Source organism: Canis lupus, chromosome 2 (genome assembly GCF_003254725.2).
Source record: "Canis lupus dingo isolate Sandy chromosome 2, ASM325472v2, whole genome shotgun sequence".
Lineage (NCBI taxonomy): Eukaryota > Metazoa > Chordata > Mammalia > Carnivora > Canidae > Canis > Canis lupus.
Genome location: NC_064244.1, coordinates 4,532,308 through 4,676,486, shown reverse-complemented (window position 1 = coordinate 4,676,486; position 144,179 = coordinate 4,532,308). Strand labels below are relative to the sequence as shown.

At 39.2% G+C, this 144,179-nt stretch overlaps 1 protein-coding gene, 2 long non-coding RNA genes and 2 pseudogenes across 10 annotated transcripts in view; 1 reads left to right on the top strand and 4 right to left on the bottom strand.

Annotated features, from left to right (window-relative positions):
• Nucleotides 1-55, bottom strand: part of ODAD2 (outer dynein arm docking complex subunit 2) — a 349,216-nt gene extending 349,161 nt beyond the window's left edge. For all 3 annotated transcript variants that reach the window (XM_049096769.1, XM_049096771.1, XM_049096774.1), the window contains exon 1: nucleotides 1-55. This exon is cut by the window's left edge and continues 96 nt beyond it. The gene's annotated coding sequence lies outside the window, so the exon portion shown is untranslated.
• Nucleotides 56-46,821: 46,766 nt separating this feature from the next.
• On the bottom strand, nucleotides 46,822-49,844 carry LOC112663855 (bromodomain-containing protein 3-like; annotated as a pseudogene).
• Nucleotides 49,845-74,668: 24,824 nt separating this feature from the next.
• On the top strand, nucleotides 74,669-142,250 carry LOC118354156 (uncharacterized). Of its 4 annotated transcripts, XR_007403710.1 has the most exons (6): nucleotides 74,669-78,727; nucleotides 79,131-80,068; nucleotides 83,687-84,098; nucleotides 119,728-119,811; nucleotides 126,096-126,218; nucleotides 127,499-128,098. It is a non-coding gene; the product is annotated as an uncharacterized LOC118354156 (long non-coding RNA). The 4 variants fall into 4 exon arrangements; XR_007403713.1 differs by lacking the exon at nucleotides 119,728-119,811 and having other exon boundaries at nucleotides 127,499-128,096; XR_007403711.1 differs by lacking the exons at nucleotides 119,728-119,811; nucleotides 126,096-126,218; nucleotides 127,499-128,098 and adding an exon at nucleotides 142,108-142,250.
• On the bottom strand, nucleotides 93,196-125,020 carry LOC112663786 (uncharacterized). Of its 3 annotated transcripts, XR_007403708.1 has the most exons (5): nucleotides 124,547-125,020; nucleotides 123,981-124,129; nucleotides 123,276-123,491; nucleotides 106,365-106,561; nucleotides 93,196-104,930 (listed from the first exon to the last, which is right to left on the bottom strand). It is a non-coding gene; the product is annotated as an uncharacterized LOC112663786 (long non-coding RNA). The 3 variants fall into 3 exon arrangements; XR_007403706.1 differs by lacking the exon at nucleotides 93,196-104,930 and having other exon boundaries at nucleotides 106,237-106,561; nucleotides 124,547-125,011; XR_007403707.1 differs by lacking the exon at nucleotides 93,196-104,930 and having other exon boundaries at nucleotides 106,237-106,561; nucleotides 124,683-125,011.
• LOC112664858 (U6 spliceosomal RNA) lies at nucleotides 103,000-103,096 on the bottom strand (annotated as a pseudogene).
• Nucleotides 142,251-144,179: the final 1,929 nt, after the last annotated feature.

Sequence of the window (144,179 nt, the reverse complement as noted above, 5' to 3'; positions counted from 1 at the left end):
ATCCGCGGGGCCGCCGCCGCCGCCGCCACGCGTCCCACCGCGCTCCAGCCCCGCACACGCTCGGAGACCCCCGCCGGCACCTGCGCACTGGGCGCCCCGGAGGCCTGGCGCGCTGGGGGCCGGCCGGCGGGGGGAGGCACCTGGGGAAGGACCAGGCGAGCGCGGGGAGCCCAGGCAGCGCCGCGCCCCGTCGTCCGGGGTTCCTTCCGCCCCACCGCTCCCCCGCCCCTGCCGGCGCGCAGGCCCCGCCCCGGATGCCACCTGTGGCGCAGGTCCCCTGGCGCTGGAGGCGGCGGTAGCCTGCAGCAAGTGCAGCTCGCCCGCAGCCCCACGGTCCCAGCGCCGCCTGCGCGGCCGGTGCCAGGGCGACACGAAGGTAGCGCGCGTCCCCCCAGGGGCGGTGCCCCGCATCCGGAGGACAGACCCGGCACTTGCTGCCTCGGGCGACGTGGACGGAGGCTCTCGAGCTGTCCAGGGACCGTCTGTCCGCCGCTCGCGCTGCCCTAAACACGAGCCGCTTCCGCCTGGGCCCCTGGGCCCTCGCCGCTGCCGCGCGGGAGCCGGACGCCGCCCCCTCCTCAGGCACCGCAGCTCCTGCAACCCGCCCGTCTGCCCGGCACAGCCCGCGCGGCACCCACGCCGCGGGAGTGCAGGGTCCGGGAAGCACCGCCGGCGAGGCACCCAGGCGCCGCGAGGGACGAGGCCGCCGCGCAGCCCGCGACCGGTCGCCCCGGCAGCTCGGCCCCCGCGGCTCGCACCTTCCTCAGCGCTGACATCCTCGGGCGCTCGCGGTTCAGCAGGCGCAGGGCGACATGCTTTGTGGCCCGTCTGTCCGCAGGGTCGGCTGGCCGTCAGTCCGGGGGACCGCGCTCGAGCCCAGTGCACGCTGGGAGCCCCTCGCTGGCGCCTGCGCACTGGGGCCTCACGGGGTAAACAACCCCCACTGAGCCCTGCACCAGGCAGGGGGTTGAGCAGCTCCCCCAAGTGCTAACAACTGAAAATCAGCACAATAGACCCTCCCCCAGAAGACCAGCGAGAAGGACAGGGGAAAAACAAGTTATTGACCAAGCAGCACTGGAAAGTTCCAGGGTAAGACAAGCGACTTGCAGGATACAGAATCAGACGATACTCCCCCTTGTTTTGTTGTTGTTGTTGTTGTTATTTTTTATTTCTGTTTGCTTCCCCCACCCCTTTTTTCCTTTCTTTTTTTCTTTTTCTTCTCTTTTTCTTCCTTTTTTCTTTCTTCTTTTTTCTTTTCTTTCCGTCTTTCTCTCCTCTCTTTTTCTCCTTTTCCCAATACAACATGTTTTTGGGCACTCTGCACTGAGCAAAATGACTAGAAGGAAAACCTCACCTCAAAAGAAAGAATCAGAAACATCCTCTCTCCCATAGAGTTACAAAATCTGGATTACAATTCAATGTCAGAAAGCCAATTCAGAAGCATTATTATAAAGCTACTGGTAGCTCTAGAAAAAAGCAAAAAGGACTCAAGAGACTTCATGACTGCAGAATTTAGAGCTAATCAGGCAGAAATTAAAAATCAATTGAATGAGACACAATCCAAACTAGAAGTTCTAATGATGAGGGTTAACAAGGTAGAAGAACGAGTGAGTGACATAGAAGACAAGTTGATGGCAAAGAGGGAAACTGAGGAAAAAAGAGACAAACAAGTAAAGGACCATGAGGATAGATTAAGGGAAATAAATGACAGCCTGAGGAAGAAAAACCTACGTTTCGTTGGGGTTCCAGAGGGCGCCAAATGTGACAGAGGCCCAGAATATGTATTTGAACAAATCATATCTGAAAACTTTGCTAATCTGGGAAGGGAAACAGGCATTCATATCCAGGAAATAGAGAGATTCCACCCCCTGAAATGAATAAAAACTGTTCAACACCTCGACATTTAATGGTGAAGCTTGCAAATTCCAAAGATAAAGAGAAGATCCTTAAAGCAGCAAGAGACAAGAAATCCCTGACTTTTATGGGGAGGAGTATTAGAGTAACTGCAGACCTCTCCACAGAGACCTGGCAAGCCAGAAAGGGCTGGCAGGATATAGTCAGGGTCCTAAATGAGAAAAACATGCAACCGAGAATACTTTATCCAGCAAGGATCTCAATCAGAATGGAAGGAGAAAGAAAGAGCTTCCAAGACAGGCAGGAACTGAAAGAATATGTGACCTCCAAACCAGCTCTGCAAGAAATTTTAAGGGGGACTCTCAAAATTCCCCTTTAAGAAGAAGTCCACTGGAACAATCCACAAAAACAGGGACTGAATAAGTATCATGATGACACTAAACTCATATCTTTCAATAGTAACTCTGAACGTGAACGGGCTTAATGACCCCATCAAAAGGTGCAGGCTGTCAGACTGGATAAAAAAGCAGGACCTATCTATTTTCTATTTGCTGTCTACAAGAGACTCATTTTAGACAGAAGGACACCTACAGCCTGAAAATAAAAGGTTGGAGAACCATTTACCATTCAAATGGTCCTCAAAAGAAAGCAGGGGTAGCCATCCTTATATCCGATAAACTAAAACGTACCCCGAAGACCACAGTGAGAGATGAAGAGGGACACCATATCATAATTAAAGGATCTATCCAACAAGAGGACTTAACAATCCTCAATATATATGCCGCGAATGTGGAAGCTGCCAAATATATCAATCAATTAATAACCAAAGTGAAGACGTACTTAGATAATAATACACTTATACTTTGTGACTTCAATCTAGCGCTTTCTACACTTGATAGTTTCCTAAACACAACATCGCCAAAGAAACGAGAGCTTTAAATGATACACTGGACCAGATGGATTTCACAGATATCTACAGAACTTTACATCCAAACTCAACTGAAAATACATTCTTCTCAAGTGCACATGGAACTTTCTCCAGAATAGACCACATACTGGGTCACAAATTGGATCTGAGCCGATACCCAAAGATTGGGATCGTCCCCTGCATATTCTCAGACCATGATGCCTTGAAATTAGAACTAAATCACAACAAGAAGTTTGGAAGGACTTCAAACACGTGGAGGTTAAGGACCATCCTGCTAAAAGATGAAAGGGTCAACCAGGAAATTAAGGAGAAATTAAAAAGATTCATGGAAACTAATGAGAATGAAGATACTACCATTTAAAACCTTTGGGATACACCAAAAGCAGTCCTGAGGGGGAAATACATCACAATACTAGCAGCCATCCAAAAGCTGGAAAGAACTCAAATACAAAAGCTAACCTTACACCTAAAGGACCTAGAGAAAAAAAAAAAAAAACAGCAAATAGATCCTACACCCAGCAGAAGAGAGTTAATAAAGATTCGAGCAGAACTCAACGAAATCGAGACCAGAAGAACTGTGGAACAGATCAAACAAAACCAGGAGTTGGTTCTTTGAAAGAATGAATAACATAGATAAACCATTATTCACCCTTTAAAAAGAAAAGAGAGAAGACTCAAATTAATAAAATCATGAATGAGAAAGGAGAGATCACTACCAACACCAAGGAAATACAAAAGATTTTAAAAACATATTATGAACAGCTATATGCCAATAAATCAGGCAATCTAGAAGAAATGGACATATTTCTGGAAAGCCACAAACTACCAAAACTGGAACAGGAAGAAATAGAAAACATGAACAGGCCAATAATCAGGGAGGAAATCGAAGCAGTCATCAAAACCCAAGACACAAAAGTCCAGGGCCAGATGGCTTCCCAGGGGAATTCTATCAAACGTTTAAAGAAGAAACCATGTCTATTCTACTAAAGCTGATTGGAAAGATAGAAAGAGATGGAGTACATCCAAATTCGTTCTATGAGGCCAGCATCACCTTAATTTCAAAAGCAGACAAAGACCCCACCAAAAAGGAGAATTACAGACCAATATCCCTGATGAACATGGATGCAAAAATTCTCAACAAGATACTAGCCAATAGGATCCAGCAGTACCTTAAGAAAATTATTCACCGTGACCAAGTAGGATTTATTCCCGGGACACAAGGCTAGTACAACACTCATAAAACAATCAATGAGATTTATCATATCAGCAAGAGAAAAGCCAAGAACCGTATGATCCTCTCATTAGATGCAGTGAAAGCATTTTACAAAACACAGCGGCCATTCCTGATCAAAACACTTCAGAGTGTTGTGAGAGAGGGAAAATTCCTCAACATCTTAAAAGCCATCTACGAAAAGCACACAGCAAATATAATTCTCAATGGGGAATCACTGGGAGCCTTTCCCCTAAGATCAGGACCAAGACAGGATGACCACGCCCACCACTGCTATTCAAGATAGTACTGGAAGTCCTAGCCTCAGCAATCAGACAACAAAAAGATATTAAAGGCATTCAGATTGGCAAAGAAGAAGTCAAACACTCCCTCTTCACCGATGACATGATACTCTACATAGAAACCCCAAAAGCCTCCACCCCAAGATTGCTAGAACTCATACAGCAATTTGGCAGCGTGGCAGGATACAAAATCAATTCCCAGAAGTCAGTGACGTTTCTATACACTAACAATGAGACTGAAGAAAGGGAAATTAAGGAGTCAATCCCATTTACAATTGCAACCAAAAGCATAAGATACCTAGGAATAAACCTCACCAAAGAGGTAAAGGATCTACACCTAACAACACCCTAAAAACTATAGAACACTTCTGAAAGAAATTGAGGAAGACACAAAGAGATGGAAAAATATTCCATGCTCATGGATTGGCAGAATTAATATTGTGAAAATGTCAATGTTACCTAGGGCAATTTACACATTTAATGCAATCCCTATCAAAATACCATGGACTTTCTTCAGAGAGTTAGAGTAAATTATTTTACAATTTGTGTGGAATCAGAAAAGACCCCGAAAAGCCAGGGGAATTTTAAAAAAGAAAACCATATCTGGGGGCATCACAATGCCAGATTTCAGGTTGTACTACAAAGCTGTGGTCATCAAGACAGTGTGGTATTGGCAGAAAAACAGACACATAGATCAGGGGAACAGAATAGAGAACCCAGAAGTGGACACTCAACTTTATGGTCAACTATTATTCGACAAAGGAGGAAAGACTATCCACTGGAAGAAAGACAGTCTCTTCAGTAAATGGTGCTGGGAAAATTGGACATCCATATGCAGTAGAATGAAACTAGACCACTCTCTTTCACCATACACAAAGATAAACCCAAATGGATGAAAGATCTAAATGTGAGACAAGATTCCATCAAAATCCTAGAGGAGAACACAGGCAACACCCGTTTTGAACTTGGCCACAGTAACATCTTGCAAGATACATCCACAAAGGCAAAAGAAACAAAAGCAAAAAATGAACTATTGGGATTTCATCAAGATAAGAAGCTTTTGCACAGCAAAGGATACAGTCAACAAAACTAAAAGACAACCTACAGAATGGGAGAAGATATTTGCAAATGACGTATCAGATGAAGGGCTAATTTCCAAGATCTATAAAGAACTTATTAAACTCAACACCAAAGAAACAAACAATCCAATCATGAAATGGGCAAAAAACATGAAGAGAAATCTCACAGAGGAAGACATAGACATGGCTAACACGCACATGAGAAAATGCTGTGCATCACTTGCCATCAGGGAAATACAAATCAAAACCACAATGAGATACCACCTCACACCAGTGAGGATGGGGAAAATTAACAAGACAGGAAACCACAAATGATGGAGAGGATGTAGAGAAAAGGGAACCCTCTTGCACTGTTGGTGGGAATGTGAAATGGTGCAGCCACTCTGGAAAACTGTGTGGAGGTTCCTCAAAGAGTTAAAAATAGACCTGCCCTACGACCCAGCAATTGCACTGCTGGGGATTTACCCCAAGGGTACAGATGAAATGAAAGGGCGGGACACCTGCACCCCGATGTTTCTAGCAGCAATGTCCACAATAGCCTAACTGTGGAAGGAGCCTCGGTGTCCATCGAAAGATGAATGGATAAAGAAGATGTGGTCTATGTATACAATGGAATATTACTCAGCCATTAGAAATGACAAATACCCACCGTTTGCTTCAACGTGGATGGAACTGGAGGGTATTATGCTGAGTGAAATAAGTCAATCGGAGAAGGACAAACATTATATGGTCTCATTCATTTGGGGAATATAAATAATACTGAAAGTGAATAGAAGGGAAAGGAGAAGAAATGGGTAGGAAATATCAGAAAGGGAGGCAGAACATGAAGACTCCTAACTCTGGGAAATGAACTAGGGGTGGTGGAAGGGGAGGATGGCGGGGGGTGGGGGTGAATGGGTGACGGGCACTGAGGGGGGCACTTGACGGGATGAGCACTGGGTGTTATTCTGTATGTTGGCAAATTGAACACCAATAAAAAATAAATTTATTATTTTAAAAAAGAAAAAAAATAAAAAAGGAAAAAAAAGAAAAAAGATCACAGAAAAAGTAAATGAACCAGAGACTTAAAAAAAAAACCCCACCCAAACAAAACAACAAGAACAACAACAACAAAAAAAAGTAGAAACAAGCAAACAAACAAAATCGATATGCACAATAGACAAGATCCATAAAACCAAGACCTGGTTCTTTGAAAGGATAAACAAAGCCTATAAACTAGCCATAATCCTCAAAAAGAAAGAGGGCACAAATACAACCAGAAATGTAGAGGAAGGGCAGGCCAAGCGGCTCAGTGGTTTTCCACCTGCCTTTGGCTCAGGGCATGATCCTAGAGACCCAGGATCGAGTCCCACATCGGGCTCCCTGCGTGGAGCCTGCTTCACCCTCTGCTTGTGTCTCTCATGAATAAATAAATAAAATCTTGGGATCCCTGGGTGGCGCAGCGGTTTGGCGCCTGCCTTTGGCCCGGGGCGCGATCCTGGAGACCCGGGATCAAATCCCACGTCAGGCTCCTGGTGCATGGAGCCTGCTTCTCCATCTGCCTGTGTCTCTGCCTCTCTCTCTCTCTCTCTCTCTCTCTCTCTCTCTGTGACTATCATAAATTTAAAAAAAAAAGATTGAAGAAAATAAAAAAGAAATGTAGAGGATGTTACACGTGACACCACAAAATACAAAAACACTATAAGAGATGGCCAGAAACAATTATACATAACCATACTGGAAGACCTAGAAAAAAAAAGGATAAATTCCTCAAAATGCACAATCTTCCAACACTGAATCATGAAGATACAGAAGACCTTAGTAGGTCAATTATAGGGATGCCTGGGTGGCTCAGTCAATTAAACATCTGCCTTCAGCTCAGGTCAGGATTCCAGGGTACTGGGTATGAAACCAATATCCAGCTCCCTCCTCAGCAGGGAGCCTGCTTTTTCTCTCCCTCTTTCTCCCTCTGTTTGTGTGGTCTCTCTCTCTCTCTCTCTCTCTCTCTCAAATAAATAAAATCTTCAAAATTATTTGTTTTAAATAAGATCTTAGTGGTCAATGATGAATAATGAAAATGAATTAGGAATAAAAACTCCCCAAAACAAGGACTGGACAGCTTCACTGATGGTTATACCAAATAGTTAAAGCCCTATAACTCTCAAATTATTCCTCTCCCCCTAAAAAGAACTGAAGAGAAAGGAAGGCTTCCAAATTCATTTTAAGTGGCTAGCACTGCCCTGATATCAAATCCAAAGACATCACACAAAAAGAAAATCACATGCCAGAGTCTCTGATGAACACAGATATGAAAACCCTCAACAAAATATTAGCAAACCTAATTCAACACACGTTAAAAGGAGAATGCATTATAATCAAATGGGATTTATTTCAGGGATGGAAGAATGGTTCGACACTCACAAATCAACATGATGTACCCACATCAACAAAATGAAGAATAAACATCATATGATTTTTCTCAACAGGTGTAGAAAAAGCATATCATAAAATTCAACTTCCATTTATGATAAAAAAAAGTCTCAACAAAGTGTGTATAAAAGAAATATATCTCAACGTAATAAAGGCCATATATGTCAAACCCACAGTTAACATTATACTCAGTGGTGAAAACTGAAGGTTTTCCTCAAAGATCAGAAACAAGACAAGGATGCCCAACCTTGTCACTTTCATTCAATATGGTATTAAAAGTCCTAGCCATAGCAATTAGATAATTAAAAAAACGCAGAAAAATTGAAAATGAAGAAGTAAAACTGTCGTTATTTGCAGATGGCATTACACTATATATAGAAAGCCCTAAGGACTCCAAAAAATTATTAGAGCTAATAAGTGAATTTCATAAAGTTATAGGATACAAAATTAGCATACGGAGAAATTCATTGTGTTTCTTCCCTACACTAGTAACTATGAGAAAAAGAAATTAATGATGCAATCTCATTTACAACTGCATCAAAATAAAAAAAAAGCTTAGGGATAAATTTAATCAAGGAGGTGAAAAACTTGTATCCTTAAAACTATAAAATACTGAAAAAAGAAACTGAGGACAACACAAATAAATGGAAAGATATACTGTGCTATGGATTGGAAGGATTGGAAGAATTAATATTGTTACAATGTCTATGCTACTCAAAGGAATCTACAGATTCAATACAATTCCCATCAATATACTGGTGACACTCTGCACATAACTAGAACAAAGAATCCTTAAAATTTGTATGAAACCATGAAAGACTCAAAATAGCCAAAATAATCTTGACACAGAACAAAGCTGGAGGCATAATGGTCCCTAATTTCAAACTATAGTAATCAAAACAGTATGGTACTGACACAAAAACCCTTAGGTCAATGAAATAGAGACCCTGGAAATAAATCCACATATTTATGGTCAATTAATCTATGACAAAGGAGGCAAGAACACACAATGGAGAAGACATTCTCTTCAGGAAATAATTTTGGGAAAATTGGACAGCCACATGTAGAAGAATGAAATTTAACCACTATCTTACTACCATATACAAAAAATAAATTCAAAATGGACTAAAGACCTGAATGTAGGACCTGAAACCATAAAACTCCTAGAAGAAAATGCAGGCGATAAACTTTTGACATTCATCTTAGCAACATTTTTTTGGACCAGCCTCCTCAGGGAAGGAGAACGAAGGTTAACACAAACAAATGAAATTACATCAAAGTAAAAATCTTTTGCACAGTGAAGGAAACCATCAACAAAACAAAAAGGCAACCTACCAAATGGGGGGAGATATTTGCACATCATATATTCAATAAGGAGTTAACATCCAAAATACAGAAAGAATTTATACAACTGAATATTTAAAAAGCAATCTGATTTAAAAACGAGTAGAGAACTTCAATAGACATCTTCCCAAAGAAGACAAACATAGCTAACAGGCATATGGAAAGGTGCTCAACGTCACTCAACATCAGGGAAAAATGCAAATCACTCCAGCCAGATTAACTTTCAAAAATACAAAAACAGCAAGTGTTGGAGTCTGTGGAGAAAAGGGAATTCCAACGCACTGTTGGGAGGAATGTATATTGGTGCAGCCACTATGGAAAACATTTTAGAGGTTCTTCAAAAAATTAAATTTAGAATTATCATATGATCCAGCAATTTCACTTATTTATCCAAAGAAAATGAACACACCAATTTGAAGAAATATATGCACCCTAGGTTTACTGCAACATTATTTACAACAGCCAAGATGTGGAAGCAGCCTAATGGTCCAGTGATAGATGAATGAAGAAAGAAGATGTGGTAGGTATATCCAACAGAATATTACTCAACCACAAAAATGAATGACATCTTTCCATTTGCAACAACATGGATGGACTTAGATCAGTGCTATTACACTAAGTGAAATATGTCAGACAGAAGAAGAGAAAAACTTTATGATTTCTCTTATATGTGAACTCTAAAAACACAACACAAAACAAGCAGACTCATAGGTACAAGAAACAAACTATAGGCTACCAGAGGGGATACGAGTTGATGGGGGAAACAGGTAAATGTGGTGAAGTGGATTAAATGGCACAAACTTCCAGTTATAAAAGAAATAAGTCATGGGGATGTAATGTACTACATAGGGAATATAGTCAATAGTATTGTATTAACTTCACATAGTGGGAGATGACAAGCAGATTTATCATGGGGATCATTTTGTAACATGTAAAAATATCAAATCACTATGATATATACCTTAATATTATCTTGTATATCATTTATACTTCAGTAAAAATTAAATACATGGATAAAATAGAGTATTCCCCCAAAAAAGGACAAAAGGTAAAGATAACACATCAGAAACAACTGACAACTATAAAAATAAATGTAAGCAATATTGTGTTGAATAACAGTTACTTTGCAGTATCAGATATAAACTGAAGAGTTAAATTAATGCTTACTTTATTACTTTTCCTTAATATTATATCTTTAGTTACTGATAATTGGTAAATTCAAGGTCTTTTGATTGCATCTTATGCTTCCCTATGTTTCTGTTTTCTCATTTGAAATACCCTCTCTTCTTTGCTCTATTTATCCAAATCCTTAACTCTCAAAATCCAGTTCAATTTTTTCTTATTTCCTCCCAACACTCTCAGTACATAAACATGTGATAGCTTTTGAATTCCTAGATAATTTTTGAATTCCTAGAATATTAAATGCTTTTTGTAGGTAACTGGCATGTAATTATGCACTGCTTGTCCTTTCACTCATGCAATTAAAGTAACTACTATATGCTAGGCACTCTGCTACAGCTAGAAATAGGACAGTAAACAAGGCAGATGCAGTCTCTGCTCATCATTAAAGCTTCCTAGTCATTGGAAAACAGAGCTTTATACACAGAGTCATCCAGCAGGGTAGTAGGACCATGAAAAAAGCCCCAGGGGTATGGGATACAAAGCCACTCAGGGAGGGTGCAGGCTTGGAAAGGTTCCATTCCAAGAATACAGTACAGGAAGTCATAAGTCACTTCTCAGAAAGAGGATAATTTCAGAAAGAGGACAATTAAATACTGAAGAACACCCAAGGACTAATGGGAGAGCATTGGCCGCTTCTGGTAGAAAGACTGACTGGCATACAGCTGCCTTTTGCAAACAGTTAATTCCACTTCAAACTCACAAGCTTCATGTCAGCTAGGAGTATATTTAGTAGAAGCTCAGCAAAGATTTGTTTGAGCGCATGAATTAGAAGTAAGGCCTGGACAGAGTAGGGACTGAGACAGAACTCAGTATTTGCAAAGGAAAGTTGTAGTCCAATAAAGAAATGGTTAGTTAGCAATAGACTGTATAAATTAGTGCACAGTATACCCTAAAGTGCCCAGATTTTTTTTTTAATTTATGTGTCACATAATGCTATCCACAGAAGCGGAATCCCAGCAGAACTCGCCGAGGGCCTTTGTTGAAACAACTCACACATTAATAGAAAATATTCCTGGCCTCTTTAGAAGATGTAAAGAGATGAACTCATCTGGAAAATGTGAATTTGGGCCTAAATATTTCTTCATTGTTAAAGAATAGGTTTTAAACATTTGTTTTAGCTGAAATTCACCAAAGAGTACAAATAGGAGCATGTGATATATTCATCTCTTATAGAGCAAAGATTGCTAACTGTGATCTATAATTAGTAAACACAGATCGCCAATCTTGTAGCAGCCTCTGAGTCAGAGATGTGATTTCGGTTAGAATAATCAACCCACAGATAAGCAATTCCAACTTATATTGATAGAAGCCTATGTTACAGGCTGCATAGAAAATTAACAGAGCAGGCATTAAAAATTAACTGATGAGGGATCCCTGGGTGGTGCAGCGGTTTAGCGCCTGCCTTTGGCCCAGGGCGCGATCCTGGAGACCCGGGATCGAATCCCACATCGGGCTCCCGGTGCATGGAGCCTGCTTCTCCCTCTGCCTGTGTCTCTGCCTCTCTCTCTCTCACTGTGTGCCTATCATAAATAAATAAAAATTAAAAAAAATTAACTGATGAGAACCTGTGAATTCCAAAAGATTTACCACCATGTGCTGAGGACTATTGTGATTTTTCAGGCAATGTCCTTTTAAAAAAAGAAAGAAGGAAAGAAAGAAATGTAGTGAGAGAACAAAGGACTGTTTTCCCATGAGAAATTTGTTTGAAACAGTTAAAAAGCGAACATTAGCAGGAAACAAACAAGTGAAATTAACTGGCACATGGGATTCCTACAGGAGGCAACTCTGTACACAATTGCAACCTATGACTTTTCTGTAAACAAATGAACAGTAAACCTGTGAAGCAACTAGCTAATGACATCTTAAACTAGGTAAATTCCAACAGTTTCTCTTCTCTGCCTTCTCCCCTATTTTATAGTACTAGCTACTTCTGACTTTTGAAAAAAACAACTCATAATCTGGGTGAAAAACCTCAATATATTAATCCCCCAGCAGCAAGCCCGTAAATGGCTGCTTGTACCTGGCTGTGAACCTGATACCTAGCCTGCTGAACCAGTTCTTTGCTGTGGTGTCACCTACGTCTATGTACAATTCACCTGTTCTGAACTTGGTTCAGATAGAATGCTATCTTCAGTGTCTTTGTGCTTCAGTTACTGGAAACTGAAGACACACTGATTTTTCTTAACAAATAAATGTAAATGCTGAACACAATGAAAACTTTTCAAGGCTTCTTATATATGAGGTACTGGTTTTCAAGAGAGTGTAACATGGATGAGGGAAATACATCTTTATTTTTGGTAACCTCAACTAAAATTTGGTGTTTTCTTTAATCATGAATGCAAGCAATACATCATGGTAATAGTAGTACCTGTGACTCTCTCACCAATGATAAAAAAAAGCTTTAATATCACTTTGTAGAACTGAAAATATCTCAAGAATGTCACTTATGCTTATCAGTCATTTGTGTTTATTCCATTCTCCTTCAGACCTTGTCACTTAATATACATTTACTAATTTACTAATTTACTAAGTCAAAATTTGGGATTTAAAAATATTTTAATAATTGGTATTGTTTCCTTTGTAATTCTAGTATTTTGTTTCATATATTTAAAACAGTATTATTGGGGGTGAATGGGTGACGGGCACTGAGGGGGGCACTTGACGGGATGAGCACTGGGTGTTATTCTGTATGTTGGCAAATTGAACACCAATAAAAAATAAATTTATTATTAAAAAAATAAAACAGTATTATTAAGAAGTTCATCAGACTGCCAAAGAGATTTGTGACACACAGAGATACATAACACACATGATTAAGAACCACTGGTTGCTGTGAGCCTGGGTGGCTCAGTTGGTTAAGTGTCCAACTCTTGGTTTCTGCTCAGGTCATGATCTCAGGGTCTTGGGATCAAGCCCTACATGTGACTCTATGCTCGGCATGGAGACTCCTGAAGATCCTCTCCCTCTCCCCGTCCCCCCACATGTGTGCACTCTGTCTCTAAAAATAAAAATAAAAAAATCTTTTTTAAAAAGAGAACTGGTGACTGTGAAGAATTCTGCTTTTAATTTACAATGTCTCTATCTTCAGAGGGAAAAATTGTTATTGACCAAGTTTAAAAAGCCAAGAGAGAGGAAGACCCTGAACAAAAAATAATATAATTAAGAGATTTTATCTAGCTAGCTTTGCTCTTACAAAAATCAAATTACATGGTTTCTAATTCATTCTTTCCTCACTAACTTTAAAATGCTATTAAATATGATTTTGAAATTTTTGAATTATGGTAGATGTGAGGCAGAATGGTTTAGATAAACATAATTACTGTTACCAGCTGTTGACAAGCTAAGTTAGAAAACAAACGAAACTATAATAATTGCTTAACACAAAGTAATCACTTCCCCTTTCTAACATATGTGGATCAGAGCCCCTAGAAAGCACTGATCATCACTAATATTACTGTTTCCTGGATACGAGAACCTTTTTAAGTTCTAATAGCAGAAGTTGAATGCAATGGTTTAGAGGATGGATTTTGGAGTTAGAATTGGTTTTTAATGCTGATTATACTATTACAATTTATATAACCTGGGTCTGAATTCTGTGGTCTGAAAAATTAGGATAAAATATCGATATCTTGTAAATTTATTCTGAAGATTAAGAGACTTAACAAGTGCAAAAGAATTAGCACATCATATGGGAAAAAAGGAACCAGTTTGTAACTGGAAATCGATCACAAGAGTAGCAACAGTTGTGGGACAAGAAATGAAAGGAAAATAGCAAAAATGGTATGAAAGTTATATTCTTTAGAAATGGCCATATCATTCTGTTAAAAGAGAAACTAAATCAATTAAAATTAAATTCAATTAAAATTGTTAGCATCTTAACAGAAATTCTCTCTTCATGACACAAGGGACTCCAGAGGCACCAGCTTCTCAGAAGCCATAGTGGGTAGCATTCAAGACATCTGAAAGAGGTAAATCATGGCGGGGGCGGGGGGTAGAAAGAACTTTAGAAAAATCTCAGTCAAAACTATGCCTTGAACAAATATTGCCACACTCCCCAAGATGATAAAAAGGAACATTGATTTTATATAAATCAGGGCACTGTGAGCCTGTGACAACTAATTTAATAAAACACAAGTTGCTACTTGTGTGCTATAGCTTAAAATGCCAAAATCAAACTGTTTTCTCTCTCAATCTGGTCCAGGTCAATATATAATATAGCCAAAATTATGTAAATTGAATTGCTAACATGCTAAAGCAATTCTGGAAAAGCAAGTGAAGTTCTGGCACTAAAGATTTAGTTTAATCAATTTACAATCTAAAATCTACAAGACAGTCTTTGAAAAAAAATCGACTTTCTATATCCTGATTCTATGTATCTTCTCTATCCATGTTTTCTATATTCCTTTCTCTGAAATAATGAATAAAATGCCAAGATGACTAAAATAGTATCAGACGTTTGGTAGTCTGGACAGATCAAAATACGCCTAAATCCGAAAATGTTTCTGACACACTCCAATAGTTAGACACCTGTAGTGTTAGCGATTAGTTGTAAATCTTCTCAGAGTAGGACTGTGGTGAGCATATGTGTCAGGGGTGGCATAGTCGTGAGTTAGGAAGGATGGAGAATGTTTGCTTTGTCGATTAACCCTTACACAAAACTGAGGCTCACTGTTCACTAGCTTCCGGGTAAAAGCAGACCCAGAACAACCAGTCTTCTAAGTAGGCAAAGGGATCTGGCCTTTCGTTTGTTGATTTGACATTTTTCAGAGCCTATTGAACAAAATCTGTATTTCCATACTTCATATGATCTTCAGATAGAATTTCCAGATAGATAAATATCAGAGCTCTAAATTAGAAGTCAGAAAAAACTGGACTCATATTCTTGTTCTTAAAACACCATGTGAGCCGGGGCAAGAAATATAACCTCATAATCTTAGCCCCTTTATCTCTCAATGAATAGTTTAAACAAATTACAGGTGACCCCATCTGCTCTAAAATTCTCTGAACCACTAAGCAAGATAAAACAATGAACTAATTTAGCAATGGTCTTTCAGCATAACTAGGTTGCTATAATCAGGAGGACGCTCCTGAAATACATTATTTTTCTCCACTTCTGGCTTGAATATATTATTTTTTTCTATCATAACAGTGTAACAGCCCTGAATGCCTTCAGTCAAAATTCCCTACAGCACACAGTCATCTTGATTAAAATCTCAACAGTTTATTACAGATGGAGTAGTTCCAAAACATAATAATACTCTTCAGGTAGCAGGTGTTCCTGCATTTATTCAAATGGCTGGCTGAAAAGATGCAAAAGTCTTTTGTTTCCTGATGAGGTTAAACAGACTTTTACCTATGAAAACAAACTGTCAAACACAGGTACATTTAAAAACTCCTCTCAAATTATTTTTTGAGCATTAAAATCTACATATAACTCATCCATAATTAACCCGATCAGAAAACAAGTAGCCAGAAAAACAGGTAAAATTAAATATATTTGTAAAAACAAGTTGACTTTTATGTAACACGGCTTTGTTCTACCTCTGAGCACTTGGTTCATTTTTTGTTTTAAATCTTAGATGATCTGAAAAGCAATACATTTACACTTCACAAGAAATTTAATGCTGGATGTAAATGAGTAAAAGGTAAGTAAATATAAGTAAAAGGAGACATGTTATCAAGAATGAGTAAAATTTTTTGAAAAAAAGAATTACTAAATCAGAAAAAGACCTGGCAATGTAATTTAAATTATCAACATCTGATTTTCCTCTATAGAAAGACAGAAACAAAACCGATTGTGTAACATTCTAAGCTTAATTTTTAATCACCTGAGTTAAAGTCCTAGCTCATCCACTTACTTACAACCTTTGACTTAATATTTAGTCCCTCTGAGTTTTCATTGACTCATCATAAATGAAGACATAACCAGTTACCATCGACTAAATCCTACTCGCAATGTGGTTTGGTCCAAGAAATGAGTGACAGATCTATCCTCCTATATGGTAAATTGTCCAATGTTATTTAAAAAATTAGTTATGTTTTAAAAAGTTATTTCTCTTGAAAAAGTCACTTCATTTTATTTTGTGTGTTTCTACATATATAACTAAAGGAAATTCAAAGGAAAGAAAAAAATAATTTCTCAATGAAATACTTTTTTCCATCTTTGCGTAATTCACTCATCACCTTAAGACAAAAAAGATTACATTTGTTCCAGATACATCACTTTAGTGAAAATTAATTCTCATGTGACGGTAGGCAAGCAATATAGAATAAAAATATAATATATAGAATATGGAAAATTGTACAGCTCTTTACTAAATGTTTCCTAAACAAATAGTTTTGCTATCCTGATACTTCCCTAAATTAACTCCTTTAATACAAGAGTAGTTTAAGAGTCACAAATATGCATGCTAGGAACTATTACTCATTTTGTTTTCCTAAAAAAGAAAATTATTCCATGATTTGAGCCAATGAAAATAGATCTCTCTAAAACAGAATCTGTGTTTCATTATAAAAGCAGAACTCATTAGTATCAGTGAAAAACTCTCGGGAATAAAGGTGAGGGTAAAAATGTAAGTTTTGGATGTAAATATACCTAGATTCAAAGTCCCAGCCTGTCAGTGACTAGTTAGGTAGACGTTTCTATGAAGCTCCCTTTACCCATCCTTCAGTAAAATGGAACTTGCATTTTAACTCAGAGGGTTGTGCTAAGAATTAATTACATAAAATAGTATTAAGTATTATGTTCAATAAATGTTAAATATTTGATGTTCAATGAATGCATCCACTACTGTGGTTGTGATGTATAATCAGAACTACCCTTTCCAACAACATTGATATTGAATTATTGCTCAATGGTTGCATAGCTTTTGCATCTGATTGCATGTATGTATCTCAGAATACAAATTTTTCATATCAGACTTTTTATTGATTTATAATTGACGTGGAATATTATATTAGTCTCGGGTGTATAGCATAACGATTCAATATTTTTGCATATTATGAAATGATCGCCTGGAGAGGTCTGGTTACTACCTGTTAGTATAAAAAATTATTGCAATGTTATTGACTATATTCCATAGACTGTACATTGCATGCCCATAAATTACTTATTTTATAACTGGAAGTTTGTAACTCTTAATCCCCTTTACCTATTCCAACTGTCCCCTGACCCTCTCCCCTCTGGCAACCACTAGTTTGTCGTCTGTATCTTTCTGTTTTGTTTGTTTGCTTTTTTTTTAGATTCTACACATAAGTGAAAGCATATGGTAGTTGTCTTTTTCTGATTTACTCACTTAACACAATGCCTTTAAAGTGTATCTGTGTTGTTGCAAATGGTAAGATTTCATTCTTTTTTTTTTTTTTTACAGTTGAACAATATTCTTTTGTATATCACATCTTCTTTAACATTTATCTCAATGGACACTTAGGGTTACTTCCATGACTTGGCTATAGTAAATAATGCTGCAGGAAACACAGGTATGCATATATATTTTCCAATTAGTGTTTTTGTTTTCTTTGTATAAATACCCATAAGTGGAATTGCTGGATCACACGGTAGTTCTATTTTTGAAAAATTTTTGAGGAAAATTTTATACTGATTTCCACAGTGGCTGAACCAGTTTGCATTCCCACCAACAGTGTAGGAGGGTTCCCACATCCTCACCAACACTTATGTCTTGTGTTTTTGATAATAGCCATTCTGATAGGTGTGAGGTGATACCTCATTGAGGTTTGGATAAGGCAGCCTATAGAAGAGTCTTGTTTTCCTTATCCATTTAGCCATCCCATGTCTTTTGATTGAAGGATAGTTCCCTTACACTTAAAGTCACTATTTCTAGATATGTACTTACTGTCATCTTGTTAATTGTTTCCTCACTGTTATTGTTGTCCTTCTCTGTTCCTTTCTTGGTTTGTTACTTCGTGTTTGTTTTCTTTATATTTAGATTGCTTTGTCTTTTACTTTTGTGTTCTTAACTATAAGCTTTCTTCTTTGTGGTTATGGTCTGGTTCACATATAACATGTATATAACTGTCTCCTTTAAGTTGACAGTAAGTTAATTTTGAACGTATCCCAAAGTTTTATATTTGTACTCCTCTCTTCTGCATTTTTATATTGTTGATAACACATTTAACATATTTTTTATTTTATTTATCCCTTAACTCATTGCGGTAGTTTTATTGTACTACCTTTGTCTTTTACCCTTCATATTTGTTTTATAAGTTGTTGATCCACTCACTACCTTGATTACTTGTCCTTCCGGTTAGATTTTTAACTCTCATTTGTTTTCTTAGTTTTCTCTCATTTTTTTCTTTAGTTTTCTTACTAGTAATTAGTACCTTTTCTTTTTAGCTTAGAAAAGCATTCTTTACATTTTTTGTATGGTTGGGTTCAGTGGTGATGAACTCCTTTAGCTTCTGCTTCCTGGAAAACTCTTAATCTCTTCTTCAATTCTGAATGAGAGACTTGCCAGGTAGAGAATTCTTGGTTGGGAGTTCTTCCCTTTCAGAACTTTGAATATATTATGCCATGCATGCCCTTCTGACCTATAAATTTCCTGCTGAGAAACCTTCTGATAGAGTTATAATGGCTCCCTTTTATACAGCGTGTTGCTTTTCTCTTGCTTTCAGTATCTTCTCTTTATTATTAATTTTTACTATTTTAATTATAGTGTTCCTTGGTGTGTTTCTCTTTGGATTCATCTTTTCTCTTTTTTAAAAAGATTTATTTATTTATTTATGGGGGGAGAGAGAGAGAGAGAGAAAGAGAGCAGGAGGAAGGTGAGAGGGAAAGAATCTTCAAGCAACCCGCCCACTGAGTGCGGAGCCCAACGTGAGGGCTCAATCCTATAACCCACAAGATCACGACCTGAGACAAAACCAAGAGCTGCTCACTCATCCAACTGAGCCACCCAGGCATCACTGGATTCACCTTATTTGAAACTCTCTGGGCTTTCTGGACTTGAATATTTATTCCCTTCCCTGAATTAGGTAAGTTTTCTGCCATTATTTCTTTGAGAATTTTCCTGGCCCTTTCTCTCTCTCTCCTCCCGTGACTCCTATAATGAAAATGTTATTCTGCTTGATACTGTCCCAGTGGTCCCTTAAGGCATTTTTTCTTTTTAAAAACTCTTTTTTGCTTTCATTTTCCTGCTGTGATTGGGTGTTTTCCATGGATTTGCTTCTGTTTTACTGATTCACGTTTCTATTCCATCCGTTCTGCTGTTGAACCCCTACAGTGCGTTTCTCAGTTCAGATTTAACTTCTCTTTGGTATTTTCATCTAGTTCCTAACTCCCTGCAGAAGTTCTTGCTGTGTTCATCCATTCTTCTCCTGAGATCTGTGAGCCTCTTTATGGCCATTACTATGAATTCTTTATTAAGTGTGTTGCTTATCTCAGTTTCATTAAGGTCTTTCTCTGAGGAGTTTCCTTGCTGTTTGGATATATTCCTCTGTCTCCTCATTTTGCCTCTCTCTGTTTCTCTGTATGTATTGGGTGAAATGGCTACCTTCCTTCATCTTGAGAGAGTAGTCTTATGTAGGAGTTTTTCCATGTGAGCCAGAAGCACAACCTCCCCTGGCCACCAGAACCAGGCACTCTATGGGCATCTGCAGTATGGTTTGAGTAAGTCTGCTGGCTCTGATAGAGCCACAGTTGCTGTGCAGGGAGATCAGGGATCCCACCACTTGCCCACTCCATGTATGCACCAGATAGGTAGAGTTCAGGGTGCTCATCTGACCTGCTTGTGGCTTGGCTGCTACATGAGGGAGACGGGCTCTGTCACTCACCTGGTCTTGATGCAGCTCCGATAATGCACAGAGTGAATGAAATGTGGGGAGCTTCCCCCAGCCTCGTTATGTGGCAGGGAGAGCAGACCATGACCTTCATGTGTTAGCTAGAGGGAGGGCACCAAAGATGGCACACATTTGTTCTATCGTCAGGAAGTTAGGATGAGTGGCAAAAATGGACACACCAGCACTTCCATCCCTGGATAATGTCCTCACAGGTTCCTGACCCTCTGGCAGTCATTTTAAAATTAGTGCATCTCCCTTCTTATGGTTTAGGTGCTTTCAAGTCTATTCCTCTTGTGCTAGATCTCCATGTAAATGCATTTGCAGATGAGCCCTTTTAGAGTGGGATATATGTTCCTTATAGTTCTATGATTCTTTTGGTCCCTATTGTGGGGTTATTGCATCCGGGACAGGGCCCAGGGAGGCCATGTCTCTTCCTCTCCTATCCTTTGCAAAGTGTCTTTTTTGTCTCTTACTGTGGAAAGGCTAGTCATCTAGTTCTCATGGGGGGAGGGGGCTTTCCTTGTTTGTTTACAGAGGAAAATTATTACATGTATAGCTAGAAATTTGTTGTGTCTAAGGAAAGAGTTGCATTTAGGGTATTCCTACACCATCATCTTGAACTACCCTCTCTTCCCAGACTAGATTTTACTTTTGTGCAGGTAACCCATAACAGTCACTCCTTCACAAGGACTGTCCCCAAAAGAGGTGCTTTGGCCTAGCACCACTCCTCTTCTGCAGGCCCTTCTCTGAAGAGCCCAGAAGGACAAAAAGCCTAAAATTTCAAGGTCTTGCTCTCAAGATTTTATGACCTGCCTGTTGAAACAGAATAAGTATAATTGAACATTTAGTGAAAAAGAAGAATTTTTTGGAGCTGTGAAGGACACAGCTTATTATTCTGAGGAGTAATCATGGTGGGCAAAATTGGTCAAGGAAAGTTTTGCAAAAAGCTCAGTCTACCAGATTGTGTTGGGTTTGGTATGGAGGCAAAAGAGGGAAACACAGAAGGAGATATTCCTGAGAAGAGACAGAGGAGACTGAGCCAGAGGCAACACCTGCATAAATTGAGACCATTTCAAAAGACAAGAAGTAAAGAAATAAATAAATAGAGGGCAGAATTCTTGCTCCTATCATGTCTGCCATCTGGCTAGGATGCTTTCAAATTAATGAGCAGGTTAAAATCCAGCATGGTTCCACAAAGAGAGAAGCCTAAGAAGTACTTTGTAATGATGATCAAAAATATGTATTATATTAATTACCAAAATAAAACGATTGCTCTAAAATTCCTGAATATAATATACACGATGAAAGATTTCTCTTTTGCAATAAATATCACTAAATGAAGATAATCATGTTTTTTTTTCTTAAAAAAAACGTGTTACTGGGTTTTAAAAAAACATAGCAGAAAGATAGTTTTTTAAAAATACTGTTAAATATCTATAGGAATCAATCGGAGGAATCATAGGAGTTCAACATGACTTGACAGGAAGACTTCTCTCTCACAATAGTTTAATTATACATTTTATTAGTAATATAAAGTTTGTTACTATGATAGAAGAGAGACTAAGGTGAATGTGAGGGAAACAAATACTAAAGCAAAGTCCACAAGGCAGAGCAAAATCTTTCACCTGAGAAATCCTTCCCTGTGTAGCCAGGTGTCACATGCGGCAATGTACTTGCAGAACACTCTTGTGCAAACTTTAAACATTATATTTAAGCTCCTACATTTATATGCAAGCATAAATCACAGTGGTATTTGCTGCACGTGTTTTATTAGGTAGGCATTTCTGATTATCGAATAACCCTAAAATATACAGTTAACTCGGTTTTTGGATAAAATGCAGACTATTCAGCCATCACCTATTCCGAAAGAGAGCCCTTCAGTATTCTAGTCAGGCGTTCTCCAACAGTGCTAGGGTACTTCAGCAAAGCTCATGTGTGATAAAACAGCAGTGGCCTCTAGAGCATGTTTTTAAAGCCAGCTCTCTCAGAATTCTAACTAAATTTCTCAAATGAACACACACACACACACACACACACACACGTGCATGCACACTCATCTCGTTTTTGCTGCTGTTTTAACTTTAAAGAGTAAAGGTATATGAATCAGGTCTTATTAATATTAATATATACGTTGTTATTTTGCTCCCTGAACACTGTCACTTTGTTATACTAAATTAAAGCCCTGACAGAAACATCCAATGAATCATCACTAAGAAAATGCATTGTTGTGTCATAGTTAATAAGCAGTTCAATGTAATCACACCTTGATCATTCTCCGGAGCAGTTCGGTCCTTTGCATGGTGTGGTTAGAACCAAAATGTCTAATATTAGTTCCCTTAATGATTGCTCAAACAGAAGTTAAAATGGAAAGTCACTCTCCCTTCAGATGTACAAATAATCTTTTTTTTTTTTTTTCTGAGAAGGATAGGGAAGGAAACGTCAAAACAGCAAGAAGAAATTTATGAGTCTTAGACTACATGTTATCATAAAAGGAGTCTCTGGGATTCAGTCATAATCACAGGGTATGATGTTGAGCTCAAAGCTAGTTCCCATGCCCTGCTTATCAACCCCCACAGAACATGTGAACCACAAGTAGAAGCTCCCATCCCAGATGAAAGGAAGCTTCTTCTGGCCAAGGTAGCAGAACTGTAAAAACTCCCTTTGGCCATGGACGGCCTGTAGGGCACTTTGATAAGCCCAGAGGAATCACAGGCAAAGATCCTACCTTAATGAGGACTGAATGGACCCCGTGGCTTTTGCAGATAGGAAATACCAGAAGCTTAGGGTGCAGGCAGTGCTGGATTCTTGCCACACAGCACTCTTGAGGTGTGCTTCTTCACCCCGAAGACCCAATGGAGTAGCCTCCAGATACAAGAAGTGTCCTAGGAACAAGGACGGCATTCAGACAGGGCACGAACAAGAATGAGGGGATCATTTTAGCTCCTCCATCTTACTTAGGGTTTTTAAGTATATTTCATAGGCTATGAGCTGCCACAGGCATTTCCATTTGAAACAGAAAGAAAACCCAATAGCCTTGCTTCTAGCTCACTGACAGAACAATCTCCAACTGTCTGTGCTTTGAGCAAAGTACTTCACAGAATGCAGATTAACCGATGTGACAGGATATTTATGCCACTGAATCAACAAAATAGTTATAGAAATCATTTCATGGACCCCCTAAACTGCCCACTTGTAAAACAATGCAAAGATACTATCTACAAAAAATATATAAAGGAATTATGGTGTACTTTCACAAATTCAGTCACCTACGGAATGCACAAGTAAAATGCTGAGAATCTTATTATGTACCATGAAGGATATTGAGTTTTGGGATGCCTGGGTGGCTCAGGGGTTGAGTGTCTGCCTTTGGCTTATGGGGATGGAGTCCCGTATTGGGCTACCTGCAGGGAGCCTGCTTCTCCCTCTGCTTCTGCCTCTGTCTCTCTCTTGCTCTGTGTCTCTCATGAATAAATAAATACATCTTAAAAAAAGATATTGAGTTTTACATTTGTGTATCCAAATACTTTTATGTACGTAGAGCTGAGTGTTTGCACGGGGCTCAGACCTTTCTTTCTCTGGTGTGGTTAGTTTGGGCTCCTGGAGGGCTCTGTTTCATCATAAGCCCATGGAGTTTCCACACTTAGACACCATCTTTCCTATTCTATAGCTTCCAGGAATTCGAGGTCCCTTCTTTACTGACATCCCTTGACCATTGAGTCTGAGACTTGACCTCATTTACTCATGGCAAAACTGAGGCATTCCCAACACTTCTGACATGTGTGACCTTACAGTCACATCGGCACAGCACCTCTGCAGCTTCCCAACTACCTTCCTTCACACATATCATCCCATTTCTCTAATCCTTGTTTGGGACACAGGGAAAACTTGATTCTTTCCATTTGCAGATGAGAAATTTGAGAATCTGAAAAACTATATGACATACGAATGATCACATGAGTGATTGATAGAATTTTGGGTTATTAATTATAAATTATGCCATTTAGGAAAAGTGCCCGATGGCAGCATAAATTATCATCTATCTACAATTATTAGAATGATATTAAAATTTGGTAACTCCCCCGTTATGTGTCGAATTGCATCCGCGCATCCCCCACTCCCCCAAAGATGATGGAGTCCCAATTCCATTCCCCTGTGAACGTGATCTTATTTCAAAATAGGCCCTTTATGGATGACCAAATTAGAATGAAGTCATCAGGGCAGGCCTCAATCCATACTAAGAATGTGTCGTAATGAAAAGGATAAATTCAGACACAGAGACAGACGTGCACAGAGGGAAGACAATGTAAAGACACATGAGAATGCCACCTACAAGCCAAGTAACGTGTGAGTCTACAGCAGCTAAGAGAGAAGCAAAGAATTGGTGATTTCCCCTCACAGCCCTCAAAAGGAACCAGTTGTGCTGACACCTTAATCGCACACTTCTAGCTTCCAGAACTGTGCAACAATGCCTGTGGCTTACATCTCTGGTACTTTGTGATGGCAGCCCCAGGAGACAAATACGCTCACCAAATGTTTGCCTCGCTTGCCATGGTACCAGAGTAATCTCTCTAGAGATGCTGTAAAAGACTCATAACCTACCTTTTTTGTTTCCAAGTGTGTGGTCTTTGGGAGGTCTTAGGGTTTGATGAGAGCCAACTCCCAAAGCCCAATCAAAGTTTTCAACCAAGGAGTTTTGCCAGCCACACCAGCCTCTCTCAAAAGTACAGGAGGTACCACATTCATTTTCATCAGTCTCATCTCCACAGTCATCTACAAAATTACAGCTTTGCTCTGGTTTATAACATTTGCCGTTCTGACATTCTCGAAAGCCAGGGGGACAGATACCTAGAAGACAGAAAACAAATGAAGATGAGGAAATACTACTAACACATCTGAAGCTACATGACATCCTTACTTAGCTTAAAAGCTAGTAAGAGTAGATTCACTTTAACACATAAAGAAACATGGTGTTCTTAGGAATGTGAGTTATCTGACTCCTATCCTTCTCTCCTGGTCCCCTCCAGGGTTTTGCCCAATAGATCACTCACGAGGATTACTCAAAATGAAAAAAAAAATCAAGTATCATTTTACTGATTTAGGAAAGTATCCCAAGTCTCCTCAAAAGAGCATTTCCTGTAAGTTCAAGGATATAAATTAGATCTGAAAGCCAAAGTGAGGCTTTCAATTTTTTATCCTGAAACAAAATCTTTAGGGTACTCAGAGCTTATGTATTATGTTGTATTTGGAAGTCTATTCCATTACCACCCACACATTTCAAGATTTATCAGAAACCAAATAGATACATGGTACTTCTTCAAAAGCAGGGGTATGAATATATAAGTAATATTCAACTTTCTAACAGATTTTTTCCTTCAAAATGCACATATATCTGTCAATCATTTAGAATTTTAGAACCAATTTGCCTACATAGCAATGTCAACAATAAATATTTTTTCCCACAAAGCTTAAAATAAAGGGCAATGTTTTTGAAGACCTGAGTTTGAATCCTGGTATTGATACTTCTCAGCTATGAGACTTGGCTTAATTAGCTAAGCTCATTGAAGAGACTACTGTTGATATTCTCAGCATCTAGAACAGTGCCTGGCCATTAGTAGGTGACTAAAAAATATGAGTCAAATAAACGGAGAAGTGAAATACAGTGCTCTGGATATGACAAAGCAGTTCCATATTCACATTTAGGGTATAATTGTTATCCTGCTCTAATATTACAATAGGGCATAGCACCAGGGTAACAATATTTCAGTAGAAAAAGTCATTTGAAGATCCATCTTGGAATATCCACTTCCCAGGCTCTGTGACACTATGGTATCTGAGACTTTCTTCCTTCCTGTCTTTCCTATCTGGTAGGTAGAGGAACCAATAATGCCTCCCTATTTTACTTCTACTTGAGCTTCTATGGCCTGGGGTTGTCTGGTGGCTGAGGATTGGTGTGGATTAGAGCTGAGAAGTAAGTTGGGAAGGTGTTCTGGAAGCTAAAATCTCCTGCTGATTAAAATCTTCAAAGATTTTACAAAGAAGCTTTCATGTCCTCCGTCAGTCCCACATTTTAGAAAATAGAAGGCTAAGAGGGAAGAAGTGGGAGGAGATGGATGTGATGTCACGTAGAAACCACTGGGGGAGAAGACTAGTGTTCTGGAAGCTTCTAGCCATTTTGTGTGTTAAGCTGTTTCTGGACTGCTTGTTCAAAATTGCCTAATTAAATGCCCTTTACACTTGCAAAGCTTTTGAAAATAAGTTTCAACCATGCATTCTGCCTCTAACAAAACTTTCTTGTCTGGGTTAATTGCTAACATTTTCTTTTCTTGCAGCGTGGGATTAAACTATTTTTATTTAGCTGCCCAGTTCAGTTTTAGCAGATTGGGGGTAAGGCAAAAGACCTTTAATGTTTCAATCACAGAGCTTGACTCAGAATCAGAACATTAAAGCATTCCTGAGCTACCTAGAAATGGAGATCATTTACATTAACCTCCATTCATAGATGAAAGATAAATGAGGATTATAGATGTTAAATGACTTGATGATTTTTTGATAGCAGAGGTACAATTTGCACCCAGGTCTATTATCTTCTGAACTATTTTTTAAATCTATTGACTTGAAAAGAAGAGCAGTGATCCAGGTCAACTATCACAAGACGAGACCACCAAGGAAGAGAAATGGTGGTGTTGACCACCAGATGAATTATTTCTCATGGGACTGTTGAAAACCTGTGAAATTACTAGATCATTTAATTTTACACAAGTAGGCATTTGTATTGATTCCGTCAATTCCAGTTTATTTGGGGAGTAAAAACAAAACTGGTTCTTGAGATACTTTTCTCCAAAGAGACTGAATCAAGCTTATATTTAATCCTTTTAAAGCAAATAAGAAAATAATTTGAACATGTTTCTAAATGGAATCACATTACAAATCCCAATATATTACAGAATCAATACAGCTCATATTTTGGAATAATCATAATTTTTAAGTTCTAAAACATAATAGCTACATAATTTAAAAAGACAATAATTTAAATATTACATAATATTAATTTTGAACAGAAAACCCTTCACATTAATAAAGACAATTTTACTGCTATCATGTATCCTACCCATAAAACACCTTTTTGCTAAATATCAAGCAATAATCAAAATTATCGACTAATGTTATTTACCTATTTCCAAATTATTTTCCATGTCTGTTGTTTTGTCCAAAGAAATCAGCTACTAAGGGAGGATGTATATCTTTAAGTGATTCTGGGATTAAAGCTTCTATGAAATTATGTAACTTTGATTTTTAGTAAAAATATTTTATTTACATTAGGCAGAGACCTTCTTAGTGGGCAGGGTTTTTTTTTTTTTTTTTTGTAAAAAAGAACAAATTATGAAAGTAAAAAATCTCCAATGCAAATAAATCTTAGAGACTGAATCTGAAGCTTAACATGCTGAAATGCAAACTCTGATTCTTCCCCTCCAAATTTTTTTCAAGTTAACAGCTTTCTTCAACTGTGTCTATGGCAACTCTACAACACCAGTTACTCAGAGGCAAAACAAATCTTGTAAGGAGCTCTGTGTAATAGAGTCTGACTCTACTTCTTGATGTTAGACTTGATTGCTGACAGCTCTTCCTTTGTGTTCCACATCTGGAAACCTAATAATATAGTCCAGGTGCTTCCCTTATTGGCAGGAGGTTCACACCAAGTATGCCCTTATCAATGCACAGAAATTCTCACCCCAGACCCATCTTCCAAATACCATAAAACTCTAAGTCAGTTTCTTTTCCTTGGTCTCTTAAAAAGGATTGAAATTGTCTATTACTCACATAATGAGGCTTTCTGTGACATAAGGGTAGCTCCAAGGCATGTCTGAAAGTAGTTTTTTTTTTTCTATTTGAGTGAAAGCGCACAAGCAGGAGAGTGGCAGAGAGAGGGGGAGAAGCAGACTCTCCTGCTGAGCAGGGAGCCAAACATGGGGCTTGATCCCAGGACCCTAGGATCATAACCTGAACTGAAGGCAGATGTTTAACTGACTGAGCCGTCCAGGTGCCACTGGTATTGTCAGTCTTAACATCCAAACCAAATTTTGAATAGAGGCCCACCTTCTAACTAAGTATTGGCCCCAGTAGTGTGTGTGTACAACTTTTTATCTCATAACTCATATACAATTTTTCACCATTACTATTTTGGTCTAAGTGACTATCATTTTGTGTGACTTTATTACAATGCTTTCCTTTCTGATCTCCTTTGACCCTTTATGGTCCATTAAACAAAAGATAGCCATGTGATATTTTAACATAATTAAATGTCACTCCTCTATCCCAACCTCTATTTAAATACTATTTCACTTTAAAATGAGCCAGGTCCCCTTGAGAAAATGGTCTGTTTAGAACTAAAAACAAAAAAATTCAAAATGAGCCTAGATTTGTTTCTATACCAGAAAATAAGAAAGTGCTCAAAAAATTATAGCATTAGGATGAAAGGTTTAAGGAGCCAGCGTTTTTTTTTTAATCAATTTTTTTAAAATTTTTATTTATTTATGATAGTCAGAGAGAGAGAGAGAGAGAGAGGCAGAGACACAGGCAGAGGGAGAAGCAGGCTCCATGCACCGGGAGCCCGACGTGGGATTCGATCCCGGGTCTCCAGGATCGCGCCCTGGGCCAAAGGCAGGCGCCAAACCGCTGCGCCACCCAGGGATCCCAGGAGCCAGCTTTTAGAGAAACTTACTGGTCAAATCAGAGACAATTAGAATATCAAGATTAAGTAATTTGTGCCCAATTTAAACACAGTAAGAAACAGTAAAAAAAAAAAAGTATGAAATTATTTTCAGCAACAAACAACTAGAAACTTGGGCAAAATACATAAAACAAGTGTTTTCAGATATTGAACATAAGGAAACACAGGACTGTGTGAAAAAAGGCACACCCTATGATCACCCCTAGATTTCTGCATGGAGGCACTTATGAACTATAACTCCTAAAGGTCAGCCTACCAGAAAATGGGCTTACACATAGGAGTAGACAGAGTTTGGAACATCTAGAATTTTCAGTACTGGGTGGTGGAGGAAAGGGAGCTAGACAGAGAAGAAGATCAAGAGATATGCTTAAGTCTTGGAATCTAGCTTTTATATTTGTAGGTAAAATCCCAAAGGATAGATAGAAAACAAACTTCTAAGACAGCAATAACTAGGAGCTATAAACTGAAAAACTGCCAGAATCCACAGAGGGCCATATATATGTGAATTTCTACCAGCCAGAGTGGAGAGAGAGTGATTGGTGAATACACAGGGTATTCAGTAGGAACTCCAGAAAGGTACACTTTAGTATGGGGCAAAGTAACTCTAGAAGGAAATAGACTCTACTATAATCTTACGAACAAATCTGGCCAACCACCAGTTTAAGTAAATAATGTTTTATTGGGACCTAGCCGTATCCACTTGTTTACACATCATCTATGGTTACTTTCACACTAAAATGGCTGTTAAGTGGTTGCAATCAAGACCAATGAACTATTGGGACTTCATCAAGATAAGAAGCTTTTGCACAGCAAAGGATACAGTCAACAAAACTAAAAGACAACCTACAGAATGGGAGAAGATATTTGCGAATGACTATCAGATAAAGGGCTAGTTTCCAAGATCTATAAAGAACTTACTCAACTCAACAGCAAAGAAACAAACAATCCAATCATGAAATGGGCAAAAGACATGAACAGAAATCTCACAGAGGAAGACCTAGACATGGCCAACATGCACATGAGAAAATGCTCTGCATCACTTGCCATCAGGAAAATACAAATCAAAACCACAATGAGATACCACCTCACACCAGTGAGAATGGGGAAAATTAACAAGACAGGAAACCACAAATGTTGGAGAGGATGCGGAGGAAAGGGAACCCTCTTGCACTGTTGGTGGGAATGTGAACTGGTGCAGCCACTCTGGAAAACTGTGTGGAGGTTCCTCAAAGAGTTAAAAATAGACCTGCCCTACGACCCAGCAATTGCACTGCTGGGGATTTACCCCAAAGATACAGATGCAATGAAACGACGGGACACCTGCACCCCGATGTTTCTAGCAGCAATGTCCACAATAGCCAAACTGTGGAAGGAGCCTCGGTGTCCATCGAAAGATGAATGGATAAAGAAGATGTGGTTTATGTATACAATGGAATATTCCTCAGCCATTAGAAATGACCAATACCCACCATTTGCTTCAACGTGGATGGAACTGGAGGGTATTATGCTGAGTGAAATAAGTCAGTCGGAGAAGGACAAACATTATACTGTCTCATTCATTTGGGGAATATAAATAATAGTGAAAGGGAATAAAAGGGAAGGGAGAAAAAATGGGTAGGAAATATCAGAAAGGAATATTAAAACTTTTTTAGATAAACCATTTACAAATATCTTCTCCCATTCAATAGATTGCACCTAATATAATAAGATACCAGGGAATAAGCTTAACCAAACAGTTGAAGGACCTGTCCCTCTCAAAACTATAAAACACTGGTGAAAGAAATTGAATACAACACAAATAAAGGGAAAAATATTCTTTGCCCATGGATTGGAAGAACAAATTTTGTTGAAATATCTATACTATCCACAACAATCTACAGATTTAATACAGTCCCTATGAAAATGCCAAGAGCGTTTTTCATAGAAATAAAAAAAATTATAAAATATATATGGAACCACAAAAGACTCCAAATGGTCAAAGCAATTTTTAAAACAAAAGCTGAAAGTATCACAATTCTGGACTTCAAGTTCTATTACAAAGCTGTAGGAGTCAAAACCGTATGGTACTGGCACAAAAATAGACGCAATGACCAATGACCAATAGAAAACGCAGAAATAAACCTACAACTATGTGATCAATTAATCTTCAATAAAAGAGGCAAGAGTATCCAGTTGGAAAAAGACAGTCTCTTCAACAAAGGAAACTGGGAAAATTGGTCAGCGACATGTAAACAAATGAAACTGGACCACTTTCTTATACCATACATAAAAATAAACTCAAAATGAATTAAAGACATAAATGTGAGACCTGAAACCATAAAAATCCTAGAAACGAGCACAGGCTTTCTTACGTCTCTGACATAAGCCAAAACATTTTTCTAGATATGTCTTCTGAGACAAGGGAGATAAAAGCAAAAATAAAGTATTGGGACTATACGAAAATAAAAAGGTTTTGCACAGCAAAGGAAACAATCAACAAAACAAAAGGCAACCTACTATTGACCTTTTGAGCCATACATCGGAAAAAAGATCATCTGCTTCCTGCAGTGCGGTTGACCTTGGGTAACTGTGAAACCACAGAGAACAAAACCAGAGACAAGAGGGGAATACTGTCATATTTACTCTCTGAATGTAAAGTGCACACTACTCAAGTGAATATTTAATGAAGTCAGCCAGAATGGAGACCTTTATAAAACTAAAATGACTTGCAGTTGAAAGCAAACCAGATGAGCTTTAAAACAGTAGCAAAAAAAGAAAACCTCTTTAACTTTTGGTTTTGCTGTGTTGGAGTGTAGAATTTGAAATAAATGCAAGATAGAACTCAAAAACAAGAACAAGGGTATAGTATAAAAATTCCTTTACTATTTTTTTCGTATATATAAGAACGCTAGCTCTTACTCTAAACAATTGCCATTCAAGTAAAATTAATGGCAGAAGACTATATAATACTGAAGAATATTCTTTCAAACTATAGTGTACCAATAAATAAGTTGGTCATAAAACTATAGATCTCGCTTGGTTGTATGTTTACAAATCTTTGAAGGTCTCTTTTAAGTTTTTCCTTTCTGAAGGCAGTGCATCCGTTCTTTCTGCATTATACTTATATGACTCTAAAGTTATCCTACTGTCCCTTGAAAATTACTAAGGAAAAGGAGGGGATGGGGTTGGTGGACAATGTTTTGCAAAATTATTTAATTCCTGTTGAAGATCTTTAAGTCAGGCAAGAGGGAAGGTTATAGGAATATCAGATTTTATTGATCTACCGATACCTGAAATGAAACTCAAGTAGTTTTGAGTCAAGATAATATAGGGGCATGGTTATTTTTATGAAGTTTGGTGGAGCATACTATTGGAAAGACTCTTTCAGCAATCCATGCAGAATGTAGATCAGAGCGATGAGAAAAAGGGTGCCTGGGTAGTTCAGTTGTTTAGGCATCTGCCTTTGGCTTGGGTCGTGATCCCAGGGTCCTGGGATCGAGCCCCACATTGAGCCTGCTTCTCCTTCCTCCTCTCTCTCTGCCTTTCTCTCTCTCTCTCTCTCTGTCATGACTAAATAAAATATTTTTAAAAAGAGACTTGAGAAAAATCAGGAACATTGTTGGGTTGTGATATGTTGGCAAGGTAGCTGTACTCTGACTCATCACAAACCTACATGAGCATCTATACTATACCAAGAGATTCAGTAAATAATAAAATGTGATGATTTTCCTCAAGAAGCTGAGTCCTTTGGGTAAGAAATAGTTTGTATATAGTAGGGTTGTACTGTAATTAGAATAGAGGTCTAAACAAGGTGTTGTTACAACTCTAAGGATTGGAGAATGTGTTCTTTAGAAGGTAGGATAATTTTTTTTTTTTAAAAGAAGAAGGTAGATAATTTCTCAGCAGGAATTTCTTAAATTTTTTTGTTTTTGTTACAAGAATTATCTATTGAAAGTTTTGACAGGGATTACCAGTTGTAAACCTGTCTCTGAATAGATAAAGACTATTACCAATCTACATGGTTTAAGAACTTTATCTAGGGATGCCTGGGTAGCTCAGCAGTTTAGAGCCTGCCTTCAGGCATAGGGCATGATCCTGGAGTCCTGGGATCGAGTCCCCATCGGGCTTCCTGCATGGAGCCTGCTTCTCCTTCTGCCTGTGTCCCTGCCTCTCTCTCTGTATGTCTCTCATGAATAAATAAATAAATGAAATCTTATCAAAAAAAGAACTTTATCCATATAACTCCTATAATCATGAAAACCAATCTAAGGAGTCACTATTACTAGCCTCATTTTATAGACTTTCTTAACAGTTTGTGTCCATTCAGGAGACAGAAACCACACTAGAAATGTGAACAAGGAAAATGTAATAAAAAGAATAACTATGTAATTTTAAAGAGTAGTTATGTACAACGAGAAACAAAAGAACAATAGGAAGAGAGGAATGACAGATGTGAGGGGCAACTTACTACTTCTAGTTCTGAGACAGACAGTCCAAGGGAGGCATCATTTTGGATGAGAGCACCCCCCCCCACATCCAAAAAATGAGTTTTAGACTTTATTGGAGAGGGTGTGTTACTGGGACCCATTGGAAGGTAGAAAAATTTGCCGGGATATTGTGACCTAGATTTGGTTAGTAGCTGGTAGGGAAAGGAAGAATTTATTCATCAGGATGCCTGTAAAACTCACTGAAGGAGGACTGTAACTGGGTTGCTTTAAATTGCTAGCAGTCACAGGGCCAAAGCAAACAAGCCAAAATAAAAAAAACAAAAACAAAACAACAACAACAAAAAAAAACAAAGAAAAGAAAAGGAAAGGAAAGGAAAACCAATAAGTGCACTGGAACCAAAAGGAGAAGCTTCCTACACGCTGTGTTTTGTGGTATCTGACTTGTGCTGTCTGCTAACAAAGCCAAACACTGTAGGAGCTTTTCAGAAGAGAAGTGTGTATCTGTGTATGCATACCACTACTTCTTTATTCATTAACTTACTGATGGACACTTAGGTTGTTTCCATGTCTTGGCTTTTATAAATACTGCTGCTGTGACAATGCGGGTGCAGGTATCTTTTTGCATTAGTGTTTTTGTTTCCTTCAGTATATTCTCAGAGGTGGAATTGCTAGATCCTAACTAGATCTTTTTTTTTTTTTTTTTTTTTTTTTTTAGGATTCTCCATGCTGTTTTCCATATTGGATGCATGAATTTACAATCCTATCAGCAAGGATTCCCTTTCCTCTACAGCCATGCCAATAATTGTTCTCTTTTGGTAGAACCCACTCTTTTTCTTTTTTTGCTTCATGTAGGCAACCCTTTTTCTTTTTTAAAAAATTAAATTGAATTAGCCAACATGTAGTACATACTTAGCTGCAGATGCAGGGTTCGATAATTTATCAATTGCATAGTAGCAATTCTAACAGGTGTGAAGGGATATTGTAGCTTTAATTTGCATTTCCCTAATGACTAGTGATGTCGAATGTCTTTTTTTTAAGATTTTATTTTTTTATTCATAAGAGACACACAGAGGCAGAGAGAGAAGCAGGCTCCCTGCAGGGAGCCTAATGTGGGACTGATTCCCAGGATCCTGGGATCATGCCCTGAGCCAAGGGCTGACCCTTAACCCCTGAACCACCCAGGCATCCCTGTTGAATGTCTTTTCCCATGTGCTTGTTGACCCTTTATATATCTTCTTAGGAGAAATGTCTATGCATGTTCTTTGCCATTTCTTAATGGACTTATTTGGTTTTTGCTATTGAATTTCATGAGTTATGTTTTGTATAGTGATCCCTTAGAAGATAAATGGTTTATAAATGCTTTTTTTTTTTTTTTTTTACCAGTTTGTAGGTAGTCTTTTCACTTTGTGGATAGTTTCTGTAGAGTGCAAAAGATTTTTAGTGTAGTCATACTACATTAGTTATTTTTGACTTTGTTGCTTTTGCATGAGATGTTGTAGCAAAAAAATGATCCCTAAGACCCATGTCAAGGAAATTTGGTCCTATGTTTTATTTTTGGAATTTCGTGTCTCACACTTAAGTCTTAATCCATTTTTGGTTAATATTTATAAGTGGTGTAAGATATGGGTCCAATTTCATTCTTTTACATGTGAATATTTAGTTACCCCAGCATCATTTATTGAACAGATTGTCCTTTCTTCATACAGTATTGTTGTCTTCCCTGTCAAATATTTGTTGACTTTATGTGTTTGGGTCTATTTTTTGGGTTTCTATTCTTTCTATTGATCCCTTATCCATTTTTGTGCCAGTACCATAATGTTTTGGTAACTAGAACTTTATAGTATGGGTGGAAATCAGGAAGACTGATGCCTCCTGCTTTGTTCTTTTTTCTCGGGATTTCTTTGCCTATTTGAGATCTCTTTTGGTTCCATATAAATTTTAGGAGCGGTTTCCTTCTGGGAAAAAAAGCCATTGGAATCTTGATAGGGATTTCATTGACTCTATGGATGGCTTTTGGTAGTATTGACATTTTAATAGTATTAATTTTTTTAATCCACAGTTTGTGTCTTCCTGGATTGCTTTTATCAATGCCTTCTAGTTTTCAGGGTAGATATCTTTCACTTTCTCAGTTAAACTTATTCCTAAGTATGTTACTGTTTTTGATGCAATTGCAAAATGGGATAAGTTTCTTTTCAGAAAATCTGCTGTTGCTATGTAGAAATTCTTTTAAATTTTGTATGCTGATTTTGTGTCCTGTAACTTTATTGCATTTGTTGGTTGGTGTAACAGGCTTTTGGTTGAGTTTTTAGGATTTTCTTTATATAAAAACAAATCATCTTCAAACAGAGACCATACATTAAAAAAAAAAATTCTGATGGCATTTATTTAGTTAGCTAGTTACTGATTGCTCTAGCTAGGACTTTTATTTCTATATTGCATAGGAATGATGAGAGTGGGCACCTTATCTTGTTGCTGATCTTGGAAGAAAAGCTTTCAACCTTTCACCATTGAGTGTGATATCAGCTATGGGCTTGGCATATATGGCTTTTAGTATATTGAGGTATGTTACTTCCATACCTAATTTGTTAACTGTTTTTTCATAAATGTTGGATTTTGTCAAATGCTTTTTCTGTGTCTATTGAGATGATCATAGGATTCTTTTCTTTCATTCTATTAATGTGATGTATCACATTGATCGATTTCCATATTTTGAACCATCCTTTCAACCCAGGGATAAATCCCACTTGAATATGGTCAATTATCCTTTTAATGATTCTTTTGATAGGCCGCTGAATTTTTTTTAAAGATGTTACTTGAGAGAGTAAGAGAGAAAGCACAAACCAAGTGAGGGGCAGAGGAGCCTGATGCAGGGCTCACTCTCAGAACCCTGAGATCATGACCTGAGCTGAAGGCAGATGCTTAACTGACTGAGCCACCCAGGCGCCCCATAGGCTACTGAATTTTTTGTTAGTACTTTGTTGAGAATTTTTGCATCTATAATCATTAGGATATTGGCCTGTAGTTTTCTTTTCTTTCTAGTAGCATTCTTTTCTGATTTTGTTATCAGGATAATGCTAGCCTCCTAAAATGAGTTTGAGAGTGTTCCTTCATTATTAATTTTATGGAGAATTTGATAAGTATTGGTTTTAAATCTTAATTTAAATGTTTGGTAAAATTCACAGTGAATCCACCGGGTGCTGGACTTTTCTTCTTTGGGACATTTTTTTTTTTTACTCAACATATATTTATTGAGCACTTTTTATATGCCAGGAATGAGCACTGATCAAAATGACAAAAAGTCTTTGCCCTAGGTGAGTTTATATTTAAGAAGTGGAGGGACGCCTGGATGGCTCAGCAGTTGAGCATCTGCCTTTGGCTCAGGGTGTGATCCTGGAGTCCTGGGATTGAGTCCCACATTGGGCTTCCTGCATGGAGCCTGCTTCTCTCTCTTCCTGTTTTTCTGCCTCTCTCTGTGTGTGTCTCTCATGAATAAATAAATAAAATCTTTAAAAAAATTTAAGAAGTGGAATGTAGGCTATTAAAGAAGTAAAATGTTTATAGTATGGAGAAAAACTAATCAGGTAATGATAATAGGGAGATACTCATGTGGGGAAGGAGGTTGCAGCTTTAAAAAATTATTTATTTTAAAAATTCCACTATAGTTAACATACAGTGTTATATTAGTTTCAAGCATACAATAAAGCGATTCAGGAACTCTATACATTACTTAGTGCTCATCATAATGAATGTACTCTTAATCCCCTTCACTCATTGCTCATATCTTCCCACCTACCTCCCCTCTGTCAACCACCAGTTTGTTTTCTATATTTAAAAGTCTGTTTTAGGGATCCCTGGGTGGCGCAGCGGTTTAGTGCCTGCCTTTGGCCCAGGGGGCGATCCTGGAGACTGGGGATCGAGTCCCACGTCGGGTTCCCGGTGCATGGAGCCTGCTTCTCCCTCTGCCTGTGTCTCTGCCTCTCTCTCTCTCTCTCTCTCTGTGACTATTATAAATAAATTTTTTAAAAAGTCTGTTTTAGGTATGTCTTTTTTGTTTTGTTTCTTAAATTCCACATGTGAGTGAAATCATATGGGATTTATCTTTCTCTGACTTATTTCACTTAGCATTATACCCTCTAAGATCATTCCATGTTGTTGCAAATGGCAAGATTTTTTTTTTTCTTTATGGCTGGGTAATATGCTAGTGTTTGTGTGTGTGTGTGTGTGTGTGTGTGTGTCCACCACCTCTTCTTTTTTTAAGATTTTATTTATGAGAGAGAGAGAGAGAGAGACGGGGGGTGAGCAGAGACACAGCGACACAGGCAGAGGGAGAAGCAGGCCCCATGTAGGGAGCCCGATGTGGTACTCAGTCCCGGGACCCCAGGATCATGCCCTGGGCCAAAGGTGGCGCTAAACCGCTGAGCCACCTGGGGATCCCCACAACCTCTTCTTATCCTTTCACCTATTGATGGATGCTTGAACTGCTTCAATAATTTGGCTATTAAAAATAATATTTCAGCAAACATAGGGATGCATGTATCTTTCAAATTAGTGTTTTCATATTCTTTGGGTAAATACCCAGCAGTGGAATTACTGGATCATATAGAACTTCTATATTTAATTTTGTGAGGAAATCCCAAGTTGTTTACCACAATGGATGCACTTGAGTTTGCATTCCCACCATTATTGCACAAAAGTTCCTTTTTCTTCATATACTTGCCAACATCTGTTTCCTGTGTTGTTAATTTTAGCCATTCTGACCCATGTGAGGTAATATCTCATTGCAGTTTTGATTTGCATTTCCCTGATGGTGAGTGATGTTGAGCATCTTTTCATGTGTCTGTGGGCCATCTGCATATCATCTTTGGAGAAATGTTTGTTCATGTCTTCTGCCCATTTTTAAATTGGATTGGTTTTTTTGGCATTCAGTGTAGAAGTTCTTTATATATTTTGGATATCCCTTATCAGATATGTCATTTGTAAATATCTTCTCTCATTCAGTAGGTTGTCTTTTCTTGGTGGTTTCCTTTGCTATGCACAAGTTTTTATTTTGATGTAGTTGCAATAATTTATTTTTGTTCTTATTTCTCTTGCTTTAGAGACATATCTAGAAAAATGTTTCTGTGGCTGATATCAGATATGTTGTCTTCTGGGATTTTTATGGTTTCAAGTCTCCCAATTAGGTCCTTAATCCATTGTGAGTTTATTTTTGTGTATGGTGTAGGTCCAACTTCATTCATTTGCTTGTAGCTGTTGGATGTGAGGGCGATCTGGCTGCGACACCTGTCACCCCATTGATCACCAGGGTTGATCGGCGATCTGGCTGGCTAGGCGGGTGTCCCCTTCCTCTCTCACTGCTCCATGTGCGTCCCTCCCGAAGCTGCGTGCTCGGTGGAAGACGACGACCATCCCCGATAGAGGAGGACCGTTCTTCGGTCAAGGGTATACGAGTAGCTGCGCTCCCCTGCTAGAACCTCCAAACAAGCTCTCAATGTCCAGTTTTCCAGCACCTTTTAGTTAAGAGACTCTTTCCCATTGCATATTCCTGCCTCCTTTGTTGTAGATTAATTAACCTAATAACTGCAGGCTTATTTCTGGGCCCTCTGTTCTGTTCTTGATCCATGTGCCTATTTTTGTGCCAGTACTATATGATTTTCATTACTACAGCTTTGCAATATAACTGGAAATCTGGGATTGTGCTACTTCTAGTTCTGTTTTTCTTTTTCAAGATTGCTTTGGCTCTTTGGGGTTTTTTGTGGGTCCATACAAATTTTAGGATTATGTAGGTCTGTGAAAAGTGCTGTTGGTAGATGGAGATTTTATTAAATCTGTAGATTGCTTTGCGTCCTGTGGTCATTTTAACAATGTTTATTCCCCCTTGGGGCATTTTTGATTACTTATTCAATCATCTAACTAGTAGATGGTCTAGTTGCATTTTCTAATTTTTCCTGATTCATTCTTGGTAAGTTGTACATTTCAGATAATTTTTTTCATTTATTCTATGTTGTGTAGTATATTGGTATATTGTTAAGATCTTTGTATTTCTGTAGTATCACTTGTAATGTGCTTTTTTACATTTATAATTTTATTGATTTGGGTCCTTTGCCTTTTCTTTGTTAGTGTACGTAAGGGTTTGCCTAAGGGTTTATTTATCTTTTCAAAGAACCAGCTCCTACTTTGGCTATTCCTTTCTATTGTTTTTCTATTCTCTATTTCATTTATGTTTACTTTCATTTTTATTTCTTCTAATTTTGGACTCAGTTCCACTTTTTCTGGTTCCTTAAGGCTTAGAGACTTAGGTTACTTATTTAGGATCTTTTTTTGCTTCTTAATGTAGATGTTTATTGCTGTGAACTTCCAATTAGAATTGCTTTTATTATAGCCCACAAGTTCTGGTATGTTGTACTTTCATTTTTGTTTGTCTCAAAAAATAAAAAATAAAAAAACCTTTCCTATTTCTCCTTTAACTATCAATTGATCAAATGGTTTTAAGGAGAGTGTTATTTAATTTGCATATGGTCATGAGTTTTCCAGCTTTCCTGTTGGGATTGATTTTTAATTTCATGCACTGTAGTCAAAAAAGATATTTGGTGTAATTTCAGTCTTCCTGAGTTTGCTAAGACTTGTTTTGTGGCAAAGTTTATGGTCTGTTCTAAAAAGTATTCCCTGCCTGCTTGATAAAAATATCTGTTCTGCCATTGTTGAAGAGAATGTTCTATGTATGTGTTAGGTCTGTTTGGTCTGTAATGTTTTTTAGGTATACTGTTTCCTGATTGGTTTTCTGGATGATCTATCCATTGCATTACTGTTGATTTCTCCTCTGAGCTTTGTCAGTTTCTGCCTTATATATATTCAGGTATTCCAACGTTATGCACAAAATATTTACAATTGTTATTATCTTATTAAAGCATTGGTCATTTTCTCATTATATAATAACCTTCTTTATCTCATATCATTTTTATAATACATGTAATGTAAGTAAATTTAGTGCCAGTAATTTAGTGCCATTTGCTTGAAACGTCTTTTTTCATCCCTTTATTCTGTGTGTCTTTGAGGGTAAAGTGAGTCTTTTTTAGGCACCATAATGTTGGGTATGGTTTTTAATCCATTTAGCCATTTTGTGGCTTTTAATTGAAGAAATCTGTTTACAACTAAAGTAATTATTTATAGATAAGGATTTACTATTGCCATTTTGTTCATTATTCTCTGGTTATTTTGTACACCCATTATTTCTTATTTAAACCTGTTACTTTTTTAGGGTGTGTTTTGATGTCTTTTGGTATCATTGTGCTTTGAGTCCCTATCTATGTTTTATGTAATTACTAAAGGATTTTCCTAGTAATTACAATGAGGCTTACATATAATATCTTAAACTTATAACACCTCATTTTAAACTGATACAACTTTGATAAAATTGATAACCTTTACACTTTTACTCCCTCTCCTCCTTTTTGGTTATCGCTTTTACATTGTGTAATAACAGATTAACATAGTTATTTTTAGTACATTTTTTAAAACTTCAGCTAGAGTTTTAAGTGAATTAACTATCCCTGTTACCATATTGCAGAATATATGACTGTATGTTTACCATTACCACTGAGATTTTTGCTATCTTTTTATGTTTTTGTGATAATTATTGTTCCTTTACTTAAAGAACTTCCATTAGCATCTTTTGTAAGGTAGATATAGTGATAAGGAACTCCTTTACTGGTTATTTGCTCAGGGAAGTCTTTATCCTTGCTTTGTTTCAAGGGACAGTTTAGCCAATATAGAATACTTGGTTGACAGTTATTTTCCTCCAATAGTTTGAGTATGTCATCCCATTCCTTGATTAAAATGTTTTGTTTTGATTTTTGACTAAAATGTTTTTGTGAGAAATGTGTTAATAATCTTTTGGGTGTTCCTTGTGTGTAACTTTTTCCTGCACTGCTCTTAAAATTCTTTCTTTGTCTTTGACTTTTGGCAGTTTGACTATAATGTGTCTCAGTGTAGCCCTATTCAGGTTCATCCTATTTGAGGTCCTCTGGACCTGATGAATCTGGATGTTCATTTTTTCCCCTAGATTAGGGGACATTTCAGCCATTACTGGTCTTTCTCCCTTTCTTGTCTCCTTCAGGAAATTCCTATAATGCAAATGTCATTCCTTTTGATTGTGATTTATAATTCCCGTAGGATTTTTCACTCTGTCATTCTTTTTTCATTTTGCTCCTCTAGATTATTTTCCATGACTTCTCTTTCAAGTTACTGATTCCCTCTTCTGCATGGTTGAGTCTACTTTTGACATTTTCTGTTGAATTCTTCAGTTTACTTATTTTTCAAATCTAAGAATTATATTTGGATTTGTTTTTGATGGTTGCTCTTTCAAAGTTCTCATTTTTATTATTCATTATTTTCCTAATTTCATTTGCTTTTCTGTGTGTGTCTGTGTTTGTGTGTTTTGTAGTTCACTAACTTCCTAAAGGTGGTTCACTTTGAATTCTTTCTGACAGTTCCTAGATCTCCATTTATTAAGGTTTAGCTTTTGGATCTTTATGAGTTTATTTTGGTGGTGTCCTATTTACCTGATTTTTTTTTTTTTGTGATCTTTGATTCCTGATGTTGGAATCTGTGCATTTAAGTAATTGGGCTCCAATTCCATACTTGACAAGTTTGCTTTGGCAGAGACACTTCTTCACCATTCAGCTCAGTTTCAGTTTCTGGGCATTTGCTGGTAATTTCTTTGGGCAAATGGGGTCTGCTATTGTGGTCTTTTCTTGGATGGGGCCATGCTTCATACTTTAAGGTCAGGGATAGGAGATGTTCCAGTGACTGAGAGAGTTGTATAGGACTGCCAGCTTGGTTCCCTCCCTAAGAAAAGCTATAGGATGGGCTTTGCAGTTGCCTGGCTTCTCTACAATTGCTTGGATTCTCTCCTAATCTGGTTAGGCTTCATCGATGGTCTGGACTGGCTACTATATTCAGCAGTAGATAAGACTATGAATTAGTTTCCCTTCCCTAGCACGACAGCAGATAGAACCAGGGTCTGTATAGCTCATTGTTGGTGGACCCGAATCAGTGTAGTGTCTGCACTGAGTTGCTTGGTCAGGTGAGGCCACTGGTTTTGCTCTGCAGACTGGGGAAGCCACAGGCTATGCTCTTTGTTCAAATGCCACTGTAGGTAGGGCTGTTGGATGGGCTACAGAGCTTTCCTTGTGCTTTGGTTAGATTCTCTGGTTGGATAGACTGATGGCATTCAACAATGAGCAGGGTTATGAATTAGATTCCCTGTCTGGGTGCAGTGGGAGAAGCAGTTAAAGCTGCTATTGTTCTTTGTTTGTTGTTTCAACTCAGGCTGATCCATTCCCCAAGTTCCCTGACCAAACAGGGCCGCTGTGCAACTTCAATTCTACCAGCTTCTCAGCTTGACTGCTATTGGGTCACAAAGCTTTCAGGAGTTTTCTCCAGCCCTTCTTGTCAAATTGGACTAGAAGATACTCTCCACAGTCGAGGAAGGGAGCTGTGATTCAGTTCCCTGCCTGGGCTTAGGCAAACTTGGCTCTATGGTCAACAGTATTCATTTGATCAGAATAAATAAGATCTATATTCTGCTAATTCCCTGGTCAGAGTATATATCCATCTTGGTTCTGATAATGAGGAAAGCCGCTGGTTGGTATTATTACTTGGACACTGCAAGTATGGACTTGGTCGGCCAAGGTCGTATGCTAGTTGTTGCAAGCCTCTCTCCTATTCTTTGTCACAGTTAGAATCCCAGTGTTTGAACCTTATAGTTTTCCAGCAATCCCTGTGTAGGCATGAGATCAGAGTAGGGGTTCAAACAAAGCAGCCACAGTGCTGAGTTGGGGGGCTGGCTATTCCCCCCTGTGCTCTCTTTTCCCACTGGAAGAATTGGAGGCTCAGTTGAGACCTCAGGTTGGTGCTGAAATGGCCTGGATTTGGGGGGAGAAGTGCAGCCAGCATGTGGCCCCTTCTCTTCCTATGCAGTTTGTCTTGGCCTCTGAGGTGTGGGGAGTACCTCACCATCATGTTCTAGGGTTCTTTCAATGTTGTCTTGCTCTTGAATAGTTGTTCATTTGTTTTGGGAGGGGAGTGAAGTCAGGAATATCCTATGTTGCCATCTTGGTGATGTGATTCTTCATGTTCTTTTTTTTAAATAAAAAGAATATCCTTTCCCTTTAGTAATTATTTATTTAATCACATTACATTTAATAAGATAGTTGAAAAGAGGATAGGAGACCATGATTTGGCTATGGACCCACGATCATAGTGAATTGAGTTAGAAAATTAGCAAATGAGCTCCAAATTTCTAGAGTATTTATTTTTATTTCTTTGTCTGATTTTTTGGCAGAGTTAATGTTATACTGTGGATCTGTTTTATTTATAGAAATTGGTTTTTTTACCCCATTTTTATGAATCTATGTGTTAAAAATTCTGACACTTGAGTTGAGGAAAAGACAAAGAGTTCAGGAGAATAAGAGTAGGGGTCTTTGTTTTGCAGCAAAGGGAGAGAAGCCCATGGATTTTAGGCTGAGAGTCTGGTGGTGGACTGACTGACATATCAGTTTCTCCACAGAGAACCTTAATTGCTTGACAAAACAGGCGTTTCCTATGAGGAGAAAAACACAATACCACCCTGAGGATTTCTATTCATAAACATAAATCCTCCTTAAAAGGAATACTGGCAATCTAGAATTTCAGATATTTAATATTTTTAATGAAATTTATCCTAATTTTCTCATTTTTGTAAGCATCTGTAACCCAACTCGATTTCTCTTTCTTTTAGATGAGACTATTACTTACCTCCAAAGAGTTATTAAATTTGCCATGGATTTAGGTTTTGGGTGCTTCTAAAATATCTCCAAACTTTTTAGGAAAGAGAATACCAAACATATGTTTTAACACAATTTTGGCACGAAAAAAGAATTTTTTTCAAAAATTGGGGATTTCAAAACTAGAGGTTATAGCAATTTGCAGATTATTGAGAATCTTGATTATTTAATTGAATGTTTCCTTATTTAAAATACTAAACTACAACTACTTTAATTCAACCTAAGTGTATTTTATGAAGCCTATCTTCCTGCCACCTTGCCCCCCACCCATTTTTTTCCCTTAAGGGTCACTGTGTTAAAAAAACAGTCAAAGCAACAAAATAGAAATGTTCTAGTTTGTCTGTGCTTAAAGTGCATTTTGAAATTTGCTTTTAATCCTCTCATGGTCATGAAGATACTCTTCAGAAGTTTCTATTTTTGTGAAAACATATTAGCTTTCTCAGACTAAAATACACTGAGCTTGATTTAGTCCCAGAAAATAACCCATATACTGGAAAATGAAGATTTCATACATCAAATAGCACCAGTGGTGCATTTTCTCAAGTCTACGTTGTGTAAACAGGACATTTTTACATTATTTTGTTCTATTCTCCATGGTATAATGTAGATGAGAAAGCCAAAGTTTTCATAAACAACTCTGTACACAGTAAAGATATTTTAATATTCCCAAACAATATTTTTGATCACTGTAATTTATTTCTGCCTGCAAACTTTTGAGTCATGTGCTTTTTTTTTTTGAGATCTAAACTATTTCTCATTTTCTACTTTATCTGTTCACAGGAAAACCACATAAGTCAATACTTAGCATTTGGATTCAGTAAAGGCTAAGCAAAGACAGGTGGAACAATATAGGAAAAAGGAGTGATTTATTATTTTTATGATGTTCATTTTCTTTTTTTTAAATTTTTTTATTTATTTATGATAGTCAGAGAGAGAGAGGCAGAGACACAGGCAGATGGAGAAGCAGGCTCCATGCACCAGGAGCCCGACGTGGGATTCGATCCCGGGTCTCCAGGACCGCGCCCTGGGCCAAAGGCAGGCGCCAAACCGCTGCGCCACCCAGGGATCCCTGATGTTCATTTTCAAACTTAAAATACTAATTGTAGCTTTTCCTCAAACTACTATATCTGCTAAATATAGGAATGTTGGTTGGCATTTCTGTAGCTGAGATCTAAAAGAGAGTCTTGAATGAGTTTGTGTGTTGGTGCTTCGGAAGCCAGTTCCAGTAGTAACTGTATTCATGTTTTCATTAATTCATTACCCTCTGGTAGTAATTGTTCTATTCTGCATTGAGATTTAGGAATTTCTTTCATCCCATGTATGCTTTGGGAGAAAGCTTGAATTGCCCATCCCTTATGTTTTTTTGCTGTGAATATATTGAGCATGTGGATGTGTGTGTGTGTGTGTGTGTGTGTGTGTGTGTGTGCATGCGCGTCTTGGTCTTCTATTTAGGGCTGTGCTTTTTCTGCATATATTGTGAAAAAAATGTTTCAAGAAAGTGTTTTTTTGTGTGTGTGAGATTTGGCATTTTTAAACTTCATTATAGATTTAAAGTCTTCCTAAAATAGAAGATGGGGAATGAAGCGACTATTTTCCAGTTTATGCTCTTTTCTATAAACCTAACTGCAGAATAAACCTAAATTTGTTAATTATCGAGCATCTTATTTTTTATTAAGTGCATATTCATAAATAAGTCCTTGTAGAAAGAAGGGTATCTAGTTGTTTTCTTCTTAGTAAACTGGATTTTCATTGTCATCTTCATATTGTCCTCAAGTTATAATTTAGACACTGTTTGGCAGTGAACAAACACAGTCCCTCGACAGAAGTGATTGTAAAAGACTGGAATGAGAAGTTGTTGAGGTAAAAGTTTCATCGTTACTGTGACATAAAACCAAGAAATGGAGAAAAAGTCCATTCCTTCCCATTTATGGAGTCACTGATCACTGACTGGGGGAAAATATATATTTTTTGTAGACAAGTAAAATCTGGTAAATAACCCATGGTATTTTGAAGAATCTTTGCTGTAGATAATTATGTTGCTGGATTAGAGAAATTCAGGTCAGTAGAAATAAATAATAAAACATAAAGTATATACTATGGAGTCAAGACAAAAAATAAAAGATTTTTCTTATTTGAAAATTCTATTGAGAATAAGATCCATATTTAATAAGAAAGTATTTTTCTATGATTATTCAAGATTAAATTTCAATAAGTTACATTATCAAGGATGTCTATGGAGAGAGTAGTTTTTTTTCCTGTGCCTTTTCTTTGAGCTCCTTTGGATTTTATTTTTCTGCAAGATCATTGTTCTTCACTCTAAAAGTTATAAGTCAGAACTATAAGGGGCATTTTTTGTTTTTGTTTTTGCTTGTATGTCAGAACTTCTCAAGTCTTTTTCTTTTCTCCCGTAAGTATCGCTCTGGTCCATTTTGTTTCTATTTTCATACTAGCAGTGTGTATGAAAAGTATAAGAAGAGACAATGATCCTCCCCTAGTCAACACCAAGTTTCCTTAGCAGCCCATGTCTCCTTGCCTTGCAGAACTTTACCATGTAGATAGTGAAATTTACATTAGATTTTCGTAGAAAATTGCTGAACCTTACAAAAAAGTCTCCTTTAGTTTTGTTTTGTTTTTTTTTAATCTTTTTTTTTTCAGTTGAGGTAAAAGTTTCAGTGTATGGAAAGCTGCGCGTGGCACACGCGCCCCCGTGTTCCCTCCCAGGAGCTCCCGAGGCCCCTCCCTCGGTGCCCACCCGCCTCTCCCCACCCCTGCAGAAGCCCGGACTGGAGCCCGCAGCACCTCCACAGTCCCCCCACCCTGCAGCAAGAGGTGACCCCAGCCGCGGGGCTGAGCTGGGGGGACAGAGACATCGCCTGTTTGCAAAGCTGACAGCCTTCGGTGCAGTACCATCTCAGAGAAACTTCCTTTCAAACAATGCTTTCTGGAGCTACAGACCAGCTTGGGCATAAGAAAGGGGCTTTGCAAGAAACTTCAGATCACATCTGACATGGTTTTCTACGGTCATCAGGTCAGCGTTTGAAGTTGCCGTCTCCAAGCAACTCAACTCAGTAAGGAAGGGAAGGCTTTATGCGGGTTCACACCTTCTCATAAAGCCTCACATACACACGAGAAAGATCTTAGACCTATTAAAGCCAAAACTGGAAGATTCCATAACACTGAGTTTATTTATCTTTTTTAATTTTTATTTATTTATGATAGTCACAGAGAGAGAGAGAGAGAGAGGCAGAGACACAGGCAGAGGGAGAAGCAGGCTCCATGCACCGGGAGCCCGACGTGGGACTCGATCCCGGGGCTCCAGGATCGCGCCCTGGGCCAGAGGCAGGCGCCAAACCGCTGCGCCACCCGGGATCCCTGGATTCCGTAACACTGAGTTTTAAAGAAAACCTGCAGGCGCGGAACCAGAGCAGCAGATCAACCAGAGCAAGGGACACTGCAGAGTTCCGGCGGGTGCGACTTCGCTGGTTTTGTCCTGATGTGCGAGTCCAGCGCTCAGTCTGAGTCGCTGCAGTGGAGCTGGATCCGCCGAACTGCTGCTCCCGGACCGAGGAGCTGCTGCTGCTGAGCCGGGCGGCCCTCCCGAGGGCGCAGAGCCCGCTTTCTCCTCCTTGGCAGGCTTCTCGTTGTTGTTCAGCTGCCCACGGACGTCCTGCCGCGCGTCTCCGACTCCTTCCTTTCCTGAGCTAACTCCTCCTTGGACTTGGCCGCCTGCTTCTTCCCGCTCGTGGAGAAAGGCTCCCTTGGCTTTTCCTGTCAACAACACTTGACGCATCTCTCTAGCTCCCGCACAGTGGTGGGTTTCAGAGGCTCAAAGTCAATCTCTCTCTGCTCAGGCCTGGGTCCCTGAGCGAGGGCTCCGGGACTGGATGAAGTGGACCCCGCAGCCCCGTGTCCCCGGGCAGCCGGGCGGTCTAGGCTGAGCTGGCGCCCTCGGCCTAGCTCACGGGCAGGCCTTGCTCCTCCTCTCCGGGTCGTCGAGGCCGATGCCTGCTTGCCGCCCTGCTTCGGCTGCCTGCTGGCCTGGCCGCGCTGCCGGCCTTCTCGGCGGGAGCCCTCTTCGGTTGGGCCTGCTTGGCGGCGGGGCCCCCTTGGCCTTCTCGTCCTCAGACTTGGCCTTGTGCCTCTCCGTGTCCTCGTCTTCGTCCGCGTCCTCCTCCTTCTCCTCCTTTCCCTTCGGCTCCTTCTTCCTCTCTGGCTTGTTCCCGGGCCCGCGACAGGGCGGCGAGCTGCTCGTGCACAGCCTTCAGCTGCTCCTGCAGCTCCGCCAGCCGGGCCCGCTCCTCCTCCTCCTCCTCCTCCTCCTCCTCCTCCTCCTCCTCCTCCTCCTCCTCCTCCGAGCTCTCCTCGCTGCTGCGGCTGCTCTCGGCGCCCCTGCTCAGCACGGGGGCTGCGGGCGCAGGCAGGGCCGGCGCCTCCCCCGGCTCAGCCGGCATCTTAGCAAACCGCACCTCAAACACGGCCGCAGCTTCCTGGCCACGGCCACCACCTTGTGGCCTGGGGGTTGTACTGGTAACAGCTGGAGAACATGAACCGGGTGTCAGCAGCGAAGCCCTGCGCGTCTGGGCACTCGCGACTGTCCGTCTTCTTGACAGTGCTGAGGTCCATCGGGTGCTCGGTGACGTCGTGGTAGTCGTGCAGCTCCAGGGCCTCGGCGTCCACCGGCTGGAGAAGGGCCAGGCGCAGGCCGCACGCTTCTTGCACGGCCTTTCCTCGAGGACGCTGTCACAGTGCCGCGAGTGCTCGGCAGCTCGCCCTTCCGGCCCGCATGCTGAGGCACCTCGCCGTCCTCTAGACCCTTCCAGGGCGGTGCGATGGGGCGGCCCCCACTCTCTCGCCGAGCCCCCACCTCGGCCTGCTTGGGGTCTGACGATGGCGGCGGCGATTCGCTCCGGCTCGCGGATGGAGTGGGCGTCGTGGTGGCTGCTTTCCGCTTTGCACCCTTTTCCTTGACGACAGGCGCTGTGGGAGGGACCACAGGGATGGATGATGGGCGTCGAGGGAGGGGGTGGGGCGGCGGCGGGGGCGCAGGGACCGACGTGATGTTTGCGGTAATGGTTGGCAGAGGGGGGGCAGCAATGACAGGCGTCTGGAGACAGTGGGGGGACGCTCTGGAAGGGGGTTGCTGGGGAGACAGAGGACACGGCCACCACTTGCTGCCCACCTGCACTCCGGGTTCCTGCGCCGCGTTCCGGCCTTTGCCCTTCGGAGCAGGGGGTAATAATTCAACTTCGTCCTGGGGCACCTGGGCCACTCTCTGCAGAAAAATTTTCTCTAAGGCTTGGGCCGTTAGCACTGTGTCATCTGTGGGCTTGTTGTAAATGTAACAATTTGTAAACATGGTGTGGAAGTCCTGCACGCATTCGCTGGCGCTCCAGTAATAATTATTTTCTAGTCTCTTCTGAATAGTCCCCATAGCCATCGGGTGTTTATGATTTTATGGTAATCGGGCAGGTTTAGCTTGATTGCATCCACGGGCTGGTAGAAGGGCCAGGCGAGCTGGTGATTCCAGGGCGTCTTTACCACCACGTTCTGCGCGTACTGCAGCTGCTTGGTCTTGCGGCCAGGCTTGGCGGGGTTGGAGACCTCCCGCGGGTTCCCCGGGATCCCCGCGGGCGCGACCGTCCTGGTGGTGGACATCCTCCGCGGCTCGCTCACTGGCCGTCACAGCAGCGGCTCAGGGAGGCCCTCGCTTCCACTGCGCTCCTTTTGGAGGCCTGACATCCCCTTTGTAGGCCCAGCCAGGCAGCACTTGGCCTCGGCGGCTCCGACGGCCGTCCCTCCGCTCCCTATATAGATTCTGGATAACAGTTCTTTATTAGATGGTTCTTTTGTAAATATTTTCTCCAACTCTGTGCTTTGTCTTCTTATTCTCTTGACATTGCTGTTTGCAGAACAGAAAATTTTAATGGAGTCCAGTGTATCAGTTATTTCTTTCATGGATTGTGCCCTGGTGTTGGATCAAAATCATAGCCATACCCAAGTTCACCTGCATTTTCTCCTACATTATCTTGCAGAGGTTTTATAATTCTGCATTTTATATTTAGAACTGTGATCTGAGTTTATATTTGTGAAGGATGTGAAGTCTGTGTCTGGACTCAGTATTTTTGCATGTGGTGTCCAGTTTTACATTATCATTTGTTGAAAATACTGTCCTTTTCTTTCACTGTGTTGTCTAGTCCTTTGTCAAGATCCATTGACTATATGAATCTCATTAACTTTTAAAAGGATGTGATAGAATGAATTTGAATAGCTAAGTGAACATAAATGGGAGGTTCCAAACAGAAGAAATGGACTGTGGTAAGGCATTAAAATGAGTGAGGAGGAAAGTAATCTTGATTTATTAAAGAAACTGTGATAGTTTGAGCTTATGTGCAAGAGAAGCATAGAGATTGTTGAGTATTAGCTTAACCATGGTAAGGATTATTATACTAAATAATACGAAAGCCATTTAAGGATTTTAATGCAATTGCATGAATTTTAAAGGTCTTTAAATGTTTATACTTTGGCAGTGTGTAGAATGTATTGAAGGGGAAAGTAGGGAAATAATGGTTTCAGTTGGGAGGCTTTAAGAGGAAAGGTAAGAGATTATCATGAACAGAAATGACATGGAAGAGATAGGTCATAATAAAAATTTAATAAGTAGAATAAAGAAACGCTTGGCTGAGTTTTGGGAGAAAGGGAAAAGGGATGTTTTAAGTAATACTCCTGAATTTTTATCTTGACTTATAAGATATAGAGTGTGGGGGGGGGGAGCAGGAGGGAGGGAGGAGATCATTACTTTTTTTTGACACTAATAAGAGAACAGTGCATTAGAGAAACAAAATTTGGATTTATTGACGTAAATAATTGAAGCTTTGATACTGTACTGGATTTACCTGGGTGAGAGGAAGGTCCAGTGTTCTTAACTAAAACTTTGACATGGCGGCACCACTTTAAATTTTCCATTCTAGCTGAAGTCTGAAAAATGAAGTCTCCTCTTTTCAAAGGAGAGAGGTTGTTAAGTGTAAATATAAATAAGGATAAAGGGTCAAATACTAAACCCTAAGGAGAAGCTCATAATTAAGGAAATGTAAGGAAAGATAAGCCTTTGGAAAAAAATTAGAAGTGGATGAACTATTAAGTAGGGTTGTTTTGGGATACCAGCAAATAGGTCTAACTCTTAAACAGAACCAAGAATTTGATGAAAATGAGAAAGGAGAAAATTTCATATTAGAAAAAGGAATGTCACTAGTGCTCGTTTTTTGAGTACCTGCTATATATCATGCATGATCTGAGATCCCACAGTAAGCAAAGATGCAGATATTCCTCTGCTCTCAGAGTCTGCTTCCTAACTGGGGAGAGACTGAACCTATAATAAATGAGTAAATTACATCTTTTTGAAGGGCATAATGCTGAAGGAAAAAAAAAAGTCCTGGTAAGGGTAATGGGGAAATGATGTGGTTGGCAGAGAACTTTGCAAACTTAAATAGGGTGGTCATAGTAGATCTCAATGACACAGTGATTTAAAGCAAAGACTTGAAAAGATAAGGAAATAAATCTTAAGGCTATTTTAGGTAAAAGTGTTCCAGGCACAAAGAAGGAATTGAAAGGGGAGCATATTTGGTGAGTTGAGCAATAGCAAGGGGACCAGTGTGGCTGGAGGAGAGTGTTTATGGGGAAAAAATAATAGGATTTGAGGTTAAAGGAAGAAGCAACCCATCCAGAGCTACAGTCCTCAATCTTGGCTTCTTTGGAGAAGCTACATAGAGAGCTTCTAACACTCTGGATGCCATGACCAATTGGGTTACAATCATTGGGAGGTGGAACTCAGGCCCCCCATGTGACTATAACATGCAACCAAGGTTCACAATCTGTCTGCTAAGACCTTAGGAGTCTCTAAGAAAAACTTATGTTTGAATGTTTGAAGGAAAAGCTCAGAAGATCATTCCTGGTTGTATTACATTGGAGATGCCAGTTAGATATTCAGGAAAATATGTATTTTTTAAATATATATTTTTAAAGATTTTATTTTTGTGTGTGTGTGAGAGAGAGAGAGAGAGAGAGACAGAGAGAGAGAGAGAGAGAGAGGCAGGCAGAGACATAGGCAGAGGGAGAAGCTAGCTCCATGCAGGGAGCCCGATATGGGACTTGATCCCGGGGCTCCAGGATCACACCCTGGGCTGAGGGTGGTGCTAAACCGCTGAGCCACCTGGGCTGCCCAGAAAAAAAATGTCTAATAGAGAATTAGATATATGAATCTGGAGTTCAAGGAAGAGGTTCAGGCTGGAGATACAGATTGGTGAGACATCAGCATAGAGATGACACTTAAATCCTGCAACTAGAAGAGTTCTCTAAAGTAATGAAGATAGAAGATCAAAGATCTAGAAACAAGGTCAAAGGAAGAACCAGCAGAGATGAAGAAAGGAACAATGAGGAAAGAAGGAAGGAAATTCAGAAAATTTACTGTCTTGAAAGGCAAGTTCTCAGTGTTTCAAGATAGTGGAAAACCTGGTTAACTGTCACATATTGCTGATAGACCAAGATGAGGACTGCGAATTGACTTCGGATACAATGTTATGAAGTAATTGTGGATCTTAGCAAGAGGAGAAAGCTTGATTGGAGGGAGCTCAAGAGAAAATTGGAAAGTTATAATTTTCATCAACCTCTAAGACTTCATTTAGGAAAACTGAGAAATGAGGTGGTGGCTCTTACATGAAATGGGGCCAAGAGAGTTTACCAACATGTTTCTCTAGACTTGTGGAAGAGGTGTGGAGAATAAAGAAGGATAGTGTGCGTGATGCAAGAGGGGGGAGGATTTTCTGGAGAGATGGAGTTGTTGAATAGCCAAGAGAGGATGTGACCCAGTATATGAGTAGAGAATGGCCTCTGCTAGGAACCCAAACAATTTATCTGTGGTAACAGAGGAGTGATGGAGTATACAGGGGTAGACTCTGCAAGGTGGGGAGCTGTGGTGGTGATCACTATGGAAATTTTGCCTTGGAAACTAGGACTAATGGAGAAATAGAAGATTCTTGGGTGATACTAAAGACTCTGATAGTGGCGGGGGGAGAAGCACATTCCCCCCCTCCCTCACTGGATTAATGACTCCCAACTTGGACCTCTAGGGTCCTTCAGGAAAGAGGAGTCAGTAGGAGGCTACTGCAAATATTTCAAAAAAGCAAGTGACAATTGTATCTTTTCATCTCTTTTCACTTTTATTGAGAGATAGTTGACATACATCACTGAATGAGGTTTAAGGTATACATCATAGCGCCTTCCTTTCTTTAGTTTACCTAATTGTGAGAATACAATATATAATGCGTAAACAAAGTATGTATTAGTTGACTGTTTATGCTATTAGTAAGGCTTCCAGTCAACGGTAAGCTATTAAGAGTCTGCCTCTTAATTTTGGAAAGTCAAATTTTATATGCAGATTTTCAACTATGTGGAGGATCACACCTCGTTGTTCAGGAGTCAACCATATATGCCACAACTGCTCTAACCATTCCTCCATCATTGGACACTTCGATTGTTTCCCTGTTTCTGCTATTATAAATAATGCTGCTGTGTATCGGGAGGTTCATTTATCTTTTCTTGTGTTTTCAATTCCTTTGGATACATTCCCAGAAATGGACTGTAACTAGTTCTATTTTTAATTTTTGAGGAGCCTTCATTCTGTTTTCCACAGTGGCTGTACCAGTTTACAACACACACCGCCCCCAAGAGTGCACAAGGGTTCGCTTTCCTCTACATCCATACCAGCATTTGTTATCTTTTGTCTTTTGGATGATGGCCATTCTAACAGGCATGAGGTGGTATCTCATTGTAGTTTTAATTTGTATTTCCCTAATGACTAGAAGTGTTGAACATCTTTTCATATACCTGTTGCCTATCTGTGTATCTTTTTTTGAAAAATGGTTATTAGGTTTTTTGCTCATTTTTAAATTGGGTGATTTTTTCTGCCATAGAGTTATGTGCATTATTTATTTGGTTTGGCTATTAATCCCTTATCAGATATATGGTTTGTGAATATTTTTTCTCTGTTCTGTAGGTTGTCTTTTCAATTAGTTGATGGCTTCCTCAGGTGTGAAGAAACTTTTCAGTTTGATGTATTCCCACTTGTCTATTTTTTATTTTTTGGTTACATTTTACGTGTGATTTCCAAAATATAATTACCAAGACCAGTGTCAAGGAGCTTTTATCCTGTGTTTTACTTCTAGGAGTTTCATGGTTTCAGGTCTCACAGTTAAGCATTTATTTAATTTTGAGTTAATGTTGTGAGTGGTGTAAGCTATGGGCCCAGTTTCATTCTTTTACATGTGAGTATCCATTTGCTGCAACATCATTTATTGAAGAGACAATTCTTCATTGAGCATTCTTGACTCGCTTGTCAAATATTTGTTGACCATATATGCTTGGATTTGTGTCTGAATTCCTTATTCCATTGTTCTCTTTGCTTCTGTACCAGTACTCTACTGTTTTAGTGACCATGGCTTTATAATAAATATTAAAAAAATCAGGAACAATAATGCTTCATGCCTTGTTCTTTCTCAGGATTTCTTTGCTTTTTTTTTTTTTTTTTTTTGGCTTCATATAAATTTTAGGGTTTTTTTTTTCTACTTTTGCTAAAAAAAAAAAGCCACTGGAATCTCAATAGGGACTGCATTGATCTATAGATGGTTTTTGGTAGTATTGACATTTTAATAATAGTGATTCTTGCAGTCCAGTAACATAGGATACCTTTCCATTTTTTAAAAGACTTTATTGATTTATTCATGAAAGATACAGAGAAAGAAACAGAGACACAGGCAGAGGCAGAGGGAGAAGCAGGCTCCATGCAGGGAACCCAACGTGGGACTTGATCCTGGGTCTCCAGGATCACACCCTGGGCCGAAGGTGGCACTAAACTGCTGAGCCACCTGGGCTGCCCTATCTTTCCATTCATTTATGTCTTCTTCAATTGCTTTCATCATTGTCTTACGGTTGTTAGCATAGATCTTTCACTTCCTTAAATTTATTCCTAAGTATTTTATTGTTTTTCATGCAATTATAAATTGGATATGTTTCTTTATTTCCTTTTCAGAAAATTTGTTATTATAGAAATTTTATTTTGTATGTCAATTTTGTGTCTTACAACTGGGCTCAATTTGTTGATTATTTTAACAGTTTTTTGGTTGAATATTTAGGATTTTCTCTATACAAAAACATATTATTTGCAAACAGAGACCATTTTACTTCTACCTTTTGAATTCTGATGCCTTTTCTGTTTGTTGACTAATTGCTCTAGCTAGGACTTTTAGTACTATATAGAAGAGGAGTGGTGAGAGTGGGCACCTTATCTTGTTCCTGATTTTGGAAGAAAAGCTTTCAACCTTTCACCATTGAGTGTGACATCAGCTATGGGCTTGTCAATATGGCCTTTATTATTTTGAGGTATGTTACTTCCATATCTCATTTGTTAACTGTTTTTTTCATGAATGACTGTTGGATTTTGTCAAATGCTTTTTCTGTGTCTATTGAGATGATAATAGGATTCTTTTCTTTCACTCTATTAATGTGATGTATCACATTGATCGATTTCCATATTTTGAGCCATCCTTTCATCCCAGGGATAAATCCAAGTTGATTATGGTGAATGGTCCTTTTAATAGGCTGCTGATATCTTTTCTAGTATTTTGCTGAGAATGTTCACATTTATAATCATCAGGGATATTGGCCTATAGTTTTCTTTTTTAGTAGGGTTCTCATCTGTCTTTCAGCATGAAGATAGTGCTGACTTCATAAGGCTTATTGGGAATGTTCTCTGCTTTTTGTTTTTTTTGGAGAAGTTTGAGAATATTGGTATATTAATTCTTAGAAGTTTGGTAAAATATACCAGTGAAGCCATCTGGTTCTAGACTTTTCTTCATAGGAACTTCTTTTTCTGTTTTTTTTTTCTTTTTTCTTTTTTCCTTTTTCTTTTTCTCTTTCTCTTTCTTTCCTTTGTTCTCTGTTTCCTTCCTTCCTTCCTTCCTTCCTTCCTTCCTTCCTTCCTTCCTTCCTTTCTTCCTTTTCTGATTCACTCTCCTTACTAGTAATTAGTCTATTTATTTTCTATTTATTCCTGACGCCATTTTAGTAAGTTGTATGTTTCAAAGACATTTTTTTATATCTTCTCAGTTGTCAGTTTCCTGGTGTATAGTTGTTTGTAGTAACCTTGTATGAATTTTTGTACCTTTGTGGTATTCATTGTAATATCTCCCTTTTCACTTATAATTTTGTAATTTGAATTCTTTTTTTTTCCTGTTAAAATGTATCAATTTTGTTTATCTTTTCAAAGAAACAACTCTTAGTTTGGTTAACTTTTCTATTGTTTTTAATTTCTCCATTTCATTTATTTCTGCTCTAATCTTCATTGTTTTCCATTTTCTTTGCTAACTTTGGGCTCAGTTATTTTCTGGTTCATTAAGGATAGAGTTAGGTTATTTATTTGGAATATTTCTTGCCTTTTAATGTAGACATTTATTGGTATGAACTTTCCTCCTAGAAATGCTTTTGCTTCACCCCTTAATTTTTGTAATGTTTCCATTTTCATTTGTCTCAAGGAACTTTTATTCTCCCCCATTTTTTTTTTGGATTCATTGATTGTTCAGGAATGTGTTATTTAATTTCTGAGTATTCATGAATTTTCCTGTTTTCCTTATTTTCAACTTCTATTGTCTTTTTTTAAAAAAGGTTTTATTTATTTATTTATTCATGAGAGAGAGAGAGAGAGAGATGCAGAGACACAGGAGACGGAGAAGAAGGCTCCATGCAGGGAGCAGCATGCAGGACTCAATCCCAGGTCTCCAGGATCACGCCCTGGGCTGAAGGCGGCGCTAAACTGCTGAGCCACCCGGGCTGCCCTCAACTTCTTTTCACATCATTGTGGTCAGAGAAAAATATTTGATATGGTTTTAATTTTCTCAAATTTGGTATGGCCTGTTTTATGGCCTACCATATAGTCTATCCTAGACAATGTTCCATGTGCACTTAAGAAGAATGAGTTTGGCTGTTATTGCACAGAATGTTTTGTATACGTCTAAGTCCATTGGGCCTCTAGCATTGTTCAAATCTGCTATTAACTTATAGATTCCTTGGATAATCTACTATTGTTGAGCGTAACATGTTAAAGTCTTTAACTGTTATTGTATTAGTGTTTATTTCGTCTCTTACCTCTGTTCTTTTTTGCTTTATTTATTCGGATGCTTTGATGTTGGTTCCATAAATATCTAGTTGTTATATCTTGTTGATGTGTTGACCTTTTTATCATTAAATAATGACCTTTTTGTTCTCTCTTTTTATAATTTTACTTTGTTTTTTTCTTTTTTTCACATATTTTACTTATTTACTTGAGAGAGGGAGGGAGAGCATGAGTAGGGGTAGAGGGAGAGGGAGAAGCAAATTCCCTGCTGGGGACCCTGGGGATCATGACCTGAGCCCAAAGCATACACTTAATTGACCGAGCCACCCAGGTGCCTCTCTTTTTTATGATTTTAAAGCCTCTTGGTTTGATATAAATGCAGCTATTCCTGCTTTTTTTTCCTCATTACCATTTTCTTGAAATATCTCTTCCTTTCCCTTTAGTTGCAGTCTATGTGTGTCTTTGAGGCTAAAATATTAGGTCTTTCTTTCTTTCTCTTTTAAATTCATTTAGCTATTCTGTCTGTCTTGGTTGGAGAATTATTTACATTTAAAGTAGCTATTGATAGATCAGGACTTATTTTTGCCCTTTAAAAACTTGCTTTTGGGATGCTGGGTGGTCTGTGGTTGAGCATATGTCTTTGGCTCAGGGCGTGACCCTAGGGTCCTGTGATCGAGTCTTGCATCTGGCTCCCCATGGGGAGCCTCCTTTTCCCTCTGCCCATGTCTCTCCCTCTCTCTCCATGTCTAAATGTTTTCTAGTTGCTTTGGAGATGTATTGTTCCATGTTTTCTTTTTTGTTTTAATGTATTTTGGTACTAGTATCCTTTGCCTTCTTTGTCCTGTTCTTTTGTGTGATTGCTACAGTTTTTTCCTTTGTGGTTTTCATGGGCTTACATAAAACATCTTAAAATCACAAACCCTATTTTAAGCTGATAACAACTTTACTTCCTGAAATTCCTAAAGTTGATACTTCTACTTCTTCTCCCTCTCATATTTTAGGTAATTTCTTATTTTAACTTTTAAACTAGAGTTGTAAGTGAATGATGTACCACCATCACCATATTACAGAATCTAACCTTAACTGTTTACTATTACCAGTGAGTTTTATACTTTCTTTTTTTAAACTTTATTTATTTATTCATGAGAGACACAGAGAGAGAGAGGCAGAAACATAGACAGAGAGGTAGGCTCCATGCAGGGAGCCTGATGTGGGACTTGATCCCGGGACTCCAGGATCATGCCCTGGACCACAAAGGCAGACGCTCAACCACTGAGCCACCCAGGCATCCCTATACTTTCTTTTTATATTTTTATAAGGCTTATGTTTTACTTTTACTCAGAATTCCCTTAATTCCCTTAGTGTTTCTTAGAAGGCAGGTGTAGTGGTAATGAACTCCCTCATCTTTTGTTTGGAAAAGTCTTTATTTCTCCATTTCTAAAGGACAGCTCTGCTGGGTATAGAATTCTTAATTATTCTTCAATATTTTGAATATGTCATCCCATTTTGTCCTGCCCTAAAAAGTCTTTGTTGAGAAATCTGCTTATAGTCATAGAAGTTCCCGTGTATGTACTTTTCTCTTTTTTCCTTAATGCTTTTAAAATGGTTTCTTTGGCTTTGACAATTTAATTGATCCTTCTTGGTACAGCTTTTTTCAAAGTCAGCCTATTTCAGGTACAGCCTTTTTCAAAGTCAGCCTATTTCAAGTCTTTTGAGCCTTATGGTTCTGTATGTTCATTTCTCTTCCCAGGTTTGGGAAATGTTTAACCACTATTGCTTTCAGTTTGCTTCTGCCCTTTCTCATTCTCTTTTCCTGGAATTCCCATTGTATTTATGAGTCCCTTAGGATTTTTTCACTCTTTCTTATTTTATCTTTTTGTTTCTCTGACTGGATAATTTTTCTATGTCTTATATTTTTAGGTCACTAATTCTTTCCTTCTGCATGGCTAAGTGTACTTTTGAAATTCTATTAACTACTTCAGCTCAATTACTATTTTTTTTAACTCTAGGATTTCTCTTTATTTCTGGGTTTGTTGTTTTTTTTCTGGTTGCTATTTCTTTGTCAAACTTCTTGTTGTTTTCATGGATTATTTTCCTAATTTCATTTAATTGTCTATATGTTATTGTAGTTACCTAAAGTTAAGAAAATTATTATAAATCTGATAGTTCCTAGATCTTCATTTTTTTTAGGGTCAGTTTTTAGAACTTTATTAGATTCCTTTTTTTTAAGATTTTATTTATTTATTCATGAGAGAGAGAGAGAGAAAGATGCAGAGACACAAGCAGACTGCATGCAAGGAGCCTGATGCGGGACTTGAACCTGGGAATCCAGGATCACACCCTGAGCCAAAGGCAGGTGCCCAACCACTGAGCCACACAGGCGTCCCTATTAGTTTCCTTTGATGGTCTCATATTTACTTGGATTTTGTTATCTTTGATTTCTTACATTGGTATCTGCACACTTGAATAATTTGGCTCCTCTTCTAGACTCTATAGATTTGCTTTGGCAGAGATAGATCTTCAATAGTCACCTCAGTTTAGGTCACTGGGCAGGTGGTACCCGCTATTATGGTCTAGTTTTTGGCAAGGCAACTTTCCAAGCTCTAAGTTTGGGTATAGGGAAAGAGGTGGAAATCTGTAGGATGGGCCCCCCCCCCCAGTTGCATGAATTTTCCATCTGGCTTACTAGATGGTCTGGACTGGGTACTATATTTAGTAGACAGGGCTGTAAATTCATTTCCCTTCACTAGCAGGGGAGGACCCAGTGTCCGCATGGCTCATTTGAGGGTACCTGAATCAACACAAGAGTGTGCACTGAATTTCTTGGTCATCTGCTCTGCAGATGTAGAAAGCCATGGGCTGTTCTCTCTTTTCAAGTGCAGCTAGAAGCAGAGCTTTTGGATGGCCTGTACAGCAGCTCCCCATGTGGTCTTGTTAGGTTCCCAGGTCACAAAAGCTGAAGGCTATATTAATATAATTGGGGCCGTGAATTAGTTTCTCTGCCCAGGAGCAGTGGGAGGGGCACCTTTAAAGGCAATAAAGCTCTTTGTGTGTTATCTTATCCTGACCTGTGTCCCAAGTTCCCTGGCCAAATATGAGCCACTGGCTTTGTTCTGCTCACTGTTGTATATGCCTGTCTGTCTCTTGGCTACAGTATTGCTGGCTTTTTGTAGCTCCCTTTTTTCACCAGCCCTTCTGGTCAGGTGGGGCTGGGAGATGCTATCCTCAGTGGTGGGGCTGTTTTAGTTCCCTTTTCTGAATGGGATGGAGAGGTGCTGCTCCAGGCTTCTCTGCTTTTCTGTCTTTTGACTCAGTAAGAGCCAGAAGCTACTCTCTACCTTGGCTATGAGTTAATTCCTCTGCCTAGGTACAGCAGGCCACCCCTCGACACCTGGTACTGGCTTTGCTCTAGACAGTTAGCTCTGCCTTTCTGCTTATTGGCTTACACATTGTTGGTTACAGAGCTTCCAGATATCCTTGCCAGCCCTTCTGGTCAGATGGGGCCTGGGAGCCACAGTGGGTGTGGCTGTGTTTCAGGTTACTTGCTTGGGTGGGGTTGGGAGGGGTGCCTCCTGGCCTTGCTCACATGTTCCCCAAACGAGTTTTTCTTATGGGTGAGGCCATGATGCACCCTCAGCCTTCGCTGTGAATTAATTCCCCTGCCTGGGTGCAGCAGGGGAATTTTTCATACCCTGTACTGGCTTTGCCTCGGGGACTGTCCGAACCACCCACACACCTCTTGGTTGGAGTATTGCTGAGCTATACAGCTTTTAGGTTTTCTTGTCAGTGCCCTCTGGCAAGATGGACCAGAAGACAGTTTCCCCAGCAAATGGAGCTACAACTCCTTGCTTGGATACAGTTTCTAGAGTCAGCAAAACTTGTATGAGAACCCAAATCAAGCAGATATGTACTCCAGTGAGTTCTCTGGTCACAGTTTGTCCCAGACTTGGTTCTGGTGATGAGCAAAGCTGCTGGTTGGAGCCACTACTTGGATTACTAATCACTTGGGGAGTTGTAGTCATGAATTGCATCTGCCAAGATCTGTGTGTTGGTTATTGCAAGCCTCACAGTTTCCCCTGCAATTCTCATGGCACGAGACCAGAGTAGGGGCTCTCATGAAGTAATCTGCAGTGGTGGTGGTGCTGATTGTCCCCTTGAGTTCTCTTCTTTTGGGGGGAACTGGAGGTTCAGGGAAGACCTTTCCATGTGGTGTTGCTCCTGTCTGGGAGAAAGATAAAGTAGTCAGAATGGAGTTGCTTCTCTTACGCTTCTAATACAGTCTATCTTGGTCTCTGTGATGCAGGGGATGTTTCAGGATCATCTCTATTCTAGGATTTTCTCAGCTGTGTCTTGTTCATCAGTAGTTGTTTTTCTGAAGGGGAATAAAGCAGAAATGACCGATGTCAGCATCTTGGTGATGCCACTGTCTCTTAAATTTTCAGAGTTAGCAAGAATCTAAATTTATCTTCTTTGGGATACACACATACACACACATACATACATACACTATATATTTTGGGCTATATATACACACATACATAAATTGTGATATATGTATACACATATTTCCATATATGTATATATGGAAATATAAATTAACTCAGGCTCATCAGGATCTCACAATTATATTTGGATTGTGAAATTTCATTAATGAGTACATGTTAATAATGGTAGTCATGACTATATTTGATTAGGTTAGTTTAAACAGATAGCTTCATATCTTAAGATCAACTGATTAGTAGCCTTAGTTACATTGGCAAAACTCCTTTGCCATGTAACATAACTTAATAATGTTATAACAGCAGGGGTTGGAGAGCATGAGGGCTATGTTACAAATCTGCTTACTGTAATTTAATCGCTGGTCCCTGTGATTCCTCTCATATACAAAATGCATTCAACTTTTCCCATGATTTCCAAGGACCTCACTCCATTATAGCCACAATAAAAAGCCCAAATCTTCAATTAAATCTAGTCTCTCTGTAAGTCTAGAAATCATCACGCAAATTATCAGGTAAATGTAGTATATCTCCTAGACACAATTCCTTCCATCTGTTGACCTGTGAAATTAACTATAGAAGTTATCTGCTTCCAAAATTCTTAACATATAATCATAAGATTGACATCAGGATAACACCTGACATTTTAGTTAAAAAGGAGAGGGAGAATGGAAGGTAGAAAAAGAAGTCATTGGTTCAAAGCAGTTTTGAAATGTAGCTGGGAAAACTTGAGCTGGAGTTCTTTAATTTGGTTGTTAGATATGGGTTCTTACTTCTGTTGTCTGGACTCTTGGTTCCACCTTCTGAGTCATTCTCCCTTTTGCATGAAAAGTAGTATGTGTTTTCTTAGCAGTAACTAGAACCCCTAATCTGCAACCATCTTCCTTTTTTAGCTACTTCCTACCATTTTTAGCTCTCTTCCTGTGTTTCTACCATTCCATCAATATACCAGTGTTACCAGTACCTACAATCTGCTGATCATACCAACACTTCAGTGTCTCTCATCCTTTCATGTCTGACTTCCCTTCTTAGGCAGTTTAAATTCCATTGCTTCATATTGGAATGACTGCCTTACGTCGACCTTCAACTTCCTTGTTGTCCTTTGATAGTCACTAAAGCACTAACAGATTTTCATAAAAAGGTTTATTTATTCATTCATGAGAGACACAAAGAGACAGAGAGAGAGGGAGAGACAGGCTCCCTGCAGGGAGCCTGATGTGGGACTCGATCCTGGGTCTCCAGGATCACACTCTGGGCTGAAGGCAGTGCTAAACTGCTGAGCCACCTGAGCTGCCCAGCACTAACAGATTAACTGTGCCTCTCAGCCCCCTCAGCTGCCCAGCTGAATGTGGCTGGGGAAGAAAACAAAGCAGTGTTGTCTGTCCTCACTGTATATGGATGATCACTGCCTTAATTTTGTTCTTGTACTTCCGAGGAATCATTGTATTTCTCTACTCCATTCACTCACCCATTTACCTCAGGGTATAGCACATTTTTCTCCTGTCTTTAATATCCATCTTCAGCGTTCGTGTCCCTAGCCTCAGCTGATGATCTTATATCTTATTTCACTGAGAAAATAGGAACAATCAGAAAGATTTTAGTAAGCTCCAACAAGCCTTCAACCTATCTACAAACTCTCTTTTCTCCTTTATCCTGGATAAACTGTCCATGCTCCCAGCAATTGTCACCCCTTTCTCCTGTAAGTAGAACCCATGCCTGCCTGACATGACTCCAGAGACTTTTCTATTGGCCTAAAGACAGTTTTTGTATCTCACATCTTAAAAAAAATGTTTTTCTCTCCATCCTAATTCTTCCTCAGCTATCACATCATTTTCCCCTTTCCTTTACAAAATATATACCTAAAAATAATTATATATATTGCCTTTAGCTTTTATCTTTAGAATTTCTTTTTAATTCACTTTAGTGAGGGCTTTGCTGTTACCATCAAGCAGACACTGTTCTCATCAAAGTCACCAGTGATTTAGATCCAGGGGTCTCTTCTCAACCTTCATCAAACCTATCACCAGCTTTTGACATTGATAGTTTAATAGCTACTTGACTTGATGTCCTTGACATTAGGAATCACTCTTAATCTTTCTCTTATTTTTGTGCCTTATTCTTGCCACTTTGATTATTTTCTGATTTATATCTCCAGCCTGAAATTTTCACCTGAGGTACAGACTGATTAATATATCTAGGTCTCTGCTAGACATGATTACTTGAATACCTAACAATTTCTTAAATATAGCATGTCCAAAACATAGGTCCTGTTTCCCCCCTCACCCAAAACCTACTTCTTCACAGTCTTCTCCATTTCATAAATGCTGTTTCCATTGTTTCATTTTTTAAAAATATTTTTAATTGAAGTTTGATTTGCTAACATATAACTCCCAGTGCTCATCCTGTCAAGTGCCCCCCTCAGTGTCCATCACCCAGTCACCCCATCCCGCGACCTGTCTCCCCTTCCACTACCCCTCGTTCGTTTCCAATACTTAGGAGTCTCTCATGTTCTGTCTCCCTCTCTGATATTTCCCACTCATTTTCCCTCCTCTCCCCTATAATCCCTTTCACTATTTCTTATATTCCCTGAATGAATGAAACCATATAATGTTTGTCCTCCTCTGATTGACTTTCCTCACTCAGCATAACACCATCCCATTCCATCCACGTTGAAGCAAATGATATTCATCCTTTCTAATGGCTGAGTAATATTCCATCGTATACATAGACCACATCTTCTTTATCCATTCATCTTTTGATGGACACCGAAGTTCCTTCCACAGTCTGGCTATTGTGGACATTGCTGCTAGAAACATCGGGGTGCAAGTGTCTCGGTTTTTCACTGCATCTGTGTCTTTGGGGTAAATCTCCAGCAGTGCAATTGCTGGGTCATAGGACAGTTCTATTTTTAACTCTTTGAGGAACCTCCACACAGTTTTCCAGAGTGGCTGCACCAGTTCACATTCCACCAACAATGCAAGAGGGTTCCCCTTTCTCCACATCCTCTCGAACATTTGTTGTTTCCTGCCTTGTTAATTTTCACCATTCTCACTGCTTTGAGGTGGTATCTCATTGTGGTTTTGAATTGTATTTCCCTGATGGCAAGTGATGCAGAGCATTTTCCATGTGCTTGTGGGCCATGTCTTTGTCTTCTTTTTTTTTTAATTTTTTTTAATTTATTTATGATAGGCACACAGTGAGAGAGAGAGAGGCAGAGACACAGGCAGAGGGAGAAGCAGGCTCCATGCACCAGGAGCCCGACGCGGGATTCGATCCCGGATCTCCAGGATCGCGCCCTGGGCCAAAGGCAGGCGTGAAACCGCTGCGCCACCCAGGGATCCCCATGTCTTTGTCTTCTTTGGTGAGATTTCTGTTCATGTCTTTTGCCCATTTCATGATTGGATTGTTTGTTGTTTTGCTGTTGAGGTTAATAAGTTCTTTATAGATCTTGGAAACTAGCCCTTTATCTGATATGTCATTTGCAAATACCTTCTCCCATTCTGTAGGTTGTCATTTAGTTTTGTTGACTGTTTCTTTTGCTGTGCAGAAGCTTTTTATCTTGATGAAGTCCCAGTAATTCATTTTTGCTTTTGTTTCCCTTCCCTTCATAGATGTATCTTGCAAGAAGTTGCTGTGGCCAAGTTCAAAAAGGGTGTTGCCTGTGTTCTCCTCTAGGATTTTGATGAATTCTAATATCATATTTAGATCTTTTAACCATTTTGAATTTATCTTTGTGTATGATTTAAGAGAATGGTCTAGTTTCATTCTTTTGCATGTGGCTGTCCAATTTTCCCAGCACCATTTATTGAAGAGAATTTAATGAAGACCTTCATTTTTCCAGTGGATAATCTTTCCTGCTTTGGTAATTATTAGTTGACCAGAGAGTTGAGGGCCCATTTCTGGGTTCTCTATTCTGTTCCATTGATCTATGTGTCTGTTTTTGTGCCAGTACCACACTGTCTTGATGACCACAGGTTTGTAGTACAAGCTGAAATCTGGCATTGTGTTGCCCCTGGCTTTGGTTTTCTTTTTCAATATTCCCCTGGCTATTCGGGATCTTTTCTGATTCCACACAAGCCTTAAGATGAATTGTTCCAACACAGGGAAGAAAGTCCATGGTATTTTTTTTTATTCATAGAGATGCAGAGAGAGAGAGAGAGAGAGGCAGAGACACAGGCAGAGGGAGAAGCAGGCTCCATGCAGAGAGCCTGAGGTGGGACTCGATCCAGGGTCTCCAGATCAGGCCCCGGGCCGCAGGCGGTGCTAAACTTCTGTGCCACCGGGGCTGCCCAGTCCATGGTATTTTGATAGGGATTGCATTGAACATGTAAATTGCCCTGGATAGCATAGACATTTTCACAATATTAATTCTTCCAATCCATGAGCACGGAATATTTTTCCATCTCTTTGTGTCTTCCTCAATATCTTTCAGAAGTATTTTGTAGTTTTTAGGGTATAGATCCTTTACCTCTTTAGTTAGGTTTATTGCTAGTATCTTATGCTTTTGGGTGTAATTGTAAGGGTTTGATTCCTTAATTTCTCTTTTTTCAGTCTCATTGTTAGTGTATAGAAATGCCACTGACTTCTGGGCATTGATTTTGATCCTGCCACACTGCCAAATTGCTGTATGAGTTCTAGAAATCTTGGGGTGGAGGCTTTTGGGTTTTCTATGTACAGTATCATGTCATCTGCAAAGACGGAGAGTTTGGCTTCTTTTTGCCAATTTGAAAGCCTTTTATTTCTTTCTGTCATCTGATTGCTAAGGCTAGGACTTCTAATAATATGTTGAGTAGCAGTGGTGAGAGTGGACATCCCTGTCTTGTTCCTGATCTTACGGGAAAGGCTCTCAGTGTTTCCCCATTGAGAATGATATTTGCTGTGGGCTTTTCTAGATGACTTTTAAGATGCTGAGGAATGTTCCCTCTATCCCTGCACTCTGAAGGGTTTTGTTCAGGAATGGATGCTGTATTTTGTCAAATTCTTTCTCTGCATCTATTGAGAGGATCATATTGTTCTTGTTTTTTCTCTTGTTGATATGATCTATCACGTTGATTGCTTTACGAGTGTTGAACCAGTCATACATCCGGGGGATAAATCCCACTTGGTCATAGCGAATAATCTTCTTAATGTATTGTTGGATCCTATTGGCTAGTATCTTGTCGAGAATTTTTGCATCTGAGTTCATCAGTGGTATTGGTGTAAAATTCTCCTTTTTGGTGGGCTCTTTTGTTTTGGAATTAAGGTGATGCTGGCCTCATAGAATGATTTTGGAAGTATTCCATCCCTTTCTATCTTTTGGAACAGCTTTAGTAGAATAGGTATTGTTTCTTCTTAAACATTTGATAGAATTCCCATGGGAAGCCATCTGGCCCTGGACTTTTGTGTCTTGGGAGGTTTTTGATGACTGCTTCAATTTCCTCTCTGGTTATTGGCCTGTTCAGGTTTTCTATTTCTTCCTGTTCCAGTTTTGGTAACTTGTGGTGTTCTAGAAATGCGTCCATTTCTTCTAGATTGCCTAATTTATTGGCATATAGCTGCTCATAATACGTTTTTAAAATTGTATGTATTTCATTGGTATTGATTGTGATTTCTCCCCTTTCATTCATGATTTTATAATTGGAATATTTTCTAATTTCTTTTGAATGAGGCTGACTAATGGTTTATCTATCTTATGAATTCTTTCAAAGAACCGACTCCTGGTTTTTTTGATCTGTTCTACAGCTCTTCTGGTCTCTATTTCGTTGAGTTCTACTCAGATCTTTATTAACTCTCTTCTTCTGCTGGGTGTAGGTTTTATTTGCTGTTCTTTCTCCAGTTCCTTTAGGTGCAAGATTAGCATGTGTATTTGAATTTTTTCCAATTTCTTGAGGGAGGCTTGTATTGTGATGTAGTTCCCTCTTAGGACTGCTTTTGCTGTATCCCAAAGATTTTGAAAGGTTGTGTCTTCGTTTTCATTAGTTTCCATGAATCTTTTAATTCTTCTCTAATTTCCTGGTTGACCCTTTCATCTTTTGGCACGGTACTCTTTAACTTCCATGTGTTTGAGTTTCTTCCAAATATCTCCTTGTGATTGAGTTCTAGTTTCAAAGCATTGTGGTCTGAAAGTATGCAGGGGACAATCTCAATCTTTTGGTATTGGCTGAGACCCGATTTGTGACCCCGTATGTGGTTTATTCTGGAGAAAGTTTCACATGCACTTAAGGAGAATGTGTATTCAGTTGCATTTGGATGCAAAATTCTGTATATATAGGTGAAATTTGGTCCAGTGTATCATTTAAGGCCCTTGTTTCTTTGGTGATGTTGTGCTTAGAAGATCTGTCATTTGCAGAAAGTGCCATGTTAAAGCCTCCCACTATTAGTGTATTATCTAAGTGTGTCTTTATTTCGGTTATTAATTGACTGATATACTTGGCAGCTCCCACATTAGGGGCATAAATATTCATGATTGATAGGTATTCTTGTTTGATAGACACTTTAAGTATGATACAGTGTCCCTCTTCATCTCTTGTTACAGTCTTTCGGATAAACTTTAATTTATCTGATGTGAGGATTGCTACCCCTGCTTTCTTTTGAGGACCATTTGAATGGTAACTTGTTCTCCACCCTTTCATTTTCAGACTGGATGTGTCCTTAGCTCTCAAATGAGTCTCCTGTAGACAGCAAATAGATGGGTTTTTTAATTTTATTTTTTTTCCAGGCCGAAGCCCTGTGTCTTTTGATGGAATCATTTAGCCCATTCATGTTCAGAGAAACTATTGAAAGATATGAATATAGTGTCATCGTAATACCTATTCAGTCTCTGTTTTTAGGGATTATTTATTTGGGTGTCCTCTTCTTTTTACAGTGTTCCCCTTAATATTTCTTGCAGAGCTGGTTTTGTGGTCACATACTCTTTCAGTTTTTGCCTATCTTGGAAGCTCTTTATCTCTCCTCCTGTTTGGAATGGCAGCCTTGCTGAATAAATATTTTTGGCTGCATGTTCTTCTCATTTAGTACCATGAATATATTCTGTCAGCCCTTTCTGGCCTGCCAGGTCTCTGTGGAGAGGTCTGCTGTTAATCTGATATTTCTCCCCATATAAGTTAAGAATCTCTTGTCTCTGGCTGCTTTAAGGATTTTCTGTTTATTTTTGGAATTTGCAAGTTTCGCTATTAAATGTCAAGGTGTTGAACAGTTTTTATTGATTTTGGGGGGTGACCTCTCTATTTCCTGGCTCTAAATGCCTGTTTCCCTCCCCAAATTAGGGAAGTTCTCAGCTATTATTTGTTTAAATATACTTTCTGGTTCTCTCTCCCTCTTGGCGTCTTCTGGAACCCCAGTTGTTTCCTGAGGCTGTCATTTATTTCCCTTAACCTTTCCCCATGGTTTTTAAATTGTTTTTCTCTTTTTTCCTCAGCTTTCTTCCTTGCTATCACCTTGTCTTCTATGTTACTCACTCTCCCCCCCTCATTAACCCTAGCTGTTAGGACATCAGTTTGGCTAGCATCTCATTTAATTTATTTTTAATTCCAACCTGATTAGAGCTAAATTCTGTAGTAACAAAGTCTCTAGAGTCCTTTATGCTTTTTTTCGCCAGAGCCACCAGGAGCTTTATAATTGGGCTTCTGAATTGGCTTTCTGATATCAAATTGTAACCCATTTTCTGTAACTCTGTTACAGAGAGTACTGTTTCGCTTCTTTCTTTTGTGGTTAATTCTTCTAGTCATTTTGTTCAGTGCACAGTGGCTGTGTGAACGGGCTGAGTCAGGAATATCAGTCACGACCTAAGTAAATTTCACCGTAGATGATTCTGATGAGGTCAGAGACCAGAAAATGAAAACGAAGATGAGAACAAAATTAAAGGAAAGGGCCACTAAAGTGAAAAATAAATTTTTAAACAAAGCAATAAAAGATAAAAGGCCAAAAATACCATAGAAGAAGGAAAAAGTAAAAAAATAAAATAAAATAAAACAAAACAAAAAACAAAAGAGGAAAAAGAGAAAAAAGAAAAGAAAAAAGGGAGATGGTGGTGGTGACGAAGTTGTAGTGGAGGGAGAACGTAGTCTACCTGAGGGGTCCTAGAGGTTGATCCTCTTGGTTCTGAGTATATTAAGTTCTGTATGTTAGAAGATGCTCAGTTCTAAATTTATATAAACCAGAAATACATGTAGAGAGCCCCACCAATGACCACCAAAACATAAATGAAATAAAAGAGGGGGGCAGAATGGGAATGCAGAGAGAGTATAATCTCACAGAATGAACCAGCACGGTATACCACTTGGTTCTGGGTGCATGCTGGCATGGTTTAGAAGGTATGAACTTGTGCCATTGTAGAACAAAATGAGGCAGAGAGAAAACACAAAACAAAACAAAAACCATATCTTGTATATATCCCAAAATTGAGTATGTTGTAGGGAATCTAGAAGTGGAAAGTATATCTAGGACGTGTCATTGTAGAAATTTGAAAGTCAAAAAGGAAGCATCTTAAAAATGAAGAGTTGGTAAAATATTGTAGTAAGGTGGGAAAGAGGAAAAAAAAGAAAATTTACAGTCTGATATAAAAACAAGTTGTAGTGGAATAGGCAGGAAAAAAATAGGAGGGGTACCCTCTGGTTCTATATCGTGTAAATCCCTGGACTTGCCCTGGAGCTTTCCAGTGCTGCTCGGTGAACTTGCTCTTGCCCTGACCTTCCAGCTGGTCTTCGGGGGAGGGGCTGCTGTGCTGACTCGCAGGTGTGTGCACCTGGGCGCTGCCCCGCCCCCCTGCCGGGTGTAGGGCTCAGGGGGAGCTGTTGCCCCGGTGAGGCCCCTGTCCCCTGGCAGCCCCGCCTCTCCCAGGCACAGGGTGACACCAGGAGGGACAACCCCACAGGCGGCGGCCAGGTCTCCCCAGCCCTGGAGTCCGCTCCCGCCGTGACCACCGCGGCTCCCAGTCCGCAGGGGCCTGGGTGCTCCCGGGGCGGGGGCGCCGATCTGCACAGGTCGGGGCGCCGGAGCAGGAGCGTCCTCGCTGTCCTGGGCCCTCCCCGCCTCGGCCCGTCCCGGGGCAGCGCAGGATCCCGGCTGTGTCCCCCGGAGGCCTGGGGTCCGGGGCCTGCGCCGCTGGAGTCGCGCTCCCGGGGAGCCCCCTCCGCCCGGAGCCCCGCCCGACCCTCCGGCTGCTCCCCCAGGCCCCGCGGGGCGCGCTCCGGCCCTTTACGGAGATGGGCGGCTGTGGGGCGCGCTCTCCCCGGCGCCCCGGGATCCCGCCCGGGTCCCTGCTGAGCGCCTTTCCGTCCGGGAAGAGTCGTGGGGATTGTCAACGTGCCCGCTTCCCGGGCGGGGCGCCCTGTCCCGAGGCTCTCCCCGGCCTCGGCGGCTCCTCGCGGCCCTCCCCCACCGGATTCTTTTTTATTTTATTGTTTTCCGCCTTCCTGCCTTGTCAGAAGCGAAAAGCCTTCTCTCTGTAGCGTTCTTTACATCTCAGTTCGAATTTGAGGTGTTCAGGATGGTTTGAAAGTTATCTAGGGGTGTTGGTGGGGCCGGTGTGTGGAGGACCCCACTCCTTTGCATCCTGGCCCGCCCCCGTTGCCATTGTTTCAGATGCTCGGGTCAAAGACTTCAAAATCATATGGATTCATCTTTTTTTTACATTTTGTAACTGATGCCAGTTATTTCTATCATGTCTGCCTTTAAAATATAACCAGAATGCCTCGTTTTTATCTCCTCATTACCTCCCTGGTCCAGACCATTATCATTCCTTATCGGAATTTTTGAAATCTCCTTTTCTTGCTGATGTCACCTTATTTTTATCTTTTCTCAGTACAGTAGCCATGGGGATGGGATTAAGTCAGAATTTGTTAAAGCATCCCTAATTGTTTCCAATACCTCAAAATTAAGGCCAAAAAATTAAAGTGATTGCTCTGAGTTTACCTAGTTGTCAGGTTTTCTAGGACACCTCCCTTGATCACCATCTGTGAATTTTCAACCCTACTCTGTCATGCTCTATTCCTTTCTCTTTTTTTTTTGCCTTATTATCATTAAATGAATTATATATGTCTTACCTATTTCTTTTGTTTTTCAATATCTCACCTAGTATCCCTACCTTTCTCACTCACATTATTTAAATGCCATGAAGACAGAGATTTTTTTCTGTTTTCTTTTCCCCATTTTACTTTTCTGTCTTCTTAGAAGACTCTATACCTGTGCCAAACATATAGTGTGTACGCAGTACATCTTTGTCAAGTGAATGAAGAGTGAATGAATGAGTACTTGTTATTCTGTTGTCATAATTTCCTGTTTATAAATTTCCCGTGCTAGATTTTAGGCTCCCTATTGGTGAGCACTATATATATATATATATATATATATATATATATATATATATATATGTATTTTATATGTATATACATAATATTTAATGTAGGATGTGTTGAGAAATGTGAAGAGTCTGAAACTTTACTTATAAGCTAGCAAGTTAGCCTGTGTAGTTCTATGGATGCTGCCAAAATAGGTGAGACTTCTGGTTCAGAGACTAAAGGATTCATTATTAATGGTGTAACACCCAGCATAAATGTCCTGTTTGCCTTAGTTCCTCTTGCTCCCTGAGTCCCAGGAGCAGCTCAGAGGGGCCCAGGCTGATATGCATGAGAAATAGGTTATGCATCACAGCTAAGAAAGCCTGTGTTTATGGAACCCAAATCTTATAGTGGGATTCAAGCAAATGTGTCTGACCTATGTTTAAGAGGAGTACATTTTCCTTATTATATTATACAAGATAATAATTTGCCCTCTCTTATAGATGGAGTCACTACCTCTATTTTTCATGAGCATTTACTATTTTAATATCCTTAAAAGGATGGTCTGGAACAAAGGGGCAGTTAATGGCTCAGCTTATAGGACATGCAGAAACATGAGAGACCCTGGAGAATTATGTCCCAATAGTACCTCTGCTGGTCAGATTACAGGAGACCCTTAAAACCATGTGTAGAATAATGTAATTAATAATTGCTACTTCAAATGCAATAATTTTGAATGTAAAGTGTTACTGTTTGTGCATTGGTGTTCCTTTAAAAGATTTCATCTATTTATTCATATAGCAGTCTTTTTTATTTCATGGTACTTTTACAAATATTTGACTATTTTATGCTTTAAATAACTAATGAATATTAACTTTTGATGAAGACTACAGTTATTTTAACATTACAACTCCAAAATTATTATAACTCCTTTTGAATGCGTGAAAAAGCCTGAAGCTCAAAGAAATACGATGAGTAGAGAACATATTCTAAAATAGTATGCATAGTTTTAATGTATTTAAAGCTTATAATAACCTCTGCTTAATCAAATCAAATAAAGTAGAACCTCAATGTACTAGAACACTCAAATAACTTTTGTCCTCCTTCATGTAACTTTCAAGGAGGGTCATGAAATCTAGCAAGAAAGAGAGATAAACAGGGAGAGTTAACCTAGTGGACTTACAGTTATCATAGCTACGCCTCAGAGATATTGTGGTTTTTGTTCCAGACCACTGCAGCTAAGCAAGTATCACAATAAAATCTATTCTTTGCTTTTCCAGTGCATATAAAAATTATGTTTGCACTATACCTTAGCCTGTTAAGTGTGCAGTAGTATTATGTCTAAAGAAACAATGTACATACCTTAATTAAAAAGTACTTTATTGTTAGAAAATTCTATCATACAAATTTTCAAGGAGTCATAATTGTTTGTTGGTGGAAGGTCCTGCTTCTACGTTGATTGCTGCTGCCTGGTCTGGGTGGTAGTCACTGAAGGTTGGAGTAGCTGTGCCAATTTGCTAAAATCAGACAGCAATGAAATTTGCTACATCAATTGGCTCTTCCTTTCATGAACAGTTCTCTGTAGGATATGGTGCTATTTGATAGCATCTTACCCGCAGTACAACCTCTTTCAAAATTGGAGTCAGTCTTCTCAAACCTTGCTGCTGCTTTATCAACTAAGTTTATGTAATATTCTGAATCCCTTATTGCCATTTCAACAGTCTTTACAGATTCTTTCCCAGGAGTAGGAATAGGTTACGTCTCAAGAAATCATATTCTTTTTTCATCCATAAGAAGCAACTCCTAATCTGTTCAAGTTTTTCCCCCCACTTTTAAAGGCATCATTTTTGGCATTAGTACTTTTTTAAAAATTTTAAGTTTTTGCTTAGATTCTAGTTGGTTAGCATGTGGTTCAATATTGGTTTCAGAAGTAGAGTACAGTGATTCATTACTAATGTATAAAATCATGTGCCCATCACAAGTGCAACCAATAATACTCATCACCCAATTCACCCATCTCCCCTCCAGCAGCCCTCAGTTTGTTCTCTGTAGCTAAGAGTCTCCTGTGGTTTGCTTCTTTTTTTGTTTTCCCTTCCCCTATGTTCATCTGTCTTATTTCTTAAATTCCACATATAAGAGAGATGATATGGTATTGATCTTTTTCTAACTGACTTATTTCATCCAAGTTTTATTATGAGATTGCAGCAGTTCAGTCACAACTTCAGGTTCTACCTCTAATTCTAGTTCTCCTGCTGTTTCCACCCCATCTGCAGTTATTTCCTCCACTGAAGTCTTGAGCCCCTCAAAGTCATCCCTGGGGTTTAGAGTCAACTTCTTCCAAATTCCTATTTCTGTTGATATTTTGAATGCTTCTCACGAATCACAAATGTTCTTAATAGCATTTAGCGTGGTCAGTCCTTTCCAGAAGGCTTTCAATGGACTTTTCCCACATCCATCAGAGAAATCAGTATCTATGGCATCTATAGCTGTATGAAATGTGTTTCTTAAATATTAAGCCTTGAAAGTTGAAAATGACCACTTGATCCATGGGCTGCAGAATGGATGTTGTATTAGAGGTAGAAAAACAGCATTAATCTCACTGTACCTCTCTGTCAAAGCCCTTGGGTGCCCAGGTGCGTTGTTAGTGAGCAGTCATATTTTGAAACGAATCTTTTTTTTTCTGAGCAGTCAGTTCAACAGTGGACTTAAAACATTCAAGAAATCATGTCATAAATAGATGTACGGTCATCTAGGCTTTGCAGTTCCATTTATAGAGCACAGATAGAAGGGATTTAGCATAATTCTGAAGGGCCCTAGGAATTTCATAACAGTAAATGAGCATTGGCTTTGGCTTAAAGTCATCAGCTACATTAGCCCCTAACTTAGAGAGTCAGCCTGTCCTTTGATGCTTTAAGGCCAGACATTGACTTCTCTCTAGCTATGAAAGTCCTAACGTCCACTATGAGGCTGTTTAATCTACATTGAAAATCTGCGGTTCAGTGTGGCTGCCTTCATTAATTCTCTTTGCTACAACTTCTGGATACCTTGCTGCAGCTTCTGCATCAGCATTTGTTGCTTCACCTTGCACTTTTATGTCATAGAGATGGCTTCTTTCCTTAAACTTCATGAAATAACCTCTGCTAGCTCAGACTTTTCTTCAGCAGCTCAACTAATTAATTATTAGGACTTTTTTTTCAGAACAGTTTTCAAGTCACAGAAAAGTTGAGGAAAAAGTAGAGATTTCCCACATACCTCTCCTGCCCTAAACACACACACACACACATACACACACACACAGAGAGAGAGAGAGAGAGAGAGAGAGAGAGAGGAGAGAGAGAGAGCGTCTCCTACATCAGATTTCCCAGCGGGCAGGGGAGGGGGGCATTTGCCACAACTGATGATTCGACACTGATACATCATAATTACTCAAAGCCCAGTATGATCCACTCTTGGTGTGATACATTCTGTGGGTTTGGAAGAATGTGTGGTAAAATCTATTTGTCAATATGGTATCATACATAGTATTTTCATGACATTGCTCTTGTATTGAAAATACTCTTGTGAATCACCTCATCAGCCTTCCCCCCACCTCTAAATTCTGGCAACCACTCCTCCTTTTACTCTTTTCATATTTTTGCCTTTTCCAGAATGTTAAATAGTTGAAAGCCTACAGTATGGAGCCTTTTCAGCCTGGTTTCTTTCACTTAGTAATATGCATTTAAGTTTCCTCCATGGCTTTTCATGGATTGATAGCTCATTTATTTTTAGTGCTGAATAACACTCCACTGTCTGGGTATAGTACAGTTTGTCCATTCACCTATTGAGGGACTTTTTTTTTTTTTTTTGCTTCCATGTTTTGGCAGTTAGGAATTGCCATGTACAGGTTTCTGTGTGGATGTGTTTTGGGCTCCTTTGGGTATATATCAAAGAGTACCCTTCTTTAAATTTTTAAGTCTTTGCATGAGACCCAAATTATCAGCTCCAGTGCTTTGCTCATTTCATGTTTATTTCTTATACATGATTCTCTGTAGGAATCATCTCAAACCATCAAAGAAGTTCTAACAGTGAGTCTGATATAAGACCATCTGATTCTGTATCCATCACCCTGCCAAGGTTCCTTGGCTCCTACATAAATTTAATTTCTTCTCTCCTAGTGAAAAGCTCTCAACGTGACAGTGATAGTGTAGGGTGATGGACCTGTGTGTCTTTCTACCAAATATCCCCTAACATCCTTTCCTTGGGGGTAGCTACTATAATTATATTTATATAACTAATAGTGGCAACAAGAGTAATTTTACTGAAAATAATTAAAAGCTGCTATAGAGTCACTAGGTTTTTTACTCATATCCATAGAAATAGAAATAGACAAATAAGTTTTAGAAACTTTATGTCAGGGACACCTGGGTGGGTCAGTGGTTGAGCGTCCACCTCTGGCTCAGGGCATGATCCTGGGGTCTGGGATCGAGTCCTGCATCAGGCTCCTGTGGGAATCTTGCTTCTCCCTCTGCCTACGTCTCTGCCTCTCTCATGAATAAATAAATAATATCTTAAAAAATTAAAAAAGAAACTATGTCAACAGATATCCTATGATGAGCATAACAGCTTCTAGCACAAAGCTTGGTATACAATAAACCCTGAAGTAGTGATAACTATGGTTCTTGCAAATTATGCTGTTTCTGATAATGATGATAATTAAGAAAGTCAATAGTGAGGCTCCAGAAAAGTGAACAATCTTTGAACCTCAATTGTTAAAATTTACCCAGAATATTATATCTCTAAGTCAGAAAAGACTGTTTTTTTAAGATTATTTATTCATTTATTTATGAACAACACTGAGAGAGAGACAGAGACTTAGGCAGAGGAAGAAGCAGGCTCCTTGCAGGGAACCCAATGTGGGACTCAATCCTGGACCCTGGGATCACGACCTGAACTGATGGCAGTTGCTCAACTGATGAGCCACCCAGGCGTCCCGACATACAGAATTTTTAATAGCTGTTCTTATGAAGTGTATATTTGGTTAACAGCTAGCTAAATTAATTTCAGCTGGTTTATTACATCTCTGAACAGCTGAGGTGAGTTTTTAAAATGTGTATAGAAATCTAAATATTTGGGAACACAGTATATTAGATAGGCATATTTAAATTTTAGCAGCAAAGCATCTGTTAAAAATTGCTGTCTTTGATGGATCTTATCTAATAAAACTAGAAAATTGCCACAGTGGTTTCTGAAATTTTACCACCATTAGTATATTCATTTATTTCTACATTGGTATCTCCTTGGATAGCAGACAATAGACAATAAGGCTCCCTTTCCAGGTAACTATGTGTGATAGCTATTCCATAGTAGCAATAACTTGTTTTCTTTCTGTATTTTCGTAAAAGAACTCCTGGATCCTTTTTTTTTAAGATTTTATTTATTCATGAGAGACAGAGAGGCAGAGACATAGGCAGAGGGAGAAGCAGGCTCCCCGCAGGAACCTGATGTGGGACTTGATCCCTGGACCTGAGATCATGCCCTGCGCCGAAGGCAGATGCTCAACCACTGAGCCACTCAGGTGTCCCCCTTTGTTTTTTTTTTAATTGTCTGAAAAAGGAATCAAAAGCATTACTTTCTCAGGGATTGAAATGGCAACTACATACTTTGAAACCACTGAAATCTAGGTATATTTATGAGTTATTTATATATTATGTATTTATAAACAGAGATGGCCTATAAAAATGTAGTTTTAAATATTCTTAGTATTTTTCCCCTAACTTGTCATAATTATCATTGGAGTGAAAAATCTTTGGATTTCAATCCATTTACATAGTTTCCTAACTCTATGACCTTAGTTAGATTAATAACTTCCCTGAACTTTCCTTTCTTCCTTGGGCTATTGTGAAAGTTGGATCTATATAAAGTGTTTAGTACAGGGTCTATGACATAGGTATCTATTAAATATTAGCTATAATTCATACTATTATTATAACTTCTCAGTCCTGCCTTTCTCTTCCTCTTTTCTAATGGCTTTGTGGAAATTAACTATTTCTTACCTATTTCCTGAAAAGTGGGTCAAATTATTCTGCCCTATAAATATTATGCAATGCATATAATACTTTGGGAAATATTAAGCTCTACAAAATTGGTGGTGAACGTAATATTAATTATAATAATCTTGGTTTTTCAAATTTTAATCTTTTTGAAGTAGCTACTTTTCATATTTTAGTATAAAATAATCTGTAGGAACAATGAAGTCTTCCAAATAATGTCATAGTGGCAGAGAAATAACATGAGTATCGAATAAATTAGGTAGACCTTGGCAATTCTATACTCAATATAGCTGAATAATGATGTTTCTTTGAAAAATTATTTGGTAAAAATGTAATTTCTTAAATTGATAATTCTGCTTTATTAATTTTTCAGTATGGAAAGCACAACTCTGGTTTTTATTTCTTTCAGATCAGATAGGATCCATTTTTTCCTCAAATGTATCCTTTAATGTACTTAGAGAAGTATAACAAGGTGATTTCAGTTGAGCTTTACGATTCTAAAGTATATGAATACTCCGGAGAGCCATCCTAGGAGTCACATTTTGTTTTTCAGGCTCCAAATGTGACTTTGAAGCAGATAGCTGTGGTTGGTTTGAAGCAATTAGTGGTGACCATTTTGATTGGGTATGGAACTCTAGAAGTAACCTTTCGGCTGAATTTGAGCAACAGGCTCCACCTAGGGATCATACTCCCAACACAACTGAAGGTAATAAGCAAGGAGAGGCTTTTGTTCACCCTTGGTCAGGCCTGTTAAGAGAAAGATAAGCATTTAAAGCTCTATGTTACTGCAACAAATAGTGTGACAAATAGCTAAATAGTGTCAATTACGTTTATGTTGTTAGTGTGAAATGACTCCTTTAAGGGTGGTGGGGAGGGAGTATAGATATGCTTTTGGCTGAATTCACTTAAATTATTAACTTTTTGCATGATTTTCAACCTGGAGGTAGATACTAGTTTAGTTTTCATAAGAGCAAATTTGACTCATCATATTTATTGATTTTTGATTGTATAGTCTTAATTTTAGTCAGACACAGAGCTTAGTACAAGGTTAAGAGGCAGGTGCCTCAACTCAGTCGGCTAACTTACAATTTGTATTTGTATCTCAATAGGGCATTTTATGTTCATTCTGAAGAAAGCAGAAGCTTGTCACAAGTTGCCAAACTCCAGAGCCCAACGTTTAGCCAGGCAGGACCTGGATGCATACTTTCCTTCTGGTAAATACTAAAAACTGTGGTCAGCTACCCCAGCAACCCGGTGGTTGCAGGCGTACTTCTGCACTTGTTAGACTTTATGATTTGCCCTTGGTTTGCCTTTAAAAATAGGTACTGTTATATTTATACAATTAGCATTTTACTTAGAAGCACATTATCAGTATTTGTTGTGTTCTTTCTTTAGATGAAAGAGACTCTTTCCCTCCAACAGTGGATTATAATTTAATTAACTCTGCCTCCTCTGTTCTAGATGGAACTCCTTGAGAAAGGCTCCCAGGGTCCTGGAGCCAGAGTATGCACCTCAGCAGATAAGCTCTCGCATATGAGCAGCAATGATTACTGCAAGAAATAAAGGCGTCCATTGTAGCTAATTATTAATCAACGGTTGACTGAGTGGAAGAGCCTATAAGTTAAATATTTAGTCTATGCAATAAATCATTTCCATTCCTTGTGTTTGTTCTTTTTCAGGTTTTATGACCATGGTCTGTCAGTGGGAGCAGCTGAGCTACAGCTACATGTGGAAGATTCCAACGACTCTACAGTACTCTGGAGAGTATTGTGTAACCAGGGCAACCAGTGGTCACAGGCCACTATTCAGCTTGGACGCCTTACTCAGCCCTTCCATTTGTCACTAGATAAAGTCAGTCTTGGCATTTATGACGGAGTCTCAGCTATTGATGACATCAGATTTGAAAATTGTACCCTTTCTCTTCCTGCAGAGAGCTGTGAAGAGCCGGACTTTTTCTGGTGTCGACGCAGCAAGGCTTGCATAGAAAAACTTCTGTTATGTGATTTGGTAGATGATTGTGGTGATCATACTGATGAGGTTGACTGTGGTAAGTGCTTTGTTGTTGTTATTATTATTATTATTATTATTATTTTGGTCCATCGTATTTTTACAGTGGAGATCTTGATTTGTTCACTGTTTTCTAGCCAATCAAGGCAAAGACAGGAAGCATTGTTCCAGAGTTGACGACCGTGATGAGTGGTTGATTAATCAGGTTACCGATATTTGTTATGTGGACTTATTAACTAGATACTATAGATAAAGTGCTAACCACAATGACTGAGTTTCAGATCTCATGGAATTTACAGTCTAATTGAGAAGTAGATATTATTCAAATATTGTTTTAAAAATACAAACTGGAAGCTTTGATGGGAGATACGGAGAGGAGTGCAGTGACTTTATAATAATGGTATTAAACTTTCTAAAGGAGATGACTTAGCTGAGATCTGAAAATAAAAAAGTCAAAGCATATATATGCAAAAGCCCTGATATGTGACCGTGTAGCAGATGGAGGCCAGCCAGTGCGGTAGGAGCGAGGAGGTGAAGGAGAGATAGGGTGCAGTATAAGGACAGAAATGTGAAGGAGGCCAGATTTGCAGATATTTATAGTCTATATTAGGAAAGTTTTTCTTCATTTGAGGGTTTTTAAGAAGGAAAGTGGTATAATAAAATTGGCATATTAAAACATGTCAGTGTAGATACAGAGTGATAAGTGGATTGGAGGAGAGTGGATTTGGGAGACCCATCAGGAGGCCATTGCGATAATCCACTGAGGAGGGGTGGGCAGCCTGTATCACAGCGGCAGTGATGGAGATGGAGGGACTGATGTTTGGGGAAATACTTAGGAGGGACATTTGATGATGTTTTGGCTATAGGGAGCAGGGAGTGCTGTGTCAAAGGTAAGTCTTGAGTTTCTGGTTTAAATTACCAGAAAGTTTATGGTATCTGATGATTGTATACATTTTATAATTTAATAAACCTAGCACCAGGTAGTGCCCATTGCACTTGCTCCTGAAAATGAATCAGAAGCTTATAGCTGTTTTTTACTTCAATTACAAAATCAATCAGAAAAAGAATTTGCATCTTTCTTTGTCCAGAAATAGCAACAATTCTTAAAATTCAAGCTATATGCCTATTACATTGAGAGGCTAATTATAAACCAAAGTGAAGCCATAAAATGCTTGGTGCATCATAGGAAACACTGCATTAAGAAACTTCCATATAAATTATTGTACAGCATGCTGCATATATGTGATCTTTGATACAGTCAGGTGGATTGAAGTCAGAATTACCATGCATCTCATTACACAACTAATTCTTTGAGTGGATATAAATAAAGTTGATAATTTAGACAATGGCTAACATAAGAAGTGTAACTTGTCCCCAAGGTAATTTATTTTTGCGGCTTTAGAAAGCTTTTTCATCTTTCTGAAGCTCTCCGAAGCCCACTCCTCAAAAAAAAAAAAAAAAAGCAAATTATCCTTAAAACTACTATTAACTTAGATGGAGTTATGTCAGTACAACTATAATAATCAAAATACTACTTGTGACTAAATATTAGTGAAAGAGAACAGTAGTGGTATCAGAGTGTCAGTTTCTCTCGCAGCTTTCCATATAAATGTGTTCCTGGATTCCATAGAAAGCATTAGGCATCCAGAAATCTATGTTTTATTTCCTAAATCTTCCTACGTTTAGAGATAGGGTTTTTTATTTGAAGGTGGAGCTACGTGCATTCCCTTTCAAAATAGAGATTGAACATACAGTCAATATGAAGACAGGCAATATCAAAATCTGTTGGCTTTAGTGCCAGTTTTATGTCAAAAAACTTAGCAGCTTGACATTCTCCTTCTGCTCCACAGCCAAAGATTGACACCCGGAGAGTATGCTGTGGGTCCCCAGTTCACGTCACAGCTGGGCTTGATTAGTCACAAGTGAGGAAATATCAAACAAAAGCTCATCTCCCATTTGACATTTACTCACTGGGCTCCCATCATTAGTTCTAAGCTCCTGTTCCGTGGTTTTCAAAGACAGATGATTTGTTCTAGCCCGGCTGCATTTATCCACATTTGCTTATATTTATTGTTTCAGAATATTTATTCCCCTTTGGCACCAAGTGCATTTACTAAGATGAATAGTGAAAGGACAGCTGACATTTATATGTTTAAAAAATATTAACTTCGGTGAATGAAGCTAAAATGTAAAACTATGCATTAATTCTAACTCCTGTTCCTTCTACCCAAATAATGCTAAATGTTTTTATTCTAAAAACAAATCCTTGTTGTCAACAAAATGTTCACATCCTGAAAATGACTACATTACTATATTCTGGAAATTGTGGTAGATAAGCTAGGTGACGAGGGGCTAGTCAATCCTTTATAAGTGCTTTGAATTCTTCTAGTGCCTGGAAGGAGTTTTAAGCTTAAAAGCTCCAGCTCAAAGGAGCTGCAATCCAGTGAGAAGAAAAGACTGCCTCTCAGGAGATGCTGCCAAGAGCCCGCAGCACAACAGGAGGCATAAATAGAGAAGGAGAGAGGAGTGAGGTGTTTAAGGCAAGTGGGGAAGGTGGTGTATGCTAAGAAAAGGCTGGCCAGGGACAAACAGGAAGTTAATTTAACTTGGGAAAGGTAAAGCTTGAAAGAAGAGCTTAGATTTCAGTTTGGATTAAATGAGCATGTATGTACAGGAAGAAAATGATAAATTGCCATGGAAGGCAGAAGAATGGTCTTTCTGGCACTGATGGAGGGAAATGTGGAATTGGGGCAAGATGAAACCAAAGGGAGGAGTTTTTCAGCCTGAGGTCTGGAAAATGCTGGCATCAGGATCATGTTGATACTTGTTAAAAATATGGATTGCTCGGTCCCCCATATCTAACCAGGTAGTGCTGGTATGGAGCTTCGCCATGGAGCAAGCAATTATGCTGTACACATCAGGTGATTCTGAAAGATTGGACTCTATTAAAGTATGACTCTTCAGTTCTGCATGTTAGAATCGCCAAGGGAGATAATGAATTATCTTGATGTTCAACCGCACTATTTGTGGCAGTTCAGTCAACATCTCCGGGGGGGCTGGGGGGCTCAGTTGGTTCAGCATCCAACTCTTGATTTCGGCTCAGGTCATAATCTCAGGGTTGTGAGACTGAGCCCCTGTAGGGCTCTGTGCTCAGTGGAGAGCCTGCTTGAGATTATCTCTCCCTCTGTCCCCTGACCCCCCTTTTCTCTCTCTAAAATAAATAAATCTTTAAAAAAATAAATCAACATCCCTCAAGATAAGTTCTGGAACTTCATGTTTTTTGTTTTGTTTTGATTTTTAACATTCACTGGTGATTGGGACATTTGGCTAAGGTTGAAATCGACTGAGCCAGAAGTTTATAGTATTGAGTCAGCCATGGTGCCCTCATCATTTGCATAAAGTTATAGTGCTGGAAATGGTGAAGGATGGGTATAAAAGGCATTTGGAAAATAATGGCTGAAGTAATGCCCCCCCCAGTCTATAAAATATTATTACTTGATATAAATCTAGGATTTATTCACTTTTTAAAAACTTTTAGTGTCACATTTAAAAAACATTAAAATCATTAACCTTGGCAGGAGCCAAATATCAACAAGTATTCTTAATCATGTTTTTTGTCCTTAATTATTTTTTTGTTGTTATTTCATGCCAATTTCAGTACCTGAGTTCCAATGTAACTTTGAAAATGGAATCTGTAACTGGGAACAAGATACAGAAGACGACGTTGATTGGACCAGGAAGCACGGTCCAACTTCAACACTTAATACAGGGCCAATGAAGGCTCATACCTTGGGCACAGCTAAAGGACACTATCTCTACATAGAATCTTCGGAGCCACAGGTTTTCCAAAACAGAGCTACTTTCCTCAGCCCTGTCCTCAATGCCACCGATGCAGGGGGCTGCACCTTCCGCTTATATTACCACATGTTTGGAAAGCATATTTATAGGCTGGCCATCTACCAGAGAGTTTGGAGTAACACAAGAGACAGCTGCTGTGGCAGATATTTGGGAATCAAGGCAACAGATGGATGAGGAAACGCCTCAATCTTTCCAGCAGGAAGCCTTTTCAGGTATAGATAATGGCTTTCGTAATGTGTATTTAAGATGCATTCAGAATGTCTAAGGAATATGAAAGATCACTATATCCTTGAATTAAAAGCCAGTGGAATTTGGTCAGAGTTATTTGGAAGTACATTTATCATGCAATTAAGGTTGTGCCAAAGCATGTTAAGTTGCTTTCCTCTTTGACTCCCCCCAATAATCTGTGATTAAAATTTTTTTTAAATTTTTATTTATTTATGATAGTCACACAGAGAGAGAGAGACAGAGAGAGAGGCAGAGACACAGGCAGAGGGAGAAGCAGGCTCCATGCACCGGGAGCCCGATGTGGGATTCGATCCTGGGTCTCCAGGATCACGCCCTGGGCCAAAGGCAGGCGCCAAACCGCTGCGCCACCCAGGGATCCCTGTGATTAAAATTTCTAAAGGTGGACACATGGCATTGGCAGCAGCTACAGGTCCCTCTGACTTTAAGTCATTTTTCTCTTGAAATAAAAAATCTGGAGGGAAAAAGAGTTTTGCGCAATATATGGTACTCTGCCAAATGTTCAGGTTCTAAAATCTGTGATTTTTAAATATTCCATCAGACTTTTCCACCTTTTATAGGTAAGCAGCAGAAATTCGAGAAGGGTGCATGCTGTGTTGGAGAATCACACAGCTACTCTGGGGCAGAGCCAGAGGTCTAGCTAGGTCTCCTCACTCGTGCTGAAATATTCTTTACTGTGATTCTCACCTACCTTCTCCTAAAAGGAAAACTTGGGGGCAGCCCGGATAGCTCAGCGGTTTAGCGCTGCCTTCAGCCCAGGGGCTGATCTGGAGTCCCGAGATCGAGTCCCACCTCAGGCTCCCCGTGAGGAGCCTACTTCTCCCTCTGCCTGTGTCTCTGCCTCTCTCTCTCTCTCTCTCCTCTCTGTGTTTCTCATGAATAAATGAATAAAATCTTAAAAAAATAAATAAAAGGAAAACTTGGAATGGTGGGTTTAAATGCTTACGTGGCTTTTAAGATTTTATGAAGGCAATTTCTATTATCTCTTGGATTCCCTTAGCAATTCCCTGAAGTGGGTAAGTCAGGATCTTTTTTATCAGTTTTACAAATATGAATAAAACATTTGGAGAGGTTGTTATTTATATCTGGCCAAATAGATGGTGCACAGCAGGATGGGGGCTTGGAATGGAATCTGCAGTTTCCAATTAATTCACATTCATTCCCTTTCTAATATATCATACAGCCTGTCATGTGTAGGAGGGTCGAATATTCTTTTTCTCTTTGCTCCAATAGATCTAGATGTAATATACAGGGAGGAACTCCTTACCACTCCTGGCTAAACTTTTTTTTTTACATGTACTGAATTTCTCTGTTCCCTTATTTAAAGCGCTGTTTCAACCTAAATATCTTGAGAGCCATGATAGAGGGGCGTCTGGGTGGCTGCATCAGTTAAGCATCTGCCTTGGGCTCGGGCCATGATCTCAGGTCCTGGGATCCAGCCCTGCATTGGGCTCCCGCTCACTAAGAAGCCTGCTTCTGCCTCTGCCTGCCACTCCTCTTGCTTATGCTCTCTTTCTCTGTGTCAGATAAATAAATAAAAGCTTTTTAAAAAGCCATCATAGATATACGTTGTATATGACTCACTAAAGAATACATTGAAATGGGTGATTTGTCCAGATAGACACAGGCGGAAATTATGAGAACTAGTCTGCTATATGTAGAGTGTTATTTTGCTGTTCAGCCATGTGGCAGGTGCATGTAATCACAAGAAATGAAATGGAAGGAAGGTTCTTCGACTTTTATTTAATAATGGATCACCCACTTCAAATTTAATCAGATGAATTGTAAGTTGGGTCAAACTAGTATCCTTCTGATATTTACTCAAGAGTTGGTTGCCAGGAGAAAATCACCTTGGCAAGGGAGCTGTTTCACATTCAGATGAACAGAGAACTAACCAAGGAATCCTTTAGTTATGAATCAAAAATATAGAAATTGGTGTGTGGAACCAATTTTGGGTTATACATGCAGTACTCTGTTTTTATCCAATGGTTCTTCTAGGCTTTATTTTTTTCCAATGACATTCAGGCTTGAGAAGGTAAAATCAGATTGTGCTTGTGGTGTAGTTAAGATAATAAAAATTGGGTCCAATTTCAGCGACCAGAGATATTCCTTCATTGAATAATAAGTATACAGAGTTGTGGTGAGAGCAGAAATAACCAAGATTTTACTTAGCTGTGATATTGTAGGTGAAATTAGCTAGTGTCAGTCCAGCAGGTAATGTGCTCATTAAATGTTTGTTTAAAAGAAAAATCCAAGGATTTTTCAGGAGCTATGTATGTATATATAGTTGACACACAAGGTTACATTAGCTTCAGGTGTACAACATAGTGATTCAACAAGACTATATATATATATATGTTTTTTATAAATATAAATATATATATATATATTTTTTAAGACCATATATTATACTATGTTCACCACAAGTGTAGCTACGGCCTGTCCTGACACACTGCTCTTACACCATCTTTAACTGTATTCTTCACGCTGGGCATTCATTCTTATGGCCTACTCATTCAATAACTAGAAGTCTATATCTCACACTTCCCTTCACCATTTTGCCCAACACCCCACACTCCTCTCCTGTGACAACCACCAGTTAGTGGTCCGGATTTATGCATCTCATTTTGCTTTTTGTTTGTTTACTCATTTTTAAAAACTTCCACTTAAGTATTTGTCTGAGGTATTTCACTTCACACGATACCCTCTAGGTTAATCCATGTTTTCTCAAATGGCACACCTCCTCCTTTTTATGGCTATATGATATTCCGTGTGTGTGTGTATGTATATACATAATACTTTCTAATCCATTTGTCTATTGGTGGGCATTTAGTTTGCTTCCATATCTTGACTATCACAAATAATGCTGTGGTAAACATATGGGTGCATACATCTTTTCAAATTAGTGTTTTTGTGTTTTGGGGGTAAATAATAGTGCATTATTGGATCATAAGATATTTCTACTTTTAAGCTTTTGAGCAACCTCCATACTCTTTCCACAGTGGCTGCTCCTCTTGCATTCCCACCAACAGTGCAAGAGGGTTCCTTTTTCTATATGTCCTGCTAAAACTTTTTGTATCTTGTATTTTTGGTTTTAGCCATTCTGACAGGTTTATAGTGATATCTCATTGTGGTTCTAATTTGCGTTTCCCTGATAATTAGTGATGTTGAACATATTTTCATGTGTCTGTTGGCCATCTATATGTATTTGGAGAAATGTATGTATGTCATTTGCCCATTTTTTAATTGGATTGTTTGGCTTTTTTGGTATTAAGTTGTATAAATTCCTTATATATTTTGGATATTAATACTTTATTACATATATCATTTGTAAATATCTTCTCCCATTCAGTAGGTTGTCATTTTGTTTTGTTGATAATTATATTTGCTGTGTAAAAGCTTTTTATTTTGACGTAGTCCCAATAGTTTATTTTTGATGTTGTTTCCTTGCCTCAGCAGACATATCTAGAAAAATAGTGCTATGGCTGATGCCAGGGACATTACTGCCTGTGCTCTCTTCTAGGGTTTTTATGGTTTCAGGTCTTATGTTGAGTTCTTTAATCCATTTTGAGTTTGTGTGTGGTGTTAAAAAGTGGTCTAATTTCCTTCTTTTTCATGTAGCTATCCAATTTTCACAGCACCATTTATCGAAGGACTATCTTTTCTCCATTGCATATTCTTGCCTCTTTATTCATAGATTAATTGACCATTTAATCCTATGTTTGTTTCTGAACTCTCTCTTTTGTTCTTTTGATTTATGTGTTGATTTTTTGTACCAGTACCATAGTTTTTTTATTAGTACAGTTTTGCAATATATCTTGAAATCTGGAACCATGACACTTTTAGCTTTTGTTATTCGCTCTCAAGATTGTGTTGGCTATTCAGTCTTTTGTGGTTTCCTACAAAGTTCAGTATTATTTGTTGTAGTTCTTTGAAAAATACTTGGGATTTTTCTAGTTCCGTAGACATGTTAAATTGTTTATTGGAGCTTTATTTTGATTCTTGAGGTAGGCTGATATCCCTATATATTTCTCTCTTAGAACTGCTTTTGCTGCCTTCCCAAAATTTTGGACCATTGTGTTGTCATTTATATTTGTGTCTATGCATTTTGTTATTTCTCCTTTAATTACCCTGTTGACTGTTTGGTAGTATGTTGTTGAGTCTCCATATATTTGTGACATTTTCACTTATTTCTTGTGATTTATTTCTAGTTTTATAGCATATGATCAAGATATTTATAATTGCCATATCCTCTTATGGATTAATCCCTTTATTATTTTGTAATGACCATCTTTGTCTCTTGCTACTCTCTTTGTTTTAAAGTCTGTCCTGTCTGATATAAGTATTGCCATCCTGGACTGTTTTGTTGTTGTTGTTGTTGTTGTTGTTGTTGTTGTTGTTTTGCTTTTCCTTATATGGTGAATTTTTTTTAATCCTTCATTTTCAATCTTTATGAGTCTTTAGGTCTGAAGTGAGACTCCTGTTGGCATCTTTAGATGGATATTGTTTTTCTTTTCTTTAATATTTTACTTATTCATGAGAGATAAACAGATAGAGGCAGAGACATAGATGGAGAAGCAGGCTTGCTGTGGGGAGCCTGATCCAGGACTCGAACCCAAAACCCAGAGATCATGACCTGAGCCAAAGGCAGATGCTCAGCCACTGAGCCACCAACGTGACCCCAATGGATATTGTTTTTCTTATCCATTCTGCCACCCTTTTATCTTTTGATTAGAGCTGTTAGACCATTTACATTTTTTTTCATTTTTTAACCCTTTATTTTTTATTTTTTAATAATAAATTTATTTTTTATTGGTGTTCAATTTACCAACATACAGAATAACACACAGTGCTCATCCCGTCAAGTACCCCCCTCAGTGCCCATCACCCATTCACCCCCCACCCCCGACCCTCCTCCCCTTCCATCACCCCCAGTTCGTTTCCCAGAGTTAGGAGTCTTTATGTTCTGTCTCCCTTTCTGATATTTCCCACACATTTCTTCTCCCTTCCTTTATATTCCCTTTCACTATTATTTATATTCCCCAAATGAATGAGAACATACAATGTTTGTCCTTCTCCGATTGACTTACTTCACTTAGCATAATACCCTCCAGTTCCATCCACGTTGAAGCAAATGGTGGGTATTTGTCGTTTCTAATGCCTGAGTAATATTCCATTCTATACATAAACCACATCTTCTTTATCCATTCATCTTTCAATGGACACCGAGGCTCCTTCCACAGTTTGGCTATTGTGGACATTGCTGCTAGAAACATCGGGGTGCAGGTGTCCTGGCCTTTCATTGCATCTGTACCCTTGGGGTAAATCCCCAGCAGTGCAATTGCTGGGTCGTAGGGCAGGTCTATTTTTAACTCTTTGAGGAACCTCCACACAGTTTCCCAGAGTGGCTGCACCAGTTCACATTCCCACCAACAGTATAAGAGGGTTCCCTTTTCTCCACATCCTCTCCAACATTTGTGGTTTCCTGCCTTGTTAATTTTCCTCATCGTCACTGGTGTGAGGTGGTATCTCATTGTGGTTTTGATTTGTATTTCCCTAATGGCAAGTGATGCCGAGCATTCTCTCATGTGCATGTTGGCCATGTCTTTGGTAGCATGGCAGGATACAAAATCAATGCCCAGAAATCAATGGCATTTCTATACACTAACAATGAGACTGAAGAAAGAGAAATTAAGGAGTCAATCCCATTTACAATTGCACCCAAAAGCATAAGATACCTAGGAATAAACCTAACCAAAGAGATAAAGGATCTATACCCTAAAAACTATAGAACACTTCTGAAAGAAATTGAGGAAGACACAAAGAGATGGAACAATATTCCATTCTCATGGATTGGTAGAAATAATATTATGAAAATGTCAATGTTACCGAGGGCAATTTACACATTTAACGCAATCCCTAACAAAATACCATGGACTTTCTTCAGAGAGTTAGAACAAATTATTTTAAGATGTGTGTGGAATCAGAAAAGACCCTGAATAGCCAGGGGAATTTAAAAAAAGAAAACCATAGCTGGGGGCATCACAGTGTCAGATTTCAGGTTGTACTACAAAGCTGTGGTCATCAAGACAGTGTGGTACTGGCACAAAAACAGACACATAGATCAATGGAACAGAATAGGGAACCTAGAAGTGGACCCTGAACTTTATGGTCAACTAATATTCGATAAAGGAGGAAAGACTATCCACTGGAAGGAAGGCAGTCTCTTCAATAAATGGTGCTAGGAAAAGTGGACATCCACATGCAGAAGAATGAAACTAGACCACTCTCTTGCACCAGACACAAAGATAAACTCAAAATGGATGAAAGATCTAAATGGGAGACAAGAGTCCATCAAAATCCTAGAGGAGAACACAGGCAACACCCTTTTTGAACTCAGCCACAGTAACTTCTTGCAAGATACATCCACGAAGGCAAAAGAAACGAAAGCAAAAATGAACTATTGGGATTTCATCAAGATAAGAAGCTTTTGCACAGCAAAGGATACAGTCAACAAAACTAAAAGACAACCTACAGAATGGGAGAAGATATTTGCAAATGACATATCAGATAAAGGGCTAGTTTCCAAGATCTATAAAGAACTTATTCAACTCAACAGCAAAGAAACAAACAATCCAATCATGAAATGGGCAAAAGACATGAACAGAAATCTCACAGAGGAAGACATAGACATGGCCAAGATCACTTTTTAATAATAAAATAATTTTATGTCATGGTTATAACTGCATTCAGAAGTTAATTAAAAATTCATTTTCATGGTATAATTTTTAAATATGCTTTTCCTTTCACTATATTAAAATGAAAAAAAAAGTAGTTTTATTCTGTTTCCTGCACAGATGTGTTAGACAAATCTAGAGGAGACATCAAAGAGCTTTCTGGCCTGAAAGATTGCAGAGATGGCCTTGGCTAGGCACATAATTTGTTAGGTTAGGCATGTGTTTTTGGAGCATCTACTCTGTGAGAAGAGAAAACTTAATCACACATGGAACCAGCATACGCAGAATTGATGTGTAATGCCTCGGGGAAAGTGTTATTTGCTGAAAGAGAGGTCCATTGGGAGGCTCAGGTAACTTACCAAGTCTTCAGGTCTATCTTGGGTGTGTATGTCTTTAATAATACTTGAAGGGGGGAACCCTGGGTAGCGCAGCAGTTTGGCACCTGCCTTTGGCCCAGGTCGCGATCCTGGAGACCCGGGATCGAGTCCCATGTCGGGCTCCTGGTGCATGGAGCCTGCTTCTCCCTCTGCCTGTGTCTCTGCCTCTCTCTCTCTCTCTCTGTGACTATCATAAATAAATAAAAAAAAAAGAAAAACAGAGGACCTTTCCATTTAAAAAAAATAATACTTGAAGGGAGTCTTTACTTTTGGATGTTACTGGATAATACAAATGAACGAAGATAATACTATGGATAAAGACCACATACTGACTCTTTTTAAGAATTTAACTATTTTTATTTCTAAAAAAATCTTTCCTTTTACCACAAAAGACGAAATTCATTTTTATTGTAGGAAAATGTTTAAATATAGGTAGAAAAGGTAAACCACATCAATGCTGCTTACACCCTCATGATAAAAACATTGTGTGTGTCTTTACAATCTACCACGTTGCTTTCAATTAATACAATAAATAAAAGCAACACTGTTTTCAATTAATTTGCTCATTTTTATATATAATTTTTAAACACCTATTCACCAATATTTTGTTTGGGCCAATAGTATTCCATCAAATGGATGTACCACCATTCACTAATTCAGTTCCTCACTATTGATTTAGGAGTTGCTTTCGATTGTACACAAATTTAAAGAGTCTTTACTGAACAGTATAGAGGTTTGCACACATTGCAAATTATATCCTAAGAGTAAAAGAAAATACAGAGTAGAATTTTTAATTGATATTCATTTTTAAACCATTTGATTGATGATTTTATTGTTTTAAATTTTTATTTATTTATGATAGGCACACAGTGAGAGAGAGAGGCAGAGGCACAGGCAGAGGGAGAAGCAGGCTCCATGCACCGGGAGCCCGACGTGGGACTTGATCCCGGGTCTCCAGGATCGCGCCCTGGACCAAAGGCAGGCGCTAAACCGCTGCGCCACCCAGGGATCCCTGATTTATGATTTTAAATTACTCTTCAATAATGTACCTTTTTTTCACAAGCAATACATGACTGTGTCTGTTTTTCTGTATGCTTCCCAAACACTGTCTAATTATTTTTTTCATTGTTTCAGTCTGAAAATATGGTTAAAGTAGGAGGTAACTGTATATTTTCTCCAATTCTTTAATGCTAAGCAGGTTGATCAAGTTCGTGTGCATGTGTGCCTTGTGTAGTTATATTTCTGTGTGTATCTATATTTCCTATTTGTGCTTTTTGCTTGGTTTTCAGTGTGTAATGCTTATTATTCTTCTTACTGACTTAATCTTTTAAAGCATCGAGGTATTTTTTTATTTGTTGTGAAAGTTGCAAAGATTTTCCCCAAGTTTTATTGACCTTTTATTAGTTTTTCATGTTTTCACCCTTCCTAGTTTTTAGGTTGTGCATAGTTATGTCTGCCAGGGTGCCCTTTATAGTTTATCTTTTTGTTATTTTTTCCAGAATGATATTTTTCATTAGGTTTATTGACACATGAATGACATATAACATGTAAATTTAAGGTGTACAATGTGATTACATTGTGAAATGATTACTACAGGAAGGTTGATTAACACATTCATCATGTCACAGCTACCTTTTTTTTTAGAGAATGTGGTGAGGACATTTAAGATCTACTCTCTTAGGAGCTTTCATATATACAATACATTACTGTTAACTGTAGTCACCATCCTGTGTATTTTACCCCTAGTAGTTATTTATCTTGTAACCATTTCCTCCATCTCTCCACGCCCTTCTCCCAGGTGACACCTTTTTATTGTCTATTTTTATGAGTTTGATTTTATAAATTCCACATGTAAGTGAGATCATACAGCATTTATCTTTCTCTGTCTGACTTATTTCTCTTAGCATAATGACTTCAAGATACATCCATGTGGTTCCAAATGGCAGGATTTCTTTTTTTTTTTTAAGATTTTATTTATTTATTTGATAGACCACAAATGGGGGCGGGGAGGGCAGAGAGAAAGGGAGAAGAAAGCTTCCCGCTGAGCAAGGAGCCTGATGTGGGGCTTGATCCCAGTACCCTGGGATTGTGACCTGAGCCAAAAGCAGATAGATGCTTAACCAAATGAGCCACCCAGGTGCCCCAAGATTTTTTCTTTTTTAGTATTCCTGTGTGCCCACACCTGTATTTGTATATATGTCGGTATTATGCACCATACTTTCTTAGTCCATTCATCTGTCAGTGGAGACTTAGGGTTCTTTATATGTCTTGGCTATTGTGAACCATGCTGCAGTGAACATAGGGATGCAGGCATCTCTTAAAGATACTAATTTCATTTCCTTTAGGTATATATACCCAGAAGTGGGATTGGTAGATCATATAGAGTATTTAATTTTTTGAGAATCTGTATTAAATTTTTTGAGAATCCTTCATACTGTTTTCATACCTACTGCACCAATTTGCATTCCCACTGACAGCGCAGAAGTATTTCCTTTTCTCCATTTCCTTTCCAACATATGTTGTCTTCTTGATGATAGTCATTCTCACAAGTGTGAGGTGATATCTTTTTGTGTTTTTGATTTGTATTTCTTGGTAATTACTGATGTTAAGCACAACTTCATGTACCTCTTGGACATGTGGATATCTTCTTTGGAAAAATATCAGCTCAGGTCCTTCGCCCCTTTTTTAATTGAATTATTTGGGGTTTTCTTTGTTTTTTTAAGTATCGAGTTGTAGAAGTTCCTTAAATATTTTGGAAATTAATGCCTTATCAGACATATGGTCTACACGTATTTTCTCCTATTCTTTGTGTCACCATTATTATTCTGTTATTAAGTATTTTGTTAATAATTTCTTTTGCTGTAAAGATAACTTTTTTAGTTTGATGTAGAGCCACTTGTTTATTTTTGCTTTGTTGCTTGTGCTTTTGGTGTTCTATGCAAAAACTCATTACCAAGACCAACATCAAGGAGTTTTTAACCCTATATTTTCTTCCAGAAGTTTTAATTATATTACATATGGGCTTTATTTTTGTCATGTTGCATTTTATGAAATGCTTTTATTATGCTTTTGCTATGAGGATTCTGTGATTTTTATCCAACGATATATTAATGTATCATGTTTATTGACTTGTGTTTGTTGAGCCTTCTTTGCATCCTAGGGATAAATCCCATCTTTGTGGCATACCATCCTTTTAATGTGCTAACTTTATTAACTAGTATTTTGTTGTGAATTTTTGCATTTATGTTCATCGGGCTATTGGGCCTTTAGTATCTATATGCCTTTTGTATCTGGATAGTGGAGGTCTTATAAAGTGAATTTGGGAGTATTCCCTCTTCTTCAATTTTTTGGAAGGATTTCAGAAGGATTGGCTTTGATTCTTTAAATTCACCAGTGTTTGGTAGAATCCATGAGTAAAACTATCTTGTCCTGGACTTTTCTGTGTTGGGAGGTTTTTGATTACTGATTCAATGGCTTTTCTCATATTTATTCTGCTCAGATATTGTTTTTTTTCTTGCTTCAGTCTTGTTAGGTTGTATGTTTCTAGAAATGTACAATTTCTTCTAGATTATCCAATTCATTGGTATATAATTGCTTATCGTAGTCTCTTCTGATATATATATATATATATATATATATATGATTTATTATTCATTCATGAGAGCCAGAGAGAGAGGGAGAGGCAGAGACACAGGCAGAGGGAGAAGCAGGCTCCATGCAGGGAACCTGATGTGGGACTCGATCCCTGGTCTCCAGGATCAGGCCCTGGGCCAAAGGCAGGTGCTAAACTGCTAAGCCACCCAGGCTGCCCTCTTCTGATATTTTGGAATGATGTTTCAATTGTAATATCCCTCTTTTATTGATAATTTTATTCATTTGAGTCTTTTCTCTTTTTCTTGGTTAGCCTAGTGAAAGGCTTGTCAATTTTGTGTAGTTTTTTAAAAAAAACTAATTCTTTAAAAATTTTTTTAGTTTTGTTAGTCTTTTGTTTTATTCTTCTGTGTTTCATTTTTTCTATTCTAATCCTAATTATTTTTTCTTCTGTTACCATTGACCTTAGTTCAAGCTCCTTGAGTTGTAAAGTTTGATTGTTTATGTGAGATATTTCTTTGTTTAATGTAGGTGTTTATGATTGTAAACTTTCCTCTTAGAACAGCTTTTAATGCATTCCATAAATTTTGGCATGTTATATTTCCATTTTCATTTATATCAAGATTTTTTAATTTCTCCTTTGATCCATAGTTTGTTCAGTAGTGTGTTTTGATTTCTATGTTTGTGAATTTCCCAACTTTCCTCTTCTTATTGGTATCTATATAGTGGTCAGAAAAGACATGTGATATAATTTTAATTTTCTTGAATTTGTTAAGACTTTTTTGTGTCTAAACATATGATCTGTCCTGGAACATGTTCTGTCTGCACTTGAGAAGGATGTGTATTCTGCTGCTGTTGGGTGGAATGTTCTATATATGTCTGCTACGTCTATTTGATCTATAGTGTTTTTCACATATCACTATCTAGTGTTGAATAACAATATATGATCATATAGTCATATGTTATATGCAATCATGTGTATATACAGTCAGATAACACTGTAGTGCTCTTTCCTTATTGATTTTCTGTCTGAGTAATCCATCAATTATTGGGTATGGAATATTAAAACCCTTCTTATTGTATTGTTGTTTATTTCTCCATGCAGCTCTGTTATTATTTGCTTTATATATTTGGATGTTCTGATGTTGGATGCATACATATTTGCAATTATTATGGCTTGTTTGTGAACTAATCCTTTTATCATTATACAGTGACATTCCTTGTCTCTTGTGACTATTTGAAACTTACTCTATTTCTGATAGAAGTATAGCCATTCCTCCTCTCTTTTGGTTACCATTTGTATGGAATGTTTTCTATCCCTTCACTTTCAATCTATGTGTGTCTTTAAAACTATAGTGAATCTCTTGTAGACAGCATATTGTTGGATCTAGTTTCCTGTTTTTTTTTTTTTTAACCATCCCAGCCTCTCTAGGTTTTTGGATTGGAGAATTTCATCCACCAATGTTAAAGTAATTATTGATAGGTAGGGCCTTACTATGGCCATTTTGTTAATTGTATTCTTTTCTTTTTTAACTTTTGTTAATTGTTTTTTTCTGACTGTTTTGTAATTCCTATATTCTCTTCTTTGTCCCTTGCTGTCTTATTTTTCTGATTTGATGACCCTTTGTGGTGGTGTGCTTTGATTCTTCTATCTCAATACTTTGCTCATCTACTACAGGGTTTTTCTTTGTTAGTGCCATGAGGCTTATGTACCCTATCTTATAGTTTCAGCATTCTCTTTTAAACCAATAATAGTTCACTGTGGGGCTTGGATGGGTCAGATGGAAGTAACTGAGGGCAGGAGGGGCTTACTGTTAGGGTCTCTAATTTGGTGAGGCTTCTGTCTCTTCTCTGAGATAGGAGTACTCCTGGCTGAGCTCTTTGGTTAGGTGAGCCTGCTGACTCAGCTTGGCATTCAGATTGGGCTGCTTGCTGGCTGGCTCCCTGGTTGAGTGGCTTTGTATTGGCTTCATGGTCAGGTGGAGCCATTAGCTGGATCAGCATTCACCTCTGGTGGGCTGGAGTCACAGGCAGAGTGGTGCTACTAGTTTTTACTTTGCTTATGAGTGGGGCTGCAGGCTGGGTCTGCAATTGGCCCTGGTAGGGTGAGAGTACAGGCTGTGCCCCCAATCCAGATGTGCCTCTGGCATGACTCGGCATTCAGGTAAAGTCTCTTTGGGATTAGGGGGGACCTCAGGCTGTGCTCAGCAATCAGGCAAGGCTGTGGGCTGGGTTCTAGTGCTGGACAGGGCCATTGGCTATGCTCTGTGTCCTGTATGTTGAGCTCCAAGGATGTCCATGGTCACTATTGAGGTGTCCTGAATAAGAAGGGCTGTAGTCTCTGCTCAACAATTGAACAGAGCTACTGGGTTGGCTCTTTGTCTAGGTGAGGTCATAGCCTGGGCTGTGTGACCTCTCATAGATCATTGATTAGGCTCCTAGGTGAGGCAGTGTACCACACTGGGTGGGTTTGCTGACTTCCTTCCCTGTGTGAGCAGGCTGTAAGATGGCTCTGTCTATAGAGACCTTTGTTTTTTTGTTTGTTTGTTTTGTTTTTTAAAGATTTTATTTATTTATTCATTAAAGACACACAGAGAGAGGCAGAGACACAGGCAGAGGGAGAAGCAGGCTCCATGCAGGGAGCCTGATGCGGAACTTGATCCCAGGACTCCAGGATCATGCCCTGGGCCGAAGGCAGGCGCTAAACCACTGAGCCACCCAGGCATTCCTTATAGAGACCTTTAGGTGGACACACAGAACCAAACCCAGCCAGTTGGGTTGGGGCGTCATCACTTTTTTTTTCTTCGCTTCTCATTTTTTTGTATATTTTTTATTTATTAGAGTTTGATTTGCCAACATATAGTATAACACCAAGTGCTCTTCCCATCAAATGCCATCCTCAGTGCCCATCACCTAGTCACCGCATTTCCTCACCCACCTCCCCTTCCACTACCCCTTGTTTCCCAGAATTAGGAGTCTCTCATGTTATGTCTCCCTCTCTGATATTTCCAACGCATTTTCTCTCCTTTCTGCTTTAATCCTTTTCACTATTTTTTATATTCCCCATATGAATGAAACCATATAATGTTTGTCCTTCTCCGATTGACTTACATCACTCAGCATAATACCCTCCAGTTCCATCCACATTGAAACAAATGGAGGGTATTTGTCATTTAAATGGCTGAGTAATATTCCATTGTGTATATAGATCACATCTTCTTTATCCATTAATCTTTTAATGGGCACTGAAGCTCTTTCTACAGTTTGGCTACTGTGGACATTGCTGCTATAAACATTGGGGTGCAGGTGTCTCGGTCTTTCACTGCATCTGTATCTTTGGGGTAAAACCCCAAGCAGTGCAATTGCTGAGTCATAAGGCAGCTCTATTTTGAACTGTTTGAGGAACCTCCACACAGTTTTCCCGGGTGGTTGCACCAGTTCACATTCCCACCAACAGTGCAAGAGGGTTCCCTTTTCTCCGCATCCTCTCCAACATTTGTTGTTTCCTGCCTTGTTAATTTGCCCCATTCTCACTGGTGGGAGGTGGTATCTCATTGTGGTTTTGATTTGTACTTCCCTGATGGCAAGTGATGCAGAGCATTTTCTCATGTGCTTGTCTATGTCTTCCTCTGTGAGATTTCTGTTCATGTCTTTTGCCCATTTCATGATTGGATTGTTTGTTTCTTTGCTGTTGAGTTTACTAAGTTCTTTTTAGATCTTGGATACTAGCCCTTTATCTGATATGTCATTTGCAAATATCTTCTCCCATTCTGTAGGTTGTCTTTTAGTTTTGTTGACTGTTTCTTTTGCTGCGCAGAAGCTTTTTATCTTGATGAAGGCCCAAGAATTCATTTTTGCTTTTGTTTCCCTTGCTTTCACAGATGTATCTTGCAAGAAGTTTCTGTGGCCAAGTTCAAAAAGGGTGTTGCCTGTGTTCTCCTCTAGGATTTGGATGGATTCTTGTCTCATATTTAGATCTTTCATCCATTTTGAGTTTATCTTTGTGTATGGTGTAAGAGAATGGTCTAGTTTCATTCCTCTGCACATGGCTGTCCAATTTTCCCAGCACCATTTATTGAAGAGACTGTCCTTTTTCCAGGAGATAGTCTTTTCTGCTTTGTTGAATATTAGTTGACCATAGAGTTGAGGGCCCGTTTCTGGGTTCTGTATTCTGTTCCACTGATCTACGTGTCTGTTTTTGTGCCAGTACCACACTGTCTTGATCATCACAGCTTTGTAGTACAACTTGAAATCCAACATTGTGATGCCCCCTGCTCTGGTTTTCTTTTTCAAAATTCCCCTGGCTATTCAGGGTCTTTTTTTGATTCCACACAAATCTGAAGATGATTTGTTCCAACTCTCTGAAGAAAGTCTATGGTATTTTGATAGGGATTGCATTAAATGTGTAAATAGCCCTGGGTAGCAGAGAAATTTTCACAGTATTAATTCTTCCAATCCATGAGCATGGAATATTTTCCATCTCTTTGTGTCTTCCTCAATTTCTTTCAGAAGCATTCTGTAGTTTTTAGGGTATACATCCTTTATCACTTTGGTTAAGTTTATTCCTAGGTATCTTATGCTTGGGTGCAATAAACCTGAATGGGATTTTGGTATTGATTAATTTCTCTTTCTTCAGTCTCATTATTACTGTATAGAAATGCCACTGACTTCTGAGCATTGATTTTGTATCCTGCCACATTGCCGAAATGCTGTATGAGTTCTAGCAATCTTGGGGTAGAGTCTTTGGGTTTTATAGGTACCTTACCATGTCATCTGTGAAGAGGGAGAGTTTGACTACTTCTTTGCAATTTCAATGCCTTTTATTTCTTTTTGTTGTCTGATTGCTGAGGCTAGGACTTCCAGTACTATGTTGAATAGCAGTGGTGAGAGTGGACATCCTTGTCGTGTTCCTGATCTTAGGGGAAAGGCTCTCAGTATTTCCAACCATTGAGAATGATATTTGCTGTGTGCTTTTCATAGATGACTTTTAAGGTGGTGAGGAATATTCCCTCCTTCCCTACACTCTGAAGAGTTTTGATCAGGAATGGATGCTGTATTTTGTCAAATGCTTTCTCTGGGGCCCCCCGGGTGGCTCAGTGGTTTAGCAGCCGCCTACAGCCCAGGGCCTGATCCTGGAGTCCCAGGATCGAATCCACCTTGGGCTCCCTACGTGGAGCCTGCTTCTCCCTCTGCCTGTGTCTCTGTCTCTCTCTCTCTCTCTCTCTGTGTGTGTATGTGTGTGTGTCTCATGAAGAAATAAAATCTTTTAAAAAATGTTTTCTCTGCATCTATTGAGAGTATCATATGGTTCTTGTTTTTTCTCTTGTTGATATGATCTATCACGTTGATTGTTTTAAGAGTGTTGAACCAGCCTTGCATTCCAGGGATAAATCCTGCTTAGTCACGGTGAATAATCTTCTTAATGTACTGTTGGATCCTATTGGCTAGTATATTTTTGAGAATTTTTGCAACTGTGTTAATCAGGGATATTGGTCTATATTCTCCTTTTTGGTGGGGTCTTTGGTTTTGGAATTAAGGTGATGCTGCCTTCATAAAATGAGTCTGGAAGTATTCCGTCCCTTTCTATCTTTCAGAACAGCTTTAGTAGAATAGGTTTTGTTTCTTCTTTAAATATTTAATAGAATTCCCCTGGGAAGCCATCTGGCTCTGGACTTTTGTGTCTTGGGAGGTTTTTGATGACTGCTTCAATTTCCTCCCTGGTTATTGGCCTGTTCAGGTTTTCTGTTTCTTCCTGTTCCAGTTTTGGTCGTTTGTGGTTTTCCAGAAATGTGTCTGTTTCTTCTAGATTGACTAATTTATTGGTGTATAAATAAATTGCTTTATTAAAATATTATAATAATATTTTTATTATTATATATATATAAAATTACATGGTTTTTTTTATTTTAAATTTTGTATTTCATTGGTATTGGTTGTGATTTCTCACCTTTCATTCATAATATTATAATTTGAGTCCTTTCTCCTTTCTTTTCAATAGACTGAATAATGGTTTATCTCTCTTACAAATTCTTTCAAAGAACCAACTCCTGGTTTTGTTGATCTGTTCTACAGTTCTTCTGGTCTCTACTTCATTGAGTTCTGCTCGAATCTTTATTAACTCTCTTCTTCTACTTGGTATAGGTTTATTTGCTGTCCTTTCTGCAGTTCCTTTAGGTGCAAGGTTAGCTTGTGTATTTGTTTTTTCCAATTTTTTGAGGGATGCTTATATTGTGATGTATTTCCCTCTCAGGACTGCTTTTGCTGTATCCCAAAGATTTTGAATGGTTGTATCTTCATTCTCATTAGTTTCCATGAATCTTATTTAATTCTTCTCTAATTTCCTGGTTGACTCTTTCATCTTTTAGCAGGCTGCACTTTAACCTCCATGTGTTTGAGTTTCTTCCAGATTCCTTCTTGTGATTGAGTTTAAGTTTCAAAGCATGGTGGTCTGAAAATATGCAGGGAACAATCCCAATCTTTTGGTATTGCCTGAGACCTGGTTTGTAAGCCAATATGGTCTATTCCAGAGAAAGTCCCATGTGCACTTGAGAAGAATGTGTGTTCAGTTGTGTTTGGACCTAAAGTTCTGTAGATATCTGTGAAATCCATATGATCCAGTGTATCATTTAAAGCTCTTGTTTCTTTGGTGATGTTGTGCTTAGAAGATCTGTCATTTGCCGCAAGTGCTAGGTTGAAGTTTCCTACTATTAGTGTATTATAATTTAATATGTCTTTACTTTGGTTATTAATTGTTTGATATACTTGGCAGCTCCCACATTAGGGGCATAAATATTCATGATTGTTAAGTCTTCTTGTTGGATAGACCCTTTGAGTATGACATAGTGTCCCTCTTCATCTCTTACTACAGTCTTTGGGATAACCTTTATCTGATAGGAGGATTGCCACCCCAGCTTTCTTTTGAGGACCATTTGAACGTTAATGGTTCTCCACCCTTTCATTTTCAGGTTGGAGGTGTCCTTAGGTCTCAAATGAGTCTCTTGTAGACAGCAAATGGATGGGTCTTGCTTTTTTATCCAGCCTGAAACCCTGTGTCTTTTGGTGGGATCATTTAGCCCATTCATGTTCAGAGTAACTATTGATAGATATGAACTTAGTGTCACCATAATACCTATTCAGTCCTTGTTTTTGTGGGTAGGTTCTTTGGGCTTCCTATTTATTTTACAGGGTCCCCTTAACATTTCTTGCAGAGCTAGTTTAGTGGTCACATATTCTTCCAGTTTCTGCATCTCTTGGAAGCTCTTTATCTCTCCTTCTATTATGAATGAGAGCCTTGCTGGATAGAGTATTCTCGGCTGTATGTTCTTCTCATTTAAGACCTGAATATATCCTGCCAGCCCTTTCTGGTCTGCCAGGTCTTTGTGGAGAGGTCTGCTGTTAATCTGATATTTTTCCCATATAAGTTATGGATCTCTTGTCTCTTACCACGTTAAGGATTTTCTCTTTATCTTTGAAATTTGCAAGTTTCACTATTAAATGTTGAGGTGTTGAACGGTTTTTATTGATTTTATTTTATTTTATTTTATTTTATTTTATTTTATTTTATTGATAGAGGATATCTCTATCTCCTGGATCTGAATGCCTGTTTCCCTCTCCAAATTAGGGAAGTTCTCAGCTATGATTTGTTCAATATGTAGATTTTTCCTTCTCAGGCTATCATTTATTTCCCTTAACCTTTCCTCATGGTCTTTAATTGTTTTTCTCTTTTTTCCTCAGCTTCCTCCTTGCCATAAACTTGTGTTGTATATCTCTCACTCTTTCTTCTACCTCATTAACCCTCATCATTAGGACCTCCAGTTTGGATTGCATCTCATTTAATTGATTTTTAATATCATCCTGATTAGATCTAATTTCTGCAGTTATGAAGTCTCTTGAATCCTTTATGCTTTTTTTCCAGAGCTACTAGTAGCTTTATAATTGTGCTTCTGAATTGACTTTCTGATACTGAATTGTAATCTAAATTCTGTAACTCTGTGGCAGAGAGTACTGTTTCTGATTCTTTCTTTTGTGTTGAATTCTTCCTTCTAGTCATTTTGCTAAGTGCAGAGTGGCTGTATGTGAGCGGGCTGAGTCAAGAATATCAACCATGACCTAAGTAAATTTCACCCTGGATGATTCTGACAAGGCCAAAGACCAGAAGTTGAAAAAATATGGAATGCTGCATGTTATCCTTGTGCAAGGGCCATGCTAATCTTCTCTGTATCATTCCGATTTTAGTATATGTGCTGCTGAAGTGAGCACCATCACTTTGGTTCTCCAAATGGCTCTCACTCTGGCTCTTAGCTAAGAGCTCTGTTCAGGTACTTACACTCCCCAAACCACAGCTTACCATGATCCCTGCCTTAATTGCTATGAGCCCCTTTCTCCCTCTCCATCTCTGATGCTTGAAAGTCTTATGCTATTTATTTCTCCAGTGGTCCCTGTGAGATGAGACTGAAGTGTAGGCATCCTTAGAAGCACTCATAACAGTGGAGAAGCTGGATACCCTCCTTGGGCTTTTTCACACTGGAGAAATCAGAGGTTTCTGGGAGTATATCTTTGTGCTGTACTGCACTGGTTTTGGGAAAGGGTGATTAGGTCAAAGTAAAACTGCTCCTTTACCCTTCAAATGCATTATTTTATTTTATTTTTTTCTGAGCCAAGTAGATACTCCAGCCTCATCCTTGGTTCTAGGACTTTCACAAAGATGCCTTGACTATAGATACTCCTAGTTGGTTTTTCTCTGAGGGAACTGGAGAAGATCATTTTTCTTGCCATCTTGGTGATATCATTATGACTTTTATGCTTAAAAAGGCTTTCTCTATCCATGTTCATATAAAATTCACCTATATTATCAACTATATGTCAGTAGTTTCATTGTTTCACAATTATGCCTTTAATTCATCTGAGAATTTATTTTGATAAATGTTATGAGAAAAAAAACCCTTTTTTCTTTAATAACTAATCACTTTAACACTTTTTTATATAGACATACCTTATTTTATCGTGCTTCACACAAATCTTTTTTTTTTTTTTTTTTTTTTTACAAATTGAAGTTTGTGGCAAACGTGCATTGAGCAAGTCTTTTGGTGTTATTTTTATTTCAACAGCATTTCTCACTTCATGTCTCTGTGTCCTTCTTGCAGTTCAAACTTACTCATTATTACTTAATTTGTTACGTGGATCTATGATCAGTGATTGCAACCAACTGAAAGTTCACATGATGGTTAGCATTTGTTAGTAATAAAGGTATTTTTATTTTTTAATTATTTATTCATGAGAGATGCAGAAAGAGAACGAGGCATAGACCTAGGCATAGGGAGAAGCAGATTCCCTGTGGGGAACCCCATGTGGGACTCCATCCTGGGACTCCAAGATCATGCCCTGAGCTGAAGGCAGATGCTCAACCACTGGACCACCCGTGCATCTCAGTAATAAAGTATTTTTAAATTTAAGGTATATACATTGTGTTTTTTGGACATAATGCTATTGCACACTTTTAATAGACTTCAATATTGTATACACATAACCTTTATATGCAGTGCAAAACCAAAAAAAATTCAGTTGATTCACTTTCATGAGATACTTGCTTCATTTTGGTGGTCTGGAATTGAAGACACAATATCTCCAAGCTGTGCCTATAAATTCAATCTGGTTTAATTTATTATAATTTGTCACTGAATGATGTGTAGCCCTAGGTGACGAAATCTGCATCTTGATCCTGGTGTCTTTCTGTTGCTAGCACTTAATGATGTACATGTTGAGTAGAATCAGTCAAAGCCCAAAGCTTTACATATACCCAGAGATCTGTTTTTATGTTGCCACGTCATTAAACCATACACCTACTTGCAGCTGTTCACCCAACAATGAGTACATGTGACTACATTCATTAAACCTACCTTACTAGTTTGTTCTTACATGGGAATCTCTCCCTTTAGAAACAAGTAGCTCGGGATCCCTGGGTGGCGCAGCGGTTTGGCGCCTGCCTTTGGCCCAGGGCGCGATCCTGGAGACCCGGGATCGAATCCCACGTCGGGCTCCCGGTGCATGGAGCCTGCTTCTCTCTCTGCCTCTCTCTCTCGCTCTCTCTCTGTGACTATCATAAATTAATAAAAAATTAAAAAAAAAGAAACAAGTAGCTCTCTCTATCTTGCAGGATTAGGACTGACAAGTTCAAGAATCAACTTTTCTTTCAGTATAACAAGTAAAGGAAGCTAACATCATTATTTAGGGTTGCTCTTGGCCTATGTCTTCTGCGATGCTTCTCTAATTCTAATTTGATGCATTTTTTTTTTTTGAAGAGTATCCCTGGACTCTGGGTACCTCATTTCCTTCAGGTTTGGGTTATCTGACTTTTCTACCCAAGTATTTATTACTGCAGACTTGGAAGTAATGTCCCTGTATCCAGATCTGTGGCCATCTAATTCCTACTGAGAGGATTCTGATTTGGGAACCAGAGAATTTGCCTATAGGTGGCAGTGTAGAACAGAGTTTCTGTTCTTGCATTAATTTCCCGTGGCTGCTGTAACAAATGATCACAAACTTGGAGGCTTTAAACAATAGAAAACAATTTTTCCAAGTTCCAGAGGCCAAAAGTCTGAAATAAATATCACTGAGCCAAAAGCAAGGTATTGAGAGGGTACTCCCCTCTGAAGGCTCTGGTAGCTGCTGCCATTTCTTGGTTTGTAGTCACATCACTCCCATCTTCTGCCTCCATGGTCACATTGCTGCCTCCTCTAGTGTCTGTGTCAAGTCTCTATCTGCCTCACTTTTGTAGTGACACTTGTGATTGCATTAAGAGTTCATCCATTTAATTCAGGTAATTGCTCCACCTCCAGATTGTTACTTTAATTATGCAGATGTGTCTGCATAGGCTTTGCTAAATAAGATATCAGGTTTTACAGGTTCCAGGGTTTAGGACCTGATATCTTTGGGGGCCATTATTTAACTTACTGTAGTGAACAAGTGAGATCAAATAACACTAAGTTTAATCCCAGAGCCAGCATTCATTATCTGTGTGGAAATAGGTGATGGTGCAAACTTTTTATATTTTAGTTTCTTCATCTGAAAAAAATCAGCATACATACTACATATCTCATATAATTATTGTCAGCTACAAATCAGAAAATACATGCAAAAAGTCATCAAAGTACATGTCCCTAATGCAGTGTTAAATGTAAGTTCTTACATTATGATAGAGGATTGGAAGGATCAGTTGAATTAAATTGCAGACAGCCTATATACTACACTAAGGAGTTTAATACTGGCAGGGGTGGGGGGATTTGGGGGGCATACAGGAATCATTTAGGTTCTTATGCAAATGAGTCATAAGATAAGAGAGGGGCATTAAAAATTAATCTGGTATCTGTGGACAGAATTGAGAAAAGAAAGAGGAAAATTCATTGAAATGATTCAGGGAGATTTATTGACATGAACTAAAGAGAAACAGTATCTCTGAGAAGTAAAGACCTTCTATGTCTTTCCCAGCCCATAAGCTCCAGGAAGGCAGAAGCAATGCCATTATTTTTACCTATATGATGAATGATTGCCTCTCCAGAGTTCTAAAGAATTTTCTGTTTGTGGAGATCCCTGGGTGGCGCAGCGGTTTGGCGCCTGCCTTTGGCCCAGGTTGCGATCCTGGAGACTGGGGATCGAGTCCCACGTCGGGCTCCCGGTGCATGGAGCCTGCTTCTCCCTCTGCCTGTGCCTCTCTTTCTCTCTGTGTGACTATCATAAAAAAAAAGAAATTTCTGTTTGTAACATACATTCACCTTCAATTAATTATGAATACTATCAACCATAATGGGAAGAAGATGGGTCTCTAAAATGGAATAAAGATATTCACAAAACTAAAGGATGCTACTTAGAAAAGATGAGAAGTTATGTCCGGAATGAAGTGAAAGTAACTTTTGCTTCTGAGGTTGGCATCATATCTGATGGCATGGAGGACTGTGTGGAAAAAATACTGTGGGCAAAATATGTCTAGAAAATAACACTACTGATCTGCCAAATCACAGCCATTATTTTAAATTCTAAGGGCACTGAATATTTATATAAGAATCATATTAGATGAGAATCTTGACTAGAAGTTGCTAGGATAGTGGAGAATATATTTTGCTGTGCTCAAGATGCCAGGAAGGAAATGGTACCAATTAAGCTTTAGGATGTTTGTCAGGTAAGCTGTATCTGTAAGTGGAGAGTAGAGGTGGCTGAGACAGAAAGAAAAAACTTTCTTCCTGACTTTAGCATCTGTGCTGCCAAAGTGAGCACTCTTCCTGATGTTAGGGTTTTAATTTATTTCAGTAATATACTGTATGGTTGTCCTTTTCACACACATATCCATGTGGGTTTATTTTCCTTCTCCTACTAGATTATAAATCTCATTAATCCCAGGCCTTAATATTTTCCCTTCTCTGTCTTTCTTAAATATCAGCACTAGGAAAAGTGCTTTGAAATGCCTTTTTTTAATGAAATGCTTTTTTTGAGTTTACTTCATAAAGTGGCTCCCTAAAATTTAGCCAAATACATCTCTTACTATAATCTGCATTTTCAGTAATGTTACTCTAATGGAAAAATTTCTTCACCTACATCTGCTTGGTTTAGTTGTCCTTTCAATTTATCATTAATTTAGTTTAATATCTTCAGTCACCAAGGAGAACCATAAAAGTGGATTTTAAAACCTTTTATCCTTTTAAAAGAAAATGCATCGAATTTCAACTTTTCTGGAGATTTTGAGATACTAAAACATATTGAACAAAAGTTAAAGTCTACACAAGGCTTAGTATAAAAAAATACATGGTGAACTTTAGTAGAGCAGAAAAGAAAGCTCTGTTATCTTCTCCAGTTGGTATATTCATTCAGTAGTCACAGAAATATAAGTAAGGGAGGATAGCACATTTTCTTTATGGAGTGAAGGTTTTTGCTTAAATCTAGTGCTTGTGTTTGCATATTAAAAAGCTATTTAGGGGTGCCTGGGTGGCCCAATGGGTTAAGTTTCAGCTCAGGTTATGATTTCAAGGCGGTAAGATGGAGCCCCGTATTGGGCTCTGGGTTCAGCAGGGAGTCTGCCTGAGATTCTCTCTTTCTCTCTCATTTGAACTCTCTAAAACAAATAAATCTCTAAAAAAATAAAAATAAATTTAAAAAGGATATTTATTTGCAGGATGATATGAGTTCAATGCAGCCATCCAAATATCTCTAATATTAAGAGAGGAGAAAAGGCAAGATGGCAGAAGAGTAGGGTCCCCAAGTCACCTGTCCCCACCAAATTACCTAGATAATCTTCAAATCATCCTGAAAATCTATGAATTCGGCCTGAGAATTAAAGAGAGAACACCTGGAATGCTACAGTGAGAAGAGTTTGCGCTTCTACCAGGGTAGGAAGACGGGAAAAAAGAAATAAAGAAACAAAAGGCCTCCAAGGGGGAGGGGCCCCGCGAGGAGCCAGGGCTGAGGCCGGGGCGAGTGTCCCCAGGACAGGAGAGCCCCGTCCCGGAGGAGCAGGAGCTGCACCGACCTTCCCGGGGGAAAGGGGCTCACAGGCAGTTGGAGCAGGACCCCAGGAGGGCGGGGGTGCCCTCAGGCCCCCTGGGACACTAACAGACACCGCGCCCTGGGGAGAGCGCGCCGAGCTCCCTAAAGGGCTGCAGCGCACGCACGCATTGACCCGGAGCAGCTCGGAGGGGCTCGGGCGGCGGCTCGCGGGGAGGGGGCTGCGGGGCGGGAGCGCGAACCCACCAGCACAGGCCGGGAGCCCAGGGCGCCGGGGACACAGCCCAGGATCCGGCCTCCCCCCGGGTCGGGCAGAGGCCGGGAGGGCCCAGGACAGCGAGGACGCTCCTGCCCCGAGCTGAGCAGATCAGCGGCCCGGCCCGGAGCCTCCAGGCCCTGCAGACGGAGAGCTCTGGGGCTACTGCAGGAGCTGACTCCAGGGCTCCAGAGCTGGCCCCGCCACTGCGGTTGTTCCTCCTGGGGCCTCGCGGGGTAAACAACCCGCACTGAGCCCTGCACCAGGCAGGGGGCTGAGCAGCTCCCCCAAGTGCTAACACCTGAAAATCAGCACAGCAGGGCCCTCCCCCAGAGGACCAGCTAGACCGACAGGGGAAAAACAAATTATTAACCAAGCAGCACTGGAAAGTTCCAGGGGAAGTCGAGGGATTTACAGTATACAGAATCAGAGGATACTCCCCCTTGTTTTTTGTTTTTTGATTTCTGTTTCCCCCCCTTTTTCTTTTTTTCTTTTCTTCTCTTTTTTTTTCTTTTTCTATCTTCTTTTTTTCTTTTTCTTTTCTTCTTTCTCTTCCCTCTTTTTCTCCTTTTCCCAATACAACTTGTTTTTGGCCACTCTGCACTGAGCAAAATGATTAGAAGGAAAACCTCACCTCCAAAGAAAGAATCACAACTAGTCCACTCTCCCACGGAGTTACAAAATCTGGATTACAATTCAATGCCAGAAAGCCAATTCAGAAGCACTATTATACAGCTACTGGTCACTCTAGAAAAAAGCAAAGGACTCAAGAGACTTCATGACTGCAGAATTTAGATCTAATCAGGCAGAACTTAAAAATCAATTGAATGAGATGCAATCCAAACTAGAGGTCCTAACGACGAGGGTTAATAAGGTGGAAGAATGAGTGAGTGACATAGAAGACAAGTTGATGGCAAAGAGAGAAACTGAGGAAAAAAGAGACAAACAATTAAAAGATCATGAGGATACATTAAGGGAAATAAGTGACAGTGTGAGGAAGAAAAATCTACATTTAATTGGGGTTTCCGAGGGCGCTGAAACGGCCAGAGGGCCAGAATATGTATTCCTAATCTGGGCAGAAAAACAGGCATTCAGATCCAGGAAATAGAGAGATCCCCCCTTAAATTCAATAAAAACCCTTCAGCACCTCGACACTTGAGAGTGAAAATTGCAAATTCCAAAGATAAAGAGAAGGTCCTTAAAACAGCAAGAGACAAGAAATCCCTAATTTATATGGGGATGAATATCAGATTAACAGCAGACCTCTCCACAGAGACCTGGCAGGCCAGAAAGGGCTGGCAGGATATATTCAGGGTCCTAAATGAGAAAAACATGCAGCCAAGAATACTTTATCCAGCAAGGCTCTCATTCAGAATGGAAGGAGAGATAAAGAGCTTCCAAGACAGGCAGGAACTGAAAGAATATGTGACCTCCAAACCAGCTCTGCAAGAAATTTTAAGGGGGACTCTCAAAATTCCCCTTTAAGGAAGAAGTCCACTGGAACAATCCACAAAAACAGGGACTAAATAGGTATCATGATGACACTAAACTCATATCTTTCAATAGTAACTCTGAACGTGAACGGGCTTAATGACCCCATCAAAAGGCGCAGGCTGTCAGACTGGATAAAAAAGCAGGACCCATCTATTTGCTCTCTACAAGAGACTCATTTTAGACAGAAGGACACCTACAGCCTGAAAATTAAAGTTTGGAGAACCATTTACCATTCAAATGGTCCCCAAAAGAAAGCAGGAGCAGCCATCCTTATATCAGATAAACTAAAATTTACCCTGAAGACTGTAGTGAGAGATGAAGAGGGACACTATATCATACTTAAAGGATCTATCCAACAAGAGGACTTAACAATCCTCAATATATATGCCCCGAATGTGGGAGCTTCCAAATATATCAATCACTTAATAACCAAAGTTAAGACATACTTAGATAATAATACACTTATACTTGGTGACTTCAATCTAGCGCTTTCTACACTGGATAGGTCTTCTAAGCACAACATTTCTAAAGAAACGAGAGCTTTAAATGATACACTGGACCAGATGGATTTCACAGATATCTACAGAACTTTACATCCAAACGCAAATGAATACACATTCTTCTCAAGTTCACGTGGAACTTTCTCCAGAATAGACCACATACCTGCATCACAATTCAGGTCTGAACCGATTTCAAAAGATTGGGATCGTCCCTTGTGTATTCTCAGATCATAATGCCTTGAAACTAGAACTAAATCACAAGAAGTTTGGAAGGACTTCAAACACGTGGAGGTTAAGGACTATCCTGCTAAAAGATGAAAGGGTCAACCAGGAAATTAAGGAGAAATTATAAAGATTCTAATGAGAATGAAGATACTACCGTTTAAGACCTTTGGGATACAGCAAAAGCAGTCCTGAGGGGGAAATACATCGCAATACTAGCAGCCATCCAAAAACTGGAAAGAACTCAAATACAAAAGCTAACCTTACACCTAAAGGAGCTAGAGAAAAAAGAAAAAAAAACAGCAAATAGATCCTACACCCAGCAGAAGAAGAGAGTTAATAAAGATTCGAGCAGAACTCAACGAAATCGAGACCAGAAGAACTGTGGAACAGATCAACAAAACCAGGAGTTGGTCCTTTGAAAGAATTAATAAGATAGATAAACCATTAGCCAACCTTATTAAAAAGAAGAGAGAGAAGACTCAAATTAATAAAATCATGAATGAGAAAGGAGAGATCAACCAACACCAAGGAAATACAAACGATTTTAAAAACATATATGAGCAGCTATATGCCAATAAATTAGGCAATCTAGAATAAATGGATGCATTTCTGGAAAACCACAAACTACCAAAACTGGAACAGGAAGAAATAGAAAACCTGAACGGCCAATAACCAGGGAGGAAATTGAAGCAGTCATCAAAACCCTCCCAAGACACAAAAGTCTGGGGCCAGATGGCTTCCCAGGGGAATTCTATCAAACGTTTAAAGAAGAAACCATACCTATTCTACTAAAGCTGTTTGGAAAGATAGAAAGAGATGGAGTACTTCCAAAGTCGTTCTATGAGGCCTGGCATCACCTTAATTCCAAAACCAGACAAAGACCCCACCAAAAAGGAGAATCATAGACCAATATCTCTGATGAACATGGATGTCAAAATTCTCAACAAGATACTAGCCAATAGGATCCAACAGTACGTTAAGATTATTCACCATAACCAAGTAGGATTTATCCCCGGGATGCAAGGCTGGTTCAACACTCATAAAACAATCAATGTGACTCATCATATCAGCAAGAGAAAAAACAAGAACCATGTGATTCTCTCATTAGATGCAGAGAAAGCATTTGACAAAATACAGCGTCCATTCCTGATCAAAACACTTCAGAGTGTAGGGATAGAGGGAACATTCCTAACATCTTAAAGCCATCTATGAAAAGCCCACAGCAAATACCATTCTCAATGGAGAAGCACTGGCAGCCTTTCCCCAAAGATCAGGAACAAGACAGGGATGTCCACTCTCACCACTGCTATTCAACATAGTCCTGGAAGTCCTAGCCTTAGCAATCAGACAACAAAAAGACATTAAAGGTATTCAAATTGGCAAAGAAGTCAAACTCTCCGTCTTTGCTGATGACATGATACTCTACATAGAAAACCCAAAAGCCTCCACCCCAAGATTGCTAGAATTCATACAGCAATTTGGCAGCGTGGCAGGATACAAAATCAATGCCCGGAAGTCAGTGGCATTTCTATACACTAACAATGAGACTGAAGAAAGAGAAATTAAGGAGTCAATCCCATTTACAATTGTACCCAAAAGCATAAGATACCTAGGAATAAACCTAACCAAAGATGTAAAGGATCTATACCCTAAAAACTATAGAACACTTCTGAAAGAAATTGAGGAAGACACAAAGAGATGGAAAAATATTCCATGCTCATGGATTGGCAGAATTAATATTATGAAAATGTCAATGTTACCCAGGGCAATTTACACGTTTAATACAATCCCTATGAAAATACCATGGACTTTCTTCAGAGAGTTGGAACAAATTATTTTAAAATTGGTGTGGAATCAGAAAAGACCCCGAATAGCCAGGGGAATTTTAAAAAAGAAAACCAGGGATCCCTGGGTGGCGCAGCGGTTTGGCGCCTGCCTTTGGCCCAGAGCACGATCCTGGAGACCCGGGACTGAATCCCACGTCAGGCTCCCGGTGCATGGAGCCTGCTTCTCTCTCTGCCTCCCTCTCTCTCTCTCTCTCTCTCTCTCTCTCTCTCTGACTATCATAAATAAATAAAAATTTAAAAAAAGCTTGTTTAAAAAAAATAAAATAAAATAAAAAAGAAAACCATAGCTGGGGGCATCACAATGCCAGATTTCAGGTTGTACTACAAAGCTGTGGTCATCAAGACAGGGTGGTACTGGCACAAAAACAGACACATAGATCAGGGGAACAGAATAGAGAACCCAGAAGTGGACACTCAACTTTATGGTCAACTAATATTCGACAAAGGAGGAAAGACTATCCACTGGAAGAAAGACAGTCTCTTCAATAAATGGTGCTAGGAAAATTGGACATCCACATGCAGAAGAATGAAACTAGACCACTCTCTTGCACCAGACACAAAGATAAACTCAAAATGGATGAAACATCTAGATGTGAGACAAGATTCCATCAAAATCCTAGAGGAGAACACAGGCAACACCCTTTTTGAATTCGGCAACAGTAACTTCTTGCAAGATACATCCATGAAGGCAAAAGAAACGAAAGCAAAAATGAACTACTGGGGCTTCATCAAGATAAGAAGCTTTTGCACAGCAAAGGATACAGTCAACAAAACTAAAAGACAACCTACAGAATGGGAGAAGATATTTGCAAATGACGTATCAGATGAAGGGCTAATTTCCAAGATTTATAAAGAACTTATTAAGCTCAACACCAAAGAAACAAACAATCCAATCATGAAATGGGCAAAAGACATGAACAGAAATCTCACAGAGGAAGACATAGACATGGCCAACAAGCACATGAGCAAATGCCCTGCATCACTGGCCATCAGGGAAATACAAATCAGAACCACAATGAGATACCACCTCACACCAGTGAGAATGGGGAAAATTAACAAGGCTGGAAACCACAAACGTTGGAGAGGATGCAGAGAAAAGGGAACCCTCTTGCACGCTTGGTCGGAATGTGAACTGGTGCAGGCCACTCTGGAGAACTGTATGGAGGTTCCTCAAAGAGTTAAAAATAGACCTGCCCTATGACCCAGCAATTGCACTGCTGGGGATTTACCCCAAAGATACAGATGCAGTGAAACGACGGGACACCTGCACCCTGATGTTTCTAGCAGCAATGTCCACAATAGCCAAACTGTGGAAGGAGCCTCGGTGTCCATCGAAAGATGAATGGATAAAGAAGATGTGAAAGGGAATAGAGGGGAAGGGAGAAGAAATGGGTAGGAAATATCAGAAAGGGAGGCAGAACATGGAAGACTCTTAACTCTGGGAAACGAACTAGGGGTGGTGGACGGAGAGGAGGGCGGGGAGTGGGGGTGACTGGGTTGTGGGCACTGAGGGGGGCACTTGATGGGATGAGCACTGGGTGTTATTCTGTATGTTGGCATATTGAACAGCAATAAAAAATAAATTTTTATTAGAAAAAAAGAAAGAAAGAAAGAAAGAAAGAAAGAAGAAAGAAAGAAAGAAGAAGGAAAGAAGGAAGAAAGAAAGAAAGAAAGAAAGAAAGAAAGAAAGAAGAAAGAAAGAAAGAAAGAAAGAAAGAAGAAAGAAGAAAGAGAAAGAAAGAAAGAAAGAAGAAAGAAAGAAAGAAAAGAAAGAAAAAGAAAGAAAGAAAGAAAAGAAAGAAAGAAAGAAAGAAAGAAAGAAGAAAGAAAGAAAAGGGATCCTGGGTGCGCAGCGGTTTGGCGCCTGCCTTTGGCCCAGGGCGTGATCCTGGAGACCCGGGATCGAATCCCACATCGGGCTCCCGGTGCATGGAGCCTGCTTCTCCCTCTGCCTCTCTCTCTCTCTCTCTCTGTGTGTGACTATCATAAAAAAAAAGCAGTGGTTAATTTTTTGGAATAAGTTTAAAAAGGACATCAGAATTTTATGCTTTTTCAGAATTTCCTGCCTTATACTGAAATACAACATCCTTATTTCTAATGGCTCAGTTTGAATTGCTATGCACAGCAAGGGACAAGAGGCCTAGGGGCCGAAAGCAAGACCGAGGGTAATTCAGGAGTGTCACAACCCTTCCAGGGACAAGTACCAAGTCAAAAAAAGTGTTTTTCTCATCTCTTGAGAAGAGATGAAGAAATGAAACATCGTAAGTATGTCAGATGGGTTTTTTGTATGATACACTAGAAAACAATCTCTGAAATTTTATTCCAAGCTTTGTACACACTCCTTCAAATACTTCATCCACTCGAAACTAGCTAGGAGCTCAAAAGTATATTTGCTTGAATGCTAAGTGACCTCAACAGGAGCTATAGTCAGGGTGCCACCACCCAATTTATGTGACTGATAAGTTTTAAAAGGGGCAATATGAGAGTTTACAGACATCGATAATAGCTTCAAATATGACTCGCATATGTAAGGAAACCTTTTAAGGTATCTTAACCGGTCCAGAAACCCAGACAGTTAGTATTCTGTTTTCCATTTTCGTTTTCATTAAATCGTCCTCAATCAGCAATGTGACTAAGATAAATAGACAGCAGTACACGAGATAAAAATAGGAAGGCTCCTCAAAAACTCTCCTTAAATTCTATGCATGATTCATATTCAGCTTGAAAACCATTAGTTAAGAATGAAATAGCCAAAGATTCTAGCATATGAAGTGTGATGTATACCAACTTCTTAACCCTACAATATAATGGTAGGAAAGCTAACTCTGAAACCAAAACTCCATACCTAAAATAATTAGTACCAATACTTAGAATATAGCAAGATTTATTTTTCTTCCATTGTCTCTTACTTTCCACACAATAAGACAGGACATTATCAGGGTTGCCTGAACTATGTATGAAGTCAAGTCTATTTTTTTCTATCTGGCTATCATTCATAAAAACAAAATTCAAGGTTCTATTTACTTTATTTTAAAAAATATATTTTATTTATTTATTCATGAGAGACACTGAGACAGAGAGGCAGAGACGTAGGCAGAGAGAGAAGCAGACTTTGTGCAGGGAGCCTGACGTGGGACTGGATCCTAGGACTCCAGGATAATGCCCTGAGCTGAAGGCAGACGCTCAACCGCTGAGCCACCCAGGCGTCCCTCTATTTACTTTCATTAATTCAGCTAATAGGAGCTTTTGGGGGAATGAGAAGGGTACTTAGTGAGAAAAAGACAGAAAGATAACGGTTGTGCTTATGTGTCCCGGAGAAGTAATTCTCTTGCTCCTACTACTCCATATACTAGAGTTACTATAGTATTCTTTTCTCATGTTTTAAAGACTACTATTCAGCAATTTAGGGGTTTTAAGGATTTATAACCTCCAGTCAAAATAGTATTTCATCTATCAATTGTCATTTCCATATTGGCACTAGCTCCTAGTTTCATTCACAAAACTAGGGTTGTCAGGGCCTTAATGAGGCAATCCTTCTGCCTCCATCACCCCACTGGTTAGGCCAAACATATGCCTACCCATTCAGTTCTGAAACCACCTGCAGAGAGGAAGTTAAATGAAGAAAAGTAAAGCATCACACTGTCACCATCTTTAGATAAGCTCTAATTTTACCCAAAGGAGAAAACTTTAACCACGATAACAAAGCTGGCAATGACCATGATTAAATGATGCCTGTCATTCTGTCCTACCCCTGGGAGCTGCTCTCCACCCACTCCCAGGTGATGGATGTGTTTCTCTTGGTACACTGGGTTTAGATTGGCAAAGGAAGCAGATAGTTAAATTCATCAATCACCAGAGTGGGCAAAGCAGTATTTGATCTGCTCTGGAGAAAGGATGGGGACCTGAACAAAACTCATTGACAGCACAAAACCAAGGTCATCTCCCAGTACCACGAATACATCAAAGCAGGCTCATTTAGTCTCAAAGTGTGAGTCACAAATACTAAGCCTGGAAGAGATCTTAGAGAACCTGAAACCAATCCATTGACACACAAATCAGAGAATTCCCTCCCTCCACAACAATAAAACAAAACCAGACTCCATGACTCAGCATTTGTTATCCATACTCTTGAAATTTGTTATCTATTAGATGTCAATGTTCTGAATTCCAAAGCTATATCCAGTTACTGATTCCACATGGTATATACTTCCTGACCAGTAAATCTACATGAAAAAAAAAAGTTTAAATGTGAACAAATTTGCTGCTTATATCAACATGAAAAACAAAACAAACAGAATCCAACTTATCTCTGTCAACCCCCTCTTTTTTTTTCCTTTTCCAAATTGCTTTTTAATGCCTGAAATTTGAAAACCAACAGCTACTTCTATAGGCTTTTTCAAGGCCCTGAAAACAATGACGTACTAGTAAATCTCTTATTAGTATCCTATAGATTCACAAGCTCAAGAAAACTCAAGATGACAGGTTTCATGAATATTTTCTTTCAAGAACTTTATAGTTTAACCATCCCATGAAAAATAAATCTCCTTATTATGATATCCTGCTAAAGAGATAGACCCAAAAGTGTGTCCCTTTGTACAAGTATGTACTTCTTAACAGTGGCCACAAAGGAACAATAGGCATACAAAACCAAATACTATATTTCCAAATATCTGAAAAGAAAAAAAAAAGAATCATACCACCGCCTATTTTGTTCTCCTCATTACCTGTCACTCTTTTTTAGGGATAAATGGCCTGATGATTTTCTTACAATAGTTCCACAGCTTAAAGCAGCAAAAAACATTTAAAATTTTTTTAAAAAAGCAAAAAAGTTATGATTTCAAAACAGAAATGAGAAATTCACTTTTGTTATTTGAATGTGTGCTGCATGGAAAATCATTATGATCCTTCCACTTGCAAATGTTTCGGACCCTTCGGTAAATATGTGTTTTCTAATTAAACAGTAACTCTCTGTTTAAAATAAAAATTGGTATGATAGGTCCATGTCCATTTTCAAAAAGTGTATTTTTCAATGACATCCAAGATAGGTCAGCATTTTCCCACTACTGCAAAAAACAGCAATGTGTATCCTCGACGCAGGTATTACAACACATAAATACACTGTTGCCCTGGCTCTCCCTCTGGTTCCATCTGCTCTCTTGCTGTGCAACAGCTATAGCATAAAAAAGCCTATTCTCACACGCTTTTGATATTACACTATTTAATCACATACAGCTGTGGCTTACAAGACTGCTACAAAACACAATTTTAATGTAGTACTCGAAGCCAATTGTGGATAAACATCAACCATTTACTCCGAATAAGAAGTCCAACACTACAAAGATTTTCTTTTAAAGAAAGACTGGTTTTCTTAGAATTTGGCATGGACGTAATTGTGACTGAGCCCTCTCTCTGCCAAAAAGACTGATAATGTCAAAAAGGATTGTGTAAAATCATATTAGTGCAATAATGACGCTTTCCAGAATTCCTGGAGCCAGAAAGACCTGAAATGAACTTACATCCTACTTCTCTTCTTTTGTCTCCCTCCCTGCAAATCAGCCCTACCTCCAACCCTCTAATAGATTTAATTACTTCAGAGAAATAATTTTGATTTATAATTCTATTGTTCTTTTCCCAAACTGAGAGAAAGCGAAAGGAAGCTGTTAGGAAGATACTGTTAGAACAAATTGACATGAGGTTTCTTTTGAATTAAGAATGATTCTGGAGAGAAAGACAACAACAACATGAACTTTTTACATAGCTCCTCCTTTTAGCTAGGCACTAAACTTAGTACTGTGAAAACAATGGCTGCATTATAGAAAAGACAATTCCAAAGATAATTTAATATGGGGGGGAGGTAAAGAAAACAGGACAACTAGAAAGGGAGAGTGGCCCCTTGTTACTATTTTTCTCTTATTCAAAACCAATTAAAATTGTGTACATTCTCAAATGAGACAAACAAGATTTATCATAGTTTCATGCTCTCATATTACCCCCTGAAGCGAAAGACATATTTGGAGTTGTACCTCAAGGTTCTATTGCTGGACAATTTTTAGAAAACCAGTTTTGTATGTTTCAGCCTTTCAAAGGAAAACAGAACTTGGGAGTTTTCAAGGCTGTTTTAAAACTGGCAAGTTACCAACTCTGGCTATCAATGCAAATCTGAGGCAGGAAGTACTAAGGAAATCCTAAACTCTTTCCCTCCCTCTGCAGGATTTTCTACATTTTCATGTGCAAGAAGCATGTTAAGGGGTTGTCCTGTTTTGCTTTTGAAGGATCTGTACATTCACATCTTTGAGAATATCCCTTGCCCCATAGGAGCCTCTCTCTTCCTTTCCCTACTCCTTAGTCCTTCGTGTTTCAAGTGTTTGCTCTCTCTATGGCACAATCAATCGGGCTCTAGCTAGACTTTGAGAGATGAGCAGCTGTCCAGGCTGCAGATGGTTGGAAACTCAGCCTGAAGTCAGTGTGCAGTTGATGAGTTACTCCCTATACCTGACCCCAACACCAACTTCACACCAGGTTCTGAATACGATCTGAGTAGCAGCAGCCAGAAAAACTCTGTTGGGTCCCACAGATCTTTCTGCAAGATCTTCAGGGGAAGCAGATGGTCCAAGGTGGGAAAGCAGTAGGCTGATGGAAAAGCAGCATGAGTAGAAACCATGCCCTGGATCGGTAGAAACATCGTGACCCGGTCAGGGTAAGGAAATGGAAGGAAGGACTAGCTTGCTGTGTGCGTTTGGATGCATTTTAAAGTTTTGGGGAGATGATAAAGTTTTCCAGATACCACACATGAGGGAAATATCTTTCTCAGCAACAAAGTATCAATTCACCAGGCTGTGACCATGTTTTACTCTTTTTAGCCTTCCTAGTTATGATTAAGTTGCCTTTCCAAGAAACCCTCCACAAAATAACTCAGATTGCGATTCACCCTGGGTCTCACAATGCAATAGCAACAGGTTGCTTGCTTTGAATGGGCTATAACAAAATTGCTGAGAAATATTAGGTTGTGACTCAATCAAACGTGATTATGGATATTATCATTAAGCTAATGAGCTATTTTTTGGTCCCCTTTCTCTAAAGTTTGCTGATTATCCTGGTGGCCTTCAAAGAGCAAATTCGTTTTGATGAAGATTTTTTTTTTTTAAATCTGGCTATGGCTCTTATGTAAGTATTAAAGCATGTCATCAAGATTGCTTCTTTTCTGCTCAATCACAATGTTTCTTTTTTAAATTGCTTCTTTTAATAGGGGGAAAAATGGCCAAAAGAAAATTGACAAATGACAGCTTTTAATGCAAGGTCTTGGAAAACATGCATCCTAGAACAATACCGCTACAAGATAGCTATCAGCTAGTCATTGGGTTTTCATTTTACTTCTATGTACATTTATCTAATATAATAATTTAAGCATTTGGAAAATTATTCAAAGGGAGAGAAGCATAAGTAACTTATTTCTAATTTCTTTTTCTTTTTAAGCAACAAAGGTAGTGAATTAGTTCTAATGTGATGGGAAAATAAGAGGATCAGAGAAAGCAGGGAAGTGCCCCAAGTTTTTCTAAAACTTTAATTGCATTTGAGGAAAGGGAAACCTTTCCATTTATTTAGACACCCTACTCTCATTTTGTTTTATCATAAGAAAAGAGCAGCTGTATCTAACACACACATTTAAGTAGAAAGAAAACGTTCAGTATTTTGTACTGTCTGAATAAATGCAATGATACACCTTGAGTTCTTTAAGAACCCCATAAAGATTCTTCACCCCAAACTAATGTCAGTAAATGGCTTTTGTTGATTAGTTAAGAACACCTGGTTTTACAGGACAGCTTAAGTTATGATGTCACCAGAATATGACTTTTATAGTCAACCACAGAACTCTATTTTTATCAACCATAAGTATTCTTTATGTATCAGTATCATTTTAAATAGCTCTGATTTTTAAAATAGATTATAACTATAAGCCAAGGCTAGGACTGTAGATTTTGTGAATTCCACCAAGGCTTGCTTACCAAATAAACATGAGCAGCATGTATTCCCCTCAGAATTATTATAGGTAATATTTTAAGATAAAAATATAAAAGGAGCAAAAAGACAACACTGAAATAACCCAGTTGTTTTCATGCTATACTGGGTCATGATAGTACTTTCTTACATAGTATTCATGCTGCCAGAAAGTCCCCACATTTTAAAGTATGATTGATCCTTATTCTCATTCCCTGTGTGCCCAAGTTTCAAAGCAGGGCACGTTTTCACATCTTCAGCTTCCAGGAATGTTATTAATGTCTATCATTTCAGAGCCACCGAAACAGTATTCGACAACTTCACAGCTCTGTCGAAAGTTTGCAACATAATAATCAATATGAACTACCATGATAGCCAAAGTAGCTGATCCTATATTCCCCACCACCCTGATCTGATTGCCCGAATATCAGTTTAGGTCACCTAATGGATCTACCTTCTTTAAAAATGTTCCAGAAGTTGATGGCTTTGACTAGCTTGAAAGTAACAAGATCCAGATGCTGCCTGTCTACACACTAAACTACACAGGACCCCAAAACAGATTTTTTTTAAATTCCCTCTATGTTTTTCAGGCTCTCCTCTTTTCCCTCACCACTGCACTTTCTTTACCTCAATCCCTCTCTCTCTCCCTCTCCCAGTCTCTCTCTTCACACACACACACACACACACACACACACACACACTTCCCATCAGTGTAGCTCATCCAACATCCTGTCCTTAATATAATGTGCAAGACATTATTTCCTGCTAGCAATAAGTTAAAAGAAATCTCAGGCAGGAAAGCAATTATTCCATTCATTTTTATCTAAAGTTTCCTTTCTGAATATGCTTCATAGTCAAAAAAAGAACCAAAAAGAAAGCATGAATTTTGAAACATTTGGAAAAATTTAGCCAAATGAGTAAAAGGGATGGAATGTCCGATATTTTTCATGGAACCCTTGGGTTTGTTGTTTTTATTTCTTGGGGGGGGATGAGGAATGACTATAAATTTCCTCTTTTAGACTAGCCCTTGCTTTGCCATTTCCTTGAGGAAGGCAGACAGCATTCTCCACCCAATCCCCCAAAGAGTTAAAACACACTGCACTGCACGGGAGCAGGAGGGCTGGTCTACTAAAGCAGCAGCCCCACAAACTAAATGCTCACAAGGGCAAAAAGCAATGTGAGGAGACCTTGCAGGGGCAGGGCGAGTCATGGAGCGATTGAAAAAGAAAGAAAAAAAAGCAACAATTTTTAATAGAATTCGGAAAGTCTGCTGCCTCGTCTGGTTTACAAATAGGCATTGTTGGAGGAGACAGAATAAATAAGAGCTAACTACAGCATGGATTACCGAACACTAATCCCATCAACGAGTCCCGGTGGCAGCACAGATCACTCAGGCACGCCTTGGTCACTCTCCGCATATTTATTTATTAAGAAGACAGTGGAGTCTGGCTAATGCGATACAAAATTAATATCACCTGTAAAGAAACATAACCCATACATTCAAAGCGATAACTCTACCGACACCCTCCCCCCCAACTCATCAAGTCCAATTTAACTGACAAATTGGAGCAGTGATTTCACACCTGAGAGCCTTTCAGGTCTGAACTGCAGGATCAAGTTCATGGTTGGCACTGCCCACTGCTTAGTTACGTGGGCTTTCCACTGGCCCCGTAATGGTCATTTACGCACACACATAAAGACTAAAGTATTAAAAAATTTTTTTAATTTTTTTTATTTATTTATGATAGTCACACACAGAGAGAGAGGCAGAGACATAGGCAGAGGGAGAAGCAGGCTCCATGCACCGGGAGCCCGACGTGGGATTCGATCCCAGGTCTCCAGGATCACGCCCTGGGCCAAAGGCAGGCGCCAAACCACTGCGCCACCCAGGGATCCCAAGACTAAAGTATTTAACCAATTCGTGTCCAATTATCATCAGTTATATTTCATCCCGTTTCAAGACCCACAGGCCTCCTGATGGCAGCCAGCACAGAAAAACAGAGCTTCGAAAAGTAAAGAACATCTATTGTAAAGCTCCAAACTTCAGTCTCTAGAGTCTTGATCACCCTCCATATAAAATAAAATATGTAAGGCAAATACACAAAAACAAAAGCACACCCAAACAAACTCTACGGGACGTCAGTTAGTCGTACTATACCTTCCCACACCCTTCTTTCATTCTATACTCTGTGATTGAAAGTCTGAGTTGCCCCCACCCTGGTGCATCCTATCCAGTGAGAAAAACCCTTTCAGAGCCACAAAGAACAGCTCACCAGAAAAGCCTCTGAAATCGTTGTTGTTCCTGATAATCACTGTCACAATCTCCTTTCTAACAACCCTGTCCATCTGCAAAGCACTTTACTACGGATATCAGGAACATCTTTATGTTGCCAAATAACAACAAAGGAACACGAGCGAAACTATTATCTCTGCTAGAAGAGAAAAACCACAATCCCAGGGCTTGCTTTCTTCTCATATTCTCCTCTGCCTCATTAACTCCATTGCTATGTTACTAATTTCAAAGAAGCAGGAAGAGGTGATGGGAAAGGGGAGGTAAATAATAATCCACATGCCTGTTTCCCATCCCAAGTGCAGGATACACACTGCTTGCCAGACTGTGGGTCGAGCCATACCTTGGTTTAGAGACAGTGAGGATAGTAGTAAGTGTACTGGGGGTACATTTGTGGCTGATCCAGGCGTTTACCCATGTAGCTGGAATCTTTATCTCCGAGGCAGGGAACTCGATGACACGGTATAGGTGCCCCAGGCCGAGCGTCCTCTTAAACCACTATTCCTGATGGTCCCGATGACTGATGAGGCTTCAGAGATCCTTCGTCTTCCACCACTCACTAGTTCCAACACGGCAGGAATTTAAAAAAGAAACACACCAAAAAAAAAAGAAAGAAAGAAAGAAAGAAAGAAAGAAAGAAAGAAAGAAAGAAAGAAAGAAAAAAGGAAAGGTATTGGTAGAACAACACACGCACACACACACGCGCACACACACACACACACACACACACACAGCCTTCCCAGATCCTGCCTTCCTTCCCCCAGCTGCCAGGGTCCACTTGGGATGAGGCACTTTGTTCTCTACCCAGGCTGTCTGTAGTGATGTCAATTGCCAGCGTTTGTAAAGAGGGAGAGAAGAAAAAAATCAAAGTCTTTTTAGCACAACTCTGAATCCTTGCAGATCAGCTTCCTGTCTCCTGTTTGTCTCTTTCCCCACCTTAAAGAAAAAGGGAAAAAAAGAAAGAAGAAGAAAGAAAGAAAGAAAACAAAAAAATGAAAAAGAAAAAAAAAAGAAAGAGAAAGGGGAAAAGAAAACAAAACAAAACAACCTTGCACAGCCTGGTTGCTGCTGTCTCCCTTCCAGAGTGACATGGTGTTCGGGCTCCTCCTGTCCTTTCATTCACTTCCTCTCCTTCCAGCTGGTGGGTGGAACCTCTCCAGGGAGCAGGGTATGCAGTCCAGAAAGCTGCAGTATTTCCTCCAAGAAAAAAAAAAAAAGCCTGCTTCAACCCCTGCTGCAAGCAAAGTCCTGATTCCCTCTGCTGGCTATCTCGAACAGCAAAGCAATTTTTGCAGCAAAGCTGCTGCCGCTGGAACTGAACCCAGGGAACTCAAATTCGGGCGGTGGATTATTTCTTATCCTTCCCTCCATCTACCCCACACAAGAGCTGCCTTTTTTTTCTTGCCAAGTGGCAAGGTAAGCCACACTGCTAAAGCAAACACAGAAGACCACGGGAGGGAAGAGAGGACGAAGGGAGGAAGGAAGAGAAAGACAAAAATAAAAGCAGACGGACGACCCGTGCTGGTTAAAATGGAACAAGTGTGTCCCAGATGCTTTCAGAACCTGTTAACATACGAAAGCCAGATGAATCCAAGACCCGGTCCAGAAACTAACCTTTTACTTCTCGGACGACACGGAGGATGCTAAGCATTGAAGAAATTTGAGAGTCTATGCCAGGACTACTATTAGCAAGCCCTGCATCGTCAGATCACAAGGACCAACTTGCCATAGCCGAAATGATCATTCTTACCCTTACATCCGTTTTGTAAGCATCAAAGGAGGTATCCCATTAGGTTTACAGGCGTCTTCATAAATAAAAGCTCTGGTTCTCTCACTGTCTATCTATGATGATTTTGATTCAGGGATGCTTTAATCACTTTCCCGATGTCATCACAAAAAAAAGCACAATTACCTGACAGAGTTTTTCCCCACCAATAATAAGTAATATTCTGACATGTCTGTCAGCTGTTACATTATAATACAAATGGTTTCAGCGAAAATATATTTCCTTTAAGGGTCCCTTTTCAAGGCAGTCAAGGCTAAAATTAGACATGCCAGCTGTGTTTTGCTGTGAGCGCTCACGCATGCCCAAAGCGTGGCCAGACCAACATTGAGCGCCTCTCCACTTCGTCAAACCAGCTCTGTTCTCCCCAGCCTAGAGCTGCCTTTTCAGATAAGAGGTTCCTGGTACAAATCCAGCTTCCTAGTGAGGAAGAACAGAGAATTCCAGCCCAGTGCACAATATGGTATCCAGCCACAAACAAGCCCTGCCGCCCGTGAGGTCACTGGCTTTCACTCAGGGGTCTGGTTATTAGAAGCTGTGTGAGTGCATGGATATTCCTTGGAAAAAGTTAAGGATGGTGGATAAATAGCTTTATGTTTGACAAGAATAACAACCAGAAAGAAGGAAGGAGAGAGGGTGGGAAGGTAGGAGTTAGAAGCCCTGATATCACTGTCATTAAGAGAATTAAATCAATTCCACCAACATTGAAATGTGTTCTTCTGGGCCTTATTCGTCCCATCCAGAAAGTGGAAATGCTGCCAACTTATGTGGCTGAAGGTGGTAAACGGAATCAGATACTAAATCAAAACTACATTGATTTAAAAATCATTCAGTGGCATCTCAATGCTCAGACAATAAAGTCTTGGCTTCTTGGAATAGTTTTCAAGACCCTTGAAAACCCAACTTTATTCTCCAGCCTCAGACAGTAAACTCTGGCCCTCGTAGTCTATATCTGAGTCACAGTGAACTGCTTTTAAAGTGGAATGTGCGGAGGATCCCTGGGTGGCTCAGCGGTTTGGCGCCTGCCTTCAGCCCAGGGCCTGAATCTGGAGTTCCGGGATCGAGTCTCACGCCGGGCTCCCTGCATGGAGCCTGCTTCTCCCTCTGCCTGTGTCTCTCTGCCCCTCTCTCTCTGTCTCTATAAATAAAATCTTTAAAAAAATAATAAACTGGAATGTGCCCTCTCAGGGACTTCTGTCATCTGCTCTGCCCCAAATGGTCTTGCATCCCCATTCAGCCCATCCTTCAGCTCTCAACATGGATATCACCCCTCGGAATAGCTTTCCCTAAAGCCTCCCTTCCCTGCTGCACCTTATATTTGCCCTAAAAGGATGCTTATCCTGGGCAACTGTCTGTTAATTGCATGTTTGTTTCTTCTAGGATGCCGGAAAAGCATCAGGAAAAGCAGAAAAGTAGGAGTCCCCATCATTCTCATTCACGTTCCTATTTCCACAAACTGTCATGGAATCTGACACAAAATGGTGCTCTGCAAGTGTTTGAAGAGTAAGATACCTTAAACCCGATAAAAATTCTAAGTCAATTCGTATCCTCTCTCAGTACATTTCAGTACACTTCTGGATGCAGGGGATAGAGTGGTAACACGGATCAGAACAATGTCCATCCCTCATAGAATATATATTCTAGTGAGGGAGATAAGCAAAGAAGTAAGCAAGTAAACAGGCATTATCAATCAGGTAATATGTAGTACTGTTCATAAATATAAAGCTAAGTAAACAGAAAGAGTCACAGGAATTCCACTTTAAATAAGATAGTCAGGAAATGCTCACCAAGAAAGAGCTCTGAGGTTAAAGGAAGAGTGGGAACCACACCCTGGGTGTTGTGTACTATGAGAGCACTTCTTGTGAGAGCCAAGGCCTTCGTTCCAATCCTGCCTTTGCCAGATCACTCTGCCTCCTTTCTCATCCATCCAGTGTCACTACACACTTCATACGGTTATCATGAAAATTCACCACAACAAACATGCAAAGCATTTATAACGCCTTGGAACATACTGGATCTGCCCAATAAATGTCAGCTTGTCTCTGGGGGAAGATCATCCCAGGCAGAGAGAACAGGAAGAACAGAAGGCCTGGCAGCAAGAACACTTCTTTTGAAATGTGTGAGAAATGGCATAGGGACTGAAATGGAGCAAGTAAGAAGTAAAGACTATCAAACAAGACTAGAGAGGTTCCCTAGACCAGATCATATAAGCCTTGATGAGGAAAGCTAAATTGCTGACAGGTAATAGTATAGCCTGGACTCTACCCAAATATTTTGATTATAGATCTAGCCATCTTCAACTATAGAATGCTGTTCTCCTAAATGACTTATTAAGGCTCCTCCAAATACTAAGACTTTTAAGGTCAGGATCCTCAATTTTGCCATGATGAGCAAAGGCTATCAATATTCTTTTACTAATAACTGGCCTAGCTACTCCTTGGAAGGAAAAGATTAGTGTCTTATTTACAAATGAAAGACCAAATAAATAACTCCTTCACCCACGCTATAGCTCACTTATATGTAAAGTTCCCGGCATGTGTTGATGCTTTCTGCAATTTCTACACAAATTGCCACTTTACAAAATGGTATTGGATTATTGCTATATTCTTGGCATCAACTGTCATTAGTCTAAGCACATTCATCGAACACTTAAAGCTTTTCTTAAATAATGCAAAGACAGTTTACCACTTGTGAGAATCGCAGAACCTGTGTTTTATTTATTTATTTATTTATTATTATTATTTATTTGTTTGTTTGTTTGTTTATTATTTATTTTCCTTCAGAGATACCAGTAGCCATCACAACTGAGGAGGCAAGATACTCATGTCGGAAATGGTTTTTATATCATGTCTACTCTGTTGGAGCCATAGTGCTTTCCATTTAAATGATCAAGTTAAGGTAGGAGGTAACTAATTTAAAACACTCTCTAAATCAGAAGCCAGCTGTGTCCCATTTGCCAAGTAACAAACAAATTTTGTACAAATCCAAGAGCAGCAAACTCATCAAAGGGCATGGACTCTTACAGATTCACGGGATTCATGGCACAGACTGGAGAGGCACTGATTTAAGACAAGTTCTTGGTTTCTAGGATAGAGACAACATCTCAGACATACCATCCATAAATAGAGAAGTGATGGTACCGAAACGAGGTTCAGTTGGGTAGAGACAGAGATTCTCTTCTGGTTTGCTCTTGATCTATCCAGTCAAAGAATAACTGGGTCCTCTCTTTGGCTGATTTATTTTTTAAATGACAAAGACTTAGTCAAAAGCAAAAGGAAAGAACAATAGAGAGAGAGGCATCATCATCATCATCATCATCACCATCATCATCACCATCATCATCATATGCTATCTTTGAAAGCAAGTATACTATTCTTACATTCATGATCATGAATAAATTAAAACAAACAAAACTGCCACTCGGTATTTGTTGCCCTCTTTATTCAAATTTGTGAAATCTCTTCAACACAGCAGTTGCCAAACAGATATTAAAGGTAAATGTTGTTGTTGTTGTTGTTGTTGTTGTTGTTTTTAGAAGACAAGATGGTAGATCACAAACTCCAACAGTAAAGTAGTAGTCTTTTGTCCTACTGGACATACCCATGGTTTAGGAACATACCCGAGACAAACTAGGAGAAAGAGACCACTAGTGATTCAAGCATTTGTGGTCCAAATTTAAACTATAATTAAATGTAAAATTTTAATGTAGATAAAAACAATGAAAATTGGCCTTGCTTCTGAGCAAAATTATAATGGACTATATTTTAAGACAGTCAACCAAATGGAGAAGAATAATTTAAAACAATGAACATTATTAACTTCAATGAAGTTTTACTGAGCATCTTGTATGTGCCTAAATAACCAAGAATAGCAATATAAAAACCATCACCCTTGTCCTCAAGTAGACTTAACATCTCAATATCTATTAAACATCAGTCATTCATAAATGACCTAAATGCCTTTCCTCTTATCTAAATACTAAATTTTAATAATTGTTATTAAATAACTTTAAGTTGACCCAATTTTTTAAATACATATTTTATTATAAATTTAAACAATGATATACTTGAAAACTTATGTTTATTTTGTTTTATTATCTTTTTAAAAATACTTATTTATTCTCTTGTTTTTTATATACTTAATACTGTGGTAGTCACATATGTTTCTCCTTTACCACTAGGATTACCAAGAGTCACATTTCTCCTCTTCATTGAAATTAGGCATGACAATGTGACTTGCTATGGCCAATAAAAATATGAAGCAAAAGTGATACATGTAGAAGCTTTTAACTGTTGCTGTTTGATTCACTGGTCCACTCTTCCCTGATGGAAGCATGTGCTTAGATGGAGGAAGCATATTGGAAGGCTTAGAATAGCTGCTTCAAATAGTCACCTGAACCAGCCACTGACTTGTCACGAGCAAGAAATAAACTTTTGTTGTAATTATGCTAATGAGATTTAGTGACTTACCACAGCATCACTTAGCCTACCCTGACTAATATGATATTACTTGTAGTGTGATTTTATGCTTATTGATTTCTTTCTTTGAGAGTCTCTCCCACTAATATCCAAGCTAAAAGGGCAAGGAATTTATCTATCGTCTTCACTGTTAAATCTCCAGCACCCAGAACAATCCTTGGGATTTAATAGACATTTAATAAATATTTGTTAGATAAATGAGTAAAATATTAATTTAAAATCATCTAATTTATCTATCAGTGGTTAAAATGCAATACTTCATGAAATAGAAGGGAAATGAGGCTTATACTTAAAATGGAAAAAATGTTTAAGTCTTCTAGGAGGAAAATTGCTACGAGTGGAACTACTAAATGTTCAGAGACAGGGAAGGTTTTTCTGTACTGATCATATAGATGGCCTTTCATATACTAGATGCTGTACTAGAATTTCATAAATGTTTCCCCAGTTAGAACTTAACAAGTTACTGGAAAATGGGTATGATTCTCCCTACTTTTTAGTTGAGCAAATTAAGAAGGAAAGGGTTTAGCTATCCAAACCAAATTAATACAGTTGTAACGTGGTAGGGGAATATTCCTAAGTCACATCTGCATAAAGCCCAAACCCAGATTTTTTTCTCAGCATCACTTGATGGAGATCTTAAATGTTTTATTCCAAAACTAGATTAAGATAATCTTTGTGTTTACAACAGAAAACTCACAGTATACATAAAAGTCCTAAATAAGTCAGTGTGTTTTCATAGAAACAGATGGTACTGAACAGAGAAAAAACTGGAAAGAAAGAACATGGCCTTCTATCAAATAGTATAAACTCTATTTGGACCACAGATGTGATGGTTAATTGTATGTGTCAACTTGGCTAGGCTATAGTGCCCAGTCATTTGGTCAAATACCAGTCTAGATGTTGCTGTGAGGTATTTTTCGATGTGGTTTACATTTACATGAGTAGACTCTGAGTAAAGCACCTTATTCTTCACAATGGGACTGAACTTCATCCAAAAACGTAAAGGCTTTAAGAATGAAGACTGAGATCCTTTTAGAAGGAAGAAATTCTGTCTCCAGACTGCCTTTGGCTTCTAGATTCGACGTCAGCTCTTCCTGAGTCTTCAGCCTGACAACCTGACCTGAAGTTTGGGGATCCACTCCCACCCCCCAGAATCACATGAGCCAATTCCTTTAAGATTCTCTTTGCATACAAACACATCTTACAGGTTATGTTTTTCTGGAAAACCCAGACAAATACACTAGGTTAATAAAATGAAATAAATGACAGCAATGAAGGTCAGTGATATAGGCACTCTTACACATTCCTAGTAAATATCTATAATGGTTCTAATAGAGCTTAACAAAATGTATAGCCTTAAAACTTTTCATCCTTGTCAGTCCCAGTAATTTCGGTTCTAGGAATCCAAACAGATCATCACTAGACATTTAGGAATAGGTAATTGGAGAACTCTGAGTATCCAACTCTAGTTTGGTTAAGTAAATCACAGTACAGAGTATGATTCAACCATTAAAATGATACTTAAGAAATACTTTAACATATGGGAAATGCTTAAGTCAAATAGCTAATGAAAAAATCAGAATACAGGGACACCTGAGTGGCTCAGCAGTTGAGCGCCTGTCTTTGACTCAGGGGGTGATCCTGTGGTCCTGGGATCAAGTCCCACATAGGGCTTCCTGCATGGAGCCTGCTTCTCCCTCTGCCTATGTCTCTCTCTCTATCTCTCATGAATAAATACATAAAATATTTTTTAAAAAAGAAAAAATCAGAATACAACCTTGTATATACAGTAGGTTTCCAACTATGAACTAAAAACACATAGACAAGACAATAGAACAACTACATCGAAGTAACAATAGTGGAAATGTTTCCTCTATGATAGTGTTATTGGTGATTTTACTTTTTTTCCTTATCCCTCCAGAAATCCCAGCATTTTTCAAATTTGTCTTAAAATGAGCATATATTTCATTATTTATTTATTTTTATTTATTTATGATAGTCACACAGAAAGAGAGAGAGAGAGAGAGAGAGGCAGAGGGAGAAGCAGGCTCCATGCACCGGGAGCCCGATGCGGGACTCAATCCCGGATATCCAGGATCGCGCCCTGGGCCAAAGGCAGGCGCCAAACCACTGCGCCACCCAGGGATCCCTATTTCATTATTTAAAATGAATATTATTTTTAAAGAATTCTCTTAGGTAAGTATATTCTTAAGATTTTTGTTGTTGTTGTTGTTGTTAGCTGACAGGACATTTTAAAACACCCAGATATGACATTAAAATAAATTGTGTGTGCACTTGAAATAGCCATTTCCTTCTTACCTGAATCAAACATCACTTTAAGAAAAGTTTACCTTTCTTTAAAGACTGGGAGGATAAATTCTATAATTTAACAATGACAAAACTCTGATTTAAGGCCTATAACCAAATATCCTCATTTAAAGAAAGAAAAACAGCTACCAACGGCAAAGGACATATCTTTGCAGACACTACAGTAAACCTACATAAGTATCTAAAACATTAATTTTTTAAATATCCACTAATTCTGCCTTTGCATTTCTTTCTTTTTTTTTTTTTGCATTTCTTTCTCATAAGTTTATTTGTAAACATCAGTTTGCTTACAATATGCTGTAGAAACAGGGAATTTCTTTCTTTCTTTCTTTCTTTCTTTCTTTCTTCTTTCTTTCTTTCTTTCTTTCTTTCTTTCTTTCTTTCTTTCTTTCTTTCTTTTTGGGGGGGTGGCTATCACTGTCTCCTTGTATATTTCCGTGCAAAGAATTCCACTATTTGCAGACCACTGAGCCAACTTTGTCTTCATGTAGCTGGCAGATTCTTGTGGCCTTCTTACAAACACACCTTCCGCCATGACTTTTGCCAGCAGTGAACCAGAGCTTTAGAAAACACCAACTAACAGCCTCAAAGTCAGGACAGATGAGTAGCTGCTTTGTCACATGAGAAACACATTTTCCTAAAAGGAATATCATTACTTTGTATTCACTATTCAGCTTCCAGCTGCCAAAAGCTAAGCAAGGTAGGTCAATATGACCACATTTGATTGGCTGGGCTGAGCCTTCTCTCTAGAAACATCTGCAGAAGTCCAGGCTAAAAGTTCACTACTAATTAGAATCACTATGCTGTACACCTAAAACTAACATAATATTGTATGTCAACTATATTTCAATTAAAAAATTTTAAAAAAGAAATTAAAAAAGAAGAATTACTGGATAAAATACAAGATATCCAGTTAAACTTGAATTTCAGACAAACGATGAATACATTTTTTAAAAAGATTTTTATTTATTTATTTATTTATTTATTTATTTATTTATTTATTTATTCATGAGAGACACAGACAGAGAGAGAGAGGCAGAGACACAGGCAGAGGGAGAAGCAGGCTCCATGCAGGGAGCCCGATGTGAGACTCGATCCCGGGTCTCCAGGATCACACCCTGGGCCGAAGGCAGGTGCCAAACCGCTGAGCCACCCAGGGATCCCGATTAATACATTTTTAATACAAATTATGTCCCGCCCAAATATTGCACATGGCACTTCTCATGAAATATCTGGGCCATACTTTTAAAAAGCACTCAATGCTTATCTGAGACTTAAATGTACCTGGGTGTTACATACTTTTTATTTCCTAAAGCTAACAAACTTAATCCTAATTGATGCACTTAGAAGGTCTACAGGTCTTTTAGAGGATATAAGAATTGGTAGAAAGTTCAAACTTAATGACAACGGAAATGCTTAATATATTCAATCCTCTTTACACTCAAACCACGTAAACCAAAAATGTCCCCATTTTAAGTCTCTTAAGAAGAATCCATACACTGATCTCTGGGTTTTTTTTTTTTTTTTATGATTGTAAACTTGTTTTTTTTTTTTTCCTTTTACACGAGGAAACATTTAAATTTTTTCTTAAGTTGTTATTCAACGCAATAAAGTACCTATCAAAAATGACAGATGCCTAGATCCTATCCCTGATATCAGAAAGTTGCAACCTAGAGAACCAGACAAAAGCACAAAATAATAGAGAAAAGGAGACCAAGGCAGTTCTCCTGTGTCCATGATCAGTGTGTACTGCGATCAAGAATAAGTGTCTAGCAACTGTATAGTAATTTGTCAGCAGAAGTTTATGTCTCTTGTCTCCAAGAAATAAAAGTTTGGACTTGTATTTTGAAAGTCTACACTTCATTTTTTCTAGTAATTTCTATCGCACATTACAGAGATATCAGCTGAGGTCAATTAGAAATAAACAAAAACCTGTCTTTCATGACAGTTTGAAAAGTGCTGATCTAGAAAATATTCAATTGTCTTATTTCCTTTCATTTCCATTTGCACATTTCTAGTGGTGGAGAAGTTGCATCGATGTGTTTTCTGATTGAGATACAAGGAATAATGAAACTCATATGAACTACAAAGGAAAAATGCAATTCTCTCAAATTTACTTTTCTTGTCTTCCTAACTCACTTTTTAAAAATCTATTCCTTACCCTCTAACCTATGTCACCTTCCTGACCCCAAGGACAATATTTAAGAGTACCAAACCCAAAGCCAGGAGATGTGAGACTTGTTGCTTGGGACCCTGGATAGAATGATTCCCCAGCCAAAGCCTCTTGTGTAAAATGCAGGTTGTAATGAGGTCATCTAAGGTCGTTTCCTAACTCCAATAGTCCACGATGCCGGGATGTGCTTGTTAAACTCCGATGACACCGCATCATTTTAGCTCCAGGGATACACTGGCTGGCCCCTGGGGTGGATGGCGAGCTTCAGGCCAATAGCACAAGCTTGACACGCTTCAGCCAGGGGCTTTATGTGACGCCCAGCCATTCCCAACAGCTGTAGGCTGGGAGGCCCCAAGTCCAAAAATAGCCCCACAAATTATGATTTCCCTTCTAGAGATGACATCTCTGTGAATGGCACTAAATCAAGGCCAAGCAGTTAGCCTGACACTCTAGCCAATGCCTCGAAAACAGCTCAATCCCTGGAAGTCTAGGTGTACCATCCATCCCACCCAGGGCTTTCAGTATTTGAATGTTGATGCTCATTCTGCAGTCAGGAAACATAATTATTCGTTTTTCTTTAAGGAAGTTTATGACCGAAGGTAATGGGGGGAACATAAATGTACTGACTGTTTACTGACACTCATAAATGCTATGAACACAGACATATAATTGTCTCCTGAAGATCTGCTCTTGTAGTGTAGAATCTTCATTTTTAGCAATTTAACTACTGAAAGTTTACCCACCTTGAGGAGAATTATTTAGTGGAAAATAAAACTTAGCGCCTATTTCATTCCCTGCTCCAACAACTTTCATCCTTTCAGAAAACTGGCTTTCCCATAAAATTTGCAGAAGGTAGCTTGTTATATAGGGCTAGTAAAACTAAGAGGTAATTAGTACAAACCAAACCTCTAAATAATAATGTCAAGTTTTAACATTTGCAGAGTTCTGGATCAACATTAACTAATAACTCCTCTCTCTGTTTTCCTCTGTGAGAAAAAAACTTTGTTATTCACAAATTATCAAGATAGAAAACAAAACAAAGAAATTGGTTCTGGCTAATTAGAAAAAAAAAGAAGAAAGAGGAAGAAGAAGAAGAAGAAGAAGAAGAAGAAGAAGAAGAAGAAGAAGAAGAGAGGAGGAGGAGGAGAGGAGAAGAAGAAGAAGAAGAAGAAGAAGAAGAAGAAGAAGAAGAAGAAGAAGAAGAAGAAGAAGAAGAAGAAGAAGAAGAAGAAGAAGAAGAAAGAAAGAAAGAAAGAAAGAAGAAAGAAAGAAGAAAGAAAGAAAGAAGAAGAAGAAAGAAAGAAAGAAAGAAAAAAAAGGTAAGCAGCTCAGGTCAGAATTCAGCAAGTGCAAGCAAATGTTTACACCTGTTCAGAGTTAAGAACAATGGTCACTTATGACTAGGATGGACCATTAGGTCACACTGAGCTCATTTTTAGGAGACCGTCCAGGAAGGCTTGGCATTGCAGAATGGGAGAAACCAGTGTGAAATCCCTAGACTTTTGGATTACTGCTCTCCTACCTTAACTGCTGCAATGACAGGTACATATGTGTGTGCAGGGGAGGAGGGACAGAGATGCTGCAAGTAACTCAGTGTGTACATGGCCTGCCTGTAGCTCTCCCCCAACCCCCCAATGGGCAGCTGTGCTAAATTTGTCAGTTAACCTTGCCTTACCCCTTCCAGGAGTGGCCGTACTGTCAGGGTCCCCAGGATGTCACCTCTTGGCTAGCAAAGAGAGTTAAAAGTGAACCACTCCAACAAAGGAAAAAAATAACAATGCTGAATAAGACCCCTTACCAGCTCATCTCTTTTCCTTCCTCTCCAAATTCAGTAGGAAAGAGAATTGAGAGCTTGTCAGGATTAGCTGCATGGCATTAAACAGTCCCTCCCAGGGAAGGCACAGAGAAGAGACTCCCTGGTACCTTGCTTTGGGGAGTGGCCCATAGGAACCCAGTGTCAGCAAGTCTCCAAAAAAGCAGCATCTGGAAAAGGAGACATCTCGCCCAGAGATGCCTCTTTCTTCCTCCCCTCCCAGACCTTAGGCTGAAAACATTGAGTTCTCTTGGTCTATAAAGGAGGACATATTATTAAAAGGGCCATAGGGAAGCCCGTCTATTTCTCAATGTCCTAGAATGCCATCCAACCATCTGGGGTCAGATGCCCATTCTTCATCTCTCTCTGACTAGGGGGTGGGAGGCTCATGCCAATGCTTGGGTTCATTCTGATTTTAAGATTAAGACAGAGTTTTCTCTCCCCTCCTGAGAGAAAGGTACACAGGTGTCCAGAGAGAGGGAAACAGTCAGGGACCACTGTGCTAATGTGGACCTGTGGATCTGGTGGTTTTGACAATGGGAAACCAAAGGTGGTTCTGAAATGGGATCTGGTGTCCAGATCCAGCTTACTTATTTTTGCTGAAAACTTTAAAAATTAGTTTCCTGGTAAAGAAACAATGTTGTGTCAAGGTCCCTGGAAAAATCAAACAGTGTTATTCTGTAAGGTCTTAATGGGAGGATCTATCCATTTTGACCAGGGATAAATGTATTCGATTCAATATGTTTGGTTTGGGAAATCTCTTTTTGTCAAACCCAGGATAACCAATTGTCCATTATACCATGTCCTTGCTAAGAGAAGCTGATGTAGAAATATTTAACCACCCCATCCATAAACATTTCTTTCCTCCCAGAGCAGAAAAAGGCTGATCTTCTCAAGGCCTAATGTTATTTATTTTCCAGTGAAGGGATATGATTTTTATGCCAGGTACAGTTTTCCTTTAGCATTTTTAAGTGCCTGCTTTTTAAGTGACTCCTAGAACTGAGATCCTGACCACTTGCCCTTGTTAAATATCTGGTGATCCTTTTACCCAACAGATGGGAAGGGCCTCCTGATATGCCCCTGGCCTAATTTCAATTTGGGTAATTGCATTCTGTCGACTTGAAATTTCCCCACCAGTTTAACCTGCCTGGGATATGGTGCCTCCTTCTCGGTCCTGAACTGCCTGGCGTGCCGATGGAGGCTGGGGAACAGCTGGTGCATTCCACCCCAGAAGTGGATACATTTTAGTGGCAGGTGCAAAGGTTTTCTTCAGCTGAATACAAATTCTAACATAGGAATGAGCCTCTTGGATGCTTTTTATTTTTATTTTTCTCAATGAACATAACTTTCGCAGAACCAAAAATATAAAAGCATCCAAAGCATCAATATGAATGGAAAAGAAAATACATGTTCACTAAAACCAATCTATTGTGTGATCATTTTGCATTCCGTGAATCTTACAATGCTTCTAGATTTGAATGTTGACAATAAGGATAAATAATTCACATAAAGCAATCATTCCTTTTCTCAAAGAATTTTACACACAAATACATGTACACACGGGGGCACATGGGTATGTGCACACATCCTTCCATGCACGTATAGGGGTGTGTGTGTTTGGGTATACCAACTCTTACCTCCCTCTGGAGGGTCCTTTTTAGTTGGGAATAAAAACAGCTTTCCCCACAAAAATACCATGTTAGGCATTCTATGCATATCTTATTTGAGTAGGTAATACATTTAACTGTAAAGAGCTTATCTCCTGTAACAAACTGGAATCTTAGAAGGTATCCTATCCGTTTCTGTTTCCCTGGCACCTAGAACATAGTAGGTACTTAACTAATGGATTAAAATATAGACTACGTAGACAAACCTATTTAATCTTTAGCTCTAAGACCCAAAATGCAATTTAAGGACTGCAGGTCAAGGTATAGTTTTTTAAGGTACACCTTAAAACTCCGGGAACATTGGTGGCCCCAAAGTCACATCCCTTGGCTACCTGAGCTCTAGGAACAGTTACGTGCAAGCATAGGCTCACCTTGCAAACGACCAATACCATCTCTCAGAGGTGACTGCCAGAGATGCTGGTCTGCAGATTCAAGGCGAGTGCACCAAACCAACAGTAAACCAGTGGAAGATAGGGGCTAGTAGAGAAATGCTCCTGCCTTCCAGACTTCAGGCAGACAATCCTGGAAGTCCTTCCATACCTTCTCTGCATATCTCCATAAAACTGAATCCCACTGACCAACCTCAGTTTTTTTTTTCTTTTTCTGTAATCTTTTTCTCATGTGACCTTGATAACACACCATTGTATTGGACATTTCTCCTTCCCATCTTCCCACTCCCTTGCTCCTGCTTCAGGGAATCACCTCTCAAATGGACTATCTGCCCCCTTGCCTCAGGCTCCGAATTTGGGGGAACCCAGACTCTAATGACTTAGGACATCACCATGCTGACAGTCACACCAGCAGACTATCCACATATGAACACATAGAGTACCTATTCCCCCACCATTCATTTTCTTTCCCTATCATAGGACAGATAAGCCATACACCAAGACCACTCTGATATATATATAGGCTGACAGATTATATGCTATATTTATGCCAGGAAAAAGGAGGAGAACTAAGATTGTGCCTTGATGTATTCTAACCATATTAGTTTAGCTCTAAATATCTTACCTTACCAATGGCTCAAGAGGCATTCCCAGAGTCTCATAATTAGTAGGACAGTCCAGATTCTGCCTCATTTTAGCCTCTGCAGGTCATCATAAATTAGCTTAGAGGCCCCAAGCCTCTGTATGACTCAAGCTGACTTGAATCCTAATTTGTACTATGCAGCAACCTTAGCAATGCCACTTGCATGCTTAAGTCTTTTGCTCTCTTGGCCCTTGGAAAAAACATATTTGCAGTAGCACCTGTCTCTGCCATCCCTGTTTAGTGTAGATCATCAATGGGTAGTGTCCTAACCTAAGAATACAGCCTGATGAAGACTTGGGTCCACCATGTAATGACTATGCACGTCATGAAGCCAAGGACGGGCTGCCACAGAGGAGGGCCAAGCCATCTTTGAGTTGACTGCCTCATACTCACTGGAGGGCTACCCTGTTGGCCACACTAGATAGAGAAATGCAGGGAATTCTCAGCAGTTTTGAAGACACCGGTGTTTAGACCTCTGGCTTCTTTAAGGGCAAATTGAGGCCAGTGCCTAATATAGTAGCCAGAGTGGGCCTAAGGTGAGCTGAGGGACCAGTCTTTCAGTTCATGGAAAGGACTGTAGTACCTTAAAAGTAGTATTAGAGAAGACCCATGAGGGACATGGATCATCCTTTGATTTTCATAAAATTGATGATTTTTTATAAGACTGTAAAAGCTCTACTTTCTCACTATAAAATGCAAAATTGCATTAAAACAATTGTATAAAAATTACATTAAACATACATCTCTTGGGATCCCTGGGTGGCGCAGCAGTTTAGCGCCTGCCTTTGGCCCAGGGCGCGATCCTGGAGACCCGGGATCGAATCCCACATCGGGCTCCCAGTTCATGGAGCCTGCTTCTCCCTCTGCCTGTGTCTCTGCCTCTCTCTCTCTCTGTGTGTGACTATCATAAATAAATAAAAATTAAAAAAATTAAAAATAAATAAAAGCTGCGCTTAAAAAAATACATCTCTGATCCTATCTGATCCTATCACACAGAGGTAACAGCTATTAATATTTGCTCTATTTGTTTCTAGTTTTTCCTATGAATAATGAATATATATTTCTCTCTTTCTCTGTGTTGTCCCTCTGTCCATATATGTGAGATCTAGAAAAAATATTGTATTTCTGTGCACTTCCTTCTTCTGACAACATACCATGAACATTTTCTTTGAACACAGCACTTAATGGGGGCATAATATATAATCATAATATTTTGTAATTCTCTGTTAGGGATGTATAAGGTTTTTTAATGTTTGTTATGTATAACCTTATATTTATATATATTTCATATATACATGTTTTGAAATCCCCCCCCCCTCAGTGTGGATTCTGGGATTCCTTTCTGCAACAAGGGCCAGATATCCATCAGTGGGCAGTGTCTGGGTCATCCACATGACCATGACAAGCCACCTTCTGTGTGTTGATATCTAGCCTCATGGTCACAAGATGACCACAGCAGTGTTGGCCACGTTATAATCGCCCACCTCAAGTGGTTTCTTCTTCCTCTGGTATCTTTTAAAAATGTAAGAAATCTTACTAAAGGCTCCTGCCCCCAACAGTCTGCTCCTCACAGTTCATTGGACAAAACGGGTCACGTGCAATTTCCCAACTCATTCACTGATGCAGATGGAAGGGTAATGATTGGTTTAGACTACGTAAGACACACCTCCCTCTGAGCCTAGGCAAAAGATCATTGGCTCCAAGCAAACAGCGGCATATGGCTGGAGAATGGAACATGTGCTGTGGACAAGAAGTGGAGTCCTCCTGAAAAGAAAGGGGGACTTAAAGAGGAACTATATTCAGGGAGGCAAGAAGCAATTGTCTCCAATATAAATTAAACTTGTTTCGTTATCTTCTCACCTACATTATCACGCTCTCTTCCCCGATAACATTGTCCTTCCTTAATTTACCAGCTAGACACTCCTTTTTAATCAAATGTGTGCTGGTTATCCATGAATCTCTAAAAAGTTAACTGAAAAATTAACATCATAATGATAATGAGTTTAAGGTCTTGCTCTCCTTGGGGGCATTTCTGTTCTAAAAGGCAGTTCTGAAAGATATAATCATCTTCACGATCTATAAGACCAAAGTAGTAATGGTAGTATGGCAGGCAAGAAAGGATTCAAGACCCACTGTGACCCTCCTACCTTGCTCACCTTGCTCACTCTGTTACACTCACACTGGCCTCCCTGCTGTCTCTCCAGGAAGCCAGGATACTTACACCTGGGAGCCTTTGCACTTGACTTCCCGCTGCCTGAAACAAGCTTTCTCTAGATAGCCTCAGGGCTTAATTCCTTGCTTCTTATAGTTTTCTTACCCATATGCCACCTTATTAAAGAGGCTTTCCTTGATCCTCTTACATAACATAGTACCTTCACTTCACTCTGTAGCCTATTACCCTACTTTCCACATATTTGGCACTTATAACCACCTGACATGGTATGTAGGTGTTTACTATCTTTCTCCTAAATAGAGAGTAAATCCTATGAGACTAGAGTTTATGTTTTTTTAGATTGATTTCTTTTTTTTAATTTATTTATGATAGTCACACACAGAGAGAGAGAGAGAGAGAGAGAGATGCAGAGACACAGGCAGAGGGAGAAGCAGGCTCCATGCAGAGAGCCCGACGTGGGACTCGATCCCGGGTCTCCGGGATCGCGCCCTGGGCCAAAGGCAGGCGCTAAACCGCTGCGCCACCCAGGGATCCCCGAGTTTATGTATATTCATTGTTCGTTCCTCTGAGCCTAGACACAGTGCCTAAAAAGCAGGCATTCCATTGCTAAACATTGATTGAGCTGCATCAGAATAGAAGCCTGATGGCAAGTGATGCAGAGCATTTTCTCATGTGCATGTTGGCCATGTCTATGTCTTCCTCTGTGAGATTTCTGTTCATGTCTTTTGCCCATTTCATGATTGGATTGTTTCTTTCTTTGGTGTTGAGTTTAATAAGTTCTTTATAGATCTTGGAAACTAGCCCTTTATCTGATATGTCATTTGCAAATATCTTCTCCCATTCTGTAGGTTGTCTCTGAGTTTTGTTGACTGTATCCTTTGCTGTGCAAAAGCTTCTTATCTTGAGATACCACCTCACACCAGTGAGAATGGGGAAAATTAACAAGGCAGGAAACAACAAATGTTGGAGAGGATGCGGAGAAAAGGGAACCCTCTTACACTGTTGGTGGGAATGTGAACTGGTGCAGCCACTCTGGAAAACTGTGTGGAGGTTCCTCAAACAGTTAAAAATAGACCTGCCCTACGACCCAGCAATTGCACTGTTGGGGATTTACCCCAAAGATACAAATGCAATGAAACGCCGGGACACCTGCACCCCGATGTTTATAGCAGCAATGGCCACGATAGCCAAACTGTGGAAGGAGCCTCGGTGTCCAACGAAAGATGAATGGATAAAGAAGATGTGGTTTATGTATACAATGGAATATTCCTCAGCTATTAGAAATGACAAATACCCACCATTTGCTTCAACGTGGATGGAACTGGAGGGTATTATGCTGAGTGAAGTAAGTCAATCAGAGAAGGACAAACATTATATGTTCTCATTCATTTGGGGAATATAAATAATAGTGAAAGGGAATATAAGGGAAGGGAGAAGAAATGTGTGGGAAATATCAGAAAGGGAGACAGAACGTAAAGACTGCTAACTCTGGGAAACGAACTAGGGGTGGTAGAAGGGGAGGAGGGCGGGGGGTGGGAGTGAATGGGTGACGGGCACTGGGGGTTATTCTGTATGTTAGTAAATTGAACACCAATAAAAAATAAATTAAAAAAAAAAGAATAGAAGCCAATGGGACCTAATCCTGTGTAGTCATCTTTCTGTCATAACTCTGATGCCCACAGTAAGTCTAAGGAGGTCATATTTTCTTTTTCACCTATTTCCCTGTAGGCAAGACCTTCATTTTCCAGGATGCACTGTGTAGCTGTGTATGTCTTGAAATCTGAACAGTATCTATCTCTCTACTATGAAATAAAAGGCAAGTCCCAACTTAAGACACATCCTATAACTTGTAATACTATCTAATTAATAAAATGTGTTTCAATTCTGATTAAAATTTATCTTGAGTGCCAGAAATACTCATAAAAGCATATCTAAAAGCTACAAGGAAATAAGGTAATGTAATTATTCAACAATAACTTAAGAAGTACATTACCATGTGACTTGGAGCTCCCATCTAATGCTCTGGTTGAGACAGATACACACACACACACACACACACACAGAGTTTTATTTTTTATTTATTTTTAATTTTTTAAAAATTTATTTATGATAGTCACACAGAGAGAGAGAGAGAGAGAGGCAGAGACATAGGCAGAGGGAGAAGCAGGCTCCATGCACCGGGAGCCCAACGTGGGATTCGATCCCGGGTCTCCAGGATTGCGCCCTGGGCCAAAGGCAGGCACCAAACCGCTGCACCACCCAGGGATCCCCTCCCCACACTGTTTTAGAGACTTTCAGGCAAAATGGTGATATGAATATGTGGACATAATCACCCACATGAAACTATGAAAAAGCCTATATTTGACTTGGGAAAAGGACACGCTAGGAACCATATAGATGTACCAGAGAGCAGGCATGATTTCTGGTCATTTTGGTGTAAATATGCCAGATTAAAAGAAAGGCAACCACACCACCGTGACAGGGAAGTGAGAGGGAAAAAAACTAAGATAAATAAGAATGAGGTTCCAGCAGAACCTAGATCACACTCACTGCCTGTGTGGAGACAGTGATGGTAGTGTATGTCTGGACTCTAGCAGCATCTCTGGGAAGACTAAGGTAGCAGACACCTTCGTGAGCAGCCTTCCTAGGCTTGTGTTATGCTAGCATAGCCCAGTCAGTGCTGAAGGGAGATCGGGGTACCCTGACCTCAGACTTTGACCTCAGAACAAGGGTATCCTTGCCTGTCAAAGAACAGAGCTCTGATCAGCTAACTCTTGGCTTCCTCACAAACTTGAGGAGTACACTGCTCAGCAAATCTCCAGGCAAAGGGGCTCTAGAGTGGCAAGATAGGAGCATAGCATGCATAAGCTGGTCCCTTCTCTGAAAGACTTCTGTAGGTCACCCCTCAATCTCTGATGGCACCCAACCCAGTTCTCAGTTCCATGTATTGGGTAATATATTCTATTTGTGGAATGCTATATAACTTTCATTTTAAATGCCATATTCTCAACTAAATATTCAAGGATGCAGAATATGATGCAGAATATCCTCATGTCATGATATATGTTGTATTAAGTGAATGAAAAAGTGCATACATGAGTCAGGGGTATTGGATTACAACTTCACAATATTTTATACATACAGCACACACATAAATCCATACAAAAGTAGTAGAAAGATATACTCCATTATGGTAATAATAACCAAAAAAAATCCCAAAGTTATCTTTATTTTTCTTTCTATTTTACATGTTATGAGAAAAGAAATTTAATTGGCCCTTCATTCCAAATATTTCCAGAACCTATACTCTATTCACCACTGCAAATACCCCGGTCAGAAGCACCATCATTTTTCACCTGGATTAGTGCATTAGCCTCCTAATAGGCCTCCTGGCTTCCATTCTCATAGTCTATCCACTACACAGCAGCTAGAGTAAGCTTTTAAAAATGTGAGTCAGATTCCTCTGCTCAAAACTCTCCGGTGGCTGCATATCATGCTCATTTCATAAACCTCTTTATTACTTTACATATTTCTCCTGCTATCATCCTTGTACAGAATCTAGTAAGATAAGACTGGTCTTCTTTCCAGTCTTCAGACTTGCCAAACATCCCCTTCTATTTGCACAGGCTGTTCCTGCTGCCTAGAACACCCTTCCTTTCAATAGCACCATCTTCAAGTCTTTAATGCCTCCTTTCCTAGCAGCCTAGCCATCGCCCCAAACACCCTCTTCCTCCCTCCTGTAAGCAAGATTCCACAACTTACTTTCTTGGGGCCATGTTGCAAAGTTACAGGGAATGAGA